Here is a 144,179-nt window from a genome sequence, read left to right as displayed (position 1 = left end):
AGAATAAAGCATTCTTTTATGTTGGGGATGGGAGGGGGGCAGAAGTACACGAAAAAGCATCACTGTGTGTTAAAAACGTTGGCGGGAGAGAAGCACACCCCGCCATCCAGGAGAGAAGCACACCCCGCCATCCAGGAGAGAAGCACACCCCGCCATCCAGGAGAGAAGCACACCCCGCCATCCAGGAGAGAAGCACATCCCGCCTCCAGGAGAGAAGCACACCCCGCCATCCAGGAGAGAAGCACACCCCGCCATCCAGGAGAGAAGCACACCCCGCCATCCAGGAGAGAAGCACACCCCGCCATCCAGGAGAGAAGCACACCCCGCCTCCAGGAGAGAAGCACACCCCGCCATCCAGGAGAGAAGCACACCCCGCCATCCAGGAGAGAAGCACACCCCGCCATCCAGGAGAGAAGCACACCCCGCCATCCAGGAGAGAAGCACACCCCGCCATCCAGGAGAGAAGCACACCCCGCCATCCAGGAGAGAAGCACACCCCGCCATCCAGGAGAGAAGCACACCCCGCCATCCAGGAGAGAAGCACACCCCGCCATCCAGGAGAGAAGCACACCCCGCCATCCAGGAGAGAAGCACACCCCGCCATCCAGGAGAGAAGCACACCCCGCCATCCAGGAGAGAAGCACACCCCGCCATCCAGGAGAGAAGCACACCCCGCCATCCAGGAGAGAAGCACACCCCGCCATCCAGGAGAGAAGCACACCCCGCCATCCAGGAGAGAAGCACACCCCGCCATCCAGGAGAGAAGCACACCCCGCCATCCAGGAGAGAAGCACACCCCGCCATCCAGGAGAGAAGCACATCCCGCCATCCAGGAGAGAAGCACATCCCGCCATCCAGGAGAGAAGCACATCCCGCCTCCCAGGAGAGAAGCACATCCCGCCTCCCAGGAGAGAAGCACATCCCACCTCCCAGGAGAGAAGCACACCCCGCCTTCCAGGAGAGAAGCACACCCCGCCTCCAGGAGAGAAGCACACCCCGCCTCCAGGAGAGAAGCACATCCAGCCTCCAGGAGAGAAGCACACCCCGCCATCCAGGAGAGACGCACACCCTGCCTCCAGGAGAGAAGCACATCCCGCCTCCAGGAGTAAGGCCTAGACTGGAGATGGATGGAGCCATGGGCTGAGGAGCTGGGTCATTTCCACGGTGATGAAGGCACCAGAAGAAAACAAAGGAGGAAATCAGCTTGGTTCCCCCAGCGACATGCTTGCAGTGGCAGCCAAACCTAGAGCAGAGTCGGGGCTTGAAGAAAGTTCAGGGCAGGTCTCCGTTCACACCGAGAAGATGAGGAGGAGGCCACGCCCCCTTCCCAGTAGGTCACATCGATCGTGGGCTGGACGGAAGTGGTCGCTTGTTGAACCAAAGCATGGGATTGTAAGCCAGAAGATACCGCGGGGAGGCCTGGAGATGGGTCGAGGGGGAGTGAAGCAAACTGCAGAGTCCTCTGAAGAGCGCAACGGTAGCTCTGCAATATGCTGGCCATGACTGCTGTACGACGGACAAGAGAAGGAGTGTAGATAAGGGAAAACCAGAGGTAATGGAAGAGAAGGGGTTACTTACCCAAATCCTAACATACTCACCCCGCCTTCCCCTTCTTCCCTTTAGCTTCCCCCACAGGATACCAGCGGGGTCACCCCTTCAGTCGCTGGCACACAATGTGGTAGCAGATGGGGGGTGGTGACCCCATGACTGGACGGGTACAGCCGGTGGACTGAGCTTGTTATTCACTTAGTGTCTCCTCCTAGTGGCAGCGGCTATAACCGCAGTATCTTGTCTCCCCCAATGACAACAGTGAGAAATTAAAAATGATAAAAATTAGTATTAGGCAAAATTAATTAAATAACTGAACGAAAATAAAAAGTTTAGGGTACTTTCACACTTGCGTTTTTCTTTTCCGGCACTGAGTTCCGTCCTAGGGGCTCTATACCGGAAAAGAACTGATCAGTTTTATCCCCTTGCATTCTGAATGGAGAGCGATCCGTTCAGGATGCATCAGGATGTCTTCAGTTCAGTCTTTTTGACTGATCAGGACGGAGATAATACCGCAGCATGCTACCGTTTTAACTCCGGCCCAAAAAACTGAACACTTGCCTGAATGCGGGATCCGGCATTTTTTTCTATAGGAATGTATTAGTGCCGGATCCAGCTTTCAAAATACCGGAATGCCGGATCCCATTCCGGTTTGCGCATGCGCAGACCGGTCTTAAAATGCAATCAGTTTGCATGTGTTTTGCTGGATTCCTCTGCCGCAAGTGTGAAAGTAGCCTTACATGTACTAAAAAAAGGGAAGGGGGGGTAAATGCTTATTCTTCAGGATCCTTCCACACATGAATAGTTTACTGGCGTTTTTAACCCCTAAGGCTCCATTGTGGGATACGCAACGGACCCGCAAATTGCGGATCCACAAGACACCCGCCCGGCACCCCTATAGAAATGCCTATTCTTGTCCCAAAGATCGGGGCAGCGCTCCGCAATTGCGGATGCAGACAGCACACTGTGTGCTGTCCGCATCCATTCCGTCCCCATAGAGAATGAATCGGTCCGCACCCGTTCCGCAAAATTGCGGAACGGGTGCGGACCCATTTTGCGGATGTGTGAATGGAGCCTTAAAGGGTTTCTGTCATGAGAAATAACGTTATGTAGCTGGCTGATATTAGCGATGTGCTAATAAATGTCAGCAGTACATAACAGTGCGCTTTATAACTCCCTGCCTGCCGCCGTTCCGTGATTTGAACTTTTAGTATTTTTTTATATTTGTATTCGTTTTTTTTACCTTTTTTTAAGTCACCTTGGGTGACAATAACTGGCAATCATTAGATTGCCCATAGTATTTAGTGATGGCTAAATAGCATCATGAAAGACTTCATTTGCACTATATCAACAGAAAGCTGCCACCTAGTGGCCTGTATTGATATATACATCCTGCTTGAGGCTTTGGTCAATTAGCGTAAGAGTACTTTCACACTAGCGTTTTTCTTTTCCGGCATAGAGTTCCGTCCTAGGGGCTCTATACCGGAAAAGAACTGATCAGTTTTATCCCCATGCATTCTGAATGGAGAGTAATCCGTTCAGGATGCATCAGGATGTCTTCAGTTCAGTCGTTTTGACTGATCAGGCAAAAGAGAAAACCGTAGCATGCTACCGTTTTATCTCCGGCGAAAAAAACTGAAGTTTTTTTCAGTCGTTCCGGCATGCGCATGCGCAGATCAGTAAAAATGAGAAAAATGTACAAGACGGATCCATCGGTCCGCATGACAAACGGAGAGACGGATCCGTCCTTGCAATGCATTTGTGAGACGGATCCGCATCCGTCTCACAAATGCTTTCAGTCAGCAGCAGATCGGCGGATCCGGCGGAACTGCCCGCCGGATCACACTGCCGCAAGTGTGAAAGTAGCCTTAGGTAACAGGTTCCCCAATCTCAGCCGGGGAACGCTGTTACCAAACCGGAAGCGCGTGACTTCCGGTTCCGGTCTGCGCAGTTGCCGTGGTCACATTTGACCACGGCATCTGAAGGGTAATATGTATGCGATCAGCCTTATGGCTGATCGCATACATGTGCCACGTGTCTTTTCTATTTAAAATAGCAGAAACCCAGCGGCTATGGCGCCCCACTGCACGTGCGAGCAGGCGCCATGTTTAGGGATTGGACCCATGACGTACAGGTACGTCATGAGTCCCTAAAGGGTTAAACCATATAAAAAACCACCAAAATAAACATCATTATTTTGCTTTGATTTTCATTTTTTAAGTGCCATCATGTGAAGCGTGTTTTTTTTTTCCATTCAGTGAAAGAAATTTTACAAAAATGCCTGAAAACGCCGTCTAAGGAACAAAAACTCCAGGCGCAAACCCCTCTTCTGTCCCGCTGTCACATTGCCCACAGACCGCAGCGAACATCTGGAGCACGGCCTTACAGTCACAGCTCATGCGGAGCCCCTGCAGGATAAAAGGCCGCGGTCACACGGTGCGGTCACAGCGCGCTCCCTCTGATGGAAGGTTCTTCTATTTATTTCACAGGTAACGGTTTTTAAATTATCCCACAAAATCTATGTATTATTTTTTCCTGGTGGGGTCATGACCTCTAATAACCCCAAAGTGTCAGGTAACTCTGCGACTTTTCAGGACACTTCCAGCTATTTCCCCACAGCTGTCATATACCCGGCGCCTCTACTTTCCCGTTTTCCTGTCAGACCTGTCCCCGCCGCTGCGTCCTCCCCTCACACACAGCAGACGGGACGAGAACAACCGAGAACCTTCTCATCGCCGATAATCGCCGCTCCCGGTCACACAGTCTCCGGGCATCTTCCAGACTCTTCGGGAGCTGTCTCGCACGCCCCGCCCCTTCCTCGCGCTGATTGGCTCAGAAGTTCTCTGACTGACAGCGCAGCCTGGAACTATCGCGAAAATTCTCTCTGCTCCGTGACGTCACGGACAGCCGCCGCCGCTGATTGGTCGAGCTTTAGACTGACTGGAAAGCTCCCGAATATTCTCCATCGGGCTGTGTGTCATGCGGCTCTGTGATTGGCTGCTTCTGCGGGGAACGTTCGGGAAACTTCGGGATAGTTGCTAAGCGATGCGGGAGCGTGGTGAGGAGCGCTGTGATTGGGTAGAAGGCTGTGACGTGTCTCCACTGTACACATATATATAGGCGCCGTGCAGCGTGGAGCAGCAGTTACTGATAACTCTCCTCCACAAGACACGAGCTGCAGAGCGCAACCTCAGGAGAAGCTGTTCACTAAGAAGCCGCTCTGCCACCTGCACTCATCCCTCTGATACGTCCAGCAGCACTCACATCCTGACAGAAGATGGCACCTAAAGGAACCGCCATTGGCATTGACCTGGGCACCACCTACTCCTGTGTGGGGGTCTTCCAGCATGGCAAGGTGGAGATCATCGCCAACGACCAGGGCAACCGCACCACCCCCAGCTACGTGGCCTTCACCGACACCGAGAGACTCATCGGAGACGCTGCCAAGAACCAGGTGGCCCTCAACCCCCAGAACACAGTCTTTGATGCCAAGAGGCTGATTGGCAGAAGGTTTGATGAGCCGGTGGTGCAGTCTGACATGAAGCACTGGCCCTTCCAGGTGGTGAGTGATGGAGGAAAGCCCAAGGTCCAAGTGCAGTATAAAGGAGAGGACAAGACCTTCTTCCCTGAGGAGATCTCCTCTATGGTGCTGCTGAAAATGAAGGAAACAGCAGAGGCTTATCTGGGTCATCCAGTCACCAATGCGGTCATCACCGTGCCAGCCTACTTCAATGACTCCCAGCGGCAGGCCACCAAAGACGCCGGTGTCATCGCCGGACTCAACGTGCTGAGAATCATCAATGAGCCTACAGCAGCTGCCATTGCGTACGGCCTGGACAAGGGAGCCCGTGGGGAACGCAACGTCCTCATCTTTGACCTGGGAGGTGGCACCTTCGACGTCTCCATCCTTACCATTGATGACGGCATCTTTGAGGTAAAGGCCACAGCGGGTGACACTCATCTGGGAGGAGAGGACTTTGATAACAGAATGGTCAACCACTTTGTGGAAGAATTCAAACGCAAACATAAAAAGGACATTACCCAAAACAAGAGGGCCCTGAGGAGACTGAGGACAGCCTGCGAGAGAGCCAAGCGCACCCTGTCCTCCAGCACCCAGGCAAGCATTGAGATTGACTCCCTGTACGAGGGCATTGACTTCTACACTTCCATCACTAGAGCCCGCTTTGAGGAGTTGTGTTCCGACCTCTTCCGTGGTACCCTGGAGCCTGTTGAGAAAGCCTTGCGAGATGCCAAGATGGACAAGTCACAGATCCATGAAATTGTCCTAGTGGGAGGTTCCACACGTATCCCCAAGGTGCAGAAGCTGCTGCAGGACTTCTTCAATGGCCGAGAGCTGAACAAGAGCATTAATCCAGATGAAGCTGTGGCCTATGGGGCTGCTGTCCAAGCTGCCATCCTCATGGGAGACAAGTCAGAGAATGTGCAGGACCTCCTTCTACTGGATGTGGCTCCTCTTTCTTTGGGCCTGGAGACAGCTGGAGGGGTTATGACCGTCCTCATCAAACGCAACACGACCATCCCCACCAAGCAGACCCAGGTCTTCAGCACCTACTCTGACAACCAGCCAGGTGTCCTCATTCAGGTGTATGAGGGTGAGAGAGCCATGACCAAGGACAACAACCTGCTGGGTAAATTTGAGCTGAGTGGAATTCCCCCTGCTCCTCGGGGTGTACCCCAGATCGAGGTGACCTTTGATATAGATGCCAACGGTATCCTCAACGTATCTGCTGTGGACAAGAGCTCAGGCAAACAGAACAAGATCACTATTACAAACGACAAAGGCCGACTGAGCAAAGAGGAGATAGAGAAGATGGTGCAAGATGCTGAGAAATACAAAGCGGATGATGATGACCAGAGAGAGAAAATTACTGCCAAAAACTCTCTGGAGTCCTATGCCTTCAACATAAAGAGCATGGTGGAAGATGAGAACATGAAGGGGAAGATCAGTGATGAAGATAAGAGGGTCATCTCGGACAAGTGTAAGGAGATCATTGCCTGGCTGGAGAACAACCAACTTGCAGAGAAAGATGAGTATACCCATAAGCAGAAAGAGCTGGAGAAGGTGTACCAACCAATCATCACCAAGATGTACCAGGGAGGTATGCCAGGAGGTATGCCTGGCTCCAGCTGTGGTGCACAGGCCAGACAGGGCAGCAGCTCTGGGCCCACCATTGAGGAGGTGGATTAAAAAGTATGAACTGTTTGACTTTTTTATGCTCAAGTCTGATAAATGGACTTTTTGGTTCTGTTTTATTTTTTTATAAGCTAAGGACCTTAAGGCCTCATGCACACAACCGTATGTATTTTGCGGTCTGCAAAAAATGGATACGCAAAAAGTACGGATGACGTCCGTGTACAATCCTGTTCTATTTTTTTTGCAGAACGGACATACGGAAACGGAATGCACACGGTGTACCTTCGGGTTTTTTTGCGGCCCGATTGAAATAATTGGTTCCGTATACGGTCCCAAAAAGCCCTAAGAGAGTATTTTTCCTGGAGAAAAATGTTGATATATTTTATTTGAATGTTTGTTGTCTTTTTTTAATGATTTAAAAAAATATATATTTTTTTATCTAATTTGTCCTAAGTATGTGTTACTGTAACTGTTTATTAGATACTTTGTGTTTTTCTTTTTGTGTAAATAAATTTATTTTACCACTAGATCGTGTTAAGTTTTTTATTTTAAGTTTACCAGGTATTTCTAGTGTTTTTGGTGTTTCTCATAAAATATATAAACTGTTTTAACACAACATACCGTAAATAGTTTTATATAGTCTGTTGCTTGTGTCTGGTATTGCAGTAGTTACTCAATAGGACTGACTTGTAATACCAGATACAGCCCATAGACAGGAATGGGAGCAGCGCTACGATAGTATTCCACAGCCACTGCCCAGTGTACAGAGCCGCATTCTCCCCGTGCTGGGAGAAGTACCCCCACTGATCAGATATTGATGACCTACTAAGGATAGGTCATCAATATTTAAAGGGACACTCCGCATACAAAAATAAATAAAAAATCACATTAACTGAGGAATAACAGCACTTACATAGTGATCTCCTTTGCGGTTGCAGCTTCATCGATTCCCAGGATCCTCTTCTGTCATCAAAGATGGCCGTACTGCTGCACACTGTGCATCGGTAGTCCTAAGAGACTTCCTGCTTGTCGGGCCCTGCTCTAGGATTGGCCACCACTACTTATGTGAACAGCCATTATGGATGACAAAAGAGAAGCCTAGGAACCTGCAAATGAAAAGAAGGTCACCATGTAAGTGTTCTGTTTGTCCCCCCAGTTAGGGTCCATTCACACGTCCATAGTGTATTGCGGATCCGCAATACACCCGGCCGGCACCCCCCATAGAACTGCCTATTCAGAATAGGACATGTTCTATTTTTTTGCAGAGCCGTGGCCCAGAAGTTCGGGGCCACGCTCCGTAAATGCGGATGCGGAGAGCACATAGTGTGCTCTCCACATCTCTCACAGCACCATAGAGAATGAATGGGTCAACACCAGTTCCCGATATTGTGGAACGGATGCAGACCCATTTGCGGACGTGTGAATGGACCCTTAGGCCTCTTTCACACGGGCGTCAGGTTTTTTTGCCCGGATAAGAGCCGGGTGCGTTGCGGGAAAATGCGCGATTTTTCCGCACGAGTGCAATACATTGTCATGCGTTGCACTCGCGTGAGAAAAATCGCGCATGTTTGGTACCCAAACCCGAACTTCTTCACAGAAGTTCGGGCTTGGGATTGATGTTCTGAAGATTGTATTATTTTCCCTTATAACATGGTTATAAGGGAAAATAATAGCATTCTGAACACAGAATGCATAGTAAAACAGCGCTAGAGGGGTTTAAAAAAAAGAAAAAAAATTATTTAACTCACCTTAGTCCACTTGATCGCGAAGCCGGCATCTCCTTGTGTCTCCTCTGCGCTGAACAGGACCTGGGGTGAGCTGCTGCATTAAATACCGGTTAAGGACCTTTGATGACGTCACTCCGGTCATCACATGGTCTTTCACCATGGTGAATCACCATGGTAAAAGATCATGTGACGTACCATGTGATGACCGGAGTGACGTCATCAAAGGTCCTTAACCGGTATTTAATGCAGCAGCTCACCCCAGGTCCTGTTCAGCGCAGCGGAGACACAAGGAGATGCCGGCTTCGCGATCAAGTGGACTAAGGTGAGTTAAATAATTTTTTTCCTTTTTTTTAAACCCCTCTAGCGCTGTTTTACTATGCATTCTGTGTTCAGAATGCTATTATTTTCCCTTATAACCATGTTATAAGGGAAAATAATAATGATCGGGTCTCCATCCCGATCGTCTCCTAGCAACCGTGCATGAAAATCGCACCGCATCCGTACTTGCTTGCGGATGCTATGCGATTTTCACGCTTCCCATTCACTTTTATGGGGCCTGCGTCGCGTGAAAATCGGACAATATAGAGCATGCTGCGATTTTCACTCAACGCACAAGTGATGCGTGAAAATCACCGCTCATGTGCACAGCCCCATAGAAATGAATGGGTCAGGATTCAGTGCGGGTGCAATACTTTCACCGCACGCATCGCACCCGCACGGAAAACTCGCCCGTGTGAATGGACCCTTAATGTGATTTTTTCCCCCCCCCTACAACAGAGGGTCACTCAAGTGTGGTTTGTGTGTTTGCCTGCATGTCCCAGGCCAACTGCGGCTCCTCAGACCCAAACTGACTGTATTATAGTAATTTATGTCACAGTCAGTTTATATCTGATGGGCCGTCTACAGCAGAACACTCACCAGATGATGTCAGTATACAGCAATAGCCCTGTGATCAGATTAACTGGGTGCATCACAAATTACTAGGATGCAGTCTCTTCTGGGGAGCTGTGGCCGTCACATGGACCATGTTTTACGGGAGGATCACGGTTTTGCCCATGATGCTTACGTCTTGCAACATCCAGGCATCTTTTAGATTAGGAGGTGACTTCATATATTTAAAGGGATTATCCAAGACTAATAACGACCAACCCCTAGTGGTGATCAAACTTACCTAGTCATAGCTCTGGGCTTTGTGTCTGTTGCACCCAGCCCTGCTCTCCTGAAAACGTCCATCGACGGGGGTACATGTGACTTCTGCAGCCAATCACAGCCCTTCCCCCTTCTGTCACAACAACTGGAACAGATAGGTGTGGACTGGGAACTTAAAGGGGCCCCGTTTTGAAATTGGGTTCAAATTGATGGAAGGTAGAGACAGCAACACCATATTGTGGCACATTTTTTCCACCCCAACAGAGCCAAAGACCACACTCACAAAATACTGTCAGCAGCACAGGATACATCCCCAAAAACTTCCAGTGGCCGGCTGTGAGGAGGGCCCGGGCAGCCTCCTGGGCATCGGCCCACCGGGAAATTTCCCTGTAAGGTCCCTGGGTTCACACATAATTCTTTTTTTCACCAAGAGTTTCATACATTGTATCCAGGGTCGTTCACACTAATAAAACAATCAGCTACGTGAACGTTGTACCATGTTGGCTGCATGTGTAGAAACCATAGGCCTCATTTACTCAGTGTGTTAGGCCTCATACACACAGGCATGTGCTGCCCATGCCCATAATGCAGTCCACAATCTGGAAGATACAGTGCGGAATGACGGCACGACTCAGAGGCACTATGGAGTACTTCCGTGGGTTTTCTGTCCATTCCTCCGCACCGGAAAAAAGTAGTGCATGCAGTACTTTTTTGCGTTGCTGACTGTCGGATGCGGATTGTGGACACCATGGCAGTCTGCAGCACAGGCACAGCCAGCACACGGCCATGTGCATAAGACCTTAGGAGAAAAGTGTCCTTTTTTTCTCCCATGGCAAACAGTCGGAGTCTAAGTTTAGTTTTTATTAATGGGGTTATCCCATGATTAATGTAAAAAATAAAAATCTGACATTTTATAGTACATGACCAGCCCTGTACCTTACATGGATCCAGAGATCTCCACATTCATTGCTGCTAGATTTATATCCAGCTGACAGCTCAAGGGGAGTGTCTTTTCTGCTGCAGCTCAGGGGGCGTGTCTTTTCTGCTGCAGCTCAGGGGGTGTGTCTTTTCTGCTGCAGCTCAGGGGGAGTGTCCACGCTCGATGAAACTGAGCATGTGCGACCATCTCAGTGAGCAGGACAAAGAAATAAGAAAATAAGTGGCAGTATACAGATACATTTTATTAAATAACTCAGTAGCTATACAAATTTTTTTATTTCATGCAATCATAAAAGTATTCAGATCCAGGTGCCGGTTTGAAAACTGTAAAATATTTTTGGTGGGACAACCCTTTTAGGAGCAGTGTAGAAAATGATGAGTAATGATGGTTGGTATGGTCAATACAATAAAAAAAGGAAATAAACACATAGAAACACTATAGAGGCAATTTATTTTTTAGTATGCAACTCTGACACAGATGCTATACTGGTGTAAGATGTGGCAGAGTTATTAAGAAGCACGTACCTACTAGTAATCTGGCACATCTTGGGCTGTCCCTGTGCCAGGAGATTTACGGCATGTGTGCAGGATATGTTATAAATGTATGATACCATCTCTGGGATCTGTATGAAAGATGAGCGATTCCTCCGCAGGACTTCTTCTTCTCCTGTGAGGTGCTGTCCCTGCAGGTGAAGAGCTGCCCACCTGTCACAAGATTGACAATTTCCCGGAAGTGTAGCGTCGCTGCTCCTCAGCCAGAGCCTCTGCCCTCGCTCTAACAATTAGAGCAGCGGCACCGGTAGGAAATAGTCAGGGCCTGGCCATATGTCCAGCCGGTCAATCTTGTGGCAGGTGGACACGTCTTCACCTGTAGGACAGCCGCTCACAGATGAAGAAGTCTCGCTGATCAGAGAAATCTATTCACTCGTCTCTAATCTGTACCTATGTGAAGAATAGGCGCCCCCCTACCTGCCTTTCCTCTTTTCACTATTCTGTATCATAATCTTCCCTTTCTTCTCTGCAATTATTCTGCCGGTCACCTACACATCTAACAGGATGACACTACATCCCAAGTTTACTCTGCTGTTCCTGCTCTTCTCTTAAAGGAACCCTACACCTACTACTGTGTATAACCATAATACGAGACACATTTATGGGGATAGTCTCCTCTTCAAATATCTGATACCAGAGAGTCATAGACTGTATAGAATAATAGAACTGTCTAATGCATTTCAGTCACACGGTCGCCCAGGCTCCATAGAAATGCGCAGCCCCTGCTCTGTCCTCTTTTCTATGGATAATCAGTTCATCTGGATTTCTAAATGTGTTTTGAAGAGCAAGACTTCCGTTTCGGATACTCTTTATAGAGAGACTCTTCACTGCAACTTCAAATGAAGGTTAATAATATGATTTTAATAAATATAACAATAGCATAAAGATATAGAGAGATTTCATGTCCTTTATTTTGCAAGTTAATTATGTGCAAAGAATAGAGAACGTGCGTCACCGATTGAGTTAACATCCTCTGACAGCGACACATCAGCTGTGAAGCCCATTTCAGCGAAAAGCAGACAGTCTCGATCGGGAAAGCATTTCTAGGCGAAGCGTCCTTTCGTAGTTGAGCTTCAACTGGTGGCTGAAAAGGTCCAGCTTTTATACTGTTTAACCAGAGCTTCAGCCCATAGTGGGATGTAGCCAGCATATGCAATCTGTAAGGGTCTCTGTGTATATCTTGTGTATTATTATTTTATGCACTTATATAGCACCACTATATTCCGCAGAGCTTTACAGACATTAGCATCCAACTGTATCGGTTATTATTTCGAACCTTAGAGCGGCCAAGTCAAACCGGTGTAAAGTAGAACTGGCTTAGTTGCCTATAGCAACCAATCAGATTCCTACTTTAATTTTCCAAAAGGAGCTGAGGTGGAATCTGATCGGTTGCTGTGGGCAACTAAGCCAGTTCTACTTTACACTAGTTAGATATATGTATTATATAGTAATATGTCTTAGGTTCCCAAATTTGCATATCAGGACCACAGGTGCACCCAGAAATTTTCTTTCAGTGCCCCCTGCCCCAACCTTCCTGCAGAGCCTCGCACATTCCCAGTTCACTGACATCAGCAATGGTCCATCCTTCTTCTCTTTTACTTCTAACTAGGTGTGGAGCCATAGGCACTCTGGTCGGGGTCTCTGTACCGTGGTCCTGGCCGGTGTGTTCTGCTGAATGGAAGCCCCTCTGGTGTGACACGCTGCTCTCAGGAATAAAGTCTAGGAAGGGTGGAAAAGACAATGGTACCACAAACACTATCAGCCCAACAGCTGGAAAATATAAGAATGGGGCAGGGGAGCCATCAAACCCCAGATAAGACCCCACAATGAATTCAGACCTCCAACCCCCTAAACAAATCAGACTCCCATCCAGATCTTCTAAACAAACCCCTAAATAAATCACCAGATGTCCCAAATGAATCAAACTCAAAATCAGACCTCATAAGTAAATCACACCCTACACTAGACCCCCTATATCAATCAGATCTAAGATCAGATCTCTGAATAAAGCAGACCCAAACCAGACCACTTAAACAAATAGACCCCAAACTAGATCATGTATGTAAATCAGACCTCAGTTCAGACCCCAAAATAAATCAGACCTCCTAAATACTTTAGGTCAGACTCCAGACTAAACAAATAGGACCCCTAAATAAATAAGAGTCCAGACTAGACCCCCAATATAAATCAGATCTCAGATCAAACCCCAGAATAAATTACACTCTAAATAATTCAGACCCAGACCCCCTAAATAAATCATCCCCTACACTAGATCCTCTATGTAAATCCAAATTAACATCCAAAACTAACTGTAGATCCACTATATAATATATAAGATCTAAAATCTTGGGTGAGAATAAATCAGAACCAACCCTGACTAGCTAAATAAGTCAGACCTCAGTCTAGACCCCCTATATACACTCACCTAAAGAATTATTAGGAACACCATACTAATACGGTGTTGGACCCCCTTTTGCCTTCAGAACTGCCTTAATTCTACGTGGCATTGATTCAACAAGGTGCTGATAGCATTCTTTAGAAATGTTGGCCCATATTGATAGGATAGCATCTTGCAGTTGATGGAGATTTGAGGGATGCACATCCAGGGCATGAAGCTCCCATTCCACCACATCCCAAAGATGCTCTATTGGGTTGAGATCTGGTGACTGTGGGGTCCATTTTAGTACAGTGAACTCATTGTCATGTTCAAGAAACCAATTTGAAATGATTCGAGCTTTGTGACATGGTGCATTATCCTGCTGGAATTAGCCATCAGAGGATGGGTACATGGTGGTCATGAAGGGATGGACATGGTCAGAAACAATGTTCAGGTAGCCCGTGGCATTTAAACGATGGCCAATTGGCACTAAGGGGCCTAAAGTGTGCCCAGAAAACATCCCCCACACCATTACACCACCACCACCACCACCAGCCTGCACAGTGGTAACAAGGCATGATGGATACATGTTCTCATTCTGTTTACGCCAAATTTGGACTCTACCATTTGAATGTCCCAACAGAAATCGAGACTCATCAGACCAGGCAACATTTTTCCAGTCTTCAACAGTCCAATTTTGGTGAGCTCGTGCAAATTGTAGCCTCTTTTTCCAATTTGTAGTGGAGATGAGTGGTACCCGGTGGGGTCTTCTGCTGTTGTAGCCCATCCGCCTCAAGGTTGTGCGTGTTGTGGCTTCACAAATGCTTTGCTGCATACCTCGGTTGTAACGAGTGGTTATTTCAGTCAACGTTGCTCTTCTATCAGCTTGAATCAGTCGGCCCATTCTCCTCTGACCTCTAGCATCAACAAGGCATTTTCGCCCACAGGACTGCCGCATACTGGATGTTTTTCCCTTTTCACACCATTCTTTGTAAACCCTAGAAATGTTTGTGCGTGAAAATCCCAGTAACTGAGCAGATTGTGAAATACTCAGACCGGCCTGTCTGGCACCAACAACCATGCCACGCTCAAAATTGCTTAATTCACCTTTCTTTCCCATTCTGACATTCAGTTTGGAGTTCAGGAGATTGTCTTGACCAGGACCACAACCCTACATGCATTGAAGCAACTGCCATGTGATTGGTTGACTAGATAATCGCATTAATGAGAAATAGAACAGGTGTTCCTAATAATTCTTTAGGTGAGTGTATATCAGACCTCAGATCAGACACCCTAAATAAATCAGAACCCCTAAATATATCAGTGCCCAACTCCTGTATATACACAGACCTCAGACCCCTTCAAGAATTCAAGCCCCATTACCCAAACATTAATAGTCTTCAAACAAATAAAGTAGACATCAGACCATTGAATAATATACTTCTTGTTCCCAGCTCTGGAGCCCCTTCTCCTTTGGGCACTGCCCCCACACTACGGCCTCCTGCACATGACATTATCTGTTTTTGCGTCTTGCAAATCACAGACATCGGCCGTGTGAATCCCTCTTCTGTCGTAGAGTTCAGATGCCTTTTCTTGTAGAATAGGACAGGTTCTATTTTTTTTGCGGGGCCACAGAACGGACACACGGATGTCGACCTCACACAGTGTGCTGTCCGCATCTTTTGCGGCCCTACTGAAATGAATGGATACACATCCATTCTGCAAAACATTTGTATCTGATTCGAAACAAAGCTACGGTTGTGTGCATGAGCCCTTGAGTCCTGGCACTGTTTACAGGACCCGATGCTGCTGTGGCAGTGGCCGGTGAGAGAGGACCTGCAGAGGTGAGGATGCCGCCAGTGGTGTTATATAGTGGATTTGATTTGCATGATGCTATTAAAATCATATGAAAAGCTCTCAGTGCCAATCCAGTCTGGAGGGTCTACACAAATTGGACCCCCATGTGTGCACCACTGATCAGGACTCAAGGAAAGATGAATTGTAATGGCAACTCAATTAATTTCTCACCCAGCAACAGATATAACAAAAACTGTGAACAACCCCCCGCGTAATACGCCACACGCCATCGATATTTACTGTGGTGCTTTATAATCGATTCAATCAGCCTGTAAAGCAGAGCGGCCACCGGTCTGCATCCACTCTGCTACATCCCGTCTCCCATTGGCCTGTCTTCTGGATGACACTAGGCTCTGCACACAGACACGCAGCCCCCTCCTGCTCATCGCTCCATTCATAAAGAAATATCAGTGCGCAGAGCCGGGGACAAATAAAGACTGCCTGACGCCTAACTATAATGGGGACAAAAAACACTGCAGTCTGCGGTTTGTGTCCGGCCGATTCCAAGCATTCTCTGGTGGCTGGATCACCCTGCTGATGTAACACCAGCCTAACTTTACCAGATAGAGCGTTTAGCAATAGAGCTATCCTCCCGTAAACTGAAAGATAAATGCACCCGCCTGGTAATGACAGATCCTGCATCTGGAGGTAGTGCCAAAGATCTACCTACTGACCAGAGCAATGTGGTCACCTGGCACATGACACAACTGTGACGGTACGGTCACACGGTCAGGTTTCTGCATGCAGTTACATAGTTGATACGGCTGAAAAAAGACAAAAGTCCAACAAGTTCAACCAAGGCGGACGCAAATTCCAGAAGGAAGTGAGACTCAGATGTCTACACGTTTTCATAAGCAAAAATCAGGAGTGACTATAAAGGAGAGAAAGTATAAAGGACAGATACGATTTCTCCTCGTTTTTGAATCCCCCTGAAAATCGAGTATTTCTGTTGCCTGAAGCACCTCAGAGCTGTGTGGCCCGTCCAGTACCGCAGTAAGGGATAACGCCAGTACTCAACCTTCTGAAGGAAGAGATGAAGCCTCCTGATATACACTACTCACAAAAAGTTAGGGATATTTGGCTTGTGGGTGAAATTTCAGGATGAACCTAAAATGTACTCTAACCTTCATGTGACCTTCTCTAAACTTCTGAATGCACATGTCCAACTGTTCAATGTTTCAGTACTTTTTGCTGATCTCAAACAAGGAGCTTAAGGGCAAAATTGACAACAGGTGTGAGATTTCCTGGTTCAATTAGAATTAATATTTAAACAGTCCTCCTCATCATGCTGTTCACATTTTGACATCATGAGACCAAGACGACACCTAACAATTGATCAACAGTACCTTGTCATTGTGATGCTTCAAGCAGGATCTTCTGAGACGGAAGTGGCCACTGAGCTTAGAGTGTCACAGAGTGTCATCAGCAAGTTGCAACAGAGATACAAAGAGACTTGAAGAGTCACAGAAAGGTATAGAAGGGGATGTCCTTTGGCCACATCCCATACTAATGAACGCTTCATTGTGAACAATGCCCTGCGGTAGGGGCGGATTGGTCATAGACCATACAGGGAAATTTCCTGGTGGGCCGATGCTCCAGAGGGCCACCCAGGTCCTCCTCACTGACACTGACCGGGTACCTAATGAGCAGTAATTAACGCTGTTAGAATGCGGTACCTATGTACCCAACCTACGACAGCAAATCCCCTCCTGAATTGAACTGCTGTAGCTAAGCCCCTTGCTCAATAGACAACTGGAGGAGGAGGACAGAAGATGGTAGCTATGGATGGTCACCACAGAGGGCCAGCTTTTGGGGCAGTATATTGTGCTACACTGTGTTATTTGGTTCTGCTGGGATGATATTTTGCACTATGGTATTGTTGACCCTGCCTTCTGTTAATTTGGACCTGCCTACAAAATGGGGCTACTTTATTTTATTTTTTCCAGGGCCCAGTCTGCCCCTGCCCTGCGGAATGGGATGATGAATGCCACACAACTCCAGGCACATTTAACATTTAAGGGAGGTAAGAGGCCCCCAAGTGTCATGTCAGACCATTCGAAACTGTTTACATCAGCGTGGTCTGCGTGCTAGACGACCTGCAAAAGTACCTGATCATACCACCAGGCACAGTCGGCATGGTCTTGCATGGGCCAGGGAGCAAGAGCAGGTGTAATAATTTCACCTGTGACGAGGATAAGGTGGATGACCGGCGCAAAACTGCACTGTGTAATACGTGTGGCGCCTTCCAGAACACAGCAGGCAAGAGAACAGAAACTGTAGGGATGGTACAATTACACAACGTGGAGAAGAGAGTAATGAGGTTGACCGGAGCCCGACAGCTAGATAGAACTGTCATGTATCTATCTGTGGCTCAGTTACTCCTCCTTGCGGTTGTCTGGTGCATGAGAGGCTGCATAGGCCTTTCAAATACTGCATTTAGGGAGGGATCTGTTACTCTGCCATAGAAGGGACTAATGGTGATGCTTGGTGCAGAGTGTCACAGAGCAGGGTTCACAAACCTGGCCTCTGGGGACAGGGCAGTACTCCACCCGTTGAGAAGGTACTGCTGTTGTCTGGGGCAAGGAGGTAAAGTACTGATTAGGCTTCAGGTACAGTGTCCTGTCAAATCACAAACACCCCGCCTGCTGCCTGGAGCGCCTCAGTTATGTAGGCCTGCCACCTACGTCGTTAAGTGACAACACAATTACCCAGCTGTACAGATAGCGGTAAAGCTGCTGCCTGGTGCACGGCCGGTCAGATATGGTGCCTACTGATAACACAACTACTCCGCCGGTAGATAAAGGTAATGTTAATGACTGGTTTATGCTTCTATATAAAGAGACTAGAGGAGGACAGCCACTAAAAAAAATAAAAGGGATAATTATCAGTCACAGCCTCACAGGTGTACGAGATGCCTGAAATATTAAAGGGGTTTTCCTCAGGATAGATCATCAATATCAGATTGGTGAGGGTCCGATACCCGACACCCATCAGCTGTTTGAAGAGAAAGCCATGCCCCATGCGAGCGCTGCCTTCTCTTCATTGTTTGCCTGCTCGCCGTCGACATCACAGCAGTGTAATTACAAGTCGTCACTGACTTCAAGTGGACGGCTCGTTCCTATTCAATTGTACACTAGAGCCATCCCATAGAAGTGAATAGGACAGCTTGTAGTTACACCCGCTCACCACTGCGATGTCAACGGCAAGCAGATAAATAATGCATACAGGGCAGCGCTTGCATGGAGCATGGCTCTCTCTTCAAACAGCTGATGGGTGCCGGGTGTCCGACACCCAGCAGCCCGCTGGTCTGATACTGATGACCTATCCTGAGGAGAGGTCATCAATATTAAAATTGCGGCAAAACCCCTTTAAAGTGGGTGTGCCAACAGGGCAGATCTTACCTATTGTGCCGCAAATGTAGTCCCCCAGGCAAGGGAAAAGAGTCTGGCAGGAGCTGTGGAGGATGGAGTCCAGAATAAAGCATTCTTTTATGTTGGGGATGGGAGGGGGGCAGAAGTACAGGGTAGGAAAAAGCATCACTGTGTGTTAAAAACTTTGGCGGGAGAGAAGCACACCCCGCCATCCAGGAGAGAAGCACACCCCGCCATCCAGGAGAGAAGCACACCCCGCCATCCAGGAGAGAAGCACACCCCGCCTCCCAGGAGAGAAGCACATCCCGCCTCCCAGGAGAACGCAGAAGCACACCCCGCCTCCCAGGGAGAGAAGCACACCCCGCCTCCCAGGAGAGAAGCACACCCCGCCTCCCAGGAGAGAAGCACACCCCGCCTCCCAGGAGAGAAGCACACCCCGCCTCCCAGGAGAGAAGCACACCCCGCCTCCCAGGAGAGAAGCACACCCCGCCTCCCAGGAGAGAAGCACACCCCGCCTCCCAGGAGAGAAGCACACCCCGCCTCCCAGGAGAGAAGCACACCCCGCCTCCCAGGAGAGAAGCACATCCCGCCTCCAGGAGAGAAGCACACCCCGCCTCCCAGGAGAGAAGCACATCCCGCCTCCCAGGAGAGAAGCACACCCCGCCTCCCAGGAGAGAAGCACACCCCGCCTCCCAGGAGAGAAGCACACCCCGCCTCCAGGAGAGAAGCACACCCCGCCTCCAGGAGAGAAGCACACCCCGCCTCCAGGAGAGAAGCACACCCCGCCTCCAGGAGAGAAGCACACCCCGCCTCCCAGGAGAGAAGCACACCCCGCCTCCCAGGAGAGAAGCACACCCCGCCTCCCAGGAGAGAAGCACACCCCGCCTCCCAGGAGAGAAGCACACCCCGCCATCCAGGAGAGAAGCACACCCCGCCTCCCAGGAGAGAAGCACATCCCGCCTCCAGGAGAGAAGCACATCCCGCCTCCAGGAGTAAGGCCTAGACTGGAGATGGATGGAGCCATGGGCTGAGGAGCTGGGTCATTTCCACGGTGATGAAGGCACCAGAAGAAAACAAAGGAGGAAATCAGCTTGGTTCCCCAAGCGACATGCTTGCAGTGGCAGCCAAACCTAGAGCAGAGTCGGGGCTTGAAGAAAGATCAGGGCAGGTCTCCGTTCACACCGAGAAGATGAGGAGGAGGCCACGCCCCCTTCCCAGTAGCTCACATCGATCGTGGGCTGGACGGAAGTGGTCGCTCGTTGAACCAAAGCATGGGATTGTAAGCCAGAAGATACCGCGGGGAGGCCTGGAGATGGGCCGAGGGGGAGTGAAGCAAACTGCAGAGTCCTCTGAAGAGCGCAACGGTAGCTCTGCAATATGCTGGCCATGACTGCTGCACGACGGACAAGAGTAGGAGTGTAGATGAGGGAAAACCAGTGGTAATGGAAGAGGAAGGGGTTACTTACCCAAATCCTAACATACTCACCCCGCCTTCCCCTTCTTCCCTTTAGCTTCCCCCACAGGATACCAGCGGGGTCACCCCTTCAGTCGCTGGCACACAATGTGGCAGCAGATGGGGGGTGGTGACCCCATGACTTGACGGGTACAGCCGGTGGACGGAGCTCGTTATTCACTTAGTGTCACCTCCTAGTGGCAGCGGCTATAACCGCAGTATCTTGTCTCCCCCAATGACAACAGTGAGAAATTAAAAATGATAAAATAAAATTGGCATAAAAATAAAGTCCATTGAATCACAAAAAAGGTGCAAAACTAATTAAATAACTGAACGAAAATAAAAAGGTTAGGGTACTTTCACACTTGCGCTTTTCTTTTCCGGCACTGAGTTCCGTCCTAGGGGCTCTATACCGGAAAATAACTGATTCTGACTGGAGAGCAATCCGTTCAGGATGCATCAGGATGTCTTCAGTTCAGTCTTTTTGACTGATCAGGACGGAGAAAATACCGCAGCATGCTACGGTTTAAACTCCGGCCAAAAAAACCTGAAGACTTGCCTGAATGCCGGATTTTTTTCTACAGGAATGTATTAGTGCTGGATCCAGCATTCAAAATACCGGAATGCCGGATCCCATTCCGGTTTACGCATGCGCAGACCGGTAAAAATGTGATCAGTCTTAAAATGCAATCAGTTTGCATGCGTTTTGCCGGATTCCTCTGCCGCAAGTGTGAAAGTAGCCTTACATGTACAAAAAAAAGGGAAGGGGGGTAAATGCTTGTTCTTCAGGATCCTTCCACACATGAATAGTTTACTGCCGTTTTTAACCCCTAAGGCTCCATTCACACGTCCGTGGTGTGTTGCGGACCCGCAAATTGCGGATCCACAAGACACCCACCCGGCACCCCTATAGAAATGCCTATTCTTGTCCGCAGCTGCGGACAAGAATAGGACATGTTCTATCTTTTGTGGAGCTGCAGACCCGAAGATCGGGGCCGCGCTCAACAATTGCGGATGTAGACAGCACACTGTATGCTGTCCGCATCCATTCCGTCCCTATAGAGAATGAATGGGTCCGCACCCGTTCCGCAAAATTGCGGAACGGATGCGGACCCATTTTGCGGATGTTTGAATGGAGCCTTAAAGGGTTTCTGTCATGAGAAATAACGTTATGTAGCTGGCTGATATTAGCGATGTGCTAATAAATGTCAGCAGTACATAACAGTGCGCTTTATAACTCCCTGCCTGCCGCCGTTCCGCCGCATACAAAACGGGGCGGTGGGGGGAGGTGATTTGAACTTTTAGTATTTTTTATATTTGTATTCTTTTTTTTACCTTTTTTTTTTACTTTTTTTAAGTCACCTTGGGTGACAATAACTGGCAATCATTAGATTGCCCATAGTATTCAGTGATGGCTAAATAGCATCATTAAAGACTTAATTTGCACTAAATCAACAAAAAGCTGCCACCTAGTGGCCTGTATTGATATATACATCCTGCTTGAGGCTTTGGTCAATTAGCGCAAGGTAACAGGTTCCCCAATCTCAGCCGGGGAACGCTGTTACCAAACCGGAAGCGTGTGACTTCCGTTTCTGGTCTGCGCAGTTTCCGTGGTCACATTTGACCACGGCATCTGAAGGGTAAGATGTATGCGATCAGCCTTATGTGCCACGGGTCTCTGCTATTTAACATAGCAGAAACCCAGCGGCTATGGCGCCCACTGCACGTGCGAGCAGGCGCCATGTTTAGGGATTGGACCCATGATGTACAGGTACGTCATGAGTCCCTAAAGGGTTAAACCATATTCATTTTTAAGTGCCATCATGTGAAGCGTGTTTTTTTTCCATTCAGTGAAAGAAATGTTACAAAAATGCCTGAAAACGCAGGCGCAAAACCCTCTTCTGTCCCGCTGTCACATTGCCCACAGACCGGCAGCGAACATCTGGAGCTGCAATTTTTACTGCAAAAAAACACCAAAACCCTGAAAGTGTGAAAGGAAAGGGGGCTTATTCTGCGCAGGTTTCCCCCAGACACGTGGACGACGTCTCATACACCGCGCTCGCCTCCATCACCGGAGCAATGTCTGTGGTTTCTGACAGAATTTACAAGCAAATCCTGACCATGTGAACACGGCCTTACAGTCACAGCTCACGCGGAGCCCCTGCAGAATATACAGCCGCGGTCACACGGTGCGGTCACAGCCGCTCCCTCTGATGGAATTTATTTCGCAGGTAACAGTTTTTTAATTATCCCACAAAAACGATATATTATTTTTTCCTGGTGGGGTCATGACCTCTAATAACCCCAAAGTGTCAGGTAACTCTGCGACTTTTCAGGACACTTCCGGCTATTTCCCCACATCTGTCATATACCCGGCGCCTCTACTTTCCCGTTTTCCTGTCAGACCTGTCCCCGCCGCTGCGTCCTCCCCTCACACACAGCAGACGGGACGAGAACAACCGAGAACCTTCTCATCGCCGATAATCGCCGCTCCCGGTCACACAGTCTCCGGGCATCTTCCAGACTCTTCGGGAGCTGTCTCGCACGCCCCGCCCCTTCCTCGCGCTGATTGGCTGAGAAGTTCTCTGACTGACAGCACAGCCTGGAACTATCGCGAAAATTCTCTCTGCTCCGTGACGTCACGGACAGCCGCCGCCGCTGATTGGTCGAGCTTTAGACTGACTGGAAAGCTCCCGAATATTCTCCATCGGGCTGTGTCATGCGGCTCTGTGATTGGCTGTTTCTGCGGGGAACATTCGGGAAACTTCGGGATAGTTGCTAAGCGATGCGGGGAGCGTGGTGAGGAGCGCTGTGATTGGGTAGAAGGCTGTGACGTGTCTCCACTGTACACATATATATAGGCGCCGTGCAGCGTGGAGCAGCAGTTACTGATAACTCTCCTCACAAGACACGAGCTGCAAAAGCGCAACCTCAGGAGAAGCTGTTCACCAAGAAGCCGCTCTGCCACCTGCACTCATCCCTCTGATACGTCCAGCAGCACTCACATCCTGACAGAAGATGGCACCTAAAGGAACCGCCATTGGCATTGACCTGGGCACCACCTACTCCTGTGTGGGGGTCTTCCAGCATGGCAAGGTGGAGATCATCGCCAACGACCAGGGCAACCGCACCACCCCCAGCTACGTGGCCTTCACCGACACCGAGAGACTCATCGGAGACGCTGCCAAGAACCAGGTGGCCCTCAACCCCCAGAACACAGTCTTTGATGCCAAGAGGCTGATTGGCAGAAGGTTTGATGAGCCGGTGGTGCAGTCTGACATGAAGCACTGGCCCTTCCAGGTGGTGAGTGATGGAGGAAAGCCCAAGATCCAAGTGGAGTATAAAGGAGAGGACAAGACCTTCTTCCCTGAGGAGATCTCCTCTATGGTGCTGCTGAAAATGAAGGAAACAGCAGAGGCTTATCTGGGTCATCCAGTCACCAATGCGGTCATCACCGTGCCAGCCTACTTCAATGACTCCCAGCGGCAGGCCACCAAAGACGCCGGTGTCATCGCCGGACTCAACGTGCTGAGAATCATCAATGAGCCTACAGCAGCTGCCATTGCGTACGGCCTGGACAAGGGAGCCCGTGGGGAACGCAATGTCCTCATCTTTGACCTGGGAGGTGGCACCTTCGACGTCTCCATCCTTACCATTGATGAAGGCATCTTTGAGGTAAAGGCCACAGCGGGTGACACTCATCTGGGAGGAGAGGACTTTGATAACAGAATGGTCAACCACTTTGTGGAAGAATTCAAACGCAAACATAAAAAGGACATTACCCAAAACAAGAGGGCCCTGAGGAGGCTGAGGACAGCCTGTGAGAGAGCCAAGCGCACCTTGTCCTCCAGCACTCAGGCGAGCATCGAGATTGACTCCCTATATGAGGGCATTGACTTCTACACTTCCATCACTAGAGCCCGCTTTGAGGAGTTGTGTTCCGACCTCTTCCGTGGTACCCTGGAGCCTGTTGAGAAAGCCCTGCGAGATGCCAAGATGGACAAGTCACAGATCCATGAAATTGTCCTAGTGGGAGGCTCCACACGTATCCCCAAGGTGCAGAAGCTGCTGCAGGACTTCTTCAATGGCCGAGAGCTGAACAAGAGCATCAACCCAGATGAAGCTGTGGCCTATGGGGCTGCTGTCCAGGCTGCCATCCTCATGGGAGACAAGTCAGAGAATGTGCAGGACCTCCTCCTACTTGATGTGGCTCCTCTTTCTTTGGGTCTGGAGACAGCTGGAGGGGTTATGACTGTCCTCATCAAACGCAACACGACCATCCCCACCAAGCAGACCCAGGTCTTCAGCACCTACTCTGACAACCAGCCAGGTGTCCTCATTCAGGTGTATGAGGGTGAGAGAGCCATGACCAAGGACAACAACCTGCTGGGTAAATTTGAGCTGAGTGGAATTCCCCCTGCTCCTCGGGGTGTACCCCAGATCGAGGTGACCTTTGATATAGATGCCAACGGTATCCTCAACGTATCTGCTGTGGACAAGAGCTCAGGCAAACAGAACAAGATCACCATTACAAACGACAAAGGCCGACTAAGCAAAGAGGAGATAGAGAAGATGGTGCAAGATGCTGAGAAATACAAAGCAGATGATGATGACCAGAGAGAGAAAATTACTGCCAAAAACTCCCTGGAGTCCTATGCCTTCAACATAAAGAGCATGGTGGAAGATGAGAACATGAAGGGGAAGATCAGTGATGAAGATAAGAGGGCCATTTCAGACAAGTGTAAGGAGATCATTGCCTGGCTGGAGAACAACCAACTTGCAGAGAAAGATGAGTATACCCATAAGCAGAAAGAGCTGGAGAAGGTGTGCCAACCCATCATCACCAAGATGTACCAGGGAGGTATGCCAGGAGGTATGCCCGGCTCCAGCTGTGGTGCACAAGCCAGACAGGGCAGCAGCTCAGGACCCACCATTGAGGAGGTGGATTAAAAACTTTTATATGAACAGGACGGACACAGACTTGCTGTTGTTGCCCTTATTGACTGATCATTGACTCCTGAATCTATGACTCGGTTCCTGACAGTCACTGTTATTTCTAGGAGACTTTGTGATGAATTATAGTAAATTTTCAGCGCCCGGTACACAACCACGTCTGGATCTCTACTACTGCTTACAGCGCTGATACTTTCAAGTTATGCTTGTACTATATAACTGTCAATAACAACTTGTGTAAATGCTGCTAAGTTTATGTAATAAATATCTATTTTTGTACAAGTCTGTAGTCTTCTAGATGTAGTCTTTTCAGTGGATATTGTTGGCCTGTTTGAATGATAAGCTTATTTTATCATATATCGTCCCACCAACAGAAATATGCCACATAGTTTGGATATTAAAGGGGTTTTCTGAGATATTTAAACTGACGACCTATCCTCTAGTCATCCCGCGACCCCCGGAACTCGCAGCAGTGCTGCAGCCTCCTCACAGGTCACCAAGCACAGCGCCCTACCTTGTATAGTGGCTGTGCTTGGTATCACAGCTCAGCCCCATTCACTTCTGTCGGACTTAGCTGCATCTAGGTCATGTGACTAATAAACGCGTTGTCACATGGCCTAGGCTAAGCTGCAAGGGGGCCGCAGTGATACTGCGAGTGCTGGTCCCGGGTTTCGAACCCTCACCGACCAGATACTGATCACCTATTCAGAAGACAGGTCATCAGTTAAAAAATAAATAAATTGGAAAACACTAAGGATGAGCGAATCAACTTCGGATGAAACATCCAAAGTCGATTCGCATAATAATTCGTTCTAATACTGTACAGAGCAGGAGCTCCATACAGTATTAGAATGTATTGGCTCCGATGAGTCAAAGTTATTACTTCACGAAGTCTCATGAGACTTTGCGCAATAACTTCATAAATCAATTTTTACTGTACTTTGGACCCAAGTTCGGGAAATGTTTTTTTACAGTAGAAATAGATTTATGAAGTTATTATGCAAAGTAATAACTTCGGCTCATCGGAGCCAACACATTCTAATACTGTACGGCGCTCCTGCTCCGTACAGTATTGCAGCGCTGTGCATGGAAAGCTGCCAGGAGCTGGCTGCGCTCACCAGGTGCCAGGACTCGGACCGCTGCCAATCTGATGATGACCTATCATAAGGATCGGTCATCATTACATTTACCTGGATAACCCATTTAACCACCTCCCAACCGCCTAACGCGCCGATGCGTCCGGGAGGTGGTTGATTTGTTCCTCCTGGACGCATCGGCGCGTCATCTCGCGATACCCGAGATTTCCTGTGAACGCGCGCACAGGAACAGAAGGTAAGCGAGTGGATCTCCAGCCTGCCAGCGGCGATTGCTCGCTGGCAGGCTGGAGATGTGATTTTTTTTTTAACCCCTAAAGGTATATTAGACGCTGTTTTGATAACAGCGTCTAATATACCTACTACCTGGTCCTCTGGTGGTCCCTTTTGTTAGGATCGACCACCAGAGGACACGGGTAGGTCAGTGAAGTCGCACCAAACACTACACTCCACACCCCACCCCCCCCTGTCACTTATTAACCCCTTATAAACCCCTGATCACCCCATATAAACTCCCTGATCACCCCCCTGTCAGGCTCCGTTCAGACGTCCGTATGATTTTTACGGATCCACAGATACATGGATCGGATCCGCAAAACACATACGGACGTCTGAATGGAGCCTTACAGGGGGGTGATCAATTACAGGCGGGTGATCACCCATATAGATTCTCTGATCACCCCCTGTCATTGATCACCCCCCTGTCATTGATCACCCCCCTGCAAGGCTCCATTCAGACGTCCGTATGATTTTTACGGATCCATGGATACATGGATCGGATCCGCAAAACACATGCGGACGTCTGAATGGAGCCTTACAGGGGGGTGATCAATGACAGGCGGGTGATCACCCATATAGATTCCCTGATCACCCCCTGTCATTGATCACCCCCTGCAAGGCTCCATTCAGACGTCCGTATGATTTTTACGGATCCATGGATCGGATCCGCAAAACACATGCGGACGTCTGAATGGAGCCTTACAGGGGGGTGATCAATGACAGGCGGGTGATCACCCATATAGATTCCCTGATCACCCCCTGTCATTGATCACCCCCCTGCAAGGCTCCATTCAGACGTCCGTATGATTTTTACGGATCCATGGATACATGGATCGGATCCGCAAAACACATGCGGACGTCTGAATGGAGCCTTACAGGGGGGTGATCATCCCATATACACTCCCTGATCACCCCCTGTCATTGATCACCCCCCTGTAAGGCTCCATTCAGACGTCCGCATGTGTTTTGCGGATCCGATCCATGTATCCATGGATCCGTAAAAATCATGCGGACGTCTGAATGGAGCCTTACAGGGGGTGATCACCCATATACACTACCTGATCACCCCCTGTCATTGATCACCCCCCTGTAAGGCTCCATTCAGACGTCCGCATGTGTTTTGCGGATCCGATCCATGTGGGCGGGACCTAGAAAGTCATTTAGGAGGGTCGAGACATGCGCGCGGCGTCCACATACCCCACATCCCCTGACGAAGCCACCGAGCGTGGCGAAACATGTCGGGAGGGGAGGTATGACGTCCTGTATTTTAAACAGTGCCTGAAATGTTAGGGACTAGTAACAAAAGAGTACGCTGCAGAGACAGCACCAGACATTGAGGAGTGGAATTGAGCATGCCACATGAGCGGTTTAGCGCGAACAGTGACTTCTATGGATGAAATAGAGCAGTCAGTAGCACAAAAGTGTAGAGTGTAGCCTAGAGACTAGTGAATTGAGCAGACTAGTGGCAGCTTCAAAAGTACACTTAAACCTAGCAACATTGTTTCACTGTTGTCCAGCCTGATATATAAAGGCCGAACGATAAAAGGATCTTAATAGGAGCGCCCAATCTGCCATCACATTGTATGAATGCACAAACAAAGTAACAGCAGAGGCTTGTAAGTGCAGCTATACCCCATATAAATGAATGGGAGGCACTGCACTCCATAGTGGCTACATGTGACAAAGGCAAATACATTCATACACTCCAATTGTACCCTCCATCAGACACTGATAATTTTAATAGTTTTCTATAGTTGTTTGGTCAATCTATTTTAAAATAATAACTAATAAAGAAATATTTTTATTTTCAGTTAGGGACCCCTACAGGGAATTTAGGGTCTGAATAGACCATAGATGCGTTATTACTAATAATATCCCGAGGGTTCCTAAAAGGGACTTTATTTAATAAATAGTTTGTAAACGCTATAACTTTTACCCAAACCATTTTTTTTTTGCCCAAACATTTTTTTTTCATCAAAGACATGTAGAACAATAAATTTGGCGAAAAATTTTTATATGGATGTGGTTTTTTTTGCAAAATTTTACAGCTGAAAGTGAAAAATGTCATTTTTTTGCAAAAAAATCGTTACATTTTGATTAATAACAAAAAAAGTTAAAATGTCAGCAGCAATAAAATACCACCAAATGAAAGCTCCATTAGTGAGAAGAAAAGGAGGTAAAATTCATTTGGGTGGTAAGTTGCATGACCGAGCGATAAACGGTGAAAGGAGTGTAGTGCCGAAGTGTAAAAAGTGCTCTGGTCATGAAGGGGGTTTCAGCTAGGGGGGCTGAAGTGGTTAAGGCTAGGGCTACACTGCAACATTTCATGTAATTCAATGGTGTTGCAATGCAACATGCTGCGACAGTCTTATAAAATCCATCCAAGTCGTATTCTTTTGTGACTGTCGGAGTAGCAGCGTGTCGTATTGAAATACATTACATGAAATGTCACGTAACTTTTTTGTCACGCAACAAATGTCGCCGTGGCCCCGTACACTTTTTTTTTTTGTCGCGTAATACATGTAGCCCTAGCCTAAAGGGGTTGTCCCATCTTGACGTTTCCACAGCAAAATGGGACTAAGCAATGACCACTGGGTGGTCGGTAAACAGTGGAGTGGGCCGGTGCTCTGTTGTTTCAGTAGCCCACATTACAGTACATAGGAGCGCCGGCCCCTTCACAGAGGAAAAAAGACCAAACAAGTGGAGGGTAAAAAAAAAAGATATTTACTAAATATCGCAATAAATAAATATATATTTACATGGCTTTACAGCAGTATAAGACTATAAAATTTGGAGGAGGAGAATATAAAAAAAATATATATTTTTCATCAGAACCCCCATTCTTCACCAGACCTACCATCAGCCCCCAAATTCAGACACCCATGCTCCATCAGCCTTAGATCAGACCTCCCCCCATCAGCCTCAGATTGGACGCCCCATCAGACTTCAGATCAGATGTTTAAAAAATAAACTTACCTCGCTTGCTGTGGACAGCGCTGTCCTCACTCCCCGCTCCCTGGTCTTCTTCTGGCCTACACTGCACTGTGGCCCGATGTCGCACAGCATCAGGTAATAGTGGGCATCTATGTGCACTACGTCCTGTTGCTGTACGCCGTCAGAGTGCAGAGTGGTGCCCATAGGAAGACCAGGGAGGGTGAGTACCGCACAGCACTTCCCTCAACATTCCCCGCACCTCCCGCATGCTGATCATTAGCATTCGCACTTTAAGACGCACTGACACTTTTACCTGACTTTTGGGGGGGGGGGGGGGCGTCTTATAGTCCAAAAAACACGGCAATCCATAAGTTATGATGGTAACCAGTAAGATAAGGCTGGGGTCACACGCAAGTCATGATAAAGTTGTTGCATAAACACAAATTCAATATTTAATAGGCCTCATGCACACAACCGTATGTATTCTGCAGTCTGAAAATTGCGGAGCTGCCAAATACAGATACTGTCCGTGTTGTGTCCGCATTTTTATGGACCCATTAATTTCAGTGATCAGTGGTTCCGCATTTTGCGGCCAAGTATAGGACATATTCTTTTTCCTGAACAAATATACAGGTTTACGTCTGTGTTCTTTCCACATCCATGTCTGTTCTGTAAAAATGTAGACCATGGAGGCATTGAAGTCAATAGGTCCGCAAAAAAAATGTGTCTGGCATATGGACCGCAACGGTATTCTGCGGAGCACAAAATGGATACAGTCGTGTTCACGAGGCCATAATCAGTATTTAAAGGGATTCTGTCATGAGAAATTGGTCCTATAAGCTAAACATATGGCGATGTCCCTTGTAAAACACTGAATCCTAAAGTGAGTTTATCAAATGCCCCTGTAGCTCTATATTCATAAAAAAGAGGTTTATATCACCTGTCAATCACTTCGAAATGTGTCCAAGGGGACGTCTCATGGTGAAAGTTGCCCGGCTGCATCCATCTCGTTTAGGTGCCCAGCACCGCCTTCAATGCTGAAATCGCCGCCCTCCCTTTCTTTCGATCCGCCTACCTCAGTTCAACGCCGCCTCTCGTACGTCCGCTCGATTCAGCAAGATCCTGCCTGTGCGATCCAAACCAAATCCAGCCTGTGCGATCCAAACCTCTGAACAGCTTTGAACCCGGCTGTAGGAGGTTGGATGGCTGGGATGGGCTGTAATAGGGCAGTCAGTGGAGGTTCGAGCGAAGTGCGCCGGCTGGTGCATGCGCACTTCGCTAAACAAGGCAGCTGCCAGTATTCCGCACGGGCGCATCAGGTTAGACCTAGTGCGCACGCGCAGGATCTGGCTGAAGCAAGCGGACGTACGAGAGGCGGCGTTGAACTGAGGTAGGCGGATCGAAAGAAAGGGAGGGCGGCGATTTCAGCATTGAAGCGGCGCTGGGCACCTAAACGAGATGGATGCAGCCGGGCAACTTTCACAATGAGACGTCCCCTTGGACACATTTCGAAGTGATTGACAGGTGATATAAACCTCTTTTTTATGAATATAGAGCCACAGGGGCATTTGATAAACTCACTTTAGGATTCAGTGTTTCACTTTAGGATTCAGTGTTTTACAAGGGACATCGCCATATGTTTAGCTTATAGGACCAATTTCTCATGACAGAATCCCTTTAATGCTGGAGATTCTTTGTACAAGCTATCGTAATTGCGAAAACAAGTCGGATGACTAGAAATACACCAAGAAAAAAAATCAAGAGGTCAAGTTGCATTACTTATTACCACTATAAGACGCACTTTTTTCTCCCTAAAAGTGGGCTAAAATGGCAGTGTGTCTCTACCAGGACCTAGCGGCCTCCACGCTCCAGAAGAGAAGGCTACTTAAGCCGCTAACGGATCTCCTTCGGTCCTCAAAACTGCCTTATAGGTGGTTGTTCCCATTCGGCATTTTGATCACGGCGGGTAACCGCCGGTTCACAATCAGGTCACCTGCGGACTTGACATCATTTTGGAAGATGGCTGATCTGACACCGGTGGATGTCCCTTCTTGGCTACCTGTGTCATCGGAAGAAGAGCTTCCACCATTACCTCAAGCCTCCCCCTGGCAGAAGCCGAAGCAACAGAGAACCGGCCGCAGCAGGAAGATGGCGAACAGGGATATAGATACCTGAAGCAGAAGACACCAGGCAGATCCAGTGAGCATAAGGGGACAGTGTTGAATGAGAGACTTCATTAATGCAATCCCCTACTTCCCCCCCCCCCCTTTTTTTCCTCTCCCGCCTTCTTCTTCCTTCTCCTCCTTCCTTCTTCCTTATGCTCATATACGTATTATATAGGATCTTTTATGCCTTCTATATGCTAACAAGTGCGCGTATGCTTGGAAAGCTATTTTTCAGGATTTACAGATTATAATTGTTTGTTAAGCAATGTTGTTGCCCTCATGGCAGTATTACGATTGGGTAGATATACTCACCTTTAATGTCTGCAAACTAGGCTATTAGGAGAGTCTAGGCCGATCAGGGTTTACTGATGTTACTTAGTTCACTTCCCCCTACTACTACTGGGAACTCATTGAGGGTTTCCTACCCTGCTTTATGTAAGCAGTTTTCATGCTTAGTTAATAGTTATTCTCAACAAATGTTTAGTGCTCCACCTTCTGGTCATACTTATGCTCGCAAGGGATTTTATATCATTATATTGTCATATGAATGGCACCTTTAGTCTTAAAATTCGCCACATACAATGTGCACGGCTGCAACAACCCAATTAAAAGGAGCCGTGTGTTTCGAAGTATTAAAAAAGCAGCGATTGATGTTATTATGCTGCAGGAAACCCATTTTACGGCCCGACATATTCCTAACCTGAGTAACACTTCCTTCCATCATTGGTACCATTCTTGCTCCGATAATGCCGCTTCCAGGGGAGTGAGCATAGGGATTAATAAGAATGTTCCTTTCACTCTCTACTCACAATTGGCAGATCCTGGAGGCAGATACCTCTTGTTGAATTGCGAGATAGGGCATACTAAATATACGATATGCAATCTATATGCACCAAATATAAAAACAGTTCACTGGCTCATTGAAACTTTGGATACAGTATCCGCGTTTGCCTCTGGTGGGCTAATTATTGGAGGAGACTTTAATCTGACCCTAAATCCGTTATTAGACTCCTCATCTAAGAAAACAGCTATATCTTTCAGGGCACTGAAGTCCTTACAGACTCGCCTACGAGATATTCATGTAGTAGATGTTTGGAGGTCGATTCATGGGGACAAAAGAGATTATACCTTCTATTCAAACCCACATAAATCGTACCAAAGACTGGACTATATTTTGATCCAAGAAACCAGTCTGTCATTGGTGCAATCGGTTGATATAGATTGCATATCGATATCTGACCATGCAATGGTACAATGCGCCTTGCAGGTCCCTAACACAAGAGGGAAGGAATGGTCATGGAGATTGAACCATACGTTACTGGACACCCAATCTGAGGTAAATACTATCACTAAGAAGCTGCAGGAGTACTTTGATCTCAATGTAAACACCGCAACCACACCTGCTATTACGTGGGAAGCCCATAAGGCGGTTATACGAGGCGAATTTGTAGCTTTAGGGGCGTATTTAAAAAGAAAAAGGACTAAGCAATTGACGGAGTTATTGTTCCGTATCTCCCAAGTTGAGAGAACTCATAAAAGATCTTTGGCAATTAAGGATCATGAGACACTTATAAGGCTTAGACAGGAACTTAAGGCACTATTAAATGTTAAAGCGGCTAAAGCCTATTTAAGGGTGAAGCATAAACACTACATACATGGGAATAGGGGCAGCAAAGTCTTGTCTGCCATGATTAAAAAACGAACTGAGCAGACCTTTATTAAGCAAATGGTGACTCAAACAGGGAAGATCACTGTGGACCCTGGAGAAATTTCCAATGTGTTCACTAAATACTACCATGAACTGTATAATTTGCGGAAGGGGGAGATCATTGAGGAACAGCTAGTTAGGCAAGAGAGGACAGAGACCTTTTTACAGGATTTGGATTGCCGTCGCTGTCTGCAGAGGAAAGTGAAAATTTAATTGCCCCAATAACGCTCCAAGAGGTAGAGAAAGTCCTAAAATCAACACCAAAAGGGAAAAGCCCAGGACCGGACGGATTGACGGTAGCGTACTATAAAAAGTTCTTTCCAATATTAGGCCCTCATATTGTCTCTCTCTTTAACTCACTGTTAAATGGAACCCCATTACCTAAGCAGGCACTAGAAGCCCATATTACAGTTTTACCTAAGCCAGGGAAAGACCCTAACCTGCCTTCTAGTTACAGGCCAATTTCATTGCTTAACGCTGATGTTAAGCTGTGGGCAAAGGTTCTGGCCTACAGAATTTCCCCTCTTCTCAAGAACCTGGTCTCAGCCCGAGCAGTCGGGCTTTGTGGGTGGAAGGGAGTGCAGGGATAGCACCTTCCGGGTTATAATGGCACAGCAATATGCTTTAACACATGGACATAGTATCACGCTGTTAAGCACTGACGCTGAAAAAGCGTTTGACAGAGTGGACTGGCAGTTTATGGCGGCCTCCCTTCACAGGTTTGGTTTTCCCCCCCAATTTGTGACTGCTGTGCTATCCCTGTACTCCTCCCCTACGGCAAGAAATCCGCGTAAATGGTAATCTTTCCGCCCATTTTGATATAAGAAATGGGACACGGCAGGGCTGTCCATTATCGCCAACTTTGTTCATCCTTTGTTTAGAAACCTTCCTGCAAGCGATAAGACAGGATAATGAGATACAGGGGCTTATGGTGGGCCAACAGATGCATAAAGTTGCGGCGTTTGCCGACGACTATGCTCCTGTTACTATCAAATCCTAGGACTGCATTCCCTGCATTGTTAAGGCAATTAGATAAATTTGGGATTATGTCGAACTTTAAAATAAACTTAGCTAAATGTGTCGCATTAGGGGTTAATACTCCGCAGTCGACTATAGCTTACCTTAAAGCACATTACCCATTTCAGTGGAGAGTGGAGAGCATAGATTACCTGGGAGTTCAAATAACTAAACACCCGGATCAACTCTTCTCCCAGAATTACCCCAAATTACTGGAGAGCATTAAGCTGCAACTAAAAGAACTTAAAATTCCTTTCCTGACTTGGTTAGGGAGAAAAAATGTTATTAAAACTTATATTTTGCCCAAATTATTATATTTAATGCAGACTTTGCCAATTGCTCTACCCTGTCAATTTCTAGGCCAAATAAGAAGAACCTTTACCTCGTTCGTGTGGAATCAGGCTAAACCCAGGATTGCATACAAGCAATTAATACTTCCCAAACATAAAGGTGGGTTTGGATTGCCTGATGGGAATAGTTATTATAGAGCGATTCAAATGAGGTTACATTCTGAGATTATAAATCTAAAAGTGGATAAGATGGGCTGTCAAATAGCAAGGAAGCTATTGGGACCTAGAGGAATAGCTAATTTGTGGGCCATTGGACAAAAATGCCAGAAGGGTCATAAGGTTCCTACAATACTTAAAGGTGTGGCTGACTCCTGGCATAAACTGTCTGAATTTTTGCATCCCGCTGGTGGTATCTCCCCCTTGACGCCCATCAAATTTCTACCTTACCTGGTTAAGGCGGACTTTAGAGATGATATGGGAATGTGGGCTGTTTTGGGGGATGTAGCTATAGGAGAACTGTTAGTAAAGCGTGAGATCCCGGATTTGTCATCTATGAAGGCCACCTTTAGGAGGGTACCCTGGACCTTGTCCCAATACTCGCAATTTAACAGCATATGTCAACAATATTTATGCACTACACCCAGTAGTTATGTCCCTTCGTGGTATGATGGGATATGGTCACAGGCAGTTGGCACGAAGGGGGCAATTTCCCGGATTTATAATAAAATTATGGAGATAGGTTCTGGGGCAAGACCCAGATTTATTGACCAATGGGCTTCTGAGATGGACACCACGATTAGTGATGTTACTTTAGGGAACATATTAAAGCACTCGCACGGCTATTCGCGCTGTATAAAAATACAAGAGAATGCTTTTAAAGTTATCACTAGGTGGTATAAAACTCCTGATAAGTTGCATATCATCTCGCCCGCATATTCTGCTGACTGTTGGAGATGTGGGGAAGCCAGAGGGACCATGTTTCATATTTGGTGGGCCTGTCCAAAAATCAAAAAGTTCTGGGACATGGTGTCGGGGAAGGTGCAAAGTATATGTAAGATTAAATTTCCTATCACCCCCTCAGTAGCGCTACTAAATCTGCCGGACAGCAATTATAAACTGACAGCACATTCCTTGGTGGCACAACTGATAGCAGCCGCAAAATTATTAATACCAAAATATTGGTTGTCTAAGGAAGTGCCGACTTTAAGAGAATGGACGTTTAAGGTTTAGGAGATATGTCAGCTGGAAGAAATGACGAGTTGGGAATCCTTATCTCATGATAGGTTTCTGGGATACTGGAGTAACTGGAAGGAATGGTATAACTCTGAGTCCTAGGGGAATGGGTAGGTTTGTGGCATAGTGGAAAAAGGGTTATTAAGGAAGATTGATATGGAATATGTACTAATACGGGTAGATACAGAAGTTCACAATGGATGTATCGCAGTGTATATTGTACATAAGATAGTAGGCGTATTTTCAAGTGCCTTTATGAAGGTGTCAAATTCTCATATAGATGGTAATTTATGCACTTTATTCATTAAAGTCCAGATGTGATGATCGAACCCTTGTATGTATAACTGTATTATGCATGAAACCAGATATGTTTGTTCGGAGCAACTACTGTTTCTGTAGTTTTTACTTGTACTTGTCATACGATTTAATCTCAATAAATAAAGATTTGATAAAAAAAAAAAATGGCAGTGTGTCTAAGGCTACATGCACACGACCGTTCCATTTTTTGCGATCCGCAAAAAACAGAAGCCGTCCATGTGCCTTTCGCAATTTGCGGAACGGGCGGCCCATTGTAGAAATGCCTATTCTTGTCCGCAAAACGGACAAGAATAGGGCATGCTATATTTTTTTTTGCGGGGCCACGGAACAGAGCAAAGGAAGTGGACAGCACACGGAGTGCTGTCCGCATCTTTTGTGGCCCCATTGAAGTAAATCGGTCCGCACCCGAGCCGCAAAAGCTGCGGCTCGGATGCGGACCCGAACTACGGTCGTGTGCATGAGGCCTTATAATGTGAATACTAATGAGCGCTTTCAGAAGTGGTCATTATTACAGTCAGACTGGGGATCAGTGAATATAGTGAACCTGGTGCTGGCTTTACTCACCGCTCCCTGGTCGTCTCCTCTGGGTGCTGAAGCTGTGTGCTGCAACGTACAGAGTCAGGTAAGTAAGCGGGCACTATGACCTGACACTGTCAGGTCACAGTGCAGCACTGCAATTTTTGTCTGATCTAAGGTCTGATGAAAACTATGTTTTTCTCATTTTCCTCCCCTGAAACCCTAGGTGTGTCTTATAGTGCGGAAAATACAGCATATGCCATGAACTGGATGAATGAGAACCTTCACAGACACAAATTCAATGATCTCTATGGGATCTCAGTTTTCCCACCTCACTGTTTGTAGTCCCAGCTTTGGGTCTAGATTTCTCCGGACAATCTGCAGACGTCATCCCTGATTTGGAACATATAAAATATTACTTTTCACCCCAAGTTTGTCTGCAGCCAGCATGTGAGTGTCTCTGACTGTTAGGCCTCATGCATGCGGTTTGAGTCTGCAAACCATGGATCTGCAAAATACAGATCCCTCCCCTTGTGCATGCCATATTTTCTCACTCCTATCAATAGAAATGACTATTCTGGTCCAGAACAGCACAGGTTCTTTAGTTTGCAGAATAGTCATATGAATCCACAAAAAATATGGATGTGTGCATGCTCCCATAGAAATGAATGGAACAGTGTGCTATCCAAAAAAATGCAGAGAGCACATGGAGGACGCCTAACTGTGCACTGAGAAAGTTTCTTCCAGGGTGGGAAGGAAAGTGACGGCGATCTCGTGGGTGACGTGTTCTCCATCCTCATCCTCCTCATCTGTGAGTGCACAGGCTCCAAAATCTTGAAGACTGACGAGCATGCCGGATACAGAATCTGCATATAAAAGAAATAGGAAAACTTCTCTTAATATCAGGGTTCGGTGCCACATGAGGCTGACAAACAAGTGTAAGCACATTAATGGCTTTGAGGGTAAAACTACTGCTTTTCCCGTGGTGGTCACATTATCTATATACCCCACCCAACATATTTGGTGGGGGGCGCTGAGTCCCAAGGTCTCACCCACACTGTCACTGCTTATGTGCCCTCTAACCAGCCATTCCTGCAAGTCTGCCCGACTGCTTATGTCCTGAACTACAGTTGCCCTCACCTGCCCCAGAACCTGAATTTTCAAATTTTGCCCAGTGTGTCACTTTAACACGTCAGAAGACACAGTTTAGTGATTTTGCACATGTGGTGGTTTTACCCCTTCCAGATGGTGCAAGTCTAGTCTTTAAAGATGGCGCCCGCTTTAAATCGGGTGCAAAAAACGCAGGGTGCACGTGGAACTATATAATAATAGCAAACACAGGTGCACTCTGCGGTCTTACTAAACCGTCAAACTGATGTGAAAATTGAGAGATTAGCCAACATGTCCTATTGTGGAGGACATGTCTGAGCCCGAGCACCGCGCCAAGGTTTCTCAAGTAGCTCAGGTCCTAACACTCACCTACCTGAGCCGTATGGACAATACCAGGGGCCAGTGGCTGAATTACAGGAGCATGAGGTCCGACTCACAGACAACTCACCAGTTACCTCCAGCATGTGGCCATGGAATCTGCGAGTCCCACTGAAGACTGGCTGGTATGGCCCAGGCCTCGCCTAAATGTAGCCTGTGGATGGAAAACAGGCACAATTAAATTGGAGTTTATACACCTCCAAGTGGTGTTAGGCAGGGGGTGCTCAAACCCACATGCAGTTGTGCATACACAGGAGAGCAAATCCTGCACTTGTGGCCCGTTGCTAATGGCGATCCCCAGCAAAAATGCATACGGTGGAGAATGCCCGCAGCGAACCACAAGTACCACAATAGACATCCTACACAAGATATGTTGATGTGATAACCAATAAAACAATATAATAATAGCAAAGACAGGTGCACGTGGAACCAGGGGCGTACATAGAAATTACTGGGCCCCATAGCAAGAATCTGAATTGGGCCCCCTACCCACCTCCTGTCCTGGCTCCTCCCATGCCACACCCCCATTTTGTCATAACTTCTCTTACCCCAAATGGTTGCAGTACGCCACTGCCCAAACCTCTTTAACTCCTTGCTGCTGAGGCTGAGTGTGCACATAGCCACCAATCATATCCCCCCCCCCCCCCCTCCAAAGGTGACTGATGTGTTGGGGGAATATTATTGGTGGCTATGTGCACACGCAGCCTCAGCAGCAAGGAGTTAGAGGGGTTATCCAACCCCTAATGCCCCCCAAAAGGAGGAAGGGGGTGGAGGAAGAAGTAGGTGGAGGATGAAAGCACATTGGCCTCTATGAGTCTCCCCCTGAGTCCTTTATGAGCCCCCAACCCCTAATGCCCCCCAAAATTCTCTCCCTCTCAGTGGCATTTGGGGGGGCATTAGGGGTTGGGGGCTCATAGAGGACTCAGGGGGGAGGGAGGCTCATAGAGGCCAGTGTGCTTTCCTCCTACTCCCTCCTCCCTGGGCATTTTGGGGTTGGGGCTCATAGAGGACTCAGGGGTGGTGGAGGCTCATAGGGGACAGTGTAGGAGGAAAGCGTGTCCCCCTCCCTCCCTATGAGTCCTCTCTTGCTGCATGCTCAATTGAAGTTCTACATCAACTACTGAACCACACCAACCAGCGATATAGACGTTGGTGACCGTGTCATTCTGTCTGTCCCGTCAGCAGCGGTCCTTCACTGGCCTGTGCTGTGGCTGTTGACTAGGCGGCGGCACGCAGACGTGATGCGAGGCGAGTGGCAACGTTACTCTCCGGGTCGGAGTCTGGGTGCAGCACTCCTGTGCCAGCTGCCTCTTTGTGCTGACTTGCGCTGATTGGCCAGAGTTATGTGCAGCAAGCCCGTGGCTGGATGGATCGGCAGGTCAGACAGACACTGGGCTAGGAGCGGGGTGGGGGGATCACTGGATGCTGAGAGAACACAAGTGCCCCGCTGCGCTACATATTACCTTTTTTGCACAGTAAACGGAGTGGGCGGGGCCTTTCCTGCGCTCCGGGGCCTCCAGTGCCGCAGGCCCTATAGCAATGGCGTGGTCTGCCTATATTGGCGGTATGCCACTGTGTGGAACTAATGGCTGTGATTGTGACCACGACTTCCCCAGGAGCGCTGCTCTCTCAGGGCCTGAACTGCTTCCCCGTACTGAGATCAGGGGAGCCATTTGTTTCCTGTAGTAGTCTTGCACCTTCTAAAGGCTCCAAAGCTACCACAGCAATAGTTCCTTTGGAGCCCTGCCTGTGACCCCTCCATAGACTAATGGTAATTCATCCAATCTGTAGGAGAAGTCCCCTAGGTGGAGTACAAATAAATGTTTAAATATATAAAAAATTTAATTGCCACCTTTCCCCATAATAAAAATATATTAAAAAAAATGCACTGCACATCCCAAGACACACACGCACACTATTATTATAAGTTAGTATAATAAATAAGGGGTTTTCCAGAGGATAGGTCATCAGTGTCTCATTGGTGGTAGTCTGACACACCGCTGATCAGCTGTTTGAGAAGGCACCAGCACTCACAGTAGCACCCAGGCCTTCTCACAGCTCTGCCTAGGCCATAACCTAAGCTCAGCTTATCCCCATTGAAGTGAATGGGGCTGAGCTGCAATACCAAGCACAACCACTATCAAATGGATGGCGCTGTGCTTGGTGAGCTGAGAGAAGGCCGCGGCGCGACCACCTTTTCAAACAGCTAATCGGTGGGGGTCCTGGGTGTCGGACCCCAACGATCAGATACTGATGAACTATCCATAGGAACTGTCTGAAAATCCCTTTAAACTCTCATACAGTGAACAGCGTAATGGAAAAAAATGGAAATAGCCCAAATTTGCTGTTTTTTCGTTGGTTCACATCCCCAAAACAAACTGAATGAAAAGTGATCAGAAACTCCCATGCACTCCAAAATAGTATCAATAAAAACTATTGCAAAGAAAAAAAAAATTATTTATTTATTTTAATTTTTTTTCAAATATTAAAACAAGACAAACTATACAAATACGGTACAGCTGTAATAGTACTGACCCAGAGAATGATAGGGGCAGGTTAGATTTACTACATAGTAGACACTGTAAAAAACAAAGAACTGTTGCAGAATTGCGTTTTCCAGTTCCACTCCATTCAGAGTTTTATTTCCAGTTCTCCACTACATCGTAGGCAATATTACATGGTGCCATTAGAAAGTAGAACTTGTCCTGAAAAAAAAAAAAAAAAAGAAAAAAAGCCCTCATACGGCTAGGTGAATGGAAAAATAAAAAAAAAGCGCAAGCTCTGGAAGGGGTTAAAAGATTGTTTTCATTTGCTGGTCGGCCAAAATAATTTTTCACCATTTATTTTTTTATCAAGACATATTGGGCTGATTAATATTTTTAAAAAAAATAAATCTTTTTTTTTCTTACTTTATTATGGGTAAAATGTGCAAACAGTTAATTTCATACAAAATGTATTCTTTAATATTTAAATTTTTTATTTTATTTTTTCATATTGACGGCTTATCCTCAGGATAGGTCATCAATATCTGATTGGTGGGGTCTGACTCCCGCACTCTTGCCCATCAGCTGTGTGAAGAGGATAGACACTCCTGTGAGCGCTGTGGCCTCTTCCTAGGCCGATGATGTCACGTTCATCGGTCACATGACCTAAGGACAGCTCAGTTCCATCCAAGTGAGCCTGGGCTGCAATACCAAGCACAGCCACTATACAATGTACGGCGCTGGGCTTGGCGAGCTGTGCGGAGGAAGGACGCAGGCTCTTCAAACAGCTGATCGGCGGGGGTGCCAGGTGTTGTACCCCCACAAATTTGATACTGATGACCTACCTTGAGGATAAGCCATCAATATTAAAAGGTTTGTTCGCCTTTGAGGGTCTTTCGGGCAGACCTCCACCACCACGCGGTCAGACCTGCGGAGGGAAGGATACTTACCTGCTCCCCGCCGCTGGGTTTTGGCTCCTTCTTTCCAGCGCTGCCTATGGCAGACATTATAGGCGACTATGGGGGACATTATTACTGCTGGGGCCACTATGAGGGACGTTATAACTGCTGGGGCCACTATGGGGGACATTATTACTGCTGGGGCCACTGTGAGGGACGTTATAACTGCTGGGGCCACTATGGGGGACATTATTACTGCTGGGGGCCACTATGGGGGACATTATTACTGCTGGTGGCCACTATAGGGGACATTATTACTGCTGGGGGCCACTATAGGGGACATTATTACTGCTGGGGGCCATTATAGGGGCCATTATTACTGCTGGGGGGCCACTATGGGGGACATTATTACTGCTGGGGACCACTATAGGGGACATTATTACTGCTGGGGACCACTATGGGGGACATTATTACTGCTGGGGGCCACTATAGGGGACATTATTAGTGCAGGGGCCACTATAGGGGACATTAATATTGCTGAAACACTATGGGGGACATTATTACTGCTGGGGGCAACTATGGGGGACATTATTACTGCTGAAACACTATTGGGGACATTATTACTGCTGGGGTCCACTATGGGGGACATTATTACTGTTGGAGCCACTATGGGGGACATTATTACTGCTGGGGCCACTATGGGGACATTCTTACTGCTGGGGCCACTATGGGGACATTATTACTGCTGGGGACCACTATAGGGGGCATTATTACTGCTGGGGGCCACTATAGGGGACATTATTACTGCTGGGGGCCACTATAGGGGGCATTATTACTGTTGGAGACACTATAGGGGACATTATTACTGCTGGGGACCACTATAGGGGGCATTATTACTGCTGGGGGCCACTATAGGGGACATTATTACTGCTGGGGACCACTATAGGGGGCATTATTACTGCTGGGGACCACTATGAGGGACATTATTACTGCTGGGGACAACTATGGGCAGGCATGGGATCCAGCCGGTTCTCTCCGGTTCTGCCGAACCGTTTGTTAAAATTACAGGCGGTTCGCAGGACCGGTGAGAAGCAGGGATCCCGACCCGGTCCTGCAGCTGCGCCTGCACCCCTGTATTTTTCAGCCTGCGGCTGTTAGGGCTGCAACGATTAATCGATGTAATCGATTATATTCAATAACTGGATTCGTTGTCGACGAATCCAGTTATCGAATAATCGCCGATTCGTTGCTATCCGGGCGGGCGGTCGCTGCATCTTTATTTTACCTTTTTACAATGACGCTCCTGTAACAGCCAGGCAGAGCGGACGGCGGCGTAACGTCACTCACTCACGTGACACGCCTGCTCCGCCTCCTTCATTCATGAGGTGGGCGGAGCAGGTGCGTCACGTGAGTGACGTTACGCCGCCGTCCGCTCTGCCTGGCTGTTACAGGAGCGTCATTGTAAAAAGGTAAAATAAAGATGCAGACGTGATTAGTCCGACTTATAAGCATCGGGGCCGGGGCTGTTATGGGGAGGATCTGTCTATGGCACTGCTATGGGGAGGGGGGTCTGTGTATAGCACTTCTATGGGGAGGGGGGTCTGTGTATAGCACTGCTATGGGGAGGGGGGTCTGTGTATGGCACTTCTATGGGGAGGGGGGAGGATCTGTCTATGGCACTGCTATGGGGAGGGGGGTCTGTGTATAGCACTGCTATGGGGAGGGGGGTCTGTGTATGGCACTTCTATGGGGAGGGGGGAGGATCTGTCTATGGCACTGCTATGGGGAGGGGGGTCTGTGTATAGCACTGCTATGGGGAGGGGGGTCTGTGTATAGCACTGCTATGGGGAGGAGGGGGGTCTGTGTATGGCACTGCTATGGGAAGGGGGATCTGTGCACTGTTATGTGGAAAGGGATCTGTGCACTGTTATGCCCATAACAGTGCACATATCCCCCTCTCCATAACAGCGCCACCCACAGATCCCCCTCTCCATAACTGCGCCACCCACAGATCCCTCTCCATAACAGCGCCATCCACAGATCCCCCTCTCCATAACTGCGCCGCCCACAGATCCCCCTCTCCAAAACAGCGCCATCCACAGATCCCCCTCTCCATAACTACGCCGTCCACAGATCCCCCTCTCCATAACTACGCCACCCACAGATCACCCTCTCCATAACTACGCCGTCCACAGATCCCCCTCTCCATAACTGCGCCGTCCACAGATCCCCCATAATAGTGTCGTCCACAGATCCCCCCTCTCCATAACTGCGCCGTCCACAGATCCCCCATAATAGTGTCGTCCACAGATCCCCCATAAGTGTCGTCCACAGATCCCCCATAATAGTGTCGTCCACAATTTGTTTTAATATGGCCTTTGAACATATTTTTTCAAGTAAGATCATATAAACCTCTCTGTTTTGTAATTTTGTCGTTTTTGCCGATTAATCGATTAATCGTAGAAATTAATCGGCAACTAATCGATTATTCAAATAATCGTTAGCTGCAGCCCTAGCGGCTGTTACTTACAGTCAGTCAGCGTGAGCGTGGCTGTGTGTGTGTCAGCCAGTCTTGAGAGTGAGGAAAAGGGGAGTGTCTTGAGAGTGAGCAGCGCCGCGAAGCTGCCAGCCCAGAACAGAGAAGGAGAGAGGAGTCCTCTCACTGTCTGCAGAGTGCCCTAGTTGCTGACAGTCCACACCCCACACACAGCCATGAAAGATTGAAGAACCGGCCCCTAGCCTAACAGAAAGGAGTCTGGACAGGTCAGGACTCAGGACAGCCTGGTTGGTTGAGTGTGATTTGTGTGACACTGACAAGTTGGCATTAAGGAGGGGACCACCGACCAGGGGCTGAAATTGAAATGTGACAACATAACAAAAATGGAGGGGGCCATGAATCTGTGGGGAGAAGCTATATGAGAAGTTTGAGAACATGGAGGGAGCCATGAATCTGTGGGGAGAAGCTATGTGAGAATATGGAGGGGGCCATGTGGGGAGAAGCAATGTGAGAACATGGAGGGGGCCATGAATCTGTGGGGAGAAGCAATGTGAGAACATGGAGGGGGCCATGTGGGGAGAAGCAATGTGAGAACATGGAGGGGGCCATGTGGGGAGAAGCAATGTGAGAACATGGAGGGGGCCATGTGGGGAGAAGCAATGTGAGAACATGGAGGGGCCATGAATCTGTGGGGAGAAGCAATGTGAGAACATGGAGGGGCCATGAATCTGTGGGGAGAAGCAATGTGAGAACATGGAGGGGGCCATGAATCTGTGGGGAGAAGCAATGTGAGAACATGGAGGGGCCATGAATCTGTGGGGAGAAGCAATGTGAGAACATGGAGGGGGCCATGTGGGGAGAAGCAATGTGAGAACATGGAGGGGGCCATGTGGGGAGAAGCAATGTGAGAACATGGAGGGGGCCATGTGGGGAGAAGCAATGTGAGAACATGGAGGGGCCATGAATCTGTGGGGAGAAGCAATGTGAGAACATGGAGGGGCCATGAATCTGTGGGGAGAAGCAATGTGAGAACATGGAGGGGGCCATGAATCTGTGGGGAGAAGCAATGTGAGAACATGGAGGGGCCATGAATCTGTGGGGAGAAGCAATGTGAGAAAATGGAGGGGGCCATGTGGGGAGAAGCAATGTGAGAACATGGAGGGGGCCATGTGGGGAGAAGCAATGTGAGAACATGGAGGGGGCCATGTGGGGAGAAGCAATGTGAGAACATGGAGGGGCCATGAATCTGTGGGGAGAAGCAATGTGAGAACATGGAGGGGCCATGAATCTGTGGGGAGAAGCAATGTGAGAACATGGAGGGGGCCATGAATCTGTGGGGAGAAGCAATGTGAGAACATGGAGCGGTGTATGTAAATATGTGTCGTGACTCGTGACGCGCTGCGTATCCACCGCTGAGTAGGGAACCTGTTGTTAAAAATTTGAATCCCACCCCTGACTATGGGGGACATTATTACTGCTGGGGACCACTATAGGGGGCATTATTACTGCTGGGGACCACTATGAGGGACATTATTACTGCTGGGGACAACTATAGGGGTCATTATTACTGCTGGGGACCACTATGTGGGACATTATTACTGCTGGGGACCACTATAGGGGTCATTATTACTGCTGGGGACCACTATAGGGGTCATTATTACTTCTGGGGGCCACTATAGGTGGCATTATTACTGCTGGGGACCACTATAGGGGTCATTATTACTGCTGGGGACCACTATAGGGGTCATTATTACTGCTGGGGGCCACTATAGGGGTCATGATTACTGCTGGGGGCCACTATAGGTGGCATTATTACTGCTGGGGGCCACTATAGGGGACATTTTTACTGCTGGGGGCAACTATGTGGGACATTATTACTGCTGGGGGCAACTATGTGGGACATTATTACTGCTGGGGACCACTATAGGGAGCATTATTACTGCTGGGGGGCCACTATTACTGCTGGGGGCCACTATGGGGGACATTAGTACTGCTGGGGCCAGTATGGGGGACATTATGTATACAGTGGGCGCTGCTGCGGTCGTCATTTTCTTAAAAAAGCCAATAAAATGTATCCATTTTTAACGACCATGAGAAACGGATAGAAAATAAATGCATAAATGCCCCTCACTGCTGTAGACCCCCGGGGATGTCTCCCCATATTTTATACCAGTTACTATTAGGGAAGAACTGCACTATCTGTATCTACACACACGTCACCCCAACCTCACACATTCCTCATACACTTATCTCCGCGTCCTCCCCTCACACACAGCAGACGGGACGAGAACAACCGAGAACCTTCTCATCGCCGATAATCGCCGCTCCCGGTCACACAGTCTCCGGGCATCTTCCAGACTCTTCGGGAGCTGTCTCGCACGCCCCGCCCCTTCCTCGCGCTGATTGGCTCAGAAGTTCTCTGACTGACAGCGCAGCCTGGAACTATCGCGAAAATTCTCTCTGCTCCATGACGTCACGGACAGCCGCTGCTGCTGATTGGTCGAGCTTCAGACGGACTAGAAAGCTCCCGAATATTCTCCATCAGGCTGTGTGTCATGCGGCTCTGTGATTGGCTGCTTCTGCGGGGAACATTCGGGAAACTTCGGGATAGTTGCTAAGCGATGCGGGGAGCGTGGTGAGGAGCGCTGTGATTGGGTAGAAGGCTGTGACGTGTCTACACTGTACACATATATATAGGCGCCGTGCAGCGTGGAGCAGCAGTTACTGATAAGTCTCACAAGACACGAGCTGCAAAGCGCAACCTCAGGAGAAGCTCTTCACCAAGAAGCCGCTCTGCCACCTGCACTCATCTCTCTGATACGTCCAGCACTCTCATCCTGACAGAAGATGGCACCTAAAGGAACAGCCATTGGCATTGACCTGGGTACCACCTACTCCTGTGTGGGGGTCTTCCAGCATGGCAAGGTGGAGATCATTGCCAACGACCAGGGCAACCGCACCACCCCCAGCTACGTGGCCTTCACCGACACCGAGAGACTCATCGGAGACGCTGCCAAGAACCAGGTGGCCCTCAACCCCCAGAACACAGTCTTTGATGCCAAGAGGCTGATTGGCAGAAGGTTTGATGAGACGGTGGTGCAGTCTGACATGAAGCACTGGCCCTTTCAGGTGGTGAGTGATGGAGGAAAGCCCAAGGTCCAAGTGGAGTATAAAGGAGAGGACAAGACCTTCTTCCCTGAGGAGATCTCCTCTATGGTGCTGCTAAAGATGAAGGAGACGGCAGAGGCTTATTTGGGTCATCCAGTCACCAATGCGGTCATCACCGTGCCAGCGTACTTCAACGACTCCCAGCGACAGGCCACCAAAGACGCCGGTGTCATCGCTGGACTCAACGTGCTGAGAATCATCAATGAGCCTACAGCAGCTGCCATCGCTTACGGCCTGGACAAGGGAGCCCGTGGGGAACGCAACGTCCTTATCTTTGACCTGGGAGGTGGCACCTTCGACGTCTCCATCCTCACCATTGACGACGGCATCTTTGAGGTAAAGGCCACAGCGGGTGACACTCATCTGGGAGGAGAGGACTTTGATAACAGAATGGTCAACCACTTTGTGGAAGAATTCAAACGCAAACATAAAAAGGACATTACCCAAAACAAGAGGGCACTGAGGAGGCTGAGGACAGCCTGCGAGAGAGCCAAGCGCACCCTGTCCTCCAGCACCCAGGCAAGCATCGAGATTGACTCCCTATATGAAGGCATTGACTTCTACACTTCCATCACTAGAGCCCGCTTTGAGGAGTTGTGTTCCGACCTATTCCGTGGTACCCTGGAGCCTGTTGAGATAGCCCTGCGAGATGCCAAGATGGACAAGTCACAGATCCATGAAATTGTCCTAGTGGGAGGCTCCACACGTATCCCCAAGGTGCAGAAGCTGCTGCAGGACTTCTTCAATGGCCGAGAGCTGAACAAGAGCATCAACCCAGATGAAGCTGTGGCCTATGGGGCTGCTGTCCAGGCTGCCATCCTCATGGGAGACAAGTCAGAGAATGTGCAGGACCTCCTTCTACTGGATGTGGCTCCTCTTTCTTTGGGCCTGGAGACAGCTGGAGGGGTTATGACCGTCCTCATCAAACGCAACACGACCATCCCCACCAAGCAGACCCAGGTCTTCACCACTTACTCTGACAACCAGCCAGGTGTCCTTATTCAGGTGTATGAGGGTGAGAGAGCCATGACCAAGGACAACAACCTGCTGGGTAAATTTGAGCTGAGTGGAATTCCCCCTGCTCCTCGGGGTGTACCCCAGATCGAGGTGACCTTTGATATAGATGCCAATGGTATCCTCAACGTGTCTGCTGTGGACAAGAGCTCAGGCAAACAGAACAAGATCACCATTACAAACGACAAAGGCCGACTGAGCAAAGAGGAGATAGAGAAGATGGTGCAAGATGCTGAGAAATACAAAGCGGATGATGATGCCCAGAGAGAGAAAATTACTGCCAAAAACTCCCTGGAGTCCTATGCCTTCAACATAAAGAGCATGGTGGAAGATGAGAACATGAAGGGGAAGATCAGTGATGAAGATAAGAGGGTCATCTCAGACAAGTGTAAGGAGACCATTGCCTGGCTGGAGAAGAACCAACTTGCAGAGAAAGACGAGTATACCCATAAGCAGAAAGAGCTGGAGAAGGTGTGCCAACCCATCATCACCAAGATGTACCAGGGAGGTATGCCAGGAGGTATGCCCGGCTCCAGCTGTGGTGCACAGGCCCGACAGGGCAGCAGCTCTGGGCCCACCATTGAGGAGGTGGATTAAAAAGGCCCCAGCTATGAACAGAATGGACACAGACTTACTGCTGAGCTCTTTGATTGATCATTGACTATTGGTAAACGCTCTGGGCCCACCACTGAAGAGGTGGATTAAAAAGTGTGAACTGTTTGACTTTTTTATGCTCAAACCTGATAAATGGACTTTTTGGTTCTATGATTTTTTTACATTTTTATTATAAGCTAAGGATATTGAGAATTTTTCCAGCAAAAAAATGTTGATATAATTTATTTGGATATTTGTTTTTCATGATTTTTTAAAAATATTTTTTATTTGCCCTGTCTGAATACATGTTACTGTAACTGTTTATTAGTAGTGTTTGTAGTTTTTTTTGTTTGTAAATAAATGTATTTTGACAAGTAGATTGCGTTTGTGTCATATCTATCAGGTTCTATTGTTTTGGGTGCTTATCTTAAAATATAAACTATTTTAATGCAATTTATATAGTCTGCTGCTTGTGTCTGGTATTGCAGTAGTCACCTAATGGGACTGAATAGTAATACCAGATACAGCCCATAGACAGGAGCGGTCTAATTAGGAAAGCTCAAAATACTAAATGGGAGCAGCACTATGGTAGCATTCACAGCCACTGCCCAGTGTACAGAGCTGCGCTGTCCCGTTGCTGGGAGTAGGACCCTGACTGATCAGATATTGATCACCTAGTCTAAGTATAGGTCATCAATATTTAACGTGACCCTCTGCTTAAAAAAATAATAATAATTCGATTAAAGGGGTTGTCCGGGTTCAGAGCTGATGTCTGAACCCGGACATACCTCCATTTTCACCCCGGTAGCCCCCCTGACAGGAGCATCGGAGCAGTTCATGCTCCGATGCTCTCCTTTTCCCTGCGCTTAATTGCACAGGGCAAAGGCATTTTTAGGAGTTCCGGTGACGTACCGGGGCTCTCCATGGGGCTGACAGGAATCCAGGTGACGTCACCGGCACTGATGGGCGGGATTTAGCTCTGCCCTAGCCAGTAAAACGGCTAGGGCAGAGCTAAAGCCCGCCCCTCAGAGCCGGTGCCGTCACCGAACACACTGCCGGGCGGAAGTTTCCGCCTGGCTGTGTGTTATTGAAAACAAAAGAGCCCATGCCCTGCGCGGTTTAGCGCAGGGCACAGGAGCGCATCGGAGCATGAGCATGATGCTAGGCTCAGGGGGGCTGCCTGGGTGAAAATAAGGGTATGTCCGGGTTCAGCTCTGAACCCGGACAACCCCTTTAAGTGGGGACCAAGCAGCACTTACATGGTGATCCCCTTATGTTTTCAGCTGCAGCTCTATGAATTGCCAGGATCCTCGTCAGTCATCCATGATGGCCGCACTGCTGCACACTTCCTGCTGGTCGAGCTTTCCTATCACCGTGCTCATGTGGGCAGTGCTGGCCAATGCGAGGGCGGCCATCATGGATGGAACTGGCTGGTCATCCAGGAACTGGCAGGTCTGCAGATATAAAGGAGGTCACCAGATAGGTGTACAGTTATTTCCCAGTTAATGTGTCTTATTTTCCCTGAAATGGAGGGTTGCTTTAAGGGCTCATAAACACAACCATGATCAACCTGGGAAACAAGGTCTACATATTGGCTACATCTCCTGGGCCGACCACGGCTCTCGTTTAGGTCATCAATATCACATTGAAGGGGGGTCCGACACCCCCGATGATCATCCGTCTCGGAAGTGCAGTGTAATGACGAGTACTCCCTGTATTCTCATGAATGGATTGAGTATTTGTAATTACACTACACCGCCACGCCACAGGAGACGACGCATTGTGTAAATACCAGGGAGAGGAGCTCGCATAGACCCCCACCGATCAGATGTTGATGACCTGTCCTCGTCATCTATATAAATCGCTGCACAAGCCCTTTAACTTGAATTGACTGTATCATAGTATCTTATGATAAAATCAGTTCCTATCTGATTGTGGGACTATTGTACTGTACTCGCACAATGATGTCGATATACTTCTCTAGCCCAGCAATCGGATGGAGACTGTCTGTATTCTTAATTACTATGGGGAGCTGTGGCATACACACTGACCACTTTTCCCCGGCTGATCACGTTCGTGAGTCCTAAACCCAGGCTTCTTTTAGATGAGGACTTACATAAAACATTCCTGTTTCCTCTACTAGTAAATACAAGACACATTGTTTCAAATACAGACATAATACTGTTCACTAAGAGTTTGCTACAATGTATCCAGGGTCGCGTAAATCGGCTATGTGCATGTTGCGCCATGTTGGCTGCGTGTGTGTATGGATTGTATTAGAGGGACAAAAATGTCCTTTTTCCTGTAGCAAACAATCGGAGTCCATGTTTAGTTTTCATTAAGAGCAGTGTAGAGAATAAGGCTACTTTCACACTGGCGTTTTGGTTTCCGTTTGTGAGATCCGTTTCAGAGATCTCACAAGTGGTCCAAAACAGATCAGTTTTGCCCTTAATGCATTCTGAATGGATAAGGATCCGCTCAGTTTTCTTCCGTTCCGTTTCCATTCCGCTTTGGAGGCTGCTTGCAGCGTTTTGATGTCCATCTGACGAAACTGATCCAAACGGATCTGGCACAGTAGAAAACGGATCCGTCCCTTATTGACTTTCAATGGTGTTCAAGACGGATCCGTCTTGGCTATGTTAAAGATAATACAAACGGATCAGTTCTGAACGGATGCATGCGGTTGTATTATCTGAACGGATGCATGCGGTTGTATTATCTGAACGGATGCTCTGGGCAGATCCATGACGGACCCGCACCAAACGCAAGTGTGAAAGTAGCCTTAGCGATGATCGGCAGTCGGGCAATACACTAATTTGCAATTCAGAAAAAAAAACACATACAAGTACTATAGAGATAATTTATTGTTTCATTTGCCGCTCCTTCAAGACACCTTCATGTGTGAATGCACTTCTATCCTGGGAGTAGAATTCATGTGCACTTTCGCCCCACCTATCTAAGAGGAGACCTTGATTAAGGTGGTACATATACAGTAGGTACATATACAGTAGGTGTGCGTGCTCCTCCTCTCATTGGTTGCTCATGCACACAGAGGTGACTGGGAGCAGCACACTATATGTGCAGGGTCTGCTCTCCTGCGGTTTCCTCCGCTTTTGAGATCCTATGACGGATCTCAATAGCGCAAAGGAAAACACTAATGTGAAAGTAGCCTAACTCGGTTGCTATACTGGTGTAACATGCGCCAAATTTATTAAGAAGCACACGCCTATAAGTAATTTTGACATATCTTGGGGTATACGTGTACCAGAACATTAATTGCAAGTCTACAGGATATATGATAAATGTATGATAGACCTGCATACTGCAAATTGATTTGTCTCATCAGAAGGACTTCTTCTCCTTCCCTGAAGGTGCCCGCCTGCCTTACCATTGTCAGGGCCAGATATTAACCCCTGCCCAAAAGCAGAGGCTCTGCTTCAGAGCAGCAACTGCACAGGCGCACCCCCTCACCCCCCTGGAAATGTAGCAGCGCCTGCACAGTTGTTGCTCTAAAGTAGAGCCTCTGCCTTTGCTTTGCTATTGTGTCTCCTATACACCGGAGAGACCCTGCTCTCCTATCTCCCTGTAGTCTACCGTGAGAAGCAGCCACATGGAGGACAAGATACGGCAGTACTGAGCAGTGTAGCTGTGAATCCAGCACTGGGGTGAGATAGGACAATTTCTAGAGCCTTCCACAGTGTCTGCCTCTGTCTCCCTCCAGCAGCTTATTCATTCCTCTCCCTATAGACTTCATCTACTGTGGACTTTCGACTCTACCTTAACAGAGGATGTCAGGGAGGAAACAATTGGGCGCTTTAAATTTTAATGCCCATTCCTTTTGCCACAGGCGTCTGGCAGCTGCTTCCTCTACTCTCCCTTTAGAAAACATACGCCGAGCAGTCGGGAGGCAGCTATTATGTTTAGTATATAGGCACCTAAAAAGAAAATCCCTTTGTCATGCTTCATCCCCCTCAGCGGATCAGTTTTGCCTGGAGTGTCCCTTTAAATACGCTCTACAAGTTCCTTTTCCAGTCATACACTTTTCAGGATTTAGTTTCCTTCGCAGCCGGTGCTTATTACTAACTATTTTGATTGCTCTGCGGTCGTATTGTCCCAGAGCGTTCCCCTCTGTGCTGTCATAATGGGCGGCTCATACCGCGCTCCTCTATTCAGCTCTGACCTCCACACGCAGCACGACACCACATTTCCTCATTTCACTACTATTTTTATATCCCGACCTTCCCTTTCTTCTCTGCATTCATTCTGCCGGTCACCTACACATCTAACAACCTGATACCACATCTCAAATTTAGGGCTCGTTCACACGAACGTGTGCTGCCCATTGCCGTATTGCGGATCCGCAATACACGGGCACCGTTCCGTGTGCATTCACTTCAATGGGTCCGCAATTCCGGAGATGCGGAACGGAACAGTACGGAGTGCTTTCTGGGGTTCCATTCCGAGCCTCCGCACCACAAAAAGATAGAACTTGCTCTATCTTTTTGCGCAACGGAGAGATCGCGGACCCATTTAAGTGAATGGGTCCACGATCCCCATGCGGCTGGGCCACCGTCGGTGCCCATGCATTGCGGACTACAATTTGCGGGCTTCACGTGGTCGTGTGAACGAGCCCTTACTCTGCTGTTCCTGCTCATCTCTTAAAGGAACCATACACCTACTACTGTGTATACAAATTATAATAGACCGGGGGTAGGCAACCTCCGGCACTCCAGCTGTTGTAAAACTACAACTCCCAGCATGCATACTGGCTCTGCTCTTCTAAGAACGCTCATAGAAATGAATGGAGCATTCTGGGAATTGTAGTTCCCCAACAGCTGGTGTGCCGAAGGTTTCCGACCCCTGTAATATTCAGTCTGATACCAGAGAGTAATAGATTGTGTATAATATTAGTACTGTCTATAGACACTGGGGATTTTTTCTATTTTAGTTAATTTCTCTACTTCCTTCCCTTGTAGCTTGGACTTGGTTCAGAAATTTAGCAGCTGCTGCGTTTCAGTCACACAGTCGCCCAGGCTTCATAGAAATGCACAGTCCCTGCTCTGTCCTCTTTTCTGTGACTAATCATTTCATCTGGATTTCCAAAGGCCACAGCCGTAGGGATTGTTACTCAGCTTTTCACAGACTCTGATTGGAATATCATTCCCATAGCTATCTCTATTACCCCCCGGCTCTGTAGTTCTGACTATCTCTTCATGAAGTAGGACGATCAAGGCAAACATTCTTTACTGTTGTCATCCATCTTTCCTAGATTCCTGAGTGACATCCGTTTTATATGGAGATATGTCTTAGGTTCCCTTAGGGCTCTGTAACCAGGCAGACTTACATATCAGAACCACGGGTCCACCCAGAAATTGTAATTCAGTGCCCCCTGCTCCAACCCTCCTGCAGAGCCCCACAGATTCCAAGTTCAGTGATGTCAGCAATGGTCCATCCTTCTTCTGCTCTCAGCATCCACATCTTGTTAGAAGTAGAAGGGGAGACACAGATGCACAGCACCAGCCATAGGCACTCTGGTCGGGGTCTCTGTACCGTGGTCCGGGCCGGTGTGTTCTGCTGAATGGAAGCCCCTCTGGTGTGACACGCTGCTCTCAGGAATAAAGTCTAGGAAGGGTGGATAAGACAATGATACCACAAACACTATCCGCCCAACAGGTGAAAAATGTAAGAATGGGGCAGGGGAGGCCAGCAAACCCCAGATAAGACCCCAAAATGGAGTCAGACTCCTAACCAGATCTCCTAAACTAATAAAACCTCAGACCGGACTCCCCAAATAAATCAGACTCCAAACAGATCCCATAAAGAGTCACAGACCCCACAGTAGACCCCCTATAAACTAGGTGCAGTAAGGCTAGTTTCACAATAGTGCTTAGCATCTCCCTGCTTTGCCGAAAGCTTAAACATCACCATCCAGCCCCATTCACTATAAAGATGACCGGCCAAGATCCAGCCGCAACCCAGCAAACATGCAGAGAATTGGCTGTACGAGAACTGCTGCGCTAGTATAAAACTACCACACCAATAAGCACTACAAGATCATTAATAAATCCTTTATTAGTATCACAAATATAAGTTATAACCGTGGCAGCAGCAGTCATGTAATAAAACAAACTGCAGCGGTATTGTCACACAATCATAACATGGCATAAAGTCCCTTACGTATTGAACATATCAAAGCCAAAATCAGTGAGTCCGAATGATTCTACCAATCAAATTGGTAAAGGGAACAGTGCAATCAATACATGAAATGTAACAGGCATACACAATGACCAATTGTAGTTCTAACCCCGACGGGCGTTTCACACCTCGCTTCCTCAGGGGATCTATCCCCTGATGAAGCGAGGTTTTAGCTTTGATATGTTCAGTACATAAGGGACTTTATACTATGTTAATGATTGTGACAATGCTGCTGCAGTTTATTACATGACTGCTGCTGCTATTGATATAGTTTTATATTATATTTGTGATACTAATAAAAGTTTTATTCATATATTTTGTAGTGCTGTGTATGTACTTTCTTATTGGTGTGGTGGATCAACTCTGATGTACAGTTTGGACTCAATATTGGAGCCATTTGTATATTAGTGTGGCTTTTTCAAAACTAGCCTAAGGAATCCTGACCAAGTATTGAGTGCATATACTGGACAGACTTTTCAGTAGGCCAACATTTCTGTATTAATCATTTTTTTTAAATGGTCTTATATAATATTTTAGTTTTCTGAGGACCTGACTTTTGGGTTTTCATAATCAAGCCACTGAGAAAGTGAAAGTGAAAGTATGTATTCTGAAAATAGCAATATCACTGGCTAGGCAGTGGTAAGCCATAATCATCTACATTAAAAGAAATAAATACTTGAAATATATCACCCTGTGTGTACTGTATCTATAGAATGTGTGAGGTTCACTTTTTGTATTGAATTACTGAAATAAAGTCCTGCATAAATCAGACTGTAGACCCCCAAAAGACATCAGACCCCAGACCAGCCCTCATAAATAAATTAGACCCCACAATAGACCCCCTATATAGTATATCAGATTTTAGATCATATGCATGAATAAATTATACCCAAATCAGACTGGCTAAATAAGTCAGACCTTAGTTTAGACCCCCTATATACACTGATGAGTAAAAGGGTAACAAATGTTTTGAACATTTCATTTTCAGACTCCATATCTCATCATCCACTACAGCTTGGAACGTGATACTACCATCACTTTATATACAATCATCTTGGCTATCTCATACATAAATTGGATTTTCAACTATTTGGCATATGATTAGTTATGCAGATTCTTGTCATGTAACTGCATTGTTACCGTTTTCATCATAAAATTCTAAATTTTTATTTTTAGTATTTTGTTAGTATTTTGTAAATCCACCTTTGGCTTTCAGCATTGCCTGAATCCCTCTGGACATTCTCTCGATCAGATTCAAGCGTGTCTTGACCGAAACCTGTTCCCAGGTCTCTTCTACACGTTCCCAATGTTGGCACACACTGGTCGACTCACTTGGGTACGAATACAGCTTTTTCTTCAACTCTACCCCCAAGTGTTCAATTGGGTTGATGTCTGGGGAGTGTGGGGGCCAATCCAGCACCTCTACTTCATTGTCATTGAACCATTTCTTCACCAAACTTGACATATGCTTCAGGTGGATGTCCTGCTGGAACATTATGTCGTCTTTTTCATACCCATTGAACTTGAGTGTACGAAGTAACTTGTCTTGTAGGATACTCACATATAGCTCAGCATTGAGACCACCATCGATCCTGGTCAAGTATCCAACGCCTTTGGCTGTGAAACAACCCCCTTATCATCAGGCCTCCTCCACCGAACTTTACAGTTCCTTCAATTTCTCCATCTGTTAGCCCCCTTTTCCCTTGTTGCTTACAGACCCATTTGCACCCATCAGAGCCCAGTCTATTGACTTTCATCTCATCGCTCCAAATCACCAGTTTCCAATCTTCCACTGTTCATACTTTTTTGCACTCGAGCTGATGCTTCTTATGACGATATTGAAGTTGAGGTTTCTTCACCTTTCTTCGGGCCACCATTCCAGACTTGTGTAATGCGTGTCGCACGGTGCTTACATGGACGAGTGTGATCTCACTTTTACGAAGCATATGAGCCACCTCCACTGCCGTGTTTGTCACGCCAGAACTTATAGACCTTGTGATGAGCCGACTTGTTGACTCCAATATTTTGCCTGGACGTCCACCTCTTGGCTTTGGAATGGACTAACGGACTTCATTTCATATTCTTCCAACTGTCATGGTGCTCACATGATGCAGTTTGGCAATTTTCTTGGCCAAGATACCGCTATCGATGAGCTGGATGATTCTGTTTCTCTTTTCTTGGGAAATCTTCTTTATGGCTGCTCCTGGATTCAAACCAGTGACCTTCGCCTAGGAATCAACCTAATAACACACTGAGCTAGTGGGCAATGTGAGAACAGGTTTTAATTTGTAGTCTACAAGAAGAAAAAGACTGTTCCACCACCAGGAGCAAAGAATCTGCACAACTAAATAGTTGCAAATCCAATTTATGTATGGTTGTCTATATGATGATGATAGTCTCACGGTCGAAGCTGTAGTGGATGGTGAGATATGGAGCCTGAAAATCAAAAGTACAAAACATTGTTACCCTTTTGCTCGTCAGTGTAAAATCAGACCTCAGATCAGACACCCTAAATAAATCAGTATCAATGCTCAACTCCTCTATATAAACAGACCTCAGACCAGACCACATCAATAAATAAATCCCAGTTACCCCAATAAAAATACAGGCTGCAAATAAATCAGACATTGGATAATATACTTCTTTTTCCCAGCTCTGGAGTCCTTTCCTTTTTGAGCACAGCTCCCAGGTCCTGGCACTGTTTACAGGACACGATGTAGTGGAGAGGATAGCGCCAGTGCTGTAATAAAAAGTAGATTTGATTTGCATGATACAATTATAACGGTCAGCGTCAATCCAGTCTGAATATGGACCAACACTGATCAGGACTCAAGGAAAGATGAATGAAAATTGCAATGGCAACTGAATTCATTGTCATCCAACTTTTCCAGAAAGAGATATAACAAAAACATCAGAACAAAACCCACGGCGGAATCCGCCACACGCCATCGATATTTACTGTGATGCTTTATAACCCATTCAGCCAGCCTGTAAAGCAGAGCGGCCCCCGGTCTGCATCCACTCTGCTACATCCCGTCTCCCATTGGCCTGTCTCCTGGATGACACTAGGCTCTGCACACAGACACGCAGCCCCCTCCTGCTCATCGCTCCATTCATAAAGAAATATCAGTGCGCAGAGCCAGGGATAAATAAACACGCCTCACCAGGACTCCACAGAAAGACAGGAGACCACAAGAGGACGAGGGACAGAAAGCGACAGATGAGACGGCCCCAGAGGGCGTCACGTGCATGCAGAGCAGGTGGCAGTGCAGTAAGGGACCTCTCGTATAGAACTAGTGTAGTAACCTCTTTATTACTTCCAGCTTAGAATTATCTTACTTTGTGCAATTGCATCTTATAGTGCAAGCAAGCCCACCTGCTGCAGCACAGAGCGTGCAACCGTGTCGCCTTGTGGACGCTCCCTGCCCACCTGCTGCAGCACAGAGCGTGCAACCGTGTCGCCTTGTGGACGCTCCCTGCCCACCTGCTGCAGCACATAGCGTGCAACCGTGTCGCCTTGTGGACGCTCCCTGCCCACCTGCTGCAGCACATAGCGTGCAACCGTGTCGCCTTGTGGACGCTCCCTGCCCACCTGCTGCATGCACCTATAGACTGTATATGCATGTAGGTGTGCGGTCAGTCATTGGGGGGCGCTTTATAGCGATAGCCGTTTTTCCTGCTGTGCACTGATGTGACTGCTGCACTGCATTAGCGTATCATCGAGGGGTCATCTTCATGTGTTAGTCTAAGGACAGGATGGTGATCGCCGGACTTCATGTCATTTTGCTCCTGGTCGCTGTCACAGGTAAGGCGTGCTTTTTATGTTTGTCTTGCTGGAGATTTTTTTTTCTTTTCTTTTTGAGCTATTATTACCTTTTTTGTTATCTCCTGTTTTTCCATCCACCCCCCCCCCCCCCCCTCCTGACCTCACTAACCATTTCCTGTATATAGACGGCGATCCTGTTGCCAAGGTAACGCAAAAAACGTCATCCCAGGCAGCTAATAAGTTAAAGTCATTATATTCTGTTGTGTGCACGCCGAGTGACAGTATTCAGATGAAAGAAGTCCTGTCGTATTAGCAAAGGGGGCGAAACTACGGTTGTGCGTCGGGGAGAAAGCACCATGGAAACTGGAGATGTCATCTGCAATCCAGGGGCTGATGAACTACACCTCCTAAATGGCAAGGGCGAGAGCTAAAACGCTTGGGCGGTGCCAGCACTCGCATTTACCGTAGCGCTTTAGCATTGAAAGGTATGCTAATATGTCACGTGAAATACCGCCGCAGATGCTTATGTAAATTAACATGCAGGAGCCATGGAGGTGGAGACACTTTGTAGAGGAGTCACAGCCGAAAACATATTTAGATTGGCTGTATTGACATCCCTCAAGACAGGGTACGTCATCTCAAACCCGTTCTAAATTCTGTGCATGCGCCACTGTCTTCTAGTTCCGGCGTATGCGCGCCACATCTCTAGCGCTCCAGGCCTGCCGGCGCTCTTCCCCTGGCTGGGTGCGGCCACCAGAGTTGTGCTGATCTTGAGACCTGCTTCTTGCCAACTCTGCCTCTCAACGCTCATAGGGTGTGCATGCTCTCTCTGGCTCCTAAAGGGCCAGTGCAAGCACCCTAATCTTTAGGTTCCTTCTCTTTTGGGTAGTAGACTGGTGGTTCCTCTGCAGCAGAGTCCAGATACCTGTACAGGGGTTAAAAGGTGAAGACCACGGAAGGTGCTTAGATAACGCCCTTAGGTGTCAAATCCATTCAATGGACCACCAGATCCACCTAAAGATCTCCAGAGGGCAAACCTCTGTGGTCATGGGCCGCTTCTGGAATTCTGTTTGGGGCCTGTGGATGGCTGCAGTGATGCACGTAACCATAAGAAAGTCACACTCCGGGGACCTGAGCCTTGGTGCTGGAACGGAGTGGCGAGGAATAGGTAAGTAATTGAATTTATCTAGGGAGTGGATAAAATTTGCATTTTAGGGCAGAAAACACAAACTTTTGCAACAGGGGTTGTGAAATAAGATCCTCAAATTCAGCTAAGGAACCAAAAACATCTAATTCCTCAGTATTTACAGTGAGGAACAGAAGTATTCGAACACCCTGCGATTTTGCAACTTAGAAATCATGGAGGGGTCTGAAATTTACATTGTATGTACATTCCCACTCTGAGAGACAGAATAAAAAAATAAAAAAATAAATTAGCAAATCACATTGTATGATTTTTAACCCTTAGGCTACCAGCGCCGTACTAGTGCTAGTGCGATGTGTAAACATGACGCCCGCGCGCACGTGCAGCGGGCGTCATGGCCGGCAGATCTCTTCAGTTTCATACAGCAGAGACCTGCGGCGGCTAATTACCATGACCGGCAATAAGGCCGATTGCGGTAATTAAATGCTATACATGCCGTGATCAAGTGAGATGATGGCACCTAAATGCGCAATGCATGTGTCCAATCCGGGCATAAGTAGTTGCGCTAAACACTAAGGGTACTTTCATACTTGCGGCAGGACGGATCCGACAGGCTGTTCACCATGTCTGATTCGTCCTGCGGCTATTTCGCCGTGCCGCCGGACCGCCGCTCTGTCCCCATTGACTATAATGGGGATGGGGGCGGAGCTCCGGTGCAGCACGGCGGTGCACGGCGAAAGCCGCCGGACTAAAAAGCCTGACATGCAGTAATTTTAGTCCGGCGGCCTTTCGCCGTGCTGCGCCGGAGCTCCGCCCCCGTCTCCATTATAGTCAATGGGGACGGAGCGGCGGTCCGGCGGCACAGCAAAATAGCCACAGGACGCATCCGTCCTGTCGCAAGTGTGAAAGTACCCTAAGCCTTACTGAGTAGACTAACAGTATTCAAACTGCAATTCTTATTTTGGCCACCAGATGGCAGGCCAGGATAAGAAACTAGCAAAAGTGAAAAAAAAATAGGCTAAGCTCAGATATATAAAAATATATAAAAGTTTAAATCACCCCTCTTTCCGTATAATTAAAAAACAAATACCTAAATAACAAATATAAACATCATGGGTATCACCACATCCGAAAATGGTATCAATTAAAAGTACAGATTGTTTCGCAAAAAATGAGCCCCTAAACAGCTCAGTAGACATAAGTATAAAAAAGTTATGGGGGATCAGAATATGGTGATATAAAAAAATAAATTTCTCAAAGTTTACATTTATTTGTTATACTATTTAGACATAAAGAACCTATACATATGGGGTATCATTGTAATCGTACTGACCCAGAGAATGAAGGGAATTGGTTAGTTATGCCGTAAACAAAACGCTGTGGGAACAAAACCCATGAAACGATGGAGGGATTGCGTTTTTTTTTCCAATTCCACCCTATTTGGAATTTTTTTACTGCTTGCCACAACATTTTATCCCATAATTAATGGTGGCATTAGAAAGTACAACTTGTCCCGCAAAAAATAAACCCTCATACAGCTATGTGACTGGAAAAATAATACAGTTATGGCTCACGAAAAATAAGAAAGAAAAATGAAAACGCTAAACGAAAAAACCTCCGGTAGCCAAAGGGTTAAAGAATGTATTTGTCTTGCACTGCTTAACATAAGTATTTGAACACCTGAGAAACAGCAAGAATTCTGTCTCTCAAAGACCTGTTACTGTGCCTTTAAAAAGTCCACCTCTACTCCACTCATTAATCTAACTTAGTAGCACCTGTCTGAGCTCTTTAAAGACACCTGTCCACCCCACAGTCAGTCAGACGCCAACTACTACCATGGGCAAGACCAAAGAGCTGTCAAAAGACACCAGAGATACAATTGTGGACCTCCATAGGGCTGGAAAGGGCTACGGGGCAATTACCAAGCAGCTTGGTGAAAATAGATCAACTGTTGGAGCAATTGTTAGAAAATGGAAGAGGCTAAAGACGACTGTGAGTCACCTTCGGACTGGGGCTCCATGCAAGATCTCACCTCGTGGGGTATCACTGATGATAAGAAAGGTGAGGAATTAGCCCAAAACTACAAGGGAGGAGCTGGTCAATGACATGAAGAGAGCTGGGACCACAGCTTCAAAGGTCACTGTCAGTAGAACACTATGTCATCATGGTTTCAAATCATGCATTGCATGGAAGGTTCCCATGCTCAAGTCATCACATGTCCAGGCCCGTCTGAAGTTTGCAAATGACCATCTGGATGATCCAGAGGAGGCAGGGGGGAATGTCATGTGGTCAGATGAGACCAAAGTAGAACTTTTTGGCCTAAACATCATTCGTCATGTTTGTAGGAAAAAGAAGGATGAGTTGTATCCCAAGAACACCCTCCCTACTGTGAAGGCGAAGGGGACAGGACGTCTGCACTGTATTAACGAGAGGATGAATGGGGCCATTTATTGTGAGATTTTGAGCAACAATCTCCTTCCCTCAGTCAGAGCATTGAAGGTGGGTCGTGGCTGGGTCTTCCAACATGACAACAACCCGAAGCACACAGCCAGGATAACCAAGGAGTGGCTCCATAAGAAGCATATAAGAAGCAAGGTTCTGGAGTGGCCTAGCCAGTCTCCAGACCTAAATCCAATAGAACATCTTTGGAGGGAGCTTAACTCTGTGTTGCTCAGCGACAGCCCCAAAACCTGACAGATCTAGAGGAGACCTGTGTGGATGAGTGGGCCAAACTCTCTGCTGCAGTGTGTGCAAACCTGGTCAAGAACTGCAGGAAACGTTTGACCTCTGTAATTGCAAACAAAAGCTTCTGTACCAAATATTAACACTGATTTTCTCAGGTGTTCAAATACTTATGATCAGCAGAGAAAGACAAATAAATTCTTTTATTTTTTTATTCTGTCTCTCAGAGTGGGAATGCACCTACAATGTGAATCTCAGCCCCCTCCATGATTTCTAAGTGGGAGAACTTGCAAGTCAACACGTCATGCGACTGATCTATTGGCACAGATTTATGCCAGCTGATAGTCCAGACTATGTGCCAAAGAGGCCTATAAGTGCCAGGATTGCACTCAGGGAGGGTCCTGAACCTCAAGAAACAGAGCATCCTTCACATAAAACATGACCTTATGTTCTATCTAGCCATACTTAACCCCTGAATGTATGAAATCTTATGGAGATCTGCCAACAGTTGGGTTACAATTGGAGAGACTTCTTCTCTGGCAACAGGGGACTGTCCAGGAAGGCCACTCAAACTAGAACACAACAACTTCAACCAGGAAATAAAATCTTAACCAAATCCCATGAATTCCATGGTATGCCAGAGATAGAGCCATCCAATGCTTTGGTGGCAACCAGAAAGAAAATGGATCTATCTCTGCAATTTTCTGGATGAATCTGAAGGCTAGGGAACAGATAGATGTGGACTTCTGAGGCATAAAACGCGTTTGGTGTGGATGTGCGAGAGGAGATAACTTTAATCAGTCAATTACCCAAGACTTTAGTCGGGATCTTGACATTCGTCAATAAAAGAGTAATGGCCCTATAAGATTCAGGTAACTGAGGAGCTCCTGGTTTGAGGAGATCCACAATAATAGCACCATTCTTGAGATAGGAGCCTGTCCCAAAGTATGTCCTGCAGCCATCGGACATTTAAAGGGGTGGTCTCACTTCAGCAAATGGCATTTATTATGTAGATGAAGGTAATACAAGCCACTTACTAATGTATTGTGATTGTCCATGTTGCCTCCTTTGCTGGGTGTTTTTATTTTTATACCACATTATACACTGCTCTTTTCCAGGGGTTAGGACCTGCAATCCAGCAGTGGTGGTCGTGCTTGCACACTATAGCAAAAAGCAGTGGTCTCTCTTGTGCCCGGGACCTTGGGAGCATGGATTGGCAGTCAGGCTCATCAGCTCCAGCCACCTCGTATGGCAGTCGTGGCCATAACCCCTCCGGCACCGTTGTGCGCTGTTTCTTTGTGCAAGTCATGTTTAATTATGGACAGATCTTCTCCCATGCTTCCGAATGGAATAAAGAGAGCTGCATTGAGTGACGGCCGTCCTCACGCGTCCTATCCACGGTGCAGTATCCCGCTGCTTTATTCTGGTCGTTACCTCCTCTCCTTCTTTGGTAGGGTGTTCTAATCCCTCTTGCAAAGCATGAAGACTCTACCATGATGTCCTAATTACAGCCAGGGCACTGGAGGGATCAGAGGCAGGTTAGCAGAGCTGGGTTCGGGTGGCGGAACATGCGTCCTACACCATGCTTGTTTAGGCCATGACCCCAGGGTTGGTAGCCATTTAGCTTAGATCCTGTAGGGCATGGCTACGATGAGTGATTCCATATTAGCTGCATTAGAGCCTGAGGTTCAGTCATCCAACTCTGGTCTCAAAGGCTCTAGCTCCTCCATGCTTTACACTACAGCTTTGCGTGTTCTGAGGAGCTGCTCAAAGCTCAGCAGGAGGTCAGGGAATGGAGAGCTGACATGATGATTACAAATGAAATCACCTGTGAGAAAAGATTACTTAGATTTTTGCTGTAATATAACATCACATCTCGAAGGTGGCCCCTCTGAATTCCCTACCTTTGTATTGTATATACATCTGACCTGAGGTGTTCACCACATCAGAACGTGTCTCCTTGCAGTGCACGGTCGCTGTCTTTCAAGCCTGGACTGTGTGATGAAGAACAGAGAAATGTGTCCTCCAGGCCGCCGGGAATGTGGCCCCTGCATAAGCAACTATGAGGAATCCAATTTTGGAATGTGCAAATTAAAAGGTATGAGCCGTTGACGTATTCTTGTCCATAGGGGGCAGTGCTATAGCAGCTTTATTCTGGCAGCACAATAGTAATTGTATTTGGGTCCATAGGGGGCAGTATGACAAGAAATAAACATATACATCCCAGTCCAGAAACACCTTATACACCGGGTCCAGACCCTAAACTACCCTTTTCCAGAGCTCAGACCAGACATTCAGATACTTACCTCCGTTCCCATCTCCGTTCCCATTTCTGACTCCCCTGGAGTCAGAAAACAGGAGTGTTAATATCAATTAAAGGGGTATTCCAGGATTTTATATGCCCGTCACCCCTACCGATCATTTGTTCTGCAGTAGCTCTGGCGCCAGGATTCGGCATCGGAACTACACAGCTCCATCCGCTGTTCAGTAGACGGGGTCAGTTACCTTAGTATTGAAGTGCACGGGAGCAGCGCTGCAGTATCCAGCACCATGCATTACACAATGAATGAAGTTGTGTAGTTCCAGCACCGACTTCTGGAGGTACTGCAAAAGAGCTGATCCGAGAGGGTGCATGGTGCCAGCATTGTGAGGGCCTATCCCGAGGATAGATCCTGGACAACCTCTTTAAAGTCTACAGGTGTAAAATTGCAACAGAAGTGCTCAATATTTCTGCATCTGCTTCTTTCAGTGAGCAGCAGATTGAAGATCCTGGAGCCCGATTCAGTGATAGATGTTATCCAAGAATACAGTATCAGCAAAGGACACAGAATAAACCCAACGGGGACAGGTCAGTATAAATCAGGGGTGCCCGGATTTTTTTTCGGTCTGGGGGCCACATTGTCACATTGCTTTATTTCAAGGGGCCACATATAAAAATGTTGATCGGTGCTCATTTGCATCGGCCTATTACACAAGCCAAGTGACTGGGGAGGAATGATCGCTACCAGCCATTCCTTCCTCATTCAGTTCTATCATCGGTAGCACATTCCTGATTACACAGGGAGCAGGGGTGCACCAGCGATGAGGCCAGGTGAGACAATCGCCTCAGGCAGCACCAGGTAGGGGCAAGAGGGGGGCAGCCGAAATGCGAGGTGCACCCCTGACCGGGAGATGTGCTGACAATAATCGGACATCTTTCATCCTGATAAAATATGCAAATCAGCCGCCAAACAAGCGATTCCTCGTTTATCAGCGGTGCAGGCCCGATATCAGGAATAAGCGCTCCCATGAAGACTTGTTCCCAGTGATTGTCCTAAATATCGTGCAGTATATTAGGGGCTTAAAGGGATTTCCCAGTAAAAATGATTTTTTAACACGTTCCTGCAGCATAGCCCCTGAAACCGAAGAGTTATACTTACCTGCTGCTCGCCGCTCCGGTCTTCCGCACTGCCCCCGTGGGCTCCATCTTCCAGTCCCTGCGCTGATTGGGCATAGTCACATGCACCTCTCCAGCCAATGACTGGCTTCAGCGGTGATGTGGCCACAAGCAGCGTGTCACTGCTGCAGCCAATCATTGACTGGTGTATGACTATGCCCATGCGCTGCCAGGTGTAATCAGCGCAGGGATCGGGCGATGGAGGCAGCGGGTGCAGTGCAGAGGACCGGAGCGGCGGGGAGCAGGTAAGTCTAACTCTTCTATTTCAGGGGCCATGCTGCAGGAACTTGTTAAAAAAAATTATAATAATTTTTACCAGAAAAATGGCGACATTTCTTTCCACCCTTCCTCCTATTAATAAATCAGCGCTTTCCTACACTGCAGAGGACAGCGCTCAATGGTTATTACCGTCTCCTGCCCCTCCAGTTACAGGCGCCATGAAATAACCAGTAAGCACTTTCCCTTACTAGTGGGGAGAGCGCTTATTGGTTAACCCTTTAATGGCCAGGCTGTAAAAGGCCATAATGACTTTTTTTTTGTGATTTAGCGCACGTGGTGGTTCAAACGGTTGTAACTTTATTTATTTGACTACCAAAATAGTTTTTGCAAGAGTTTTTTACGTGACACATAGGCCTTATAAATATATTTTTTAGTTTTATTTTGGGGGAAACTGTAAAACAAAAATTGAAGTAGTATACTGAATATACGCCTATATACACAATCAAACCAAATAATGTGGGAATAGGCGCTAAAACAAAATAATAATATTTTATTATATGTTCAGTTAAAAATAAGGCGTAGCGTGCTAGTGTGCATACGGATCGGCACTGTAATGGCCATTACAGTGCCGATCCGTATGCACACTAGCACGCTACGCCTCAACCTAGAGGTTGCTAGCTTAGGCAGGACAGTAGTCTGTTAGTTATAACACCGTACCTCACACTAGAGGAATCCGGTGACAGGCAGGTTGTCTACTGTTACTTGTCCGTCCACGGCCTCTGTTCAATATCACAGCAGAGGCGTAGGGCTCCTTTCTCATATGGTGCACATAGCTCCTGACGAAATGCATTCCCAGTGCATAGAAACGCGTTGAGCTGCTGCCCTTAGGGATATGCCAGTGTAATCCTTGCTCCGTACACCACCCTCGGAGTGACGGCTGATACTCTGCCATAGTCCTGCACCGTGACTATTTTAGCTCAGTGAGAGTCTGCGCGCTGACTCTCATTGTTAGGAGTGGTGTTTGGTGTTTTTCCCGGCACCAGACATCCCCTGGAGAGTAGTCCCCACTTTGGGTCACACATTCTGGACCCTGTGGATTATTGAGCCCCCCCATGTGTTGGTGGGTTTAGTCTGTGAGACAGATGTAGTGTTCCAGATGGTTGCACTGTTTGGAGACTATTCAGTTTTCACATACGTAGCATCAGTCAGTTGCTGACCGCTATACTGATAGGTGATACCCCTTATTTTTAACTGAACATATAATAAAATATTATTATTTTGTTTTAGCGCCTATTCCCACATTATTTGGTTTGAAACTGTAAAACCCATTTTTTTTAAAGTATTTTTTTTTCAAGCATATGAAAACTGACACCAAAATATATTATAATTAGTTCCCAATTTTGTGTATGTCTTTTTAAAAATATATTATGTATAGTTACACGCGAATAGAGAGGTAATGGCAACGGTTTTGGTTGGTGTGGGTCTTTTTTCTTTTATTATTTTTTATCTTAATTTTTTATATATTTCTGCTACATAATACTTCCTCCAAGGGGTTATAAAAAGACCTTTGGGGGACAGTGAGCACTCTTATTTTGCACTTCTTATTTGTATTTTAGTTTTGTAATTTTTTTGTATAATAAAAAAAATAAATTGCCACATATTTTTTTTTTTTTACTTTGTATTTTATTTGGTTTTATTTTGTTTTCATTTTATCAATCATTTTTAACTTATTTTTTTTATATATATTTTTTGTATTTTGTTATAAAATATTTTTTTCCACATAATATATCTCCCATTTTTGCATGTTTTCCTTTTTTCCTTTGTTTCATTTGTATTTTATTTTTGTACATTTTTATTATTTTCCTTTTTTTTTTTTCCACATATTTTCTTTTCCCTCATACTTTCCCCAGGAGGTCACTGAAAGACATTTGGGAGACAATGAGAGACTTTTTTTTTTGCACTATTGCATCCAAAGGAGCCCCAATTACAGGGGAAACCAGCCTGCTGTGGTGGCTTTGTACAAGGCAGAGCTGATCAGGGTCTACCGACCCTGTAGCTCTGCGCTCCTCTGCCCCCAAGCAGAGTCCAAACTGCACAGGCTCACCTATCTGAGGAGAAGGCAGAAGCACTGATAAACCGCGTCTGCCTTCTCCTCGGGTCCCCCGCTATCACTGACAGCCGGGGACCGTCGGCTCCTGCTACAGTGCGGGAGAAGGACCTGTAATGCTGTATCCTGTGGTACTCCTGGCAGAAACACAGCCGATTGCACGATCAGCAGGACGGGGGGAGCAAACCTTGGCTCTGGGGGCCGCATGCAGCTTTATCGAAAAGGTAATACTAAAACCTTTTACTCAGCACTTTGTTGAAGCCCATTTGGCAGCGATCAGCCTCCAGTCTTCTTGGGGATGACGCCACAAGGTTTGGTCACCTGGATTTGGGGTTCTCTACCATTCTTCTCTGCAGATCCTCTTAAGCGCTATCAGGTTGGATGAGGACCGTCGGTGGACAGACATTTTCAGGTCTCTCCAGAGATGTTCCATTGGGTTCAAGTCAGGACTCTGGCTGGGCCACTGAAGAACATTCACAGAGTTGTCCCTATGTCCCTAAACCTCTTCTGTGTTGTCTTTGGCTGTGTGCTTAGGGAATGGTCTTGTTGGAGGTTTGCATTAAGAATATCTCTGTACGTTGCTCCATTCAGCTTTCCCTCAACTCTGACCAGTCTCCCTGTCCTCCCAGTATGTGCTTCACTGTAGGGATGGTATTGTGCAGGTGATGAGCACTGCCTGGTGTCCTCCATATACAACATTCAATCTTGGTTTCATCTGACCAAAAAGTCTGAGTCCTTGAGGTGTTTTCTTGCAAACTTTTAGGTGTCTTTTACTGAGGAGAGACTTCTTTGTGCTCACTCTGCTATAAAGATCAGATAAAGACCGTTTTTCAGCTTGCGGAAAATTCTGCAACAAAATCCGCAGTGTGTGAAGGCACCCTAAAGCTGGAATCACACATGCAGTTTTTTAAATCAAAGCCTTAGGATTCTGTTGGTCAAATCTTAGTAGCTTCTTCTTCTAGTTCTTTTATTCTCACTCACTTTCTTTTGCAGTGTCCACCACTACCATGACCACCACCACCGCCGCTGCTGCTGCTGCTGCTGCATCCCCACATCTTACTTCCGCAGGAGATAAACCCAAACTTCTCCAAAGTAGCTCTGATGTCCGCACCCCATCACTGCTCGCCTCTACGTTCCCACCACAGATGAAAGATAGGAAGCTGGGCAGGAGGAGGAAGAGCGAGATGAACCAGACCATGTCACTAAGTACTTCAACTCCTTACTCTCCATTTTCAAACTTTTAACTCTGAAATGGATTCTGGTATCCGAGAGACCATAAAAAGAAGGCAGAAGCAGAGTTGTAGCTCGGCTTTCCTTCAATTGGGGCAAAATTTCACTTTACTGCACCCCTTGCCAGATGCCCCCTAGCTATGTCCGTGGGTGCTGGATGCAAGTGCTCGAAAATAAAAGTGCCTGTCTAGTGACATATACCATTTATATACTGTATCTCCAAGAGCTCATAACACGGTTTCCTTCGCAAGGGAATATACACAACCTGAGTCACGGTGTGAATACCTTACATTAGTTATCCTGTACTGATCCTAAGTTACATCCTGCATTATACTCCAGAGCTGCACTCACTATTCTGCTGGTGGAGTCACTGTGTACATACATTACTTATCCTGTACTGATCCTGAGTTACATCCTGTATTATACTCCAGAGCTGCACTCACTATTCTGCTGGTGGAGTCACTGTGTACATACATTACTTATCCTGTACTGATCCTGAGTTACATCCTGTATTATACTCCAGAGCTGCACTCACTATTCTGCTGCTGGTGTCACTGTGTACATACATTACATTACTTATCCTGAACTGATCCTTAGTTACATCTTGTATTATACTCCAGAGCTGCACTCACTATTCTGCTGCTGGTGTCACTGTGTACATACATTACATTACTTATCCTGTATTATACTCCAGAGCAGCACTCACTATTCTGCTTGTGCACCTACATTACTTATCCTGAGTTATATCCTGTATTATACTCCAGAGCTGCACTCACTATTCTGCTTGTGCACATACATTACTTATCCTGAGTTATATCCTGTATTATACTCCAGGGTTACTGCACCTAGAGGCTCTGCTCTCTCTGCAACTGCCCTGTCCTCTCCACGTTGCTTGACAGGGCCAGACAGGGTAAATGTGATCACACCTGACCCTGTCAAAGTACAGACGGTGCAGCAGGTGCAGAGAGCAGAGCCTCTAGGTGTAATGGTAACGCCCCCGTTGCTCCTAGAGGCTCATTTGCATATATTAAGACATTATTTTTCTCAGCAATGCGGACACATATGAACATGGGACCAACACAGATGCCTTCAGCTGCTAAGAGCACATGGAACAGGCCAGCCGGTGTCATAGGTGACAGATGCCCTTTAAAGGGGTAGTACCAAGTATTATAATTAGGGGATATCTAACTGATCTTGAGGGCTGACCATTGGGTCCCCTATTAATCCAGTTTCTGATGAAGCAGCATGTTGACTATGCACATTAATTTTCGATGGTACTGCCGGATATCGCCGAGCGCTAGCTCTGGCGGTCCAACAGAGAATGAATGTAGCCGACGTGCAATACCGGATCCAGTCTATGGAGCGGATTCTATATCAGAGTATCCATGTTTTATCTACTCTCCTAAATCCCTTTAATAATTCACATTTTATCAAAATATCTGTTATTATTTGCGCCTGTCCCTGGCAGCTCGGATAACATGGCTGTAATATAAAGCGTAGTCCTCTCCTCACCATGTATATTGTGTTGTTTCAGCGCTGATAGTCATCTGCAGCCTGACCGCCATGTCTGGGATACTTGTGGTGGCAACGTGCTGGTACAGGTACGTGATACACAGGGGAAAGTCTAAACCATAAAGTAATGTAAGGTGAAATGGGTGGGTTCACATCACGATTTTCCCATCCGTTTAACGCATACAAAAAAACGTATATGTTAAACGGATGCCTCAGACTGATGCCATACAGTGGCATCCGTTCACCATAGACAAAAATAAAAAGTATAATTTTTATTTTTTTATTGGACTGTGCAGGATACAAGAACGTGGTGTGCTGCGTTTTTTGTAACGTATAAAACATGATGTGAACGCACCCCAACATGTGCAGGCATTCATACATGGTGGGCAACAGGGTCAGCACACTCTCCCTGGATGGAAGATTTGGAAACATGTTGGATTTCAACATGCCCGATCCTTAGTACACGCAGTGGACCTTCCAGCGGATTACTCCCCTTCCCCAGTGAAAACACATGCATCCCCCACCAAGCCGAGCATACACCTAGCAGTTATCTGTGACCAATATGGATTTTTACATTCGCCATTTAACCATTTATGTAAATGTTGTTTCTTCAGGTTACAAAAAGAAGTGCGTCTTGCACAAGAGATGGCGTATACAGCATACAAAGGGAGCAGGCAGCACCCAAGCCAAAGGGTAAGGCACAGTCCTCACCTAAATTTATAGTAAAGGCTCCTTTTATATGAGCTGATGATCCTGCGAACGATCGTTTACAATCGCTGCACCAATCACCAGAATGGGGTTCCTGTTCCCCCCCCTTCCCCATCTCCTATATGAATGGAGCAGTGGCCGAGCGTGCAGTCCCATAAAGAATGAATGGAGGCGCAGCATGCATGCTCGACCTGCTGCACCATCAGATCGGAGAAACTGGACTCCCGTTCTTGTGGGGGTCCCAGCAGTCGGTTACTTATCTCCTAATCTGTGGATAGGGGTAACTTGCAAACTTGGCACAACCCCTTTAAAGAGGACCCGTCACCTCTCTGGACGTGTCTGTTTTAGCAACTACTTCTATTGCCCATGTAATAACAATTCTGGAACATCTATTCTGATGGTTCTATGTTGGTCCAATCCTCTGTTATTCTTGCTAGAAGTTCTGAATTAATTGCTAGCAGTCTGCAATGAAGGTCCAGCTGGGAGTTACCAGTTAGGCTGCTTTCAAACGAGCGGATATCACGTTGCAGACTTGCAGCGCAGCACCCGTCCTGACCTTCCAGCACTGCCGGGGTCATATAGCATTATATTGATTTATGATGCTATGTAACCCTTAGGCCCCTTTCACACGGACATCACGTTTTGGCTCCGGAGGCTTTCCGGGTGCAATGCGGCAAACCCGCGCAACTAGGTACCCAATTGCAGTCAGTTTTGATTGCGCGGGTGCAATGCGTTTTGCACGCACGTGATAAAAAAAATGAATGTGGTACCCAAACCTGAACTTCTTCACAGAAGTTCAGGTTTGGGTTCAAGGTTGTGTAGATTGCATTATTTTCCCTTATAACATGGTTATAAAGGGAAATAATAGCATTCTGAATACAGAATGCATAGTACAATAGCGCTGGAGGGGTTAAAAAAATAAATAAAAATAATTTAAGCTCACCTTAATCCACTTGCTCGTGCAGCCGGCTTCTCTTCTGTCTTCTTTGAGGAATAGGACCTTTGATGACGTCACTGCGCTCATCACATGGTCCATCCCATGATCCATCACCACGGTGATGGATCATGTGACGGACCATGTAATGACCGCAGTGACGTCACCACAGGTCCTATTCCTGTGCACAGCAAAGATGAAGACAAAAGAGAAGCCGGGCTGCGCGATCAAGTGGATTAAGGGGAGTTAAAAAAAAATAAAAAATTATCCCCTCCATCCCTAATTTACTTAGCATTCTGTATTAAGAATGCTATTATTTTCAATATTAAAATCTACAGAATACCTAACCCAAACCCCGAAAAGTCCGGGTTTGGGTCTGGGTACCACATTCAGTTTTTTCTCACTCGTGTGCAAAAAGCATTGCACACGCACAGGAAAAACTGAAGAACGCAACGCAATCACACACAAAACTCACCCCACTCGCCGGCAAAAATCACACGATTTTCCCGCGACACACCCGCATCCTATCTGGCCCTCACATGCGACGCCCGTGTGAAAGAGGCCTAAGGGTTACACAGCATCACAAATCAATATAATGCTAGGTGACCCTGGCAGTGCTGGAAGTTCAGGACGGGTGCTGCGCTGCGAGTCCGCAGTGTGACTCTCGCTCGTCTAAAAGCGGCCGTGGGGTCTGACCAGCACCCCCAAACTGGTAACACCCATCTAGACCTTTAATGGCAGACTGCTGGTAATTCATTCATAAACTTCTGGGAGGAATAATAGAGGAATTGTACAACACAGAATCATAAGAATAGTTGCTCCAAAATTGTTACTACATGGGGAATGCAAGTAGTTACTAAACCAGACATATCAGAAAAGGGAACAGGGCCTCTTAAAAGGGAGTCTGTCACCTCCAAAATCTAATTATACATACCACCACCTAAAGTGCAGTAAGTGCTCCAAACTATAACTGTACCTTACGTGTGAAAATTCTGTCCTCTAATCCTGAGAAATTTTTATATTTTTTTGCAAATATGCATTTTGGTGCAGTGTAGGAGGGGAGACTCCAGAGCAGTGGGTTTCTGAGGTCTATACCACCATGGAATTTTTATATATTTCCCGGATTTTCTCCTACATTTCAAATATAATACTAGTGTTAAAGGGGTTGTGTAGTGCAACGATATTGAAAGGCAGTGGACTATAACCACGTGCACTGGACGAGCAGTTGTAATTACACTGCACCGCCGATGCAAAGGAGGCAACGGGCAGGAAAAGGATGCAACGCTCGCACGACCACAGCTACCCCTACAAACTGCTGATCGGTGGGGGTGCCACTAGTTAGACTCCTACCGATCTGATGACCTATCTTGAGCATAGGTCACCAATATTAAGGCCTTGCACAACCCCTTTAAGAAAGTCCTACATAGATTGTGCAGCATGATGAAATGAGATATTGCCATGGATAACGAACAAAAATAATTTTTTTTCTTTTCCCTACAGTCGGCAGATCAGATGTCTCACTATATGCAACATTACAGCGCTCAGAAGAAGCACTTCCAGGCACGGGAGAGGTAATGAGCAGTGTGAATGAGCCTCTGTCACTTGGCTGCTTCTACAAATCCTTCTATCCGACTATCTTCCATTACTCCCATCAGCTCAGAAAAGAAGCCTTGCCAGCAGCTGTCCACTGACTCTGAGGCGGATACTGAGGAATTTGCCATCTACGAGTGTCCTGGACTTGCCCCTGTGTGTAACTTTTTAAACTAAACCTTTAAAAGAGCACCTGTCAACCTTATTAAACCAGACATACTGCATGGTAGGGCTGATCCTGCTGATTAAAACAATACCAGTCTTGTAAAAATTGGTTGAAGCGTTCCCGAGATATAAGACTTTTCTTCAGTGCACCAAGAAGTGTGGCCAGTACTGAAAAGAGGAGGTGCACTGAGGGTCTAGGCCCTGCCCCTCCAGTGCTGACCACGCCCCCAGTGCGCTAAAGCCTTTATGTGCATGAAGAATGAAAGTCTTTTTTTTCTCAGGAATGCCACAACCGATTTTCACAAGACAGGTGTCATTTTTATCAGCGGGATCACCCCTACTAACTAATGTGCTTGGTTTAACAGGGCTGATCCTGCTGACAAGCGCCCTTTAAATCAAACACTAGCTGAACACGTCTTTTTTTTCTTCCTTTTTTACAGACAGGAGAGATGGAAGTTCATAATCCTCTGTTTGACCCGTCACGGACCAAGCATTGAAAGCATGATATATGGACGTCACGTGTCTCATAAGCGTCATTTATAAAGTGTGTGCATTAAAGTCTCAGTATCGTGGACATGTACTTATTTCCATGCCCTGCCCATCTGACTCAAGCTTCTCCTCAGTCACTGCACGACTTGGCTAAATATATTATCTCAATATACTCTCAGAATATAATATGCAATCTTCTCTGATGACCTTAGGGTCCATTCACACGTCTGCAATTTCGTTCCGCATTTTGCGGACCCATTCATTTCTATGGGTCAGCACGATGTGCTGCCCAGATCCGGAAATTCCGATCCCGAAAAAAATAGAACATGTCCTATTCTTTTTCCGCAATTGCGGACAAGGGTAGGCATTTTCTATTAAGTGCCGGTGATGTGCGGTCCGCAAAATACGGAAGGCACATCGCTGATGTCCGTGTTCTGCGGATCCACTGATCCGCAAAACACACACGGACGTGTGAATGGATTCTGAGGAGGCGTTTAAGGAGCAGCTCTTGTTAGAAATATGGCCATTTTTACGGCCTGGGCTACACGCTAACTTTGGTCGTGCGATACGGCACGGCCGACGATCACAACTAAGCTTGAGGAATCGGCCTTCGGATCATGGATCCAAAGTAGATTTGTTCAAATAGTTTAATGTCGTATCCGTGGCTCCAAGGAGCAAATACATTTTAATGCTGTATGGAGACGCCATTAAAATCAAAGTATTTGAACTAATCGATTTCGGATCTATGATCCGAAGATCGATTCACTCAAACTCAAGCGGTGCGACAAAATGCAGCACGACAAATGTTGCAGTGCAGTTGTGCCCTATTTGTCGCATGACACACGTCGTCGTGTAGACCTAGCCTTAATGCGTTCACAGATCAGTGGTTTTCCACTGATCGTGGGTCAGTGAAAAATATCACGGAGACGTGCACCACTTTGGTCCATGATGCAGACCAAACACTGATGGCATCTGTGTCCTGTCAGTGTTTTTTTTTTTTTACAGACCATTAGAAGGAGATGCTCTGGAAATCAGCTTTCAACTGAGCAGCATCCGTGGAATACAGATAACACAAGGAGAAAAACGTGGATGGATTTTCTGTGGATGCCAAATGTGAACAAAGCCTAAGGACAATGCTACCCGGTACAGATTGCACTTTGGGTAAGGGTCCATTCACATGTCCGCAAGTGTTTTGCAGTCCGCACATGGCCGGCTCTATAATAGAAATGCCTTTTCTTGTCTGTGGCTGCGGACAGGAATAGGACATGTTCTATTTTTTTGCGGGGCCGCGGAACGGAAGTGCGGTCCGCATCTTTTGCGGCCCCATTGAAAATTAATGGGTACGCAAAATTGCGGAACGGATATGGACAAGTGAATGGACCCCTTAATAGAAGGGGCAGTCCATCATTCTGGATCGCCATCAGCTAGTCTGATGAGAAGTATCCATCTCAAACTGTCTCTCACTGGATGATCCAGCAGGTTCATGCATTTTACAGATGTCAATGAGCACCATGGTGTAATACTTCCTGTGTCCTGAGGAGGTGCTGCAGGAAAACGGAACGTCCCCCCGAGACGAGCTGCATGCAGAAAACACACGGGACATGAACCAGGCAAGTCTTAGTAAATAGTGCTTTGCGTTTATTGCAATTTATAGGAAGGGAATCCCTTACCCAACATGAGGGACATATATTAAATTTTAGCGGGAATTACAATAACCCCCATGGATCCAGACACAGAGAGGGTACGTGAACTGCTCAAAGTGGACAATCTCAGCACCGCACCAGATACTTCCGTCTTTGGCTGCACTGGTGAGATTGCAATGCCGGAGGAGACTAGCTGCATCGGGGTTCTGACCGTCAAATCCATTATATCAAAGTGCATGTCATACAAAAGCAGTCACCCATGGAGGTGGACTGCACCCTGCTACCCAATATATACAGAGCTCCTCATACTATAGTCAAGCAGAACCCTCAGCCTGGGCCTACTGAGGAGGGTAGAGAGGAACCCCCAGAGCGGGTACTACAGTATAAAACACTTACTGCAATAATTCAGTACAAATGGGACCAGGTTATTAAACAGCCATAGAAGGACACATAACTGACCTGGAAGGGCTCACGCACACGGGCGCTAAGTGCCCGTATATTGCCGACCGGCCGATTACAGTGGTGCAGATGCCACCCATAACCGAAGATAGGACTTCACCTATCTTTTTTGCGGTGCAGAGGCACGGATCAGAAGCCCACGGAAGCACTACAAAACGCTGCCGTGGTAGTTCAGTCCGTGTCTTTGCACTGCAAAAAAATAAAAAAATAGAACATGTTCTATTATTTTGTGGTGTTGACCGTATATTGCGGACCCATTCAAATCTATGGGTCCGCATCCGCAAACGGCGTGCACCAGGCTGCTGCCTGTGCATTGCCGGACCGCTATTTGCAGTCCGCAGTACGGGCATGGGGCTCACACGTGTGCATGAGCCCTAAGAAAGGGACCCTCCAGGAAGTTAAATGGGTGTTCCAGGACTTAACAAGGACCTATCCCTCAGGATAGCAGTAAAGGAGGATCGGCACCGTTTATAAACAGAGTAATAATATTACTAACAGCGAGTGCCGATCCTCCTTTACGGCTATCTTCTCGGGACGCCAACCCTAGGATATGCGCACCGCCACTCCTAAACTTACCGTTGTGCCGATCGATATATATGGTACACTATCCTCCGTATAGGTCATCAGTATCTAAGCAGAGGGAGTCCAACCCCTGGCACCCCAACCTTGAGAGGGGGCACGGTGGTGAGGTGAGCACTTCAGCCTCATTCTAGACCTATGATGTCACGTTTATAGGTCACATGGCCTCTCTGTACAAGGGAATGGGACTGAACTGCAGTACCAAGCACACTATACAAATGGGTGGCGCTGTGACCGGCTGCAGAGCTGGTCTGAAGGCCATCCTTCATATACGATAGGGCCAGGGGCTATCCATAGTATTCAGTATATTGGGCAGACTAGATGGGCCAAACGGTTCTTATCTGCCGACACATTCTATGTTTCTATGCTGCAGCCCCTTTAAAACAGTTAATACTGAGGATATCAGATCTATTAAAGGGGTTGGCCCATCTTACACAGCATTATACCACCAATGTCAGATAGGTGCATGGCAAACTCCCCCATTCTTGCACAACCCCTTTAAGTCCTGGAAAACCCCTTTAACCAATAATCTAATCTACTCTTATAACTTAAAATCGCAAATTGGTTATTTCTGACCGGTCTTCTGATCTCGTAAAACTCCATGTTGTACTTAATAGATCAAAAGCTCAGGTTTTCCTAGTCAGGCTCTACGTACCCAGCTACTATGGTGATGTCATGTTGAGCTGCAGCCAATCATGTGTTGTTAGGATGACATCACCACTGCGCCGGGTAAACAGAGACTAGCCAGGAGAACTGAAGCTGGAAAACTCCTCTATGGATTCCCTTGCACTGGGTTGGCCCATCTCATACAAGTGGGACCTGCACTATCTCTAGAACAGGGCCCCCAAAGGAACTAGGGTGCACAGCTCCAGCACACCCACCCTCCATTAATTTCTATGGGAGTGCAGAAAATAGCGGAACTCCTATACAAGTGAGTGGAGAGCACGGTGCACGAGTGGTGCGCACTCTAGAGATGGGTGCAGTCCCAGAGGAGACCCGCACCTACCTGACATTGGTGTGAGATGGACACGTGTAGTGAGCTCCCCCTAGTGGCAGCTGCAGGCAGGCAGTATCTGAACACTCAACTCTATGGCTGTGAAAATGGAAGCTGGGAATTTGGATTTCTGACCCCTATAAGGGATATATTATGGCAGTAATCATTGCAGGATTTTTTTTCCACCTATTTACAAAATAAAAAAAGGTTCACGGTAAGTAATTTGCTAATACTTTTGCTATAGTCATCCTTCATCACCAAGTGCCTTGTGTGCTATAGGTTAAATAGCTGAGCAGTTTCCTGATCAAACCTCCCCTTCACGATGCCCAAGTGATCGAGGAAATAAAACCTGTGATTGAATGTTTTAAAGGGTTGTCCCAAGAGTGAAAATTATCACCCACCACCCATTCGGACACTCAATTCAAAGTCTATGGGTACGCTCGTAATCAGTATTGATTGGACACATCTCCTATGGATAAATCAGGCATGCTCAACCTGCGGCCCTCCAGCTGTTGTAAAACTACAACTCCCACAATGCCCTGCTGTAAGCTGGGAGTTGTAGTTTTGCAACAGCTGGAGGGCCGCAGGTTGAGCATGACTGGGATAGGTGATAAGATTTAACCTTGAGTCCACCACTAGTACAGCCTGTATTACACTGCCCGATTTTTTTGGTGCATGAATGCTCGTTAGCGATCATCTGGCAGTGTAATACTGCCGCAGATTGCCCGATGAGAAGCAAATGCTAGATCGGGCAATCAAATCTTTTGACATGTTAAGAAAATCTTTGCAAGTGGTAATGGTGTCTAATCACGATCTGCTGCCGACAAACCACTTTACAGCATGAGGACGAGCTATAGTATAGCAATCGCTCTCCCCATACTGTGGAGGAGATCGCTGCATGTAATAGCAGAAGTCTCCTCTGCTAGCAAGCAGGCGATTGCCGAGAGGGAACGCTTTCCTCCTGACAACTGTCTAGCACATCAGGCTGTGTAATACAGACTTAAAGGGTTTTTCCATCACAGACAATGGGGGCATATCGCTAGGGTATGCCCCCATTCTCGGATAGGTGCAGGTCCCAGCGCTGGGACCTGAACCTACACCGAGAACAGAGCAGGGAAAGTGGTGGAGAGCGCACTGTGCATACACAGCCACCCTTTATTCATTTCTATAGGGGCCGCTGAAAAAAGCCAAGCTCCGTCGGCCCCATGGAAATGAATGGGAGCGGTGGCCGCGCAACTTGTATAGGGAGAGCGCTTGGCAGTGGACGGACCCCGGGTTCTCTGGCCACCACTCTAGCCGCTCCGTTCTCGGCATGGGTGCAGGCCCCAGAGGTGGGACATGCACCTATCAGACAATAGGGGGCTTATCCTAGCGATATGCCCTCATTGTCTCAGATGGGAATGCCCCTTTAAGAAGGTCTGGACTAATTCCATAAGACAGTCTGTCCATTCACCCACAAATACCACAGCTACATTTCAGAGTCATCTCTGATCTCTTTCTCGGCTCCTGACTCCCATATTCTATATAATGCTTGTTTTGGGCACCACTGGTTTAGTGTTAAAGGGGTATTCCCATCTGGGACATTGAAGGCATATCGCTAGGGACCCGCTCCTATATCCAGTACAGGACCCCTGAAGTGAACAGGGAGCAGCTGCGCATACACGACCACCCTCCTCTCACTGCTATGACAGGTGCAAAAATATAGTCGAGGCCTGGCTGTCCCATAGTGCTGAGTGGAGAGGTGGCTGGTTGTGCTCTTTATTCACAACTATGGGACATCTGATAATCGGCGAGTGCGCTCGCTCGGCTATTTTCTGAACTCCTACAGTGTTGAATGGAGAGTATGCTGCACATGCACAGTTTTCTCCCCTTCACTTCAGGGGTCCAGTTCTCTATATAGCAGCGAGTCCCAGATGTGGGACCCACACCCATCCTAGCAATATGCCATCAATGTCCCAGATGGGTCAACCCCTATAAATGTCATTCAGAAATAAAAAAATTAAATAGAAAAAACGCCATTTCAATCGATGTCAAGGAGGGATTAAGCCGTCTGACTCAGGGCAAGTTCACACAGATGAGAAACTTTCCTGCAACAACTCCAGCAAAATCTGCACCAAAGGCCTCATGCACACGACCATTCTGTTTTTTGCGGTCCGCAAACCGTGGATCCACAAAAAACGGAAGCCGCCCGTGTGCCTTCCGCAATTTGCGGAACGGAAGGCCCATTGTAGAAATGCCTATTCTTGTCCGCAAAACGGACAAGAATAGGACATGCTATATATTTTTTTGCACGGCCACAGAACGGAGCAACGGATGCGGACAGCACACGGAGTGCTGTCCGCATCTTTTGCGGCCCCATTGAAGTGAATGGGTCTGCACCCGAGCTGAGAAAAAAATGCGGCTCGGATGCGGATCACAACAACGGCCGTGTGCATGAGGCCAAACTGTGTGGATTTTGTTGCACATTTCCCAGTTGCAGGGATAAAAGCAGAATTATCGATTTAGCAATCCTGCGGTGCTCCAGCGACATCTGCCCGGCAGGCCTCCAGCGTGGATGTCTCGTGCATGCGACCACGCGTCAACCTGATGCATCATTATACAGGGATTTGTTGAAATCTCATGCACTTTATGCTGCTGTTTTTTTTTTTTAGCAAATACCCAGAGAAAATCTGCAGCATTTCCGTCCTGTGTGAACTTACCCATACGTCCACAGGAAGGAAAAAGACACATCGTTAGACATGTCTTAGTTTAAAGTGGTTAAACTAATGGGGAGAAGCTGCAGCGGCGGTGCAGGGACCAGAAGCGGGGAGCCAGGTAAGTATATTCATTGTGAGGGGCATTTAATAGTCTTGGATAAGCCCTTTAACCACCATGTAATTAATTGTAGCGTCAAACAGTGCTCATATTCGTCTGTTTGCTCTATACCCATTCAGTGAACTCGTTCTTAGTAATTTGGGGGTGAATGGAGATGCTGGAAGAGGTCAGACTCCCGCTTGGTCCCAAATAACCTCTACATAGGACAGAATGGCTCCTGCATAAAAAATTTTTAAAAAACCACTAGCATAGACAAGCATCAGATTTTCCCGCTGCAACCAACCAGACCTCGGCCGCCCACCGCAACCAGTTTTTATATACGACGCCTCGCTGTGTCCAGTCCTGTGCTTTAATGCATGGTCAGCTTAGATTTAACTTTAGGGATCTCTTTACCAAGTGGTAAAATATATAGAAGTCTATTTTTTTCTGCCAATCTCAAAAAGCCAGAAAATTCCAATAAAAAAAAAGAGTCTGTTGCAGATCTGTCCAGGATGAGAAGCTTCGTATGGATTCGGTGTGGTCATTTCTAAAGAGAATCATTACCTGGACTGAGCCCAGGAACACGGGTTAAATAACGAAGGGGGTTGGCAGTTCAGTAGAATAAGGTCCCTATAGTGCACGGCTAAAACCCACGTAGACAGATCTGACAGCCTTTAGTCTAATGCCTCGAAAGATGCAGAAAAAAAAATGAAGAAACTTAGGTAGTGACGTGAAATCTGCAACCGCCAAGAGGGGCCGCAGCTCGCATCGCACATAGAGAAGTGGTAAAGATGGAAATACGAAGAGAGGACGAGGAAATGTAGTGTTCACAGGCCTGGTCACGTGCAGCCGCAGTGGAAGTCTGTGTCTTGTAGGGAGGTCAGGCTGCGTCCAATGCACACAACGTGGTACCAGGAATCGCAGCGGTCGCATTGCACCCAGCCGACTGTGTCCTCCTGCGGGAGGCGGCAAGATCGCCATGCGCACGGCTCTGCGCTGGACACCGTCTGGGACACAACCAGAGGAAGAGCCGGGTTCTTTCTTGGACGACCACGAGGCTTCCTGCAGAAGGGATCAAGTGAAATGAACATGGAACGGCGGAGAATAAGAGGTCAAATAATAGGCTACCAGTTAGGGGCGTGTCCTTACACTGTGAAACTATCCAATCAGTGCTGCCAGTGTTAGACTGTGCAGGGACACCCCCCCCCCCCCCCCCTAACTGGTAACACCCACCTGGACTTCATTGCAAACGGTTAGCAATCCATTCATAAACATTTAGTAGGAATAACAGAGGAATGGCACATCATACCAGTCATAAAAATATATACTCCAGAGCAGAAATTACATGGGGGATACAAGTAGTAAAGCCAGTACTCACTGCTCTGCACTGACAAGGGGCAATCACCCTGAATCCAGCTGTCTGCAGATGAGTTGCTGGCTTATTTAATATCCAAGTCATGTCTCAAGGCCTAACATTGACTTATAGGATAGCTGCCGTACATCTGCAGGCAGAGCTTGTCAAGAGCTCATTTGCATCCCTTTCTTCCCAGAATTCCAGAGGAGAATGTATGGCCGATTAAGGTGATTTCCCAAAGGAAAGACAGTACTCCCCAAATAGTAAAACAGACATGTCACGAGAGGCGATAGCTCCTCTTCAAGTGTATGTTAATTAAGTGGTTGTCTCATCTTAGACAATGGCGGCATATTGCTAGGGTATGCCACCAATGTTAGATACGGTAGGTGTGGGTCCCTCACATATCTCCAGAACGGCTCCAGCTGTCCGCCTTTCATTTCTATGGGACTTCCAAAAACAGCCAAGAGCTGGCTTGGCCATCTCAAGTAGTCCCATAGAAGTTAGCTGTGGCCGCTCTTGCACTCTCCATTGATTTCTATGGGACTTGCTCAGTTATTTTGGGAACTCCCATAGAAATTAAAGGGCTTCTGTCACCCCACTAAAGTCCTTTTTTTTGTGGTCTACTTAAAATCCTTATACTGCGATATATCAACATATAGTGCTCTTACTCATTTTTGTTCAGTAGTTTCTTTAAAAAAAACGTACTTTTATAATATGTAAATTACCTCTCTACCAGCAAGTAGGGCGGCTACTTGCTGGTAGCAGCCGCATCCTCTTTTCATAAAGACTTCCCCTCCTCATGTTGATTGCCGCTCGCCGCTCCTTCCTCAGTGCGCCTGCATCGGGTGTAGATGTGATGTCATCGGCGCAGGCGCATTGAGGATGGAGTAGGGTTGGGCGATATACCGGTATCACGATATACCGCGGTATTAAAAAAACGGCGATATCGCCGTTTCCTAAATACCGCGGTATTTCGTGACGTCATAGAAGCGGTCATGTGCGCTGACCCGCTTCTAAATCCGCGGCGCCCGCCCCAGCATGAACCGTGCGGCACATCTACAGAGTCCTTGTACGCTTGCAGCGGCGCTCTTATCCATTTGGCCGGCGTGAGGGAGGGAAGGAATACTGTGACTCGCATTTCCGGCACCCGACCTCTGAGAGGACTCTGTGATCTGCGCAATTAATCCCAGCGCGGGGATCACAGCGTCCTCTCAGAGGTCGGGTGCCGGGAATGTTCTTAAGTCCCTGCATTGGTGGCAGCAGTGGGCAGTTCCGATCGGAGCCCCAGCAGTGTAATGCTGGGGCTCCGATCGGTTACCATGGCAGCCAGGAAGCTACTGAAGCCCTGGCTGCTATGGTATGTTAGTGAGCGGCATTATACTCACGTGTGCCGTGGCCGCTGGGCGCTCTTTTTTCTCATAGGTCTGTGCGGCGCATTGCTAATGCTATAAGCATTAGCAATGCGCCGCACAGACAGAAGAAGGAGCGCCCGGTGGCCACGGCGCACGCGAGTATAATGCTGCTTACTAACATACCATAGCAGCCAGGGCTTCAGTAGCTTCCTGGCTGCCATGGTAACCGATCGGAGAACTGCCCACTGCCACCAATGATGGGGGGACGACCCTGTGGCCTCCAAAAATTAATATTGGGGAGGGAGGAGGGGGGGCCCACTGCCACCAATGATGGGGGGACGACCCTGTGGCCTCCAATGATTAATATTGGGGAGGGAGGAGTGGGGGCCCACTGCCACCAATGATGGGGGGACGACCCTGTGGCCTCCAATGATTAATACTGGGGAGGGAGGGGGGCCCACTGCCACCAATGATGGGAGGGGGACCCTGTGGCCACTGCCACCAATGATTAATACAATTAACGTCTCCTTGTGGCTGCCCCCATACAGTGTAACGTCTCCTTGTGGCTGCCCCCATACAGTGTAACGTCTCCTTGTGGCTGCCCCCATACAGTGTAACGCCTTCTTGTGGCGGCCCCCATACAGTGTAACGTCTCCTTGTGGCTGCCCCCATACAGTGTAACGTCTCCTTGTGGCTGCCCCCATACAGTGTAACGTCTCCTTGTGGCTGCCCCCATACAGTGTAACGTCTCCTTGTGGCTGCCCCCATACAGTATAACGTCTCCTTGTGGCTGCCCCCATACAGTATAACGTCTCCTTGTGGCTGCCCCCATACAGTATAACGTCTCCTTGTGGCTGCCCCCATACAGTGTAACGTCTCCTTGTGGCTGCCCCCATACAGTATAACGTCTCCTTGTGGCGGCCCCCATACAGTGTAACGCCTTCTTGTGGCTGCCTGGCTGCCCCCATACAGTGTAACGTCTCCTTGTGGCCCCAAGTGTTTTTTTCTTCTAAATGGGCATTTATCGCGATATATATCGTTATCGCGATAAATTTCTTAATATCGTTATCGTGGGTATATTATTGATATCGTCCAACCCTAGGATGGAGCGGCCGAGTGAGCGTCCACCTCTCAGTTCGCCTGCGCCAGCCAGAGGACGAGCATGTTCGCTGGCCCTGTCAATCAACAGGAGGTCAGAGACAGGGAAAAGAAAAAAAGAGGGTTAGTCACTGGGCCTTTCAGAATGATGGTCCAGGGATAACTTCGCAGGGCGCCAAAGGTAGGTCAAAGTACGTATAGTTCGTTTGTACCAGAATTTTTGGAGAACAAGTATATGTATATATTAAAAATTTTAGTAGAACAAAGGAGGGCAGGCTGCCAATGGTGTCGACCCTCCCTGATGCCCTCAGGGTGGGTGATTAGGACGAAAACAGTGGGGTTGCGTAAAAAACGCTAGAAAGGACCACAAAGAGGCGCCAAGATCCCTAGTATCTAGGGTTGTGATGGTATATACCCAAAAGGTGTTAGATACACATAAGTAGGGTGACAGTACTTTCACACTCACCAATTTATTTGTTAAGATTCTCACGGTCAACTCGTATATGGTGTGCAAATAGCAAATGTAGTATTAGGTAAATACAAATATAAAACCTTTGGCAAATATAAAATCTAGATATAAAATCAAGATATAAAATCAAAATTTTAGTGACTCACTTCACCCAGGAGGGTAATGTGGGATAAAGCACAAGACACCCACATCACACCTCCTGCGCCTGGATCGCCAGTAGAGTCTCACGGATGAACAATGATCACTCAGGAGTTCTTGTTCATTCTTTATATTCTTTTATTCCAAAGCCAGGGTGGGGGAGTGAGCAGCTCAACGCGTTTCGGGGCCTCTTAGTGGGTCCCCTTCATCAGGAGCATATAAAATGGTAATACAATGTAATGGCGTTTAAATAACAAATAAAACACAGAAAAAACCGCCAAAAACGGCTTCCCATTACGTCACTTCCGGTACTGTAAGCGCTCCAAGGTGGAACGCACCGGAAGTGATGTCATATTCGTCCTCCAGAATGTCGGCTATACTACCGATAAATCCTGGAGAGACATCACAGTATTTGGCATGGTAAGGTCCTGTAGGGCCGATGGGGGGCACATACTGGCTGTTCCAGGTTTGTTTTGGGAAGGATCGTGTCCTTTTCTCTATTATGCTCACGGTGGAACGCATCCTGTACTTCCGGTGCGTTCCACCGTGGAGCGCACCCGAAACCGGAAGTGCCTCTCAAGACGGGAGTAACTCTTTTAACAACCGAAGGAAGCGGAGAAAAAGAGGAAAAAAGAGGGGGGGGGGGGAAGGTGCCTCGATGTTAGGTTTACACAAATGTGAGAAGTGGATGTTATGGAAAAAGATATGTAAATAGGTTTATTACTAAAGTGAAGGGGAAAAAAAATAAAAAATAAAATGATCACATGACCAGCTACCTAATCACATGACCGGGGTTACATTTATGTTGATAACAGAATCGGATGTGTATGTTTCTATACATTATTCTGTTAGAGTAATGGGAAAGTGTTTTTAATGTTGTTAACAAGATGATAAAAAGAGAATGATGTTGGTAATATTAATATTTGACAGCATTGATCAGAGTACCATATGATATCTATTGATGATGAATTAGTAACAGGGAAAATGATAGTATGCATAATAAATAAGAATAATATAGCATCAAGTGAAGTAAAATGTATTACTAAAAAATATATAATAGATATACTGTGGTTTAATAAATATATGTAAATAAATAAATATATATAAAATCTCCATATATATGTATAGTCGAAAAAATAGAGTAAAAATAGAAGTAATAGAAAAAATTAATAGAAAAAATTGTCCCCTGAAGGGCAGATGCTACGTTGCAAAATATAAAGTATGGCGACGGTACTTCTTTAGTAATTAGAGTATTCTAAGCTTTCATTTAGGCCGAAAGGGGATAGAGTATTTAGTGTAAAAATCCAATACATTTCCTTTCGGCATAGTTGTTGATATGATGAGGCAATAGTTTCTAGAGGAGTAACTGTGAGACCGGTTATGGAACCCTCATGTCGTTCAGAGAAATGCCGTGATACGCTGTGTGTCGGGACTTTTCGTTTAATGTTAGATCTGTGTTCGCACATTCTTTCCCTAAGGGTTTGGGTAGTTCTACCGACATATTTTAAACCGCAGGGACATCTGAGGAGATATATGACATTTCTTGTCCCGCAGTTCAGGTCTTGTCTTATTGTCCAGGGGCCCTGGGGACCTCCTGTTTCAATGGCCCTAGTATCGTGTGTGATCATCGCACAACATTTGCATTTTTTCGTGCCACATTTAAAACACCCTTTTCTTATTGGCTGTGGGAAGATGGTTTTCGTGGGGGCTTGAAGTTTGGGACAGGACGGGGCGATGATATTTTTGATAGTTTGTGCCCTTCTAAATGTTATGGACGGTGTTTGGGGTAGAATATTTTTAAGGATGGGGTCTTTTAGTAAGATGTTCCAGTGCTTCATCACTATTTTTCTAATATTCTGGTGGTCTCTATTAAACCTGGTAATGGGGTTATATTGATATCCTTTTAGATCAGTAGTTTTTGGGGGTGGTGGTTTCAGTGCTTCCCTTTGGTCTAATTTTAGAACCCTCTGGGTGGATCGCTTCTTGGAAAAGGGCTACCCAAAAAGTTTAATTAAAGCATCCACCCAGAGGGTTCTAAAATTAGACCAAAGGGAAGCACTGAAACCACCACCCCCAAAAACTACTGATCTAAAAGGATATCAATATAACCCCATTACCAGGTTTAATAGAGACCACCAGAATATTAGAAAAATAGTGATGAAGCACTGGAACATCTTACTAAAAGACCCCATCCTTAAAAATATTCTACCCCAAACACCGTCCATAACATTTAGAAGGGCACAAACTATCAAAAATATCATCGCCCCGTCCCAAACTTCAAGCCCCCACGAAAACCATCTTCCCACAGCCAATAAGAAAAGGGTGTTTTAAATGTGGCACGAAAAAATGCAAATGTTGTGCGATGATCACACACGATACTAGGGCCATTGAAACAGGAGGTCCCCAGGGCCCCTGGACAATAAGACAAGACCTGAACTGCGGGACAAGAAATGTCATATATCTCCTCAGATGTCCCTGTGGTTCAAAATATGTCGGTAGAACTACCCAAACCCTTAGAGAAAGAATGTGCGAACACAGATCTAACATTAAACGAAAAGTCCCGACACACAGCGTATCACGGCATTTCTCTGAACGACATGAGGGTTCCATAACCGGTCTCACAGTTACTCCTCTAGAAACTATCGCCTCATCATATCAACAACTATGCCGAAAGGAAATGTATTGGATTTTTACACTAAATACTCTATCCCCTTTCGGCCTAAATGAAAGCTTAGAATACTCTAATTACTAAAGAAGTACCGTCGCCATACTTTATATTTTGCAACGTAGCATCTGCCCTTCAGGGGACAATTTTTTCTATTAATTTTTTCTATTACTTCTATTTTTACTCTATTTTTTCGACTATACATATATATGGAGATTTTATATATATTTATTTATTTACATATATTTATTAAACCACAGTATATCTATTATATATTTTTTAGTAATACATTTTACTTCACTTGATGCTATATTATTCTTATTTATTATGCATACTATCATTTTCCCTGTTACTAATTATCATCAATAGATATCATATGGTACTCTGATCAATGCTGTCAAATATTAATATTACCAACATCATTCTCTTTTTATCATCTTGTTAACAACATTAAAAACACTTTCCCATTACTCTAACAGAATAATGTATAGAAACATACACATCCGATTCTGTTATCAACATAAATGTAACCCCGGTCATGTGATTAGGTAGCTGGTCATGTGATCTTTTTTCCCCTTCACTTTAGTAATAAACTTATTTACTTATCTCTTTCCATAACATCCACTTCTCACATTTGTGTAAACCTAACATCGAGGCACCCCCCCCCCCCTTTTTTTTCCTCTTTTTCTCCGCTTCCTTCGGTTGTTAAAAGAGTTACTCCCGTCTTGAGAGGCACTTCCGGTTTCGGGTGCGCTCCACGGTGGAACGCACCGGAAGTACAGGATGCGTTCCACCGTGAGCATAATAGAGAAAAGGACACGATCCTTCCCAAAACAAACCTGGAACAGCCAGTATGTGCCCCCCATCGGCCCTACAGGACCTTACCATGCCCAAATACTGTGATGTCTCTCCAGGATTTATCGGTAGTATAGCCGACATTCTGGAGGACGAATATGACATCACTTCCGGTGCGTTCCACCCTGGAGCGCTTACAGTACCGGAAGTGACGTAATGGGAAGCCGTTTTTGGCGGTTTTTTTCTGTGTTTTATTTGTTATTTAAACGCCATTACATTGTATTACCATTTTATATGCTCCTGATGAAGGGGACCCACTAAGAGGCCCCGAAACGCGTTGAGCTGCTCACTCCCCCACCCTGGCTTTGGAATAAAAGAATATAAAGAATGAACAAGAACTCCTGAGTGATCATTGTTCATCCGTGAGACTCTACTGGCGATCCAGGCGCAGGAGGTGTGATGTGGGTGTCTTGTGCTTTATCCCACATTACCCTCCTGGGTGAAGTGAGTCACTAAAATTTTGATTTTATATCTTGATTTTATATCTTGATTTTATATCTAGATTTTATATCTAGATTTTATATTTGTCAAAGGTTTTATATTTGTATTTACCTAATACTACATTTGCTATTTGCACACCATATACGAGTTGACCGTGAGAATCTTAACAAATAAATTGGTGAGAGTAAAAGTACTGTCACCCTACTTATGTGTATCTAACACCTTTTGGGTATATACCATCACAACCCTAGATACTAGGGATCTTGGCGCCTCTTTGTGGTCCTTTCTAGCGTTTTTTACGCAACCCCACTGTTTTCGTCCCAATCAACAGGAGGAAGGGGCGTCTTTATGAAAGAAGGATGCGGCTGTTACCAGCAAGTAGCCGCCCTACTTGCAGGTAGAGAGGTAATTTACATATTATAAAAGTCTGTTTTTTTAAGAAACTACTGAACGAAAATGAGTAAGAGCATTATATATTGATATATCGAAGTATAAGGATTTTAAGTAGCCAGTTAAAAAAAAAAAAAATCCTAATGTATTGTGATTGTCCATATTGCCTACTTTGCTGGCTGGATTTATTCTTCCATCACATTAAACACTGCTCGTTTCCATGGTTGCGACCACTGTACAATTCCTCTGTGGTGGTTGTGCTTGCACATAATAGGAAAAAGCACCATCTTAAGAGCTGCCACGGTCCCGGCCACCAGAAAGGCCAGCACTTTTTCCTATAGGCTACAAGCACGACCACCGCTGATGGATTGCAGGGTGGTCATAACCATGGAAACGTGCAGTGTATAATGTGATGGAAAAATAAATCCAGCCAGCAAAGGAGGCAATATGGACAATCACAATACATTAGTAAGTGCCTTGTATTAACTTCCTCTACATAATAAATGCTATTTGCTGAAGTGACAAAACCCCTTTAAATCCATTACTTGCTTGTATCGTGAATCACAGTTCAGAGCTGCATTCACAAAAGCGCAAACTTCAGTGCAAAATTCTCCCTGCATGCCTTGCCAGCTAAACATCTGCACAGAGTGTGAGCAGACTGATTTACCCGCTGTGATGAGTACAGTAACCAGGAAAAACAAAAACAAAACTGCCTCCTTGGCTAAGAAGGCAACAATGTGCCTGCTTACTGACAGTTTCCGAAAAGAAACAGCAGAACTATGAATGCATCTGGATTACAGGACTCTCTCCTCACCTTCCTATCTCCAGCTGTTGTACAGCCACCCTTTTCTCGTCTTCCTTCCGCCGTCCTCTTTTTCTTTTCCGCTTTCCGTTTCCTTCTTCCACCAGCCTGTCTTCCTCATCTTCCTCCAACTCACAGAGGACCTTGTGCTGGGCCTTCCTGCGACTGCTCCTTCTCTCCAGACCCGTACGAGACGGCAGCGGCAGGTCAGGAGTAGGCGGCTTAGCCAGTTCCACAGTCCCTCCAATCAGTCCCCCGCTGTGCATCCTCTCACGCTTCATCTTGCTGATGCTTCCGATGGAGTTGAGGATGACGGTGGCTCCTGTCGTGTAATGAGGAGGTGCTCCACGTCCCCCTCCTAAACTGCGGGTTCCGACTACGGGAGTGAATCCGGGGAAGGAGTTCCGAGCGCGCGGTGACGTGATGGCGCAGAAATCCAAAGGTCGCACACGAACCCGCTGGAAAAGGAAGTATGTATCGGGGGATGGTGAAGGAGGCCCCTCTTGGAAGCGAAGAAGGTCTCCGTCTGACAACTCCAACCGCTGGCCACGCTGGAGATGAACCTCATTAATATAAATACCTAGGACAGAAACAGAGCGGTTAGTATATGTGCAAACTCCAAAGCCGCTGCAGACATATCAGGTTAAGGAACAAGAAAAAAACTATGTGCATAAATAGAACGGTAAAGAAAGCAATAAATAAAAAAATAAAGCATTTAAAAATCCTTAAAACAGGAGGGCAGCGAGGGAGCACTGAAAAACTATACGGAGAAAAATAGAATATGCAAAAAAGAAATAAAAGCAGCCAAACTAGAGACCGAGAGATTAATTGCCAAAGAGAGCAAAACTAACCCTAAAATATTATTCAGTTATATAAATGGTAAAAGGTATATAGCTGAAGGTGTCGGCCCTTTACAAGTAATCAGGGGGAGTTACAGAGAGCGATAAGGAGAAAGCAAAGCTGTTAAATATTTTTTCTCCACTGTATTCACCGAAGAAAAAATAAAAATATGCCAGATGAAATGCAGAATGTAAAAGTAAATTCCCTATTAAAAGTGCCCTGTCTGACCCAGGAAGAAGTACAGCAGCATGTTAAAAAAATTAAAATAGACAAATCGCCAGGACCAGATGGCATACACCCCCGTATCCTAAGAGAATTAAGTAATGTCATAGCCAGACCCTTATTTCTGATGTATAAAGGACTCTAATGACAGGGAGTGTTCCACAGGATTGGCGCATAGCCAATGTGGTGCCAATATTCAAAAAGGGTCCAAAAACGGAGCCCGGAAATAGGCCGGTAAATTTAACATCTGTCGTGGGTAAACAGTTTGAAGGTTTTCTAAGAGATGCTATCTTGGAGTACCTCATTGACATGACTGATCCCTCATGAAGCCATGCTGATATGGCGTTATTTGCTTATTTTCAAACTAATTTAATCAGTTTCTATGAGGAGGTAAGTTCTAGACTTGACAGCGGTGAATCAATGGATGTCGTATATCTGGACTTCTCCAAAGCATTTGACACTGTACCACATAAAAGGTTAGTATATACAATGAGAATGCTCGGACTGGGATAAAATGTCTGTATGTGGGTAAGTAACTGGCTCAATGATAGAAAATAGAGGGTGGTCATAAATGGTACACACTCAGATTGGGTCACTGTCACTAGTGGGGTACCTCAGGGGTCAGTATCTTGTAGAAGGCTTGCATAGTAAAGTATCATTTTTTGCAGATGACACTAAACTGTGTAAAGTAATTAACACTGAAGAGGACAGTATACTACTACAGAGGGATCTGGATAGCTTGGAGGCTTGGACAGATAAGGTTTAACACTGACAAATGTAAGGTTATGCACATGGGAAGGAATGATGCAAGTCACCCGTACGTACTAAATGGTAAAACACTGGGTAACACTGACATGGAAAAGGATCTAGGAATTTTAATAAACAGCAAACTAAGCTGCAAAAACCAGTGTCAGGCAGCTGCTGCCAAGGCCAATAAGATAATGGGTTGCATCAAAAGGGGCATAGATGCCCGTGATAAGAACATAGTCCTACCACTTTCCAAATCGCTAGTCAGACCACACATGGAGTACTGTGTACAGTTCTGGGCTCCTGTGAACAAGGCAGACATAGCAGAGCTGGAGAGGGTTCAGAGGAAACATAGAATGTGTCGGCAGATAAGAACCATTTGGCCCATCTAGTCTGCCCAATATATCTGAATCCTATGAATAGTCCCTGGCTCTATCTTATATGAAGGATAGCCTTATGCCTATCCCATGCATGCTTAAACTCCTTCACTGTATTTGCAGCTACCACTTCTGCAGGAAGGCTATTCCATGCATCCACTACTCCAGTGTTTCCCAACCAGTGTGCCGCCAGCTGTTGCAAAACTACAACTCCCAGCATGCCCGCACAGCCAAAGGCTGTCCAGGCATGCTGGGAGTTGTAGTTTTGCAACAGCTGGAGGCACACTGGTTGGGAAACACTGCACTACTCTCTCAGTAAAGTAATACTTCCTTATATTGCTTTTAAACCTTTGCCCCTCTAATTTAAAACTGTGTCCTCTTGTGGTAGTTTTTCTTCTTTTAAATATTCTCTCCTCCTTTACCGAGTTGATTCCCTTTATGTATTTAGCAGTTTCTATCATATCCCCTCTGTCTCTTCTTTCTTCCAAGCTATACATGTTAAGGTCTTTTAACCTTTCCTGGTAAGTTTTATTCTGCAATCCATGTACTAGTTTAGTAGCTCTTCTCTGAACTCTCTCTAGAGTATCTATATCCTTCTGGAGATATGGCCTCCAGTACTGCACACAATACTCCAAGTGAGGTCTCACTAGTGCTCTGTACAGCGGCATGAGCGCCTCCCTCTTTCTACTGCTTATACCTCTCCCTATACACCCAAGCATTCTGCTGGCATTTCGTGCCGCTTTATTACATTGTCTTCCCACCTTTAAGTCTTCTGAAATAATTACTCCTAAATCCCTTTCCTCAGATACTGAGGTCAGGACTGTGTACTGAGGGCAACTAAAGTAATAACTGGACCTCATGACCATCCATGACCTCATCTGTGCATTGCGCGAGGCCAGCGATTGGCTGCAGCAGTCAGGTGTAGTGGATATGACGTCACCACTGCAGCCCGGCGGTGCAGAACCTGCCAGGCAAAGGGCCCTTTACACGGGCCGAGAATCACACAGATCAACGCTAACGAGAGTTCATAGTAATGCTCGTTAGCGATAGCAATGGTCTATTTTTTCATATTTTAGGCACGCCCCAAATGGTATCTGCTTTCGTCCTGAAACTGGACAACCCCTTTCAATGGGTAGGCTCATCTGGGACATTGATGGCATATCCTGACATATCAACATCACATAGGAGAGGGTCCCAGAGGTGGGACCCGCACCTGCCTAAAAAACAACGGAGCCCCCGAAGTGAAGGAGAGCACAATGCGCATGCGCGGCGTGCTCTCTATTCATCGCTATGGCTGAGCGAGCGCAGCCACCTCTCCATTCACCATTATGGGACAGACGGAAATAGCCGAGCCGCCGTCAGCCATTTTCAGAACTCCCATAATGGCGGCCGCTCCTCTCGGTTCACTTTGGAGGTCCCATTCTGGAGAGAGGAGCGGGTCCCAGTGATACGCCATCAATGTCGCAGATGGAACACCCCTTTAAGGCTTCAGGCACGCCAGTCTAGGCCCAACTAGGACCTAAGAGAGGAAGGTACAAGTGACACTGGGAGGTGTCCTCGTCTTCCAGATCCTTGTACGCCCCTGAGGAATGGGCGGCCTGAAACGCGTCAGTGACACAGACTGAGACCAGGACGGACACACAGACAGGCAGATAGTCACCGCAGTCGGAGCAGCTCTCCAGGGTCACCCGCCAGTCTCCGCTGACTTCTCGTTCGGCGTGGATCTCCGCGTGGACCTGAGGTTTCCCGGGAAGAGGAACGTCACACAAGTCTGGCCGCGCTCCGAGCCGGTAGACACATCGCGAGGAGTCGGGTAAGAAGGTATACAGGTCCTGGGAGGGGGCGCTAGGGGAGGTGGATGTCGGAACGCCCCCTAGGTTGGAACCCATACGAAGCAGCTGGAAACAGGGCTGCACATGTGAACCCACCATGGCGGCTATACTGGCGACCGTCTGGGGTCAAGCAATTACCTGCTATAGCGATGACCTTTAACCTTACACCCCCAAGATCATAACCAACTAAAATGGCCGCCTGCAACCCACAACCATGGGGGGTTCCCAGGTCACAAAGGGCAAACTAATTCCTTAAAACAGCATGATGGCTTATCACTCCCCTTTAATGCAAAAGTACCCCAAAAATACAGAATGGGCGTGGCCTCCACTTCTGCTGACGTCAGCTATCTATAATCCCCCCCGAAAAATTATGAAAGGGACCCCCTCCAGGAATCCAGCTCCTTAGATTGTGCCCAGCAGGGGGAGGGAGGAGACGGTAGGGCGAGGAGATCCCCGACGGTGACGTCACAAGGCTCACGGAATCACCACCGCCGCTGCTCACTAGCGCCGGGATAACGGCGGGAAAGCCAAGAGAAGGAAGCGCGCCTTTGAAATTTGGCGCGTTTTCCCAGCGTGTGAGACGCCCACCGCCTGTAACCCCACCCACTCGCCAGCTGTCTTCATCCCCTCGTCGGTGATTGGTGTCTTTCGCCACGCCTCTCACATCGAGACCCAATAGTTATAAGCTCTGCCTTATGGCAGCTGCAATCGGCGATTGGTAGACGCGCTGTAACAACGTCCCCTTTTTCTGATCACTGCAAATTTGCTGACACGTTCTCTTGAACAAACTTTATTGGCATTGAACACTGGGTGACAAATGGCTTGACGTTGCTATCCTCGGTTTGGTTGCTAAGGGGAGTGGAAAAAAGTCATGGCGGCTGTTTCAGTTGTGTTTCCCGGGTTGACGGCCGCCTGTCTGAGCTGAGACGGGGCAAGGGGAGAGCTGCATAGCGTGAACTTATGCGGTAAATGTAAAGGGTATTCCTGTCTCAGACACTGCCATATGCTATCTGCTGGCTGAGGTGTCCTCTCTAGAAGGGGGTCCCTGTGGCCCTCTCTGCCGAAAGCCCAAACGCTGCATCCGTGCAACCCTACCTGCTGACGGCCTCCATTCGGCTGTGCTGCTGCTGCCTCTCCCACTACCTGACCTTTGACTGCTTGCCTCCACTCCTGTTGGGAAGAGCAGCCTGGAGAGCCCCATGTGGCCCCTGTCGCTGTGCCTCCCCGGGGCCCCTGTCGCTGTGCCTCCCCGGGGCCCCTGTCGCTGTGCCTCCCCGGGGCCCCTGTCGCTGTGCCTCCCCGGGGCCCCTACCTGGTGCTGTCTGAGGCGATCGCCTCACCTGGCCTCATTGGTGGTGTACCCCTGCCGGCCATGGCTTCTGGACCCCGGAGTGGGCAAGGGGGCGACTCACGCGTATCACAAGGAGAGTCCTCAGGACCCCTACAGAAACGTCTCCCGGTGTGTACCTTAAGCAGACACCCATGGGTGGCTAATACATTGCAGTGAAAACTCTGGTATTCAGTATAATGGGTGCTTAGGGCTCATTCACAAGACTGTATGAATGGGTCCGCATGCGTTATGCAATTTTGCTGCTCGGATGCGGACACATTCATTTTAATGGGGGTCACAAAAGATGCGGACAGCACACCGTGTGCTGTCTGCATCGGTAGTTCCGTTTTGCGGCCCTGCAAAAAAGATGAGGCATGTCCTGTTCTCGTCGGCAATTGTGGACAAGAATAGTCATTTCTATCATCGGTCCGCCCATGTGCGGTCCGCAAAATGCAGAAGGAATGCTGCCGGTGTCCGTGTTTTGCGGATCCACAATATGCGCACCGCAAAACACATACAGTCATGCGAATGTATCCCAGGGTCAGTTTAAAGGGGTTTCCAGGAGTAGAATATGGATCCCCTCAGGACGAATCGTCAGTTTTTTGTCTGAGGCTTTAGACCTCTTGCACACAAATGTATTTTCTTTCCGTGTCCGTTCCTTTTTTTTTTTTTTGCGGAACCATTCATTTGAATGGGTCTGCAAAAAAAAACGGAAGTTACTCAGTGTGCATTCTGTTTCCATATTTCCGTTCCGCAAAAAAATAGAACATGTCCTATTATTGTCCACATTACGGACAAGGATTGGACTTTTCTGTTAGGGACCAGCTGTTCTGAAAATACGGAATGCACACAGACGTCATCCGTATTTTTTTTGCGGGCCGCAAAATACATACGGTCGTGTGCAAGAGGCCTCACACGGATTTGATGAATGTAATCCCGCCTGCGTATGTCCGCTGATCATAAAATACTCAGCAGGGAGTTGTTCCCCAGAGCAAGATGCTGAAAGGCTGTATACGCCACTTACTTTCTCTCCTGTGCAATTTGAAACGCGCCAATGTCTCTCTCCCAAGTTCCAGAAAATAGGGTTTCCCTTAATGCTGAGCTCCCACAATGCACTTCTGTGGCTTACAAGGCATGCTGAACGTTGTAGTTCTCCACCGGCTCTGTTTAGAGTTCTTCCCATGCACATGTAAGTCAGTGCGGCCGGTTGGGCGCCATTGGTCGTATGACGGATCCAGCCAAGCGTTAGAGATGTGAACAGAGGCCTAAGTATACAGAGGGTAACACTGTGTTCTTACGTCCTGCAGGGACCTGAGCAACGATGGAGAAGAGAGCCCTAAATCCACCGCCTGTGTTCTTGACATCATCCAGGGGACGAGGTGAGAATCGGGGGGGATGATGGGTGGTCCTCTCTGTGACCTCATACCTTCTCACCAACTGTGAGAAATGTGGCACCTGGGTATAAAAATCCCAATCCTGCCCACACAACAGGCTCTTATGTTCTGCTACATGTCACCTATGAAAAGGAAGACCCTGCGGTTAATTTATTGTTAGATGGGTCCTCCTGCTGCCTGGACCCACCGATCACCCATGGGGCACCCTGGCAATTCCCCCGCAGCGCCACCACAGGAGGTGTTCTCATTCAAATCAATGGACTGACTGTGTAATGCTTGAAAGTATCCGGTCCTCCAGGGTTAGAAACGCTCTTTATAGCCAGCAAGGCAGATAAGGGTCCTGACAAAGGGAGCCCCCTCGCTCATCTCACAGGCTAGTGGATAGGTGTCTGATATTGGGAGCCCACTCTTCCGGTTTGGCTCCATTCACACGTCCGCAATTCTGTTTTGAATTTTGTAGAACAGAATTGCGGACCCGTTCATTTCTATGGGGCCACGCTATGTGCTGTCCAGGCCCGGAAATGCGCATCCGCACTCCCGGGTCCGCAATTCCTTTCCCTGAAAAAAATAGAACATGTCCTATTCTTGTCCGCAATTGCGGACAAGAATAGGCATTTTCTATTATAGTGCCAGCAATGTGTGGTCCGCAAAATGCAGAACGCACATTGCCGGTGTTTTGTGGATCCGCAAAACACATACGGACGTTTGAATGGACCCTTTGAACGGAGCAGGGGGTCAGGCGTGCACTCTCTCTCCGCTCGGCTCTATGTGGCTGCTGGATATAGCCGCGTGCTTGTCCCAAAGAGTTGACTGGAGACAAGCTGTCTCCTTAATGGGACAACCCCTTTAAGCGAATGGACGACCATGTAGTAACTGGTGGCACAGAATCCTCTAGGAGCTGCTCTTTGCATTGGTCCTCCATTCTGGCTGATGGAGGAATTACGAGCAAGGAGCATCCCTCCGTGATTTCCATGTTCATTGTACATCACACTCTATAGGATCTATAGGCATTACATCAATCCATGTTCCAAAACTCAAGCATTGTCTGGATCTCCTCAGTGAGGACCAGTTACCCCCTTCCTTTCCCCAAGAACAAAAATCCATTGTAACAATGATCTTCAGCCATCAGTGTGCATTTCGTGTAAGTCGCAGCACCGCCATGTATAATTCTTGCTGCACGAGGCCTATGGGCTCCCAGATATTAGGGCCCTGTTTGCCATTGCTGTATGCCATTGTCCCCTCCACACATCTCCCCTCTCATATCTCACAGGTCTGCATTGACACCTGTGCGGTCTCCTTCTTTCTGCTTCTCCTGCGCAGGTGACACTGGACTCATTCCACCTTCTCACTTTGAAGCCCGTCGCCAGCGGCCGGCTCCTCCGCTCTCTTCGCCCGTTCCACCATCTACTGAGGCCGAGCTTCTAACAGAACTGACGAAACTGAAAGAGGAGAATGAGGTGCTGAAAAAGAGGCAAGAGAAAGAGGGTGCGAGGGCCAGGTACTGGAAGCTGCCTCTATGGCACCAGTTTTTAATTTTTTTTCACAAATGCATTATTAGTATTAAATATTTTCCATCTCCCTATGGGTCTGTTCACATTAAGGCCAGGGTCTGGTACAAAAAAAAAACTAAATAGAAAAAACAAACCCGATGGACCCAATATCGGTCACTGGTGTGAACAAAGCCTAAGACTTCCCATGACTGTGTACATACAACACTGCGCTCATTAAAGGAGCTTTCTCAAGAACAGTACTTATCCCTTATACATAGGATAGGGGTTAATTGCCTAATCTGACTGCTGGAACCCCCACCAATCACAGGAACTGTGCTCCCCTGTTGACTGGAGTGGTGGTCACGCATGTCTGCTGCCACTCCATTAAACGTTATGGGAGACACTCGCTTATCTCTGGAAGACCCGTACGGTTGAGTGGATTGGCTGTGAACATGCACGGCCATCGGAAACGGAATCACAGCCCCCCTGTTCATGTGATTTGCCAGGGGGCCGAGCGGTCTTATTCCCAGGGATCAGACACATCCCTTGTCCTATTGGTAGTGACACAATTCCTGGAAGGGAATATCTGAAGGAAATGAATAAGTGCTAACTGTCTTTACATCTCACCATGCTACCCTTTGAATGGTCACTTTGTCCATGTCCTCTACAGGTCTCTAGATCGTTACCTGCCAGATGTTCCACCATCGGAGTCCAAGGCGTTGGAAATTATTGCCCATCAAATGAGGGAAATCCAGAAACTGGAAAAATTGGTAGCTGTTGCTCAACAGAAGGAAGAAGAAAGGCTGAGGTTGGCACAAGAAATGGAAGCATTAAAGCGGGCATGTAGAGAGGCTGAGCAGGAAGAAGAGAGGAGGAGGCAAGAAGAGGAGAGGAAAAGACAGGCCAAGGAGGCTGCTGAGATTGAGAAGCTGCAGAAGGCAAGTGGTGGGAATAGGGAGGACATCATAGTCCTTGTCACGTTCCATATCTCGGCTGCATCTGGTTTGTAAAGGGTCTATTATTTATGAATGCCTTTTTTGACTAAGGCCTAATTCGGATGGCTGTATTTTTTTATTTTTTTTGTCCATGTGCACAACAAGCTGCACACGGACCCATAGAAGTAACTGATGTCCAGACCTCACTGCATATTAAAAATCTGTGTTATGGCCAAGATTTTTCATGCCAAAGTCTGAATCGGTCCTTAGAGAAGTTGTCCCATCTGGGCATTTATGTCTGAGTGATGTGGTCCTACCTCTGGGACATGCTGCTATCTTAAAGGGGTATTCCCATCAGAGACAATGGGGCCATAACGCTAGGATATGCTCCCATTGTCTGATAGGTGCGGGAGAGTGGTGGCTGGAGGACCCTGGGTTTCCCGGCGTCCGGCCACTGCCAAGCACTCCCCCCATAGAAATGAATGGGAGCGTTGGCAGCGTAAGCTATGTGCATAGGGAAATAGCCAAACCAGCTCTCTGCTATTTTCAGTGGCCCCATAGAAACAAAAATGGAGGGCAGCTGCGCATGTGCAGTGCACCCTCCACAACCTTTGGGACCTCTGGGACCCGCACCTATCAGACAATGGGGCATATCCTAGTGATATGCCCCCATCGTCTGTGCTGGGAATACCCCTTTAAGAACCGTGCCCATTGCATGCTATTGGGAATAGAGAGGTGGCTGCACATGCTGGGCTCTATCCGTTCATTTCTATGGGAGCTCCAGATTGGCTGAATGTAGCCATTCAGCTTGCTAGCTATTTTCATAAGGGCTCATTCAGACGGCCGTGTGTTATTTACGGTCTGCAAATATCTTAGTTGTTCAGCAAAATCTTCCGCATGTCCACAAAAAACAAACCTAAGGATAGGTGATCAATATCAGATCGGTGGGGGCCGACACCCGGCACCCCCGCCAATCAGCTGCTTGAGGAGACTGCGAGCGCAGTGCGAATGTGCCGTCTCCCTTCTCTATTCCTGCTATCCGCTGTATGTTTATGGGACAGCAGAAGCAGACCCCAGCCATTCTGATATTGATGACCTATCCTGAGGATAGGTCATCAATCGAAAAAGCCCGGACAACCCCTTTAAAGTTTGCGGACACAGATCCGCAAAATACATATTGCATACGCAACACACGCATGTTTTTGCGGAACCATAGACTTGAATCGGGCCGCGCACAAGTATAGGACGTGTTCTATCTTTTATGTGGACTTATGGAAGCGGCTAGCACACGGATGAGGAAAGAAAAAAACGGTAATGTGAATGGGCCCGAAGTCCCATAGCAGTGAATGGAGAGAGCTGCACATGCCGTGTGGGACCTGCTCCTATTGGATATTTATGGGATATCCTGTGGATGTACCATGAATATGCAGAGGGCATAACCCCTTGAATGAAGGAAGGGGAGACGCGCTGATAGGAAGGACCTGTGAGGTGACGGGAGCAAGAAGACAGTGGGGAGGCGCAACACTCTGAAGGGCATAAGAGAGCGGAGCTGAGTCTGCCGGTCGTGCCAATCGGGTCCAGGAGCTGGCCGACCTTCAATAGCAGCGAGATGAGCGGGCAACACAAAGGGGATCTGTGCGCTACTCTTTGTTGAAAGTAGTTTATTAGGATGAGTTGATAATGCGTTTCGGAGCTGTTTTAGCTCTTTCTTCAGATCACATCCATATACATTTAACACATTTTAAAAGACATGGAGCGTGCCAAAAGGGTAAGGGGCTGGGGTCATGGCCAGACATCTGGGAATAGTCAATTAAAACAGCAAAAATTGTGAAAGACCATGATTAGTGAAATGAGTATGGAGTACGTTAACATGAATTATTACAGGAAAGCGTGGAATTACGGTAGTTATATAAAAATTGAGATAAAAGGAAGTTCGTGCAGATGGCCAGTAGATGGCAGAATTTTACCTAGAATAAATGTGGCAATAGTTATCGTTACAAATTTGAAAGGTAAATGGAACAATTGTATAAATAGAAAGTAATAAAAATACTATTAGATACATAAAATAGGATGTAATGAAAATTAGCCTCAGAGAGCCGTTGGATAATTGTTAAAATACACTTATAAGATACAATAGGAATATGGTGACTACTCGACTACATTATGGCATCCATGTCGTAGACAACTGTTATAATGCCTGAGACCCACAGTCCTGGGTGGTGAAATTCCGCCTAGTGCAGGAGACCTTAGCTCTCATCTAGTTGCACCCATGTCCTGCGTGAGTCGCCCTCGTGTGTAACATTTATCACCGAATCTCACGTTCTTCTGAACAGCTGCAGTTGTTAACGGAGAGTCACAAGATGGAGTCTGACAAGCTGAAGATCAGAGTGCATGCCCTGGAATCACAGCTCCGAGAAGAACGGGAAGAGAAAATACTGGAGGTGAAGCATCTGAGAGAAGAGCTCCAAGTGACCACTGAAAAGAGAGAGGCTCTGGAAGCGGACTTCAGGTGCGGGGGCCGCTGTGAATACCGGACTGGTGCAAATAGTGCGCAAAGTGTCATCCGCTGTGTCCAGGCATAAAAAAAGAACTGATGTAGGGAACCTGGCTTTAGAAGATTATATTGGTGGGGGTCGGTAAGCCGCTACCAGCCCTTTGATAATTAGATCGCATATCAATCACTGGGACTGTTAGGAGAAGGCACAATTCAGAAATCTATGGCAGCAAAATTACAACGGTTGGATGCTTCATCGCTACTGAGTGTTAGTGATGCCACTTATATTCTTCTATTAACTTTAAGGCCGTTTTCCTTATTGCTGAGGCCACACACCCTAGCTTGGCCAGCCTCTTGTCCCGTCGGGAGGGCACTGCTATCAATAAGATGGCTGTGGATAAAGGAGTATGTGACCAAACACATGATTGTGATCCACATTATCCACAGCCATGTTATGGACAGGCCAGATTATAGTCATCAGTAGCTCTCCTTGGTGTACGGTAGCAATAGAACAAGCCTGCAGATCTGCACTCCCTGCGTTCTAGGCAGGGGCGGACTGGGAACTCAAAGCGGCCCTGGAAATAAATCTAAACGTGGCCCCATGTTGTAGGCAGATCCAAATTGGAAGAAGGCAGGGCAACATAAGATGGCATACCCTGCAATCCTGTAGTGCAGCACAAAGTACCACTCCAACAGAACCGATTACCACAGTGCGGCACAAAATACTGCTGCCCTCACCACAGTATTTAACTGTTTCATCCTGGGGTTGTTGATACAGTTGCGTCCTGGAGGGCATCGGTGGCCATTGACCAGGTGCATATGTTCCGGATGCTCCTGGCATTAATCAATTCTGAGACCATCAGATTGTTATGTACCCGACCAGCAGCTGTGAGGAGGGCCCGGTGGCCCCCTGGACATCAGCCCACCAGGAAATTTCCCTGTAGGGTCTATGACCAATCCGCCCCTGGTTCTAAAAATGGGTTTAGGGTTTCAGCTGATGGACCCTTAAATATGTAAACATGTGACGAAGCAAATATGTTATAAAACCAGAAGTTTACTTGAAAAGCAATGTACACTCAGCGTGTCTGTAAAAAGAAAACTTTGAAATCCTTTTAGGAACCCTTGCTGTTGAGATTGGAGACCGTGAGGCTTTGCAGCAATGCCCTGCATTCATCTATCTCCTAGTCTGGACATGTCGGGTGTAACTACAAGGGTCATTAATACTGTTGTTGTGTCACTTTTAGTCGGTCCCATTCAGAGCTGGAATCCCAGAAGACCTTGGTGCTGCAGCTGCGGACCTACATAGGCGAGCTTGTTCCGGATCAACAAGTGGAAGAGCAGAAGAGGGAAAAGACTGAACTGAAGAATACAATACAGGTGAAACGCCGTCATATTCATGGGGACAGGTTCTTGTAAATGTGAGCAAGCGGCTTTACTTACTTCAGTCTATTTGCATGTTTTTAGCTTTTGCAGAAAGAAAGAGATGCTCTGCAGACTTCTATGTCACTCCTGCAAACCCGGCTGTCATCGCTCACACACATTTTATCCCTGCAGGAAAGTGATCTCTGTAAAAAAGCAGTAAGTACAGACTGAAAGGGTAGGGTAATATGGGTAATAAGTGTCTGGTGGGGTCCGACTGCTGGGAGAATGTGGGGGACCCCCTGTTTGAATGGAGTGGTGGTCAAGCATGTACACTGCTGCTCCATTCAGACTCAATAGGACTGACCGAAGTACCTGAGCGATATAGTGGGCCATCTTTGGCTTTCTCATTGACTTTTAACAGAGCAGCAGTGCACGTGCTCTACCACCACTAACAGGGGATATGGGACCCCCCATTCTCATTCCCAGCAGTTGCGTCCCCACCCATCAGACACATTATCCATCGTGTGGATAAGGGATAAGTTGTCATTCTAGGGCATGTTTTTCTCTTCACTTAAATATGCAGCCCGGTAAGTGAAGTCACTACATTCAGGCTAAGTGGATATGATTTGCCTCACTATTCAAATAATATTTTCTAAGGATAAACACTTGGGTGGACAGAAGACTCAGCAGCTGCTTAAACTGTGGAGGGAGAAGGTGTTCAGTTTGATGGTTCAGCTGAAGTCAGAAGATATCAACCGGGAGAATGACAGTAGGAAGATACAAGACAAGGTGATCATGGGGGGCACACATGGAAGGGCAGCTGTCAAGTGGCAGTGGGATGTATGCATAATAATGGTCAACAACATTTTGATCCTTTAGTGCTATTATGCATTGTACTTTTTTTTTTTTTTTTCCAGATCTGCTCTCTGGAAAATTCTCTGCAAGAAAGCAGTCAGCAGCTAGCAATCTACTCGCATGCCATGCAAGACCGCACCGCAGAGCTGGAGATGGAGAGGGTCAGAAACAAAGTAAGTAAGGATATACAGCGTGCAATCATTTGACTTGTCACTATGGTACTTTTATTTAAAGTGTACCTGCATTTGGAAAAAAACATTTGATATGTCATAGGGACATATGAAAGGTAATGATTGCTGGGGGTCTGAGTGCTAAGCCCCCCCCCCCAAACTGACACTAGAACGAGGAGAGTGAAGCACTGACAATGCCATCTCTCTGTCACTATGACATTTTAAGTTTCTTCAAAGTGCAGTTACCCTTTAAATATGCATTCTATTAATGCTGCTTAGAATTCCCTCAGATAAAGCAATGTGGTTGTATTACCGTGAATTCTGAGGTCCGGGAATAAATTAGGCTTAGCACGAGATATACTGTATATGCAAAAGATAACACACGGAGTAAAGTAAGTAACCATATCACCAAAGCCGTGGACGAATGAGCCAGCTTGCCATCGACTGGTTCCTCTGGTGGGCTCAGTCTCTGAAGCTATCATAGGCCACAAAAGTCTAGGAGAAAAAAACACATTTGGAGCTTATCGCTTGCCACAAAGGTTTTGAATCAAAGAAATAGACCCATCACACTTTATTGATGATACAGAGCTTGGGCCCCAAGAAAATTTTCCTCTGGTGGGCCCACGGAACCCCAGCCATTGAGAAAAAACAGCTCACCTTCTCCCTGGTTATGACGCGGTCCGCTGTGATTGGACAGCTGACAGCCAGGCAGAAGGAGACCTCCCCTGAGGAATGCTGGCATCTCCTCCTCCTGTTCCGATGCTTTTGATTAGTGTACAGGGTGCCAAACAGAACTCCGGGCACAGGGGAAAATGTGCCCTATCTCATCTAGTAAACATTGGCTACAGTGCCAGGTACTGATTTTGAAAAGTCATATCGTGTGAAAGGTCCTCTTTAACAATCTGTTTAAATGCATTTGCTGTATAAACGCTATATAAGACTATATATAGTGTATAGAGGATGATGTCTATGATAATAACTGACTTTTTTTAGTGCTTACAAGACAAGTTGACTGCGGCACAAGCTACAGCCACCTCCCTGTCCAGCCGAGCGGAAAAAGCTGAGCAAACGGTGCTAAAACTAAAGCAAATGATCGACAGGTATGAACGCTGCTCATTCTGAATGTATAGAACAGGGCTGTGAAGTTTCCCATCGCTAGGATGCAGCCTGATGGGAGCAATGAGTCCGTTGTATGCATGCTGCCCGTCAGCCTCTGACAGCTTTCTCCCTATGCTCAGTGATTGGGCAAAGAAGGCATCATGAAGTAGCTGACAGGTTTCGTTTAAGAGGCATCCATCAGCAGGAAATTCCATATGAAACCAAGCACATTGCCTGGCAGGGCCTGGTGAGCATCATCGAACAATACTTTTTATTGGCATTAAAAGGGGAAGCATGGAAGAGCGCATATCTCTGTATGTGGATGATGTGCTGCTATATGTGGCCTCCATTATTGAGCCAATTATCTCCCTGATCTCGTTTGGCATGCACTCTGGGCTACTTTTAGAACAAGTCTTTCATAATGCCGCTAGACTCGATCCCGCAGGATCTGTGACTAAATCGCACAAACCTGAAAGTAGTGAGCTCCTTTCAATATCTGTAAGTGGACGTATCCTCTACTCTAATCTGCATACATGTACTGAGGCTAATATAACACCGTTATTAGCTAAATTAAAGATTAAACCCAGACATATTCCTATAATTTTATTTTTTTCTTCCCCCACGATGGCACCACAGAGAGAGAGGATCCGCCCCAGGGACAGGAAACCTGCAAAATAAAAAGACTGAGCCCCTCTCCCACCTCAGTGGTTTCCTGTCCCTGGAGTGGGAGACCCGCAGTTTTATTTTCAGGTCAGTACCGCTAGTCTGGAAATTCCAGATATGTTCTGGAGGACTAGGTAGTAGTATACCTGTTGGGGTCTATCGCCCAGAGGATGGGCTGGCAGGACCCTAGGAGCCGGTGGTTGTCCGGGACTTCCACTTGGTTCTTGCGGCAGGTGGGTGCGCTCCTCCATGGGAGTGAGGCCACGTGATGTCCGGAGTTTAAAGGATCAAAGGAAGCAGCCCCTAGGAGGGGGTGTTGCATTCCACTGCATGCGGCCCGGATCCATGGGGGAACATGTCTTCCGCAGCCTCCCCTCAGCGTGCGGTCCAAACAGAGAAAGCGCGAGTGTCACTTTCACATGACGCACTCCCGGTTTGAACATGCGGCTGGATATGCGTTCATATGCGCTGGCCTTCCGGGGGGAGGGGGTAAGAGCAGTTTAAAAAGCACAGTATGGCCGGTGGTGTGCTGGCGTTTTTTCTCTGACTGCTCTTACCTAGATTTCGATTCTGCTGGTACTCCTGCTTCCCTAATATATATATCTTTATCTCCTGGGTCCTCTATGTGAGGGTTGGAGACAAATCTTGATTCCCCTGATCTGCTCTTCTTTACATTATAAGATTGTCCTGATTGGATGCAATGGTGGAGGAAAAGAGGTCTGATCCGGTAGAAGGGGAGATCCTTGCTCCGGTACTGGTTCAGTTTTGGAATGAGTGGATAAGTGCCCAACAAGTGTTGATATTTGGTGATTTCTTTATTTTAGACAAGGGCTAAGAAAGTTTTGGCTAAGGCTACTTTCACACTTGCGGCAGTGTGATCCAGTGGGCAGTACCATCGTCGGAACTGCCCGCCGAATCCGCTGACTGAAAGCATTTGTGAGATGCATCCGGATGCGGATCTGGAGATTGGGATTGGAGAGGGATCTGGAACATTGACCGGTTATATTCTGATGACTCCCTAAAACAATATCCGTAGTTACAAAAGGAGTTTGCTTTACCTTCTGGTGACTTTTACAAATATCTACAATTACGGCATGCATTAGATGCTCAATACAAACTATTGACGACATCGTATACATCCGATGGTGGCATCTGGGACAGTAAAAGAAGCCATCTCCACGGTCCACCAATCTCTCCATGCCGAATTTTTTAAAATGTTTCCTCACAAGGTAAAGTCACAATGGGAAAAAAGATGTTGGGACCATTACCGATGCCCAATGGGAGAAGACTCTAGTTTTGAGCCCGAGACTGTCCCTGAGTGAAGCTGGTAGACCTGTGATGGCTAACCTCCGGCACTCCAGCTGTGGTAAAACTACAACTCTCAAGATGTACACTTGCTTGGGTGTTCTCAGAACTCCAAAGAAATGAATGGTGCATGCTGGGAGTCGTAGTTTATCCACAGCTAGAGTGTTGAGGTTAGCCATCACAGGGCTAGACTGTTGCAGCTATTCCTCATTCATAGGGTCTGTAAAATCCCATTGTTTTTAAAATCTGGATTAGGCGAGACTCGTGCTGCTCCAACCGTGGAGATTTGGAGGCAGACTTAATACACATGTTGTGTGACTGCCATACTCTGCAAACCTATAGGAGAGTGATGTTGAGATTAATAAATGAGGTATAGAGTGCTAGTTTTTATGCCCAACCCTAAAATGTGCCTATTTTGGTATCTTTGATTCTGATCAGTTGAATGCCCCGATTTTATTGTGGGAATCAATAGAATGTTCTACCAAGCGAGAGAGACTGCAAGGTGGGTACAGCCCCTGTCATCGCTGAGTATATTTCACGAGGCTGGAAAGGGCGGTATATTTAAAGTGCAATTGCCTTTCTAAATTCAAGGCTATCTGGGGGTCTTGGATTAACTGTTGATGGACTATGTAGCTCCTGGTTGACACTTACTAGGGGGATAACGCGCTGATAGGCGGATTGGACCATATACTCTCCCTGTTGAATCTCCACAGTAGTTGGAGGGCGCTGCCCATTGCTTTGTCTACCAATGTTTAGTGTGGTGCCGCAGCTCCAAGGGGGTCTCTACCGAGACACCTATGTTTTTGCTTTGATTCTTGTTATACATGTCTCGTGGGGAGGGATTAGTAAGAAGTATATGTACACTGCTATGAATACGTGATCATTTTACACGTTACCGGTATGTTTGGACTGTCATTGACATCTTACATTGTATATTGTGTGTACTTGTATGAAAACACAATAACAATCTTTCTGATAAAAACAAAACAAAAACTTTTTACTCTGTCCTCAATGACTGCAGTGTGGAGGAAAAGGACTTGTGTTCCAGTATGCAGATGGCCAGTAAAGTGCACTAAGGTCACCTTGGTGCACCATAGCTCCAACCCTTTGCTCTGCCAGTAACTCCCTCTCATGGTCCGTCAACAGAGCCAGGCTTCTGCATCTTCCTTTCTTGGGCCTGAAATTTCTGAAATGACTAGAGTCCTGCATTAGAACTTTGGCGCATGCGCAGTGCAACTCTGCGCCTGACCCTGCGGCAAAGATCTCTACTGTGCATGCCCCGATGCACTAATGCATGGTGTTAGCCTGAGATTTCAGGTGCAGGTGAGCGGATAATTGAGAAGCTTGGTCCTGTGACTCAACCATGAGAGGGATTTGCTGGCAGAGCTAGGGTGCAACATGGGGCTGAGGCCTGCCCTCCGTGCACTTCATCGTCATTTGTAAATCAGAATGGAAGTCTATTTCCCTGCATTGCAGCAACTTAGGACCGTGTAATAGTTATTCTTACATGATGCTCACCAGGCCCTACCCAACATTGTTCATGGTTTCATACTGAGCTTCCTGCTGACAGATACTTATTTAAACCTAGGACTCATCCCATATGAACTCCTGGGAAGTCAACGTCTTCTCCATCATTTTAGTTTTGTTCTCTGTGATGTGCCTCATTCGTTCGACTTCATTTCGGTTGCTCTGTCAGTTTTGCACAGGCTTTCTACAAACAAGAAAACTCCTTCCGGGGAGCATTGCAGCAACTGGTGACGCTGGGACAGAGGGTTACCTTCGCTACCAAGAGAGTGGACACGATACAGGGTAAGAGGGGAAGAACCGAAGAGCTGACGATCCGTTCTTCACTGTGGTTTAATATGCAGGATTGTGTTTCCTGTGACATGAAAAGGGGGTTTCTGGGAATTAAAGGGTTTATCCAGTAGTACAAATACCCCCCACAATGCCCGGGCCCCTCCTATAGACGATCCCTACACGGCCACCGCTGCATCTCCCTGTCGTGCGGATCAAAACATCTGGTGATGGGGGGGGGGGGGGGGGGGAGAGCAGCCACTTGCACGTGCAGCGGGTGCCATGGCCGGCAGATCTCTGCTGTTTCAAACAGCAGAGACCTGCAGCTAATTACCGTGACCAGCAATAATGCCGATCGCGGCAATTAAATGCTTTAGATGCCGTGATCAAGTGAGATCACGGCATCTAAATGTGCAAAAACACGGAAGCTCGCGCTTCCAGGCTTCCTGCCTATGCCCCATGCGGCCAATTGGGGCATCGGTAGTTGCGCTGAACACTTTCAGTCTCACTGACAAGGCTGAAAGTGTTCATGCTACGATTCTTATTTTGGCCACCAGATGGCAGGCCAGGATAAGAAATTAATAATATTCAGTTTAAATCGCATTTTAAAAATCCCTGATAGAACAAAATAAAAAATAAAAAAAGTTAAATATATAAAAAAAAAAATCTAAAAGTTTGAATTACCTCCCTTTCCATATGATTAAAAAATAAATCCCTAAATAACAATGAATATAAACATCATGGGTATCACCGTGACCGAAAACGCCCATACTATTAAAATGGAGAAATCAAATTTTCCAATACGGCGAATGGCGTAATGGAAAAAATTGCCAATTTGCTATTTCTTTCATTGCTTCTCTTACCCAAAAAAATGAAATAAAATGTGATCAAAAAATCATGCACACTCAAAAATGGCATTAATAAAAACTACGGATTGCCCTGCAAAAAATGAGCCCCTAAACGGCTCAGTAGACATAAGTATAAGGGTACTTTCACACTAGTGTTTTTGTTTTCTGGTATTGAGATCTGTCACAGGTGCTCTATACCGGAAAAAAACTGGTTTGTTTTATCCCAATGCATTCTGAATGGAGAGCAATCCATTCAGGATGCATCAGTTCAGTCCCTCTTACGTTTTTTCAACTGAGAACATTAATTTACATTGAAGTGTATTAGTGCCGGAATAAGTGTTCCGCATGCGCAGACCTTTAAAAATGCAAAAAAAATAATACCAGATCCGTTTTTCCAGATGACAGCGGAGAGACAGATCCGGTATTGCAATGCATTTGTCAGACGGATCCCCATCCGGATCCGTCTGACAAATGCCATCAGTTTGCGTCTAGATTGCTGGGTCCGGCAGGCAGTTCTAGCGACTGACCTGCCTGCCGGAATCCCCTGCCGCAAGTGTGAAAGTACCCTAAAAAAGTATGTGGGGGTCACAATATGGTGATGTCAAAAACAAAACATTTTTTTTATTAAAGTTAAAATTAATTTTTACACTATTTAGTAATAAAAAAACCTATACATATGGGGTATCGTTGTAATTGTACTGACCCAGAGAATGAAGGGCGTTGGTCAGTTTTGCCGCAAACAAAACACCGTGGGAACAAAGCCCGTAAAACGGTGGAGAAATATATATATATTTTTTCTATTTCACCCCTTTTGGAATTTTTTTTTACCGCTTCCCATTACATTTTATGCCATAATTAATGGTGGAATTAGAAAGTACAACTTGTCGCACAAAAAATAAGCCCTCATACAGCCATGTGAATGGAGATATAAAAAAAAAAGTTATGGCTCAAGGAAAATGGGGAAGAAAAATGAAAATGAAAGGGAAAAAAATAAATAAATGGTAGTGAAAAATACATTTTGTTGTCATTTACCTGTATTATTTCCCCCCCGATTTTCCAATCCCTCTTGTTCTGTATTTGCAGTGATTTACTTTTTCACCACTGACTTATTCCTGTGCACTGGAGGTTTACATAGGGCACTGCCTCGTTGTGACCGCTTTGCATTTTACCTCTTTTAGGTTTGGTGGCCCAGAGACTGGCCCTGACAAAGCTGGGACGAGAAGAGCAGGCCGGTAACACGGCGACAGAGGACGACATGTGAGTGACCGGGATGCAGAGTGGTGTGCATGCTGAGTGAGGGGCATATTGCACGACAGATTTATCTGTAGCGGGATAGAAGTTTTCCTGCTTTAACCCCTTGATGACCTCTGCCGTACATAGCCTCCGAGCTTCTGCTGCTTAAGGACGATCGTAGACCTTTAACCTTTTAGATGCGGTGGTCAATGTCTAATTGCAAGAATCTCTGCATTGCTTAGATTTTTCCTAAAACTGCGTCCTTGTCAATCTAGTGCTTTGTCAGCATTGTAACACCTCCTCATGCCAAGGCATTATAGGGGTCTTACAGTCGGGGCCTGTGATTGGGGTCTTACAGTCGGGGCCTGTGATGGGTGAGTGTGGTATGTGCTCTTTCATTAATCGGGATGTGCCGTCTGCAGATGTCGCTTGTCCTATGAGGATCTAATGGCTGAAGTGAGTCTCCTAAATGAGGAGCGAGACCGTCTGAGTGCAGAGCTCAAGCGCAGCGCTCTAATCATTGAGGGCAGAGTGACACAGACCAGAGAAAAACGTAAGTAGGACATTGGCCTAAAAAAACCTTTACTTCACATCCTCCAGGTATAATGTTCCAAGATTGGATATGTATTTCGTGAAAAGTTCTTATCCTTGTAGTATTGTGGCTGGTGTCGGGTACAGTATGGCTTCTGTCCCTCTGGACTGGCCTTGGTGGACTTCTGTTAAATCTAGGGTTACCAGATCTAATTTCGACCTTCGTGTTCCTTTGCGCAGTGGAAGCAGAAATCGAGGCCTGTCACCACACTGCATCTCTTCTGCGCTCTTCACTTCATGAGACAGAAGAGAGGGAGCGTGTCCTGAGAGAACAGGTTGTGGACCTTGAGAGGAGACTTCAGGAAGCTTGCGAGACCTCAACACAACTGCAAGAGCAACTGCGGGATCAGAAGGAGGACTATGAGAAAGGTGAATGGCCGGATGTGTGCTGTACTGTGCCTACGGGGGCAAAAGGGGCAATTACACAATAGGCTTCTTCCTTTTGTCATTGGTAGGTGTGTGTCAGTAAAGCTTCCTTCAGCTCCACTTCCAACCATAAAGGGGTTGTCCACCATGAGAACACATGGCTGCTTTCTACCAATAACCGTGCCATACTTGTCCATGGGGGCTTCAGTGGCCTATAGAAAGTGTACCCACTGACCACAGGACCTTATTCATTGATTATTTTATATTGATTCTGAATCGTGCTGGTAATAATCATATCAAGAATGTGATTTAGATGTATTACTATAAACTGAGGTATACCTTCTTGACCCCTTCATGTGACTGTTTGGAAGAGGCACCTTTGCTCAAACCCCCTCCAGTTACATGAGGGTGCCACCCTAGGACATCGGCAACATTGTTTGTAGGGCATTCATGGGCAATTTAGTCTTTGTTTGGGGTCATTGCCTTGCTGGAATATAATGTTCCATAGATGGAGTGGAGTTTTATCCATGTTGTCTTTTTAAAGAGCTACAGGACAAAGTGAGAGCCATAGAAGAAAACACAACGCAGCAGATGGCTCAAATGGAGAAGCATCTACATGAGGCCAGAAGAGAGCACACTAAAGCAGGTTAGTCTCTCCCATGTTGTGGGTTCATACATCAAAGGGGTATTCTGGTTAGAACAAGCTATCACCTATGCACCGGTAACTGTTCGATCAGTGGGGTCCAACTGCTGGGTCCCTCACTGATTATGAGAATGGGGGACCCATTTGTATGGAGTGACGGTCGAGCATACTCCATTGGAGAGCTGTACTCGGCTGTCTCAGGCAGTCCCTTAGAGATAAACCCAGGTGGTGTGCTTTCTTGACCTGTCGCTCTATTCACATAGGGGACACGGATCCTGCGTGAATGGAGCGGGGACATTTGAATTGATTAGGGTAAATTTCTCCTTTTTCCACACAGTTGTAGCTTTGAGACAGACTGAACGCCAGATACAGCGAGAGAAGACAGCGGAGCCAGGAAACCACAAGTACAATAGAAGATGCCGCTCGAGTGAGAGAGGAACAACTTGTCCGCCAACTACGAGATGCAGAAAGAGATAAAAATCTCATGATGGTGAGTCTACCAAATTAGAAACGTGTCTATGATGATCGCTTATCATGTGTTAAAGGAGAACTCCACCTAAATCAATTTTAGGATGTACAAATCTGAGCAGCGTGAAGGCACCTTCACCAGACTTGTGACATGTCAGAGAGAGAATCCAATTGATTGCTGAAGGAAAGGAGAAAAGTGCTCAGTTTCGCTCCTTGTCTTTCTAGCTGAAGACTGCTAATAGAGGTCATGGAAGTTACATAACAGGATCCATTAAACATCGTTAAATCCTGGATCTACTTGGGTTGTAATATTTGGTATAAAAGCTAGATGGATACAGAGGGGACGTCCTATATCTAGACAAAGGTTTTCCCATGCTAGATAATCCTAATTGTGTCCAGATGGTACATGGTTAATACGGTTGAACAAAAAAAAGACCTAAGCCCATCAAGTTCAACCAAGGGAGAGGTGGAAGGTATGTTGTGAAGACCTATAGATCTGTGTGGCAGGATCCTATTGGCTCATTTTTATTTTAGGTTGTAAGGGTAACACCCGGGTCTTTGGCTTAATAGAGGGGATCTTCTGCCGTTTGGGGTCAGAAGAGGAAGACTCAAATACCACTAGGAGTCATGTCTTCTCATTATTTTACCCCCTAGACTGATTTTATTTTTAGCACTGCAGACAACATGGTTGGATCCCTTATTTAGGGATTGTACAAAAATTCTACCATGACTGAGGCATGGATCATTGATTTGGCAAAGAAATAATATTGGGCAGAACTTTCTCAGTGTGTGCTTGTATCGTTAGCTCTATTCTCACTTTTAAAGGGAACCTGAGGGTAACGTAAACTAGTGATGAGCAAAGAGGGCTTCGGATGCTACGTCCAAAGTCGCTTCGCTCAAAACTTCGGAACCAAAGTTCGGTTCCAAGTTTTAAAGTGGTTTCCTGGTTTAAAAATCAAGTACCGAAGTTATTCAACGAAGTCTCGCGCACCTTTGCGAATAACTGACTTCACCTCATCGGAGGCCGTCCATTTTAATTCTGTACAGAGACGAATCTCCGTACAGCCTTATTCCAAAGTTTTGAGCGAAGAGACCTCAGTTTTGTTCCGAAGCTCGCTTCGCTTATCACTACTGGTGACAGATACCCTTAGCAAAACGCTGAGACACTTGGACTGGGCCATTCATTTTGCTAAAATTTTGTATTGAACAGTTCCAGCGCGTGCTGAGTGCAGGACCTGCTCAATACTGACTTCAGGAGTCCTCGTGTTCGTGCGCCTCCGGCTCTTTACCCCTGATGGCACTCATTGACCTCTCAGTGGTGGGGAGAGCTGGGAGCTGCTGGAGCTTGTGCAGTCTATTGAATGTACTCAATAGTGATTTTAAGAAAAGGACGCAGTCAGTACAAGTACATGAGCCAGCGCTTTGCTCAGGGTTTGTCGCCAGTTTATGCCGCCCTCAGATGGAACTGGTTACAGATTTTCTTTAACTTGGTTGACTAGAAGATTCAGTGATAAAGCTTGTGCTCCTCCAGGCAACTCTCCGGCAGGAAGGATTATTTGCCTCCTACCAGAAAACACGGATGTCAGCCGTCCAGTCCATAGAGATTGTGAACGACTACGTACTGAGTCCAGCAGAAGACGCCGGAGCCAGATGTACTCCAGCTGCTAAAGGTGAACTATCTGCGGAATAGAAGCCACTGTGGGAAAAAAAAAAAGATGTACTTTGTACAGTGGATGGTTCTGGGCTTTAAATCTGCTCATTGTAAAGTATGTGCCGAGTTTTTAGGGGTCTTTCACACGAGCGGATCCCATGCGTGGAATCCGCTGCGTGAAAGACATCCAAGCCCCGGCTCCGGGCAGCAGAGACACGGAGCATTAACATGATTGATAACGCTCCGTGCCTCTCTTTGATCTTTTTACTACAAAATCACGGTGACAACTTTATCTCGCTGTGATTTTGTAGTAAAAAGATCAAAGAGAGGCACTGAGCGTTATCAATCATGTTAATGCTCCATGTCTCTGCTGCCCGGAACGGGGCTTGGTTGTCTTTCACGCAGCGGATTACCCGCACGGGATCTGCTCGTGTAAAAGAGCCCTTAAAGTGTCTTTAATATAGCAGGAACAGCTGGGTACCTGGAGGAGATCACAGAAGCGTCTTATAACTGCTTTTGGTTTAATTGCAGCTGACAGAGCCTTCAGTGAGACCTATGTAGTGAATGGCGACAGAGTTAGTATTGTCATATATGTCAAAGTATCATATATATATATATAATTTTTTTTTTTATGGAAATGTGATCACTAGGGGTACATATCCTGTGTTTAACTATTTTTAATTTTATTTTTTATTTCTTTTATAATGCAGATTCTATATCCAACATGGTCGCCAATCTGCAGAGCCTTGGAGCCTCTGTACTTGCAGATGAGGAAGATGACGATGAAGAAGATTTCAGCCACTAGATGGCAGTCAATGGCATTTCCACCCCGTATGAACTTTACACCACTGCAAACTTACAGTCAGACACTGAGATATTGCTGGAAAGGACACAATCGGGAATGAATTCTGTAGATTAAATGGTAGAACCATGTTGTCCTGCTGTGAAGTGTATAACGCAAAGACTACACGCAGCCAGCCGCAGTTGTCGTACAATGGTGGGGTTTTATTGAAGAGGTTCTCTGGGCTTTTTCAGGATAGGTCATCAGTATCAGATCAGCGGGGGTCCGACACCCGGCACCACCGCCGATCAGCTGTATGAGGAGACTGTGCGCATGTGCCGTCTCTCTTCCTGCTCACTGCTCTGTCTATGGGACAGCAGCAGCTGACAGGAAGAGAGAAGGGAGATGGCACGTGCGCACTTTGTATGCCATCTCCTCATACAGCTGTTCGGCGGTGGTGCCGGGTGTCTGACGCTGCTGATCTGATATTGATGACCCATCCTTAAAGGGAACCTGTCACCGGGATTTTGTGTATAGAGCTGAGGACATGGGTTGCTAGATGGCCGCTAGCACATCCGCAATACCCAGTCCCCATAGCTCTGTGTGCTTTTATTTGTGTCAAAAAAATGATTTGACATATATGCAAATGTACGTGAGATGAGTCAGGGACAGGACTCATCTCAGGGTAATTTTCATATGTATCAAATTGTTTTTTTGACACAATAAAAGCACACAGAGCTATGGGGACTGGGTATTGCGGATGTGCTAGCGGCCATCTAGCAACCCATGTCCTCAGCTCTATACACAAAATCCCGGTGACAGGCTCCCTTTAATGCAGGGCATTTATATGAAAAAGCCTGGAGAATCCCTTTAACATATGTTTTCTGTAGGGAACCATTGAAATGGTCTATACCACGTGTTTACAATGGCCTTCTCCTAGCTGAATAAAAGAGAATCTGACGCTCGTCCTGCATCGTTAATTTCACTTTATTAAAGAGGACCTTTCCCTGGATTTTATAAATTGAGATAAGTACCTGTACTTGCGGGGTTCCCCCTGCTGATGCTGCCACCTTGCCTGTTTTGTTAAAAAAGCGCTCCTACGCCGCGCTGTTTTCCCCCGCTCATTATGCAAATACTGAGCATCTGAACAGGGAGGAGGAGACGCCAGGGTTTCTTAATAGGCGTCTCCTTCTCCCTGGCTGTAGGCTCTGTCCATTCATAGCAGGAGAGCGTCAGTCGGGGAGAAAAAACCTCCCTGGCTGTGACGCTCCCCGATGCGATTGGACCGCGCTACAGCCAGGGAGAAGGAGACTCCCATTAAGAAACCCTGGCGTCTCCTCCTCCCTGTTCATGATGCTCAGTAATTGCATGCTGAGCGGGGGAAAACAGCGCGGCGTAGGATCGCTATTTTAACAAAACAGGCAGGGTGGCAGCATCAGCAGGGGGTACCCCGCAAGTACAGGTACTTCTCAATTTATAAAAGGTCCTCTTTAATAGCAATCCCTATAATAAACAGTGCGCCATTCCCAATGGGCGGATGCCTCGTTTACTGTCGCTGATCAAGCTGTTCTCCATAAACAGCCTGATGGTTTTACCTATTTTGTTATATGGACTGCAATTAATAAAGTGAAATAAGCAACTTGTGAGGATTCTCTCTTAACAGTGCAAGGAGTGGGATCCTATCTGAGCACCGCGACCTAACAGTGCCGTGTTATCCTAATGACTGGACTGTATGTGAAACCATGTAAATTTGTATTGTAATCTGGCTTGTGAAAAATACAGATTTAGAAAATGTCTTTAAGAATTACGGTATGTCTTCTGCAGTTTGGTCTATTTTTATTTATTCGAAGAAGATGGGACGCCATTAAAAGGACTGTCTTTGCATAGTTAAAGCCTGCGATCAGAGTGATTTTTTTTTTTTTTTTTTTGGGGGGGGGGGGGGATGCCCTCCTGGCAATCGCTTGCTAGCTAGCAAAAGAGAACGCTGCCCATTACATGCAGCGATTTTCTTCCATAGCCTGGAGAAGAGTGATCTCTATGCCATCGCTTGTCCCCATACCGCCTAGAGGTTTGTTATAAGACAGCACGATCTGCTGCCGGGAAGCACAGATTTTTAAGCATCATTCCAAATCAGAATTGCCCCGATGAACGGGCAATCATGTGGCAGTATTACACTGCAAGATGATTGCTAACAAGCGTTCATGCGAACACTCATTGTAATACGGCCTTAATCTCTTTAAAATGTGCATCCACCAGGGTGGTCAGCCGCTTGCACTGAGTTCTGCTTTGTTGGAATCATCTCTTCCACCCATCTATCAGTAAGTAATAGGCTATACCAGTGATGGCTAACCTCCGGCACTCCAGCTGTGGTGGAACTACGACTCTCAGCAGGCTCCATTTATTTTCTATGGAGTTCTGAGAACAGCCAAGCAAGTGTGCATCTTGGGAGTTGTAGTTTTACCACAGCTGGAGTGCCGGAGGTCACAGGGCTATACTATCACTTGGGTTGGGTTAGGTTGTACAAGAATAGGGGTTTTGGCAAGCTTCACCTCCACTAACGAGCAGCCAATTGTTTGGAAGGAATGCTCCCTTTCCAACAATCGTCTGCTCATCAGCACAATTTAAATCCTCCTTAAATGGTCTGTGCAAGAATGAGGTTTTTTGGCAACCGCGCCCCCCGCCCCACTTGGCTGGACCTGTAAGGCCCCTTTCACATGAGTGAGTATTCCGCAGCAGGTGCAATGCATGACGTGAACGCTTTGCACCCGCACTGAATCCGCACCCTATTCATTTCAATGGGGCTGTGTACATGAGCAGTTGTTTTTCACGCATCACTTGTGCGTTGGGTGAAAAATCGCAGCATGTTCTATATTCTACATTTTTCACGCAACGCAGACCCCATAGAAGTGAATGGGGCTGTGTGAAAAATGCATTGCATCTGCAAGCATGTGCGGATGCAGTGCGATTTTCACGAATGGTTACTAAGAGATGTTATTAGTAAACATTAAGTTTATTACACGGCATGCAAAACGCATTGCACTAGCACAGCACTGAACAACGGAACGCAATCGCAGACAAAACTCGCTGAACTTGCTTGCAGAATCACGCGATTTTCCCGGAACGCACCCGGACCTAATCTGCGATGTTGATCTGCAAGGGGCCTAAAGGGAAGATTACTTCCCAGTACTGGCTCCCTGCTCCTTCTCCTCCTGGCCTGCAATGCTCCTCTGCACTCCTCGGCTCTCACAAGCAGTCCAAAACTGATCAGTTTGGCGCTAATGCATTCTGCATGGATAAGGATCCGCTCAGTTTGCCTCCGTTTCGCTTTGTAGGCGGACACCAAAACGCTGCTTTGAGCGGATCCGTCTTAAAAGGTTCCATTCATCTCAGTTTTGTAACTTTTTAGACTGATCCGTTTCAAACCGCTACTTTCACAATAGCGTTTCCATTTTCCGGTAATAAGATCCGTCATAGGGTCTCAATACCGGAAAAAAAAAACTTCCGTTTTGTTCCCATTCATTGTCAATGGGGAAAAAAGGTAACTGAAAGGAATGCTCCAAAATACATTCCGTTCTCATACTGGAGAGCAAACCGCAACATACTGTGGTATGCTTTCCGTCCTGGGATGCTGAGCAAGACGGATCCGTCATGATCCACAATGCAAGTCAATGGGGACGGATCCGTTTTCTTTGACACAATAGAAAACTGATGTGTCTCCCATGGAGTTCATGATGGATCCATCTTGGCTATGTTACTGATAAAACTGGATCCGTTCTGAACGGATGCAGACAGGTTGTATTATCAGTAACTGAAGCGTTTTTGCTAAACCCGTGCCGGATCCAGCAAAAACGCTAGCGTGAAAGTAAGCCTTATTTACATTGTACTGATCCCCAGACGATTGTTGGCAAGGAAGAGTTCCTTCCCAACAATTGGGTGCTCGTTAATAGAGGTGAAGCTCTACATTTAACTAGCACAGCTCATACATCATATAGCGGACAGTGCTTGGTATTGCAACTCGGCCTCATTGACTTGAATGGGGCTGAGCTACACCTAGGCCATGTGACCAATGTACAGTGATGTCACATGGCCCAGGAAGAGGCCTAAGCACTCATGGAGTACCCAGGACTCTTCTAATAGCTGATAGGAAGGGATGCTGGGACTTGGACCCACGATGATCTGATATTTTATGACTTATCTTGAGGATTAATTCTGTGATAACCCCTAAATTTTTGACTGCCCCATTTCTGCAGGTGGGACTATAGGAAATGTGAGTCCACCTAAAGTGTGAGATATAGAAAACAAAGCGTGTACAAATATAGCCATTTATTACATAAAATAACAGAACATAACAGGTCATCACTGTGGGTTATACAGTACAAGCATAACCCAGATGTATCAGCGCAGTAACCAGCAGTAGAGATCCAGACGTGGTCGTGTACCGGGCGCTGAATATTTACTATAATTCATCACAGTCTCCTAGAAATAACAGTGACTGTCAGGGAACCTGAGTCATAGATTCAGCAGGAGTCAATGATCAGACAATAAGGGCAACAGCAAGTCTGTGTCCGTCCTGTTCAAAAAAAAAGTTCTTAATCCACCTCCTCAAGGGTGGGCCCACAGCTAGAGCCAGGGGCATACCTCCTGGCAGAAATAATAGATGAATATGCAAAAAAATGCAATCAAGTACAGTTACAGTAACACATACTCGGAACAAAGCAAATGAAAAGAACAAAAACAAACAACCAAATAAATAAAATTTTCTCCAGGAAAAATATCCTCTTAATGTCCTTTGATGTCCATGGCTAATAAAGAACATAGAACAAAAAACTCCATGTATCGGACAAGCATAACAGTCAAATAGTTCACACATCCTAATCCACCTCCTCAATGGTGGGCCCAGAGCTGCTGCCCTGTCTGGCCTGCGCACCACAGCTGGAGCCGGGCATACCTCCCTGGTACATCTTGGTGATGATGGGTTGGCACACCTTCTCCAGCTCCTTCTGCTTATGGGTATACTCATCTTTCTCTGCAAGTTGGTTCTTCTCCAGCCAGGCAATGGTCTCCTTACACTTGTCTGAGATGACCCTCTTATCTTCATCACTGATCTTCCCCTTCATGTTCTCATCTTCCACCATGCTCTTTATGTTGAAGGCATAGGACTCCAGGGAGTTTTTGGCAGTAATTTTCTCTCTCTGGGCATCATCATCCGCTTTGTATTTCTCAGCATCTTGCACCATCTTCTCTATCTCCTCTTTGCTCAGTCGGCCTTTGTCGTTTGTAATGGTGATCTTGTTCTGTTTGCCGGAGCTTTTGTCCACAGCGGACACGTTGAGGATACCGTTGGCATCTATATCAAAGGTCACCTCGATCTGGGGTACACCCCGAGGAGCAGGGGGAATTCCACTCAGCTCAAATTTACCCAGCAGGTTGTTGTCCTTGGTCATGGCTCTCTCACCCTCATACACTTGAATGAGGACACCTGGCTGGTTGTCAGAGTAGGTGGTGAAGACCTGGGTCTGCTTGGTGGGGATGGTCGTGTTGCGCTTAATGAGGACGGTCATAACCCCTCCAGCTGTCTCCAGGCCCAAAGAAAGAGGAGCCACATCCAGCAGAAGGAGGTCTTGCACATTCTCTGACTTGTCTCCCATGAGGATGGCAGCCTGGACAGCAGCCCCATAGGCCACAGCTTCATCTGGGTTGATGCTCTTGTTCAGCTCTCGGCCATTGAAGAAGTCCTGCAGCAGCTTCTGCACCTTGGGGATACGTGTGGAACCTCCCACTAGGACAATTTCATGGATCTGTGACTTGTCCAGCTTGGCATCTCGCAGGGCTTTCTCAACAGGTTCCAGGGTACCACGGAAGAGGTCAGAACACAACTCCTCAAAGCGGGCTCTAGTGATGGAAGTGTAGAAGTCAATGCCCTCATATAGGGAGTCAATCTCGATGCTTGCCTGGGTGCTGGAGGACAGGGTACGCTTGGCTCTCTCGCAAGCTGTCCTCAGCCTCCCCAGTGCCCTCTTGTTTTGGGTAATGTTCTTCTTATGTTTGCGTTTGAATTCTTCCACAAAGTGGTTGACCATTCTGTTATCAAAGTCCTCTCCTCCCAGATGAGTGTCACCTGCTGTGGCCTTTACCTCAAAGATGCCATCATCAATGGTGAGGATGGAGACGTCGAAGGTGCCACCTCCCAGGTCAAAGATGAGGACGTTGCGTTCTCCACGGGCTCCCTTGTCCAGGCCGTAAGCGATGGCGGCTGCTGTAGGCTCATTGATCATTCTCAGCACGTTGAGTCCGGCGATGACACCGGCGTCTTTGGTGGCCTGTCGCTGGGAGTCATTGAAGTAGGCTGGCACAGTGATGACCGCATTGGTGACAGGATGACCCAGATAAGCCTCTGCCGTCTCCTTCATCTTCAGCAGCACCATAGAGGAGATCTCCTCAGGGAAGAAGGTCTTGTCCTCTCCTTTATACTCCACTTGGACCTTGGGCTTTCCTCCATCACTCACCACCTGGAAGGGCCAGTGCTTCATGTCAGACTGCACCACCGGCTCATCAAACCTTCTGCCAATCAGTCCTCTTAGCATCAAAGACTGTGTTCTGGGGGTTGAGGGCCACCTGGTTCTTGGCAGCGTCTCCGATGAGTCTCTCGGTGTCGGTGAAGGCCACGTAGCTGGGGGTGGTGCGGTTGCCCTGGTCGTTGGCGATGATCTCCACCTTGCCATGCTGAAAGACCCCCACACAGGAGTAGGTGGTGCCCAGGTCAATGCCAATGGCGGTTCCTTTAGGTGCCATCTTCTGTCAGGATGTGACTGCTGCTGGACGTATCAGAGGGATGAGTGCAGGTGGAAGAGCGGCTTCTTGGTGAAGAGCTTCTCCTGAGGTTGCGCTTTGCAGCTCGTGTCTTGTGAGGAGTTATCAGTAACTGCTGCTCCACGCTGCACGGCGCCTATATATATGTGTACAGTGTAGACACGTCACAGCCTTCTACCCAATCACAGCGCTCCTCACCACGCTCCCCGCATCGCTTAGCAACTATCCCGAAGTTTCCCGAACGTTCCCCGAACGTTCCCCGCAGAAGCAGCCAATCACAGAGCCGCATGACACACAGCCCGACGGAGAATATTCGGGATCTTTCTAGTCAGTCTGAAGCTCGACCAATCAGCGGCGGCGGCTGTCCGTGACGTCATGGAGCAGAGAGAATTTTCGCGATAGTTCCAGGCTGCGCTGTCAGTCAGAGAACTTCTGAGCCAATCAGCGCGAGGAAGGGGCGGGGCGTGCGAGACAGCTCCCGAAGAGTCTGGAAGATGCCCGGAGACTGTGTGACCGGGAGCCGCGATTATCGGCGATGAGAAGGTTCTCGGTTGTTCTCGTCCCGTCTGCTGTGTGTGAGGGGAGGACGCGGAGATAAGTGTATGAGGAATGTGCGAGGTTGGGGTGACGTGTGTGTAGATACAGATAGTGCAGTTTTCCCCTAATAGTAACTGGTGTAAAATATGGGGAGACATCCCCGGGGGTCTACAGCAGTGAGGGGGTTAATGTGCTCCTTCTAGGGGGGATGGGGTCAGACTGGATCAGGACACTATTGGGCACCGTCATCTCCCACTGATATTGTAAGATCGGCCTCCAATGTCTGTCCTGGAAAAACCTCTTAAAGGGAACCTGTCACCGGGTTTTGTGTATAAAGCTGAGGACATGGGTTGCTAGATGGCCGCTAGCACATCCGCAATACCCAGTCCTCATAGCTCTGTGTGCTTTTATTGTGTAAAAAAACCTATTTGATACATATGAAAATTACCCTGAGATGAGTCATGTATGTGAGATTAGTCAGGGACAGGACTCCTCAGGTTAATTTGCATATGTATCAAATCGTTTTTTTAATACAAAAGCACACAGAGCTATGGGGATTGGGTATTGTGGCTGTGCTAGCGGACATCTAGCAACCCATGGCCTCAGCTCTATATCCAAAATCCAGGTGACAGGTTCCCTTTTAAAGGGAACCCGTCGCCATGTTCTGACATATAAAACCAAATGCTTGTTTACCCCGATGGTTCCCAGCGATCGATCCCTAATCTTCTCCGGACTAACCCGTTTTATTTTATCGCCATTATAACGCTTTCCCGCCTTTTATGCTAATAAACAGAGAAGAGTGCTATCTTACATGCTTGAGTCATATTTTCTCGGAGTCAAGCTCCTCAGCTCGGCCTAAGAAACGCCCCTACGGATAAAATCTCGCGTGAGCTTCCTTGCTTCGAGTCACGGTAAGCACGCCCCCTAACCGTCCCCTCTTCTGTTAGATTGTCAGCCTGCAGTGAGGCCGGTGTTCCGTTACATTTCTCTTCCTCGTCAGATTTCCCTACCCTCGTCACTTCCGGCCGCACCGGACATGACGTGAGGAGGTGTGCCGCGCCGCGCAGGCGGGCAACAACGTGGTAGGGAAGTTTCACAGCAACATCCATCCGATCACCGCACCTGCGCACTGGTCCGTAATTTTTCCCTGCCCTAACCGCTGGGGAGGCTCCCAGCGCATGCGCACTCTGCTGTCAAATTTCCCTACCCTGTCGTTGTGCGCCTGCACGGCGCGGCACACCTCCTCACGTCATGTCTGGTGCGGCTGGAAGTGACAAGGGTAGGGAAATCTCACGAGGTAGGGAAATGTAACAGAACACCGGGATCGCATAAGTCTCGCACTTGCGCGGTGCTCTCCTTGGCAAGGCAGTCCTCCAGACTAAAAAAAATACCTAGTAGCCATTGGCTCCTGAACTGAAAAATTTAGGAGCCAAACCGAATCAAAATTTTGGTATCGTGACAACGCTACGCCGATCTGATCGGCGTAGGGTTGTTTTGATACCAAAATTTTGATTCACTTTCGTCACCATAAAAAAGTATTGCGATACTCAATAGCTCGCAAAAAAAAAAAAAAAGCCGCGTGCATTTCGCATTTTATGAAACATTCGGCCCATAATAGAACAGTCCTATCCTATTTTTGGGGTGACAAAGTGACAAAAAAATGGCGAACGCTCACCGCATAGGAGATATTTTTTAATAATTTAATAGTTTGGACAGCGCTGTGTAATATGTTTATTTATTTATTGTTTATATATTTCATATGTAAAATTGGGAAAGGGGGGATTTAAACTTTATATTTTAGGGTACTTTCACACTTGCGTTTTTCTTTTCCGGCGCTGAGTTCCATCCTAGGGGCTCTATACCAGAAAAGAACTGATCAGGCGTCTCCCCATGCATTCTGAATGGAGAGTAATCCGTTCAGGATGCATCAGGCAAAAGATAAAACCGCAGCATGCTACAGTTTTATCTCCGGCGAAAAAAAACTGAAGATTTGCCTGAATGCCGGATCCGGCATTTTTCCCATAGGAATGTATTAGTGCCAGATCCGGCATTCAAAATACCGGAATGCACCCGCACTAAATCCGGACCCATTCACTTCTATGGGGCTGTGCACATGAGCAGTGATTTTCACGCATCACTTGTGCGTTACGTGAAAATCGCAGCATGCTCTATGTTGTGTGTTTTTCACGCAACGCAGGCCCCATAGAAGTTAATGGGGCTGCGTGAAAATCGCAAGCATCCGCAAGCAAGTGTCACGCATGGTTGCTAGGAGACAGTCTATTCACTGTATTATTTTCCCTTATAACATGGTTATAAGGGGAAATAATAGCATTCTGAATACAAAATGCATAGTAGAAGGTCAATATAATAAACATTGGTGGCGCAGTGTGCCCCCCCACCTCAATATAATAAACATTGGTGGCGCAGTGTGCCCCCCCCCCCCACCTGAATATACTAAACATTGGTGGCGCAGTGGGCAGTGACAATGAGGGTTAAAAAATAAAAAAATCATTAACTCACCTCCTCCAATTAATCGACTCCTGTTCTTTCTTCAGGACCTGTCAAAGGACCTGTGGTGACATCACTGTGCTCATCACATGATCCATCACTATGGTAATGGACTACATGATGAGCTCAGTGACGTCACCACAGGTCCTGAAGAAAGAACAGGAGACCGGCAGCTACGCGATCAATCCAGCAGCGGTGGTCGTGCTTGCACACTATAGGAAAAGGCTAAAGTGTGCAAGCACGACCACCGCTGCTGGATTGCAGGGTGGTCGTAACCCCTATGCAGTGTATAATGTAATGGAAAAATGAATCTAGCCAGAAGGAGGCAACATGGACAATCACAATACATTAGTAAGTGCAGCGTATTAACTTTCTCTACATGATAAATGCCACTTGCTGAAGTGAGGCCGCCCCTTTAATCCTGGCACGGGCTGCAGGGACTGAACAGACCTCACACTGGCTGCACTGATGCATTGTAGTAGTACAATACGGACAGAAGCACGGCTCCCACAGTAATGGCCGGGATCAGTCAATAGCGACCGTGGCATCTAGACACTTAGAGGGAGGAGTCTCCTTCTGTCACTGTCCGCTCCCGCAGTGCTGATGTATTGCTATGGCAGCTGAGAGACAAAAAAAGACCCCCAGGTGTGTTCTGTCTGTATGGCAGAACTCCCCCCACCCCATGGCTGGACTGGACCTGTGGAGAAAAGCATACTTATCTGACCCCACTGCTGGGTTCCAGCTCCTCTGCTGCCTCGCTATGGTCTCAGGTGTCAACATTCTGCTTGACGTAGGTCAGCAGTTCCCATGTGTCACGTGACTCAGTGACCTGACACATGGGGAACGTGTCACAGCTGCGGAGCAGCCACATGACCCACGTCACACAGGGTGTTGACTCGTGCGGACTGGAGCAAGACAGCGGTGGCGGAGGAGCCAGAACTCAGCAGCCAGAGCCAAGTATGCTTCCCTCCTCAGGTCTGATCACGTGGTGGAGGGGGGGACTCTTTTAATATTGATAGTCTATCCTCAGGATCGGTCATCAGTATCAAATCGTTGGGTTCTGACACCTGGCAGCCGTGTCGATCACCTGTTAGAAGAGGCTGCGTCTTCACAGCATTTTAAGAACAGTCTGTGAAGAGGTGAGGAACTGCACTCTCGAATCTTGATACCGGTGCCAATCAAGGGCTTATTAGGCCGTATTAGCTTTTTAAGCACAGCACCATGCATTATGTAGTGGCTATGCTTGGTATTGCAGCCCAGGGCTGTTCATTTGACTCAAACTGAGCAGCGCTTTGGTCATGTGACAAATGAAAGTGCCTTTAGAAGGTTTGAGGCTACCATCTGGAACAAACTGCTTGCCCAGTCTTGGTGCAGGGGAGCTGTTTGGCTCTAGGGAATGCAGTGCTCCTGTGGAAAGCTGCTTCAGATGCAGTGGTCACAATTGACCAAGCCATCTGAAGGGTTAAAACAGCAGGCATCCGGCGCCATCTTTAACGTGGTTGTGCAAGAATTGAAGGGGGGGGGGGGGGGTTGACAATCGCTGGCCATGGTGGTGACTGGATCCCCTTGTGTCATATGACCATTTGTCATGACGTAAGGGGAGCCGGTCACCACTGCAGCCTCAAACTGGATGTCCTTAGCGAGGGAGCCCAACGGAGCATTACAGGCCGGGAGGAGAAGGAGCGGGGAGCCAACACTTAGAAGCAGATGTCATCTTTCCTTTACAGGTCTGGCCAAGTTGGAGTGAGACAGGGGGAGGGGGGGTTGCCAATAATTCCCCCCCCCCCCCCCTCCAATCCTTTAAGGACTGGACTTGCACCGTAAATGTACAGCTGAGGTTCAATAGAGATTAAACCACCACATGCCCAAAATCACTAACATTTGTCTGCAAAACTTGAAAATTCAGGTTCTGGGGCAGTCCAGGACATAAGCAGTCAGGCAGACTGCAGGAATGGTTCTCGAGAGGACACAAAAGCAGTGACTATGGGGGCGAGACCCTGCTACTCCCCCCTCCTCCACCCAAAGTATTCTGTCTCTTAACACATTTTGTATTTTTTTTTTAAGGGAAAGACCCCTCACAATGTGGCTGAAAAACCTCCTGGATACATGATGGGAGGGGTATGTAGACAAGTGACCACCACAGGGAATGCAGCCGTTTTACACTCGAAGCCATTAATATGTTACGCTTGTTTTTCATGTGATCGCCGTCATGTGGGACCGAATCCTGATATTAGAGGGGTTCTCCGGGAATTAAGAAAATGAAAATATTTAACTATTACTTTATAATAATTATATTTCCAGATACCTTTCATTATTTATAATGACTTGTTTTGTCGGGGGAGCAATGATCAGGGGAAACAAAATGGCCGCTGTCCTAGCAGTACACACAGAACCTGTCCTAATCACACAGGAGGATAAGTTACTTCACAACACTGAGCTAAATAGCTGCCTCATCCTCCTCTCTACTTGTCAGTAATTATGATCCTAAATACAGCTGATAAGAACTTTAGCTGAATCTCTGGGGAATTTAGTTCATGAGGAGACATGAAGTACAGAGAGGACGGACAGGACAGGCTGTGGTAATGGAGACTGCATACAAGAGATGCTGCTCATTACCCCCACCCTCCTCTCTGTACTTCATGTCTCCTCATCATTTCCATTCCCACAGAGCAGAGAGGAGGATGAGACAGCTCTCTAGATCAGTGCTGTGAAGTAACTTTTCCTCCTGTGTGATTAGGACAGGTTCTGTGTGTACTGGTAGGACAGCGGCCATTTTATTTCTCCTAATGATTGCTCCGTAGACAAAACAAGCCACTCTAAGTAATGAAAGGTAGTTGGGAATATATTTATTATAAAGTAATATTTAAGTATTTTCTTAATTCCTGGAGAACCCCTTTAACAGAAGAACCTATTTCTTTTATATGCAGATTCTGTATCCGGGATGCTCACCAATCTACAAGATTTTGGAGCCTGTGCACTCGCAGGTGAGGAGATGACGATGAAGAACGCTTTCTCCAGTAGACGGCCGTCACTTTCATTCCCACCCTGGAAGAAACTTTCTCAGTGCAGTATTAGGCCTCATGCACACGTTTTCCATCCATGTGCTGGCTGCATTTCTTGCGGATAGCACACTGATCCATTCATTTCTTTGGGGTCCTACAGACATCCAAATATCCATGTGGCCATTCCACAAGTTATAGAACGTGCTATTCTGGTCCAGATTGTGGATGAGAATAGTCTGTTTTTTATTGACGGGAATGAGAAGATGCAACTTGCACAAAGGAGGGATCTGTATTTTCCAGCTCACTGGTTTGAGGACTGGAATACGGATGCGGCCGTGTTTATGTGGCCTGATGGAGACACTCACAGTCAGGTGGGATCTGTCATAAAATCGTGGCATTACTGAGATAAGTTAATTTTGGACCCCCAATCTTCATCAGACAAAAAAATAAGAGGTTATCTCTCCTGTTGTGGATGGCACAGCCACTCGGGAAATCAGTGCACTTTTCCTGCAGCGCTGCAGTGTGACTTGATATCGCACAGTGTCCACTGTCAGGTCATAGTGCACACTTACTCGTACTATGTCCTGATGCAGTACACTCTCAGGACACAGCTACAGCACTGACCCCTGGAAGAAAACCAGGAAGCGGTGAGTACAGCCAACATCCCGGTCTTACTGTACTAATGAGCACTTCATAATGGAAGCGCTCATTAGTATTGGCATTGCTATTCCCACCCCCTCTTTGGGGTAAAATAGTGCGTCTTATAGTGGTAAGTAGTAAGTAAAGCAACTGGACATCATCCGACTTGCTTTCTTAGAATGAATTGTTCAAAGAATCTCCAGCATTAAATACTGATTATGCACACAGCTGTATCCATTTTGTCTCCAAATTACGGAACTTTTAAAACGTCGGATTAATACTTTACGGAGATCTAATGTATGGGCTCCGATGAGCAGAAGTCAGTTATTCGCCAAGTCGCAGGAGACTTCGTTGAATAACTTCGGTAGTTGATTATTAAAGTGGAATACGAATGGTACCTTGGAACCGAACCCGAGTTCGTTTCCAGATGGTTTTCCACTTTAATAATCAACTACTGAAGTTATTCAACAAAGTGACGCGCAACTTCGTGAATAACTGACTTCGGCTTATCGGAGCTCATACATTCTGATACTGTACGGAGACGTATCTAAGTTTTGAACAAAGCGACTTCAGATGTAATATCCTTAGCGCGCTTCGTGCATCACTACAGTCCATATGCCATCTGGATTTTTCTGCGGACTCAATGACTTCAATGGGTCCATGGTCTGCATTTTGCGCACATATTCTGTGTTTTTGCAGAACAGACATACAGATAGATGATTGTGTGCTTTCCGCATCCATATGTCTGTCCAGCAGAAAGATAGAATATGTCCTATACTTGACCACGTGGAAGTCAAAAAGTCTGCAAAAAATGCAATACAACATGGACGGTATCTGTATTTTGCGGTTCTACAATTTTTCGTGTGCATGAGACCTATTAAATATTGTTTTGGTTTTTTTTGTTTTTTTTATGCATCAATTTCACCATGACTTGTGTGTGACCCCAGCCTTATCCTTGTGGTTACCATCGTATTGTATGGATTATATAAAGCCGTGTAAATATATATTTGTCAAAAGTAGTAAAATACCTTTTTGTATCCCCCGCCTGTTTGGTCTTTTTTCCTCTGTGAAGCAAATTGGACTTCATTAAAAGAGTTGTCCCATTTTGCTTTGGCCGCCACTCTGCTGTTTCCAAACCACCTATGTACTACAATGGGGGCTACTGAAGCAGAGCACCAGCCCCCTCCGCTGTTTACCGACCTCCTTGTGGTTAGAGTTTAGTCCTATCTTGCTTTAGAAACATCAAGATGGGACAACCCCTTTAGGCTAGGGCTACACGGCGACATGTATCGCGTAACAAAAAGGGTGCAGCTGCATGACATTTCATGTAATGTACGTCAATGGTGTCGCAATGTGACATTTGCAAAAAAAATTACTTGGATGGACTTTTTGCGACTGTCACATTATTTTGCATTGCAACACCATTAAAATACATTATATAAAATGAGACGAGACAGCCCTAGCCTTAAATATGTTCTCTAGGGCATCATAGCCCACACCATTCAAATGTATCTGCTGGAGTGGGAAAAAAACCCTCAAAGAGGTTTTCCATGATTTTTTTTAACTGACGACTAGTGCTGAGCGAATCGAGCTTCAGATCCTAGATCCAAAGTCGATTCGTTAAAAACTTAGTTTGAAAGCGGAACGGAGATTCGTCTTTGTACAGCATTAAAATCTATGGGCTCCGACAAGGCACTTCGGGATTTGATTTTTCAACTTTAAAACCATTTTAAAACATGAATCCGAAGTTGGCTTCGGTACCAAGGTACCAGCCGGTACTGAAATGAACTTCGGATCCATGTTTTAAAAAGCAATGGCCAAAGTGATAACTCTGTTCACCTCGCTGGAGCCCATACATTTTAATGCTGTACAGAGAACAGTCTCCGTACAGCATTAAAACAAAGTTTGGAGCGAATCGTTATCGGATCTAGGATCCGAAGCTCGATTCGCTGAACACTACTGATGACCTATCCTCTGTATTGTTCATCAGTATCTAAAATGTGAGGGTCCGAGAGACCGGACCGCTGCCACAGATCAGCTGTTTGAGAAGGCACTGCACTGTGATCTTCTAGCAGCTTTCCTTAGGCCAGGGATGCTCAACCTGCGGCCCTCCAGCTGTTGTAAAACTACAACTCCCACCATGCCGTTCTGTAGGCTGATAGCTGTAGGCTATCTGGGAATGATGGGAGTTGTAGTTTAGCAACAGCTGGAGGGCCGCAGGTTGAGCATGCCTGCCTTAGGCCATGTGATGTCAAGGCGCAGCTCAGTCCTATTGAGGCTAAGCTGGGATACCAAGCACAGCCGCTATACAATGTACAGTGCTGTGCCTGGTGAGCTGAGAGAAGGCCACGTGAGAGAGCTGATACCTCAGACAGCTGATCCGCAGGGGTCCCGGGTGTCAGGCCCCCACCAGACACTAATGACCTTTCTAGAGTATGTCATCAGTTAAAATATCTCAGAAAACCCCTTTAATGTCCAAAATATGTGACATATTTCTGGGGTAACAGATATGATAACATTATTTTATTATACACGCTACCAATATCCACTTGAAAAGAATAGACCCAGAAAACTAAAGACTTGTAAAAAAATAGACATTTATTACATAAACATAGCAGCAATTGCAAAAGTTATTATTGACAGTTATATAGTACAAGCATAACCCAGAAGTATCAGCGCAGTAACCAGCAGTAGAGATCCAGACGTGGTCGTGTACCGGGCGCTGGAAATTTACTAGAATTCATCACAAAGTCTCCTAGAAATAACAGTGACTGTCAGGAACCGAGTCATAGATTCAGGAGTCCATGATCAGACAATAAGGGCAACAGCAGCAAGTCTGTGTCCGTCCTGTTCATATAAAAGCTCTTAATTCACCTCCTCAATAGTAGGTCCAGAGTTGCTGCCCTGTGCACCACAGCTGGAGCAGGGCATGCCTCCTGGCATAAATGACTGATGAATATACCAAAAACCGCAATCAAATGCAGTTACAGTAACACATACTCGGAACAAAGCAAATGTCCTTTGATGTCAATGGCTAATGAACATAAAACCAAGAAGTCCATTTATCAGACTTGATAAACATCCTAATCCACCTCCTCAATGGTGGGCCCAGAGCTGCTGCCCTGTCTGGCCTGTGCACCACAGCTGGAGCCGGGCATACCTCCCTGGTACATCTTGGTGATGATGGGTTGGCACACCTTCTCCAGCTCTTTCTGCTTATGGGTATACTCATCTTTCTCTGCAAGTTGGTTCTTCTCCAGCCAGGCAATGGTCTCCTTACACTTGTCTGAGATGACCCTCTTATCTTCATCACTGATCTTCCCCTTCATGTTCTCATCTTCCACCATGCTTTTTATGTTGAAGGCATAGGACTCCAGGGAGTTTTTGGCAGTAATTTTCTCTCTCTGGGCATCATCATCCGCTTTGTATTTCTCAGCATCTTGCACCATCTTCTCTATCTCCTCTTTGCTCAGTCGGCCTTTGTCGTTTGTAATGGTGATCTTATTCTGTTTGCCTGAGCTCTTGTCCACAGCAGACACGTTGAGGATACCGTTGGCATCTATATCAAAGGTCACCTCGATCTGGGGTACACCCCGAGGAGCAGGGGGAATTCCACTCAGCTCAAATTTACCCAGCAGGTTGTTGTCCTTGGTCATGGCTCTCTCACCCTCATACACCTGAATGAGGACACCTGGCTGGTTGTCAGAGTAGGTGGTGAAGACCTGGGTCTGCTTGGTGGGGATGGTCGTGTTGCGTTTGATGAGGACGGTCATAACCCCTCCAGCTGTCTCCAGGCCCAAAGAAAGAGGAGCTACATCCAGCAGAAGGAGGTCCTGCACATTCTCTGACTTGTCTCCCATGAGGATGGCAGCCTGGACAGCAGCCCCATAGGCCACAGCTTCATCTGGGTTGATGCTCTTGTTCAGCTCTCGGCCATTGAAGAAGTCCTGCAGCAGCTTCTGCACCTTGGGGATACGTGTGGAGCCTCCCACTAGGACAATTTCATGGATCTGTGACTTGTCTAGCTTGGCATCTCGCAGGGCTTTCTCAACAGGTTCCAGGGTACCACGGAAGAGGTCAGAACACAACTCCTCAAAGCGGGCTCTAGTGATGGAAGTGTAGAAGTCAATGCCCTCGTACAGGGAGTCAATCTCGATGCTTGCCTGGGTGCTGGAGGACAGGGTGCGCTTGGCTCTCTCGCAGGCAGTCCTCAGCCTCCTCAGCGCCCTCTTGTTTTGGGTAATGTCCTTTTTATGTTTGCGTTTGAATTCTTCCACAAAGTGGTTGACCATTCTGTTATCAAAGTCCTCTCCTCCCAGATGAGTGTCACCCGCTGTGGCCTTTACCTCAAAGATGCCGTCATCAATGGTGAGGATGGAGACGTCGAAGGTGCCACCTCCCAGGTCAAAAATTAGGACATTGCGTTCTCCACGGGCTCCCTTGTCCAGGCCGTACGCGATGGCGGCTGCTGTAGGCTCATTGGTGATTCTCAGCACATTGAGTCCAGCGATGACACCGGCGTCTTTGGTGGCCTGACGCTGGGAGTCATTGAAGTAGGCTGGCACAGTAATGACCGCATTGATGACGGGATGACCCAGATAAGCCTCTGCCGTCTCCTTCATCTTCAGCAGCACCATAGAGGAGATCTCCTCAGGGAAGAAGGTCTTGTTCTCTCCTTTATACTCCACTTGGACCTTGGGCTTTCCTCCATCACTCACTACCTGGAAGGGCCAGTACTTCATGTCAGACTGCACCACCGTCTCATCAAACCTTCTGCCAATCAGCCTCTTGGCATCAAAGACTGTGTTCTGGGGGTTGAGGGCCACCTGGTTCTTGGCAGCGTCTCCGATGAGTCTCTCGGTGTCGGTGAAGGCCACGTAGCTGGGGGTGGTACGGTTGCCCTGGTCGTTGGCGATGATCTCCACCTTGCCATGCTGGAAGACCCCCACACAGGAGTAGGTGGTGCCCAGGTCAATGCCAATGGCGGTTCCTTTAGGTGCCATCTTCTGTCAGGATGAGAGTGCTGAACGTATCAGAGGGATGAGTGCAGGTGGCAGAGCGGCTTCTTGGTGAAGAGCTTCTCCTGAGGTTGCGCTTTGCAGCTCGTGTCTTGTGAGGAGAGTTATCAGTAACTGCTGCTCCACGCTGCACGGCGCCTATATATATGTGTACAGTGTAGACACGTCACAGCCTTCTACCCAATCACAGCGCTCCTCACCACGCTCCCCGCATCGCTTAGCAACTATCCCGAAGTTTCCCGAACGTTCCCCGCAGAAGCAGCCAATCACAGAGCCGCATGACACACAGCCCGACGGAGAATATTCGGGAGCTTTCTAGTCAGTCTGAAGCTCGACCAATCAGCGGCGGCGGCTGTCCGTGACGTCACGGAGCAGGGAGAATTTTCGCGATAGTTCCAGACAGAGCTGTCAGTCAGAGAACTTCTGAGCCAATCAGCGCAAGGAAGGGGCGGGGCGTGCGAGACAGCTCCCGAAGAGTCTGGATGCGGGGTAATTGGATATGGTCATCATCTCCTGCCAGTCAGTGTCTGCTGCATGATGGATACGTGGTGCGCATTACACGGCACATACCTGAATTCTGTGGTGGTCTGGAAGCTGTGGCTCTGTAGATGTGTGGAACTACATCTCTCAGCAGGAGCTGCAGAGGGGAGTTGTACTGTGTAGCCACAGTTTGAGCCTGAACCTTAAAATGATATCTGTACCGTCCACTGATGGTGAACTACAGGTCTCAGGCTGCTTAGCAGAGTGAGTGCAGGGCAGGGCAGCTAGCATGTTTAGGAACTACAGGTACCAGCATGCCAAGTCTCATTGCCTAGTAAATCCATTTAAAGGGATTATCTCATGAAGTATGGGATAGGTGACAAATGTCTGATCACCGGGACCTTCAGGCAGTTCCATGACCCCCCGGAGATAGGGTGGATCGGTGGGCACGGATTCTTCTGCCCTATGGACATGAAATGACATTACTCTTGAGTGACCACCACTGCTTTCAAGCGCCCCCTCACAGTGGACATGCGGTGAGGTTGAATGGGGGGTCAGTGGGGCCCCTAGCTATCATTTATCTCCTATCCTGTGGATAAATGATAGGTGTCACCTATCTGGGAGTTAAAGGGGTGTTCGAGAAGCAAGTCATCCTCTGTCCACAGGATATGAGATAGGAGTGGGTCCTAGAGGGAGGGACTTGCGCCTATCTGACATTCTAGATGGAACAACCCCTTTAAGGCTCTGTGCACACCTCAGTTTATTCCATTTCTTCTCATGTGTTACTGTTTTTTGGAAAAAATTAGTTTAAAGGGGTTTCCCGTCTCAGACATTGGTGGCACGCCCATGACTCTACTGTCCATTGACTGCCTCTGGTATTGCAACTTGGTTACACTTAAATAAATGCTGCAATACCAATTGCAACCAATGGACAAGTGTGGCGCTGTAGCTCCCTCCACTGTGTAGTGAATGGAGCTGGTTACCGCCTTGGTAACCTCCCACTCACTTCAGTAGTAGCAGTGCCGCAGTAATCAGCTCTGTGCCCTACACTATGGAGGGAGCTGTGTAGTGCCGGCGGTGCACGTACTGCAGGGTGGAGGTGACGGGTGTCAGAGGATAGGCCATCAGTACAAAAAGGAGTCATCTGTCAGCAGATTTCTACCTCTGACACTGGCTGTCCTGTTACATGTGCGCTTAGCAGCTGAAGGCATCTGTGTTGGTCCCATGTTCATATGTGTCAACATTGCTTAGAAAAATGAACTTTTTATATATGCAAATGAGCCTCTAGGAGCAACATGGGTGTTGCCGTTACACCTAGAGGCTCAGCTCTCTCTGCAATTGCACATGGAACCCCCACAGATACCGTCAGTTGCCAAGTTCACATGCAACAGGTCAGCCATTTTCAGAGGTACAAATCTGCTGACAGATGCCCTTTAACCTCTTTAGGACACATGACGTACCGGTACGCAATTCAGACCTGCGGTTTGCGGCTTTTTATGTTGCGGGCGGCGGCGGTGCATAGGGTCCCCATGGGCTGTAGGTGGGACCCGATGGCATGGAAGGCATCACGATGCCTTCCTGAGGCATCGGCGCTGCCTTCCTGTGACAAGCCTGTGAGATCCAGCCCCCCGGATCTCACAGGCCGTAAGCTGTATGAGTAATACACACAGTATTACTCATACAGCCAATGCATTCCAATACAGAAGTATTGGAATGCTTTGTAAAGGATTAGACCCCCCAAAAGTTGAAGTCTCAAAGTGGGTCAAAAAATAAAGTGAAAAAAAAGTTGAAAAAATAAAGTTTTCCCCCCAAAAATTAAAAGTATCAAGTAAAAATAAACGTCATTTTCCTCAAATAAAGTTAAAATAAATTGGTAAAAAATAGGGGGGGGGGGGGGGAGTATACATATTAGGTATCGCCGCGTCCGTATCGACCGGCTCTATAAACATATCACATGACCTAACCCCTCATATGAACACCGTAAAAAATAAAAACTGTGCTAAGTAAACCATTTTTTGTCACCTTACATCACAAAAAGTGTATAATAGCAAGCGATAAAAAAGTCACCCAAATAGTGCCAGCAAAAAATGAGACCCTACCTAAGATAATCGCCCAAAAATTGAAAAAAACTATGGCTCTCAGAATATGGAGACACTAAAACATGATTTTTTTTTGTTTCAAAAATGATATTATTGTGTAAAACTTAAATAAAAAAAGTATACATATTAGGTATCGCCACATCCGTATCGACCAGCTCTATAAAAATATCACATGACCTCACCCCTCAGGTGAATACCGTAAAAAAAATTAAAATAAAAACGGTGTAAAAAAAGCAATTTTTTGTCACCTTACATCACAAAAAGTGTAATAGCAAGCAATCAAAAAGTCACACGCACCCCAAAATAGTGCCAATAAAACCGCCATCTCATGCCGCAAAAATCATACCCTACCCAGGATAATCGCTCAAAAACTTAAAAAACTATGGCTCTCAGACTATGGAAACACTAAAACATGATTTTTTTGTTTCAAAAATAAAATCATTGTGTAAAACTTACATAAATAAATAAAAAGTATACATATTAGGTATCGCCTCGTCCGTGACAACCTGGTCTATAAAAATACCACATGATCTAACCTGTCAGATGAATGTTATAAATAACAAAAAATAAAAACGGTGCCAAAACAGCTATTTCTTGTTACCTTGCCTCACAAAAAATGTAATATAGAGCAACCAAAAATCATATGTACCCTAAAATAGTACCAACAAAACTGCCACCCTATCCTGTAGTTTCTAAATCTGGTCACTTTTTTGGAGTTTCTACTCTAGGGGTGCATCAGGGGGGCTTCAAATGGGACATGGTGTCAAAAAAACAGTCCAGCAAAATCTGCTTTCCAAAAACCGTATGGCGTTCCTTTCCTTCTGCGCCCTGCCGTGTGCCCGTACAGCGGTTTACAACCACATATGGGGTATTTCTGTAAACTACAGAATCAGGGCGCGATAAATATTGAGTTTTGTTTGGCTGTTAACCCTTGCTTTGAAACTGGAAAAAAATTATTAAAATGAAAAATCTGCCCAAAAAGTGAAATTTTGAAATTGTATCTCTATTTTCCATTAATTCTTGTGGAACACCTAAAGGGTTAACAAAGTTTGTAAAACCAGTTTTGAATACCTTGAGGGGTGTTCTAAGCCTTGTAACATCCCCAAAAAATAAAATGTCATTCCCCAAATGATCCAAACATGAAGTAGACATATGGGGAAAGTAAAGTAATAACTATTTTTGTAGGTATTACTATGTATTATAGAAGTAGAGAAATTGAAACTTGGAAATTTGCAATTTAAAAAAAATCTTTGGTAAACTTGGTATTTGTTAATAAATAAAAATTTATTTTTTTTACTTTATTTTACCAATGTCATGAAGTACAATATGTGACGAAAAAACAATCTAAGACTGGCCTGGATAAGTCAAAGCGTTTTAAAGTTATCACCACTTAAAGTGACACTGGTCAGATTTGCAATGAGCGATGATGTCAGCAGAACATAACTGTATGACTTATATCTCCCTGCCTGCCGTCATTCGCGCTAAATAATGACTTTTATAATATGCTAATGAGCCTCTATGTGCTAGTGGGGCGTTGCTGCAGCACCTGGAGGCTCCGTCCTCTAACCGTTTGGCACGCCCTTGTAAAGGTGATTGACATCCTCGGTCTCCTCCGTGCCCGCAAATCCCGCTCCTGCGACATACATTTTAGTATTAGGCGCAGGCAGTGAAGGACGGCAGCAGGCGAGCGTCCTTCACTCACTCACTGCACCTTCGCGTAATACTAAAATGGACGGTGCAGGCGCGAGATTTGCGGGGCACGGAGGAGACCGAGGATGTCAATCACCTTTACAAGGGCGTGCCAAACGATGAGAGGACGGAGCCTCTAGGTGCTGCAGCAACGCCCCACTAGCACCTAGAGGCTCATTTGCATATTATAAAAGTCATTATTTAGCGCGAATGACGGCAGGAAGGGAGATATAAGTCATACAGTTATGTTCTGCTGACATCATCGCTCATCTAAGCCAGCTACATAACGATTTTTCTGATGACAGAAACCCTTTAGAGGGGTACCTAAACCTTCACTCAAAGCACGGAAGGTGCAGCGACGCTTCTCAGAGTGCTCTCCACCTTCAGCTTGCATTGGAATTCGGGTGCATTGCTTAGTTTTGCAGCACACTTTCTATGGATCCTTACTCTGCATGCAGAGATAATGCAAGCGGAAGATGCAGAGCGCCATCAGAAAACGCCGCTGTACCATCCGTGTTTTAAATGAAGGTTTAGGTACCCTTTAACCAATAGCAACATCTGAATGGAGTTTATATATTTCTCCGTATTTATGTGAGTTTCCTCGGAGTGCTTTCTCTTTCTCTAGTCCAAAAAAACATTGATAATGTTGCGATTCCAATTTAATAACGAGCAAAGATGGCAGCCCGCATGTGTTCACCAGCGAACACATGCGGGCTGCCATCTTTAGTAAGGTAGACTCACCCGTCCGGCGATGCACAGGTAAGCCCTTACCTGTGTCGGTCTGAAATCAAATGCAGTCACCGGGAGCAGGCAGTACCGAGAACAGCCGCCGGGGGCCTTCATCGGAACTGCCTGCTCCCGGTGACTGCATTTTAATTCAGACCGGCTCCTGGCACAGGTAAGGGCTTACCTGTGCATCGTCAGACGGGTAAGTCTACCTTACTAAAGATGGCAGTCCGCATGTGTTCGCTGGCGAACACTGCGAACTGACCATCACTGATCAGGAGGCAAAGCCGCACCAAAGATTTGGGAAGAATCCTGGGTGGACTAAAGGGCAAATGTCCAGAGTAAATCCTCATTCACATGTCCATGTCCGTGCTCAATTCTGTGAAAAGGTGGTCAGTGATGCCTCCGTGAAGATGTCCGTGATGGATCCGTGTGTCCGTTTTTTGCTGTTCGTTTGTTTTCCATGTTTTACAGACACTGCAGCTGAAAAATAATTTTCAAAACATATCTTCCTAATGATCCGTGAAACACAGATGGCATCAATGGTTTTCAGGGACCCATAGACTATAATGGGCGTGATGCTTCCTTGCTAAAACCAGGGCCCGATGGACCGTGGTAAAACACAAATGTGTGAGTACACACATTAAAATGAATGGTTACGTGTGCTGTCCATGAAGAATATGTACAGCACACATATGTGGAACACCAACGTGTAAGTGAGGCTTAACCCCCATGTGCAGCATGGACAGCAGGTAGATGGGCTGGGAGTGACTCACTAAGGTCCTGGTAGGTTGTCACAGGTATCTGGAGCCATGCTGACTGCAGTGCATCCCACAGCTGCTGGAGGGTGCGTGGAGGAGCCATAGAGTGAACATGACCATCGAGGTGGTCTCACAAATGCTTAATTAGGTTCAGTCTGAGGAATTACGAGGCGAGGGTAGTACTTGGAAGTCTTGGTCATGCTCTTCCAACCAATGTCAGACATTTCTAGCTGTGTGACATGTTGCATTGTCTTGCTGGAAGATCCCATACCCCCCAGGGAATACAATCAGCATGAATGGGTGGACATGATCTGCAAATCTGTTGAGAGTGTCTTCCACATGGATGAGTGAGCCTAGAGAACTCCCCAAAACAATTCCCAGACCATAACACTGCCACCATCAGCTTGTGTTCTTCCAGCAATGGTTGCAGGGTGTTTGTTCTCTGAAACACCGACCTCCATCCGTTCGATGAAGCAGAGAACGTGACTCATTGGAGAAGACAACCCTTTGCCAATCAGCGGAGGTTCTGCACTTTGTTTAAAACTGATGATCTAAAGCTTTTCCACATGCTAACCCTGCCTTCTGGTGGTGCCCCAGCTGCGTTGGCAAACTCTTCCTCCTCCTCTGCCTTGGCCTTGTGTTTCCACTGTGCCCCCGCTGTCAGGTGGGAATGCCACCAGCAGCGCGTCTACCAGCGTGCACTTTTACTCGCGCATCTTACGATCACGCTGAAGTGACGGAATTAAGGATTGTACGTTGTCCTTGTAACAGGGATCCAGCAGCGTGGCCACCCAGTAATCAGCACAAGTTAGAATGTGGGCAACTCGGTGGTCGTTGCGGAGACACTGCAGCATGTAATCGCTCATGTGTGCCAGGCTGCCCAGAGGCAACGAAAAGCTGTCCTCTGTGGGAGGTGTATAGTCTTTGTCCTCTGTATCCCCCAAGCCAGGCACCAGTGATGGCCATGAGCTGGTTTGGGTGCCACCCTGCTGTGAACACGGTTCCTCCTCCTCATCCTCCACCTCGCTCGTCATCCTCCAGAACTGTGCCCTGGCTGGACAATTGTGTACCTGGCGTTTGTGGGTGCAGGAACCCACCCTCGGAGCCACTTTTGAATGACTGGCTGGAAACCCAATGAAATGATCCCTCTTTCTCCTGCTGTGCCAAATCCTCTTCCATCATCGCAAGCAGCGTTTTTTCGAGGAGGCATAGAAGTGGGATAGTAACGCTGAGAATGGCGTTATCGGCACTGGCCATGTTGGTGGAGTACTCAAAACAGCGCAACAAGGAACACAGGTCTCGCATGGAGGCCCAGTCAATGGTGGTGAAGTGGTGCTGTCCCGAGAGCGACTCACCCGTGCGTGCTGCAGCTGAAACTCCACTATCGCCTGCTGCTGCTCGCACAGTCTGGCCAGCATGTGCAAGGTGGAGTTCCACCTTGTGGGCACGTCGCATATGAGGCGGTGAGCGGGAAGGCCGAAGTTACACAGGGTGAGAATGCCGAAAGCGCGCACAGACGGCCCGCACTTTCTGCAGCAGCTCTGACATATCGGGGTAATTTTTAAGGTACACCTGCACCACCAAATTCAGCACATGCATCAGGCTTAGGAGATGGAGAGCTGAGCGCTTCCGTAGGACATTGTGGAGATGCTTGGTGACCCAGGTAGTGGTGTTGCTGGCAGATCCTCTGTTTGCGGGGTGGCAGGTGGCACTGTCATTTCAGAGGTGGATGAAGAGGCCGAGACTGCAGCAGAAGAGGAAGCAGGAGGAGCCAGAGACCTTTCTTAGTTTTTAAAGTGTCTACTCCACTGCAGCTCGTGCTTTGCACTTAGATGCCTGGTCGTGCAGGTTGAGAACGTTTCTGCCTCGCTTCAGGCTCTAATTGCACAGCGTGCAAACCACTCGTGTCTTGTCAGCAGATTGTCTATCTAACTGCCACGCCAGGGAACTCCTTGGAAATGGCTTTGGTGTGCTCGGTCCCTTGCTGCGGTGGGCAGTAGCAGGCGTTCTGGCTAGGGGACGGACGCTCCGCTTTTGCACCCTGCTCCCTCTTCTGCTGTGCTGGTGGCTCTGTGTGACCACCTCCTCTTCCTCTGAACTACACAGGTCACTCCCATGACCTTGATTCCATGTGGGGTCGAGGAACTCATCGTCCTCCACATCATCTTCAACCCAGTCTTCTCCCCTGCCCTCCTTGTCGGTCTGCACACTTTCGAAAGCCACAGCAGTTGGCACCTGTGTTTCGTCATCATCCGAGATGTGCTGCGGTGGTCCTCCCATGTACTCATCTTAAAACATAAGTGGTTGGGCATCTCTTCCACTTCTGGGGCATGGCTAGGTGGATGGCCCTGAGAAAGCCTGCTAGCAGATTCATTAAAAAGCAGAAGAGACTGCTGCATGACTTGGGGCTCAGACTGCTTGGCTGATTTGCAAGGGGGTGAGATGAAAGACAGATGGACATCGGCTGCATGTGCCAACTCTGATCTTTCAGCAGGAGACTGTGTGGGAGACAATGTAAAGGAACTAGAGCCACTGTCAGCAATAGGGCTGCAACGATTAATCAATGTAATCGATAACTGGATTCGTTGTCAACGAATCCAGTTATCGAATAATCGCCGATTCGTTGCTATGCGGGCGGGCGGTCACTGCATCTTTATTTTACCTTTTACAATGACGCTCCAGTAACAGGCAGAGCGGACGGTGACGTTACGCCGCCGTCTGCTTTGCCTGTTACTGGAGGGTCATTGTAAGGTAAAATAAAGATGCAGTGATTAGTCCGACTAAGCAGCGGGCCCGGGGCTGTTATGGGGAGGGGGATCGGTCTATGGCACTGCTATGGGGAGGGGGGGGTCTGTGTATGGCACTGCTATCATGGGGAGGGGGATCTGTGCACTCTTATGCCCATAACAGTGCACATATCCCCCTCTCCATAACAGCGCCATCCACAGATCCCCCTCTCCATAACAGCGCCACCCACCGATCCCTCTTTCCATAACAGCGCCATCCACAGATCCCCCTCTCCATAACAGCGCCATCCACAGATCCCCCTCTCCATAACAGCGCCATCCACAGATCCCCCTCTCCATAACAGCGCCGTCCACAGATCCCCCCATAACAGCGCCGTCCACAGATCCCCCCATAACAGCGCCGTCCACAGATCCCCCATAATAGTGTCGTCCACAGATCCTCCCCATAATAGTGTCGTCCACAGATCCCCCATAATAGTGTCGTCCACAGATCCCCCATAATAGTGTCATCCACAATTTGTTTTAATATGGCCTTTGAACATAATTTTTCAAGTAAAATCATATAAACCTCTTTGTTTTGTAATTTTGTCGTTTTTCCCGATTAATCGTAGAAATTAATCGGCAACTAATCGATTATTCAAATAATCGTTAGCTGCAGCCCTAGTCAGCAACCCAATCTACTATCGC

General features: G+C 47.1%; 7 protein-coding genes, 1 long non-coding RNA gene and 1 pseudogene across 8 annotated transcripts; 5 read left to right on the top strand and 4 right to left on the bottom strand.

Annotated features, from left to right (window-relative positions):
- Window positions 1-4,710: 4,710 nt before the first annotated feature.
- LOC122945966 (heat shock 70 kDa protein-like) lies at window positions 4,711-7,216 on the top strand. Its single transcript, XM_044305208.1, has one exon. It carries the CDS (start codon window positions 4,826-4,828, stop codon window positions 6,755-6,757), a length of 1,932 nt encoding a protein of 643 aa, XP_044161143.1. The 5' UTR covers window positions 4,711-4,825; the 3' UTR covers window positions 6,758-7,216.
- Window positions 7,217-23,051: 15,835 nt separating this feature from the next.
- Window positions 23,052-25,357, top strand: LOC122945958 (heat shock 70 kDa protein). Its single transcript, XM_044305194.1, has one exon. It carries the CDS (start codon window positions 23,147-23,149, stop codon window positions 25,076-25,078), a length of 1,932 nt encoding a protein of 643 aa, XP_044161129.1. The 5' UTR covers window positions 23,052-23,146; the 3' UTR covers window positions 25,079-25,357.
- An 11,167-nt stretch (window positions 25,358-36,524) lies between these two features.
- Window positions 36,525-46,455, bottom strand: LOC122919551. Its single transcript, XR_006386802.1, has 3 exons — window positions 46,304-46,455; window positions 38,194-38,277; window positions 36,525-37,501 (listed from the first exon to the last, which is right to left on the bottom strand). It is a non-coding gene; the product is annotated as an uncharacterized LOC122919551 (long non-coding RNA).
- A 286-nt stretch (window positions 46,456-46,741) lies between these two features.
- LOC122945947 (heat shock 70 kDa protein-like) lies at window positions 46,742-49,073 on the top strand. The gene has a single exon (XM_044305172.1). The coding sequence runs from the start codon at window positions 46,850-46,852 to the stop codon at window positions 48,779-48,781; it is 1,932 nt and encodes a 643-aa protein (XP_044161107.1). The 5' UTR covers window positions 46,742-46,849; the 3' UTR covers window positions 48,782-49,073.
- Window positions 49,074-61,853: 12,780 nt separating this feature from the next.
- Window positions 61,854-74,963, top strand: LOC122946638 (neural proliferation differentiation and control protein 1-like). Its single transcript, XM_044306387.1, has 9 exons — window positions 61,854-61,875; window positions 64,532-64,663; window positions 65,315-65,413; window positions 69,321-69,533; window positions 71,092-71,158; window positions 71,684-71,762; window positions 74,212-74,282; window positions 74,367-74,457; window positions 74,907-74,963. The coding sequence occupies exons 1-9, from the start codon at window positions 61,854-61,856 to the stop codon at window positions 74,961-74,963; spliced, it is 831 nt and encodes a 276-aa protein (XP_044162322.1).
- Window positions 74,964-81,068: 6,105 nt separating this feature from the next.
- TCF19 (transcription factor 19) lies at window positions 81,069-95,516 on the bottom strand. Its single transcript, XM_044268501.1, has 3 exons — window positions 94,834-95,516; window positions 91,000-91,567; window positions 81,069-82,485 (listed from the first exon to the last, which is right to left on the bottom strand). Exons 1-3 carry the CDS (start codon window positions 95,102-95,104, stop codon window positions 82,263-82,265), a joined length of 1,062 nt encoding a protein of 353 aa, XP_044124436.1. The 5' UTR covers window positions 95,105-95,516; the 3' UTR covers window positions 81,069-82,262.
- Window positions 95,517-96,378: 862 nt separating this feature from the next.
- Window positions 96,379-116,719, top strand: LOC122919397 (coiled-coil alpha-helical rod protein 1-like). The gene is given in 19 exon segments (XM_044268401.1): window positions 96,379-96,464; window positions 97,643-97,714; window positions 99,050-99,227; window positions 99,890-100,157; window positions 102,488-102,663; window positions 103,893-104,025; window positions 104,113-104,226; window positions 104,668-104,799; window positions 104,928-105,038; window positions 106,029-106,135; window positions 109,798-109,910; window positions 111,922-112,000; window positions 112,399-112,529; window positions 112,748-112,936; window positions 113,478-113,579; window positions 113,914-113,960; window positions 113,962-114,066; window positions 115,576-115,714; window positions 116,406-116,719. Coding segments are annotated over 18 exon segments (2,277 nt in total). The 5' UTR covers window positions 96,379-96,464; window positions 97,643-97,656; the 3' UTR covers window positions 116,501-116,719.
- Window positions 116,720-120,850: 4,131 nt separating this feature from the next.
- Window positions 120,851-123,470, bottom strand: LOC122945950 (annotated as a pseudogene).
- Window positions 123,471-132,663: 9,193 nt separating this feature from the next.
- On the bottom strand, window positions 132,664-135,068 carry LOC122946265 (heat shock 70 kDa protein-like). Its single transcript, XM_044305765.1, has 2 exons — window positions 133,112-135,068; window positions 132,664-132,908 (listed from the first exon to the last, which is right to left on the bottom strand). Exons 1-2 carry the CDS (start codon window positions 134,973-134,975, stop codon window positions 132,838-132,840), a joined length of 1,935 nt encoding a protein of 644 aa, XP_044161700.1. The 5' UTR covers window positions 134,976-135,068; the 3' UTR covers window positions 132,664-132,837.
- Between the last annotated feature and the right edge of the window lie 9,111 nt (window positions 135,069-144,179).

Source organism: Bufo gargarizans, chromosome 9 (genome assembly GCF_014858855.1).
Source record: "Bufo gargarizans isolate SCDJY-AF-19 chromosome 9, ASM1485885v1, whole genome shotgun sequence".
Lineage (NCBI taxonomy): Eukaryota > Metazoa > Chordata > Amphibia > Anura > Bufonidae > Bufo > Bufo gargarizans.
This window is presented reverse-complemented; position numbering and strand designations above follow the sequence as displayed.

Bases quoted from the DNA above. Each gene is read 5' to 3' on its own strand.
- LOC122945966 (XM_044305208.1), top strand. From the start codon at position 4,826: ATGGCACCTAAAGGAACCGCCATTGGCATTGACCTGGGCACCACCTAC.
- LOC122945958 (XM_044305194.1), top strand. From the start codon at position 23,147: ATGGCACCTAAAGGAACCGCCATTGGCATTGACCTGGGCACCACCTAC.
- LOC122945947 (XM_044305172.1), top strand. From the start codon at position 46,850: ATGGCACCTAAAGGAACAGCCATTGGCATTGACCTGGGTACCACCTAC.
- LOC122946638 (XM_044306387.1), top strand. From the start codon at position 61,854: ATGGAAGAGGCTAAAGACGACT. The intron at 71,763-74,211 runs GTAAGGCACAGT...TTTTCCCTACAG, and splicing joins GGCAGCACCCAAGCCAAAGG to TCGGCAGATCAGATGTCTCA. The intron at 74,458-74,906 runs GTGTGTAACTTT...CCTTTTTTACAG, and splicing joins AGTGTCCTGGACTTGCCCCT to ACAGGAGAGATGGAAGTTCA.
- TCF19 (XM_044268501.1), bottom strand. From the start codon at position 95,104: ATGGTGGGTTCACATGTGCAGCCCTGTTTCCAGCTGCTTCGTATGGGT. The intron at 91,568-94,833 runs GTGACTATCTGC...TTTCTGTCCTAG, and splicing joins GGAGAGCTGCTCCGACTGCG to GTATTTATATTAATGAGGTT. The intron at 82,486-90,999 runs GTGAGGAGAGAG...TCCCTTCTGCAG, and splicing joins CAACAGCTGGAGATAGGAAG to GAAGCCTCGTGGTCGTCCAA.
- LOC122946265 (XM_044305765.1), bottom strand. From the start codon at position 134,975: ATGGCACCTAAAGGAACCGCCATTGGCATTGACCTGGGCACCACCTAC. The intron at 132,909-133,111 runs GTGCACAGGCCA...CATTTATGCCAG, and splicing joins TATGCCCGGCTCCAGCTGTG to GAGGCATGCCCTGCTCCAGC.